General features: G+C 40.9%; 8 protein-coding genes across 12 annotated transcripts; 3 read left to right on the forward strand and 5 right to left on the reverse strand.

Moving 5' to 3' along the window:
* Positions 1–6,672: 6,672 nt before the first annotated feature.
* Positions 6,673–12,233, reverse strand: LOC120104474 (terminal nucleotidyltransferase 4B-like). Its single transcript, XM_039115669.1, has 6 exons — positions 12,141–12,233; positions 11,935–12,054; positions 8,897–8,937; positions 8,656–8,790; positions 8,481–8,565; positions 6,673–6,801 (listed from the first exon to the last, which is right to left on the reverse strand). Exons 1-6 carry the CDS (start codon positions 12,231–12,233, stop codon positions 6,673–6,675), a joined length of 603 nt encoding a protein of 200 aa, XP_038971597.1.
* A 1,331-nt stretch (positions 12,234–13,564) lies between these two features.
* Positions 13,565–38,710, reverse strand: LOC103710741. Of its 3 annotated transcripts, XR_005506848.1 has the most exons (7): positions 37,718–38,709; positions 32,374–34,614; positions 32,175–32,291; positions 31,657–31,839; positions 31,495–31,557; positions 13,940–14,011; positions 13,565–13,817 (listed from the first exon to the last, which is right to left on the reverse strand). XR_005506848.1 is itself a non-coding variant. In XM_039115554.1 (6 exons), the coding sequence occupies exons 1-5, from the start codon at positions 38,618–38,620 to the stop codon at positions 31,507–31,509; spliced, it is 3,495 nt and encodes a 1,164-aa protein (XP_038971482.1). In that variant the 5' UTR covers positions 38,621–38,709; the 3' UTR covers positions 13,684–13,817; positions 31,495–31,506. The 3 variants fall into 3 exon arrangements, 2 of the variants coding, with proteins under 2 accessions (XP_038971482.1, XP_038971483.1); XM_039115554.1 differs by lacking the exon at positions 13,940–14,011 and having other exon boundaries at positions 13,684–13,817; XM_039115555.1 differs by lacking the exons at positions 13,565–13,817; positions 13,940–14,011; positions 31,495–31,557 and having other exon boundaries at positions 31,691–31,874; positions 37,718–38,710.
* LOC120104475 lies at positions 18,451–27,112 on the reverse strand. Its single transcript, XM_039115670.1, has 2 exons — positions 23,938–27,112; positions 18,451–18,662 (listed from the first exon to the last, which is right to left on the reverse strand). The coding sequence occupies exons 1-2, from the start codon at positions 27,110–27,112 to the stop codon at positions 18,451–18,453; spliced, it is 3,387 nt and encodes a 1,128-aa protein (XP_038971598.1).
* Positions 38,711–39,686: 976 nt separating the features above from the next.
* LOC103710710 (protein arginine N-methyltransferase 7) lies at positions 39,687–51,815 on the reverse strand. Of its 2 annotated transcripts, none has more exons than XM_039115556.1 (14): positions 51,357–51,812; positions 50,440–50,662; positions 48,649–48,774; positions 47,905–48,069; positions 47,706–47,824; positions 47,531–47,631; positions 45,684–45,949; positions 44,992–45,228; positions 44,754–44,827; positions 42,192–42,285; positions 41,924–42,073; positions 41,705–41,779; positions 40,250–40,346; positions 39,687–40,082 (listed from the first exon to the last, which is right to left on the reverse strand). In XM_039115556.1, exons 1-14 carry the CDS (start codon positions 51,752–51,754, stop codon positions 39,940–39,942), a joined length of 2,268 nt encoding a protein of 755 aa, XP_038971484.1. In that variant the 5' UTR covers positions 51,755–51,812; the 3' UTR covers positions 39,687–39,939. The 2 variants fall into 2 exon arrangements, with proteins under 2 accessions (XP_038971484.1, XP_038971485.1); XM_039115557.1 differs by lacking the exon at positions 39,687–40,082 and adding an exon at positions 41,494–41,537 and having other exon boundaries at positions 51,357–51,815.
* Positions 51,816–65,539: 13,724 nt separating this feature from the next.
* Positions 65,540–75,661, forward strand: LOC103710709 (vesicle-associated protein 1-1-like). Of its 2 annotated transcripts, XR_003386386.2 has the most exons (9): positions 65,540–65,775; positions 65,916–65,986; positions 66,141–66,222; positions 66,353–66,468; positions 66,588–66,755; positions 66,864–66,905; positions 67,153–67,248; positions 74,329–74,406; positions 75,282–75,661. XR_003386386.2 is itself a non-coding variant. In XM_008796582.4 (8 exons), exons 1-8 carry the CDS (start codon positions 65,724–65,726, stop codon positions 75,384–75,386), a joined length of 714 nt encoding a protein of 237 aa, XP_008794804.1. In that variant the 5' UTR covers positions 65,540–65,723; the 3' UTR covers positions 75,387–75,661. The 2 variants fall into 2 exon arrangements, 1 of the variants encoding a protein (XP_008794804.1); XM_008796582.4 differs by lacking the exon at positions 67,153–67,248.
* Positions 75,662–77,952: 2,291 nt separating this feature from the next.
* On the forward strand, positions 77,953–91,296 carry LOC103710742 (phosphatidate cytidylyltransferase 5, chloroplastic-like). The gene is made up of 7 exons (XM_008796621.4): positions 77,953–78,330; positions 78,416–78,699; positions 80,091–80,281; positions 81,154–81,278; positions 82,155–82,288; positions 83,126–83,241; positions 90,698–91,296. The coding sequence occupies exons 1-7, from the start codon at positions 78,070–78,072 to the stop codon at positions 90,787–90,789; spliced, it is 1,203 nt and encodes a 400-aa protein (XP_008794843.3). The 5' UTR covers positions 77,953–78,069; the 3' UTR covers positions 90,790–91,296.
* An 11,471-nt stretch (positions 91,297–102,767) lies between these two features.
* LOC103710711 (scarecrow-like protein 27) lies at positions 102,768–105,886 on the reverse strand. Its single transcript, XM_026806097.2, has one exon. The coding sequence runs from the start codon at positions 105,442–105,444 to the stop codon at positions 103,144–103,146; it is 2,301 nt and encodes a 766-aa protein (XP_026661898.2). The 5' UTR covers positions 105,445–105,886; the 3' UTR covers positions 102,768–103,143.
* A 21,185-nt stretch (positions 105,887–127,071) lies between these two features.
* Positions 127,072–129,767, forward strand: LOC103710743 (L-lactate dehydrogenase A-like). The gene is made up of 2 exons (XM_039115559.1): positions 127,072–127,762; positions 129,121–129,767. The coding sequence occupies exons 1-2, from the start codon at positions 127,157–127,159 to the stop codon at positions 129,565–129,567; spliced, it is 1,053 nt and encodes a 350-aa protein (XP_038971487.1). The 5' UTR covers positions 127,072–127,156; the 3' UTR covers positions 129,568–129,767.
* The last annotated feature ends 4,721 nt before the right edge of the window (positions 129,768–134,488 follow it).

Genomic DNA, 134,488 nt, shown 5'->3' on the forward strand with positions numbered 1-134,488 from the left:
ATCTCATTATTTATATTTGATTATACACGCATGCACATACTCATGCATGTATCCATGGATTTGTAATACAATCATTGAATGACCTTACCACAAAGACAAGTTGGTGCCCTCAAATATATTAGATAATATTTCAAGGATATGCGCCTTTGTAACAAAAAGTTTTGCATTCAAAATTTGCATCCCAAAAATCTTAGGCCCAAATCCATCCTTCAGTGGGGTATGGAGGGCACAAGTATTTGAGCTAGAGCTCTCCTATTAGGGTTGTTGCCCATAAACTTCTTTCTACCCCAAACAAAAGAAAAGACAAAGGTTTAACCTTTTTAATTAGATTTAAAAGACTAACATATATTCCTTTTGGAATATCCCATAAACGTGTAAAACAAATTGTTTAATATACCCTCAATGCATAATGTAGGCTACTTTAGTAGTGTTTATAGGCTTAAATTAGTATATGATATTAGGGCTCGTTTGGTTCGCGAGAAGCATTTTCCCCCTAGAAATATGATTCATGGGAAGAAGATTCCTAGGAAGAGAATGCCTGGGAATGTACTTTTGGCATGTTTGGTTTAACATGGAAAAGTAACAAATTTTTAGAGTGCTTATGTTTGGTTGACCATCCACTTTCTTGGGAAAGTTATGTGTAATTCCCATAATACCCTTAATAAAAGTTAGGTCTTTAATGCCTATTTAATGCTGAAGGGCCGTTTTTGGAAAAAATAAAGATGGAGTGATTTCCGCCTCATGGGAAAGTAATTTTTCCATGTTTCTCATGGAAAAGACTTTCCCATGAAGGGCTCGTTTGGTTCGCGGGAAGCATTTTCCTTCCTAGGAATATGATTCCTGGGAAACAAATTCCTAGGAAGAGGATGCCTAGGAAAGTACTTTTGGCATGTTTGGTTGACCATGGGAAAGTGACAAATTTCCAAGATGCTTATGTTTGGTTGGCCATCCACTTTCCTAGGAAAGTTATATATAATTCCTATTATGCCCTTAATAAAAATTAGGTTTTTAATGCCTCTTTAATGCTTCTTTAATGCTGAAGGGACTTTTTGGGAAAAAGTAAAAATGGAGTGATTCCCGCCTCATGGGAAAGTAACTTTCCCATGTTTCTCATGGGAAAGACTTTCCCATGAAATGTGGGAATCACATTCCCATGGGAATACAACTTTCCCTTCTCTCTCCTTTGAAAACTCCAACCAAACAAGAGGCATCTCATTACTTTCCCGTTGACCACACTTTCCCCCCTTCTTTTCCCGCGAACCAAACGAGCCCGAAATGTGGGAATCATATTCCCATGGGAATACAATTTTTCTATCTCTCTCCTTTGAAAACTCCAACCAAACAAGAGGCATTTTATTTTTTTTCCGTTGACCACACTTTTCCTCCTTATTTTTCTGCGAACCAAACGAGCTCTTAATTTCTAACGTTGGACAGATTGGTTACAATGTGTTTGTCGTTTATATATCACAAGTTTTACTCAAGTAGAATAGTGGACATTAGGAAAATATTTCTTTTTTCATTGATATACTTGCACATATAATCAAGTGATAGTGATGTAACCGTTTTATAACTAAATATCAAGTGAAAGACAGAAAATTATTCAGGAAATAGGAATCATGCAACCTAGTAGACTACAGAATTAGTTACAGAATTAGTTACAGAATTAAGTGATTTCTAATAACCCAACTTGATTAACTTAAAAATGACTGGATTTAAAAGTTTTGATGGGATCTGGTGTTCTAGAGTTGGTATGATCACACATCTTGATTAACTTCAAAATGATTTGGATTTGGATTTGTTTCTTAATAAAAAAAAAGGATTGTATAATCTTGGCAAAATCAATCATAGATATTCTAGTGAAAAAATAAATAAATACAAGTTCCGACAAACTTAATTTAGAGATATAGTTTCACTCGATGTGCAACATTGATAAGTTTCGCTTGGCTTGCACAATGATTTAGTCCAGCCTAACTCACCCACCATACTTCAACATTAGCATTCGGCATGTATGGTGCATGAGAGAAGTATGGATAGTAATAATCTTTATATTTTTGATAAATATAATTTTAATTTTTGATCGGCACGCACCTTCATTGAGAATAGAGAAGAGTTAGAACTTATTTTGAGGGGAAGATTTTGATATTTTCTCTTATTTTGTCCTTGCTAGACTAAGAATTTATATCCATTTAAATCTAATCACAGAAGCCATGATAGGCCGGTGGCCAACCCTGATGGACCCATGCTACAGTATTCCCTATTCTATATAACCATAGGCCGGATCCGCTTTGATACTATTTTGTCGCAACTCAGAACCCCACTCAAAAAGACTAATTGGAAGGTATTATTTAGATTCCTTAATCCTGTATAAGTACTCAAGATCCACCAAGCGAATAACCGATGTAGGACTAAACGCATATCTGCACGAGTCCTCACATACTCCTTTTATTTAAACCCTGATGTCCTCGTTAGGCTAAGAATCCGAATCTATTCAAATTTAATCACAAGCACAACGATTGGCCCGTGGTCGCCTTAATGAGCCTGTGCTGCAGTGTCCTCTAGTCCATATAGGTTATAAGCCGGATCTGTTTTGATACTATTTTATTTGCTAAGATCTCACTCAAAAAAGATAGCCGAAAAGTATATGCCGCTACACTTTGAGATAAAAATGGTTAATCTTCTATCTCGCATGCATTATTAAGAAATATTCTTTATTCCATGCAAGAAAACACCATGTCCATCCTAAAAGGCCCAAAAGAGTTTTTTAGACATGCTAGCTTCAAATTAACCCTATAATCTTCGTGTGTTGCACCAAAATACAAGATTTATCTTCTTTCCAAGGATGTAATCAGTAGATGTTAGCTCACCTAGCTTTTACCTTCCTCTCCATATAAGAGATCTCAGTTTCAAATTATGGTGGCGACCTATTCTCAAAAAAATTCCTTCCAAAAATGTTTTGGAGTACAAGAACCTCTGTAAGATTAATGGTGGATTTTTTCAGATTATTTTCACCTAGGTATCACTATATATATTCATAAGATTCAGTTTAGATTCCTTAAAGATAACTGTTCCAATAATCTGTGGGAAGAAAGGGTCAAGGAATATCCTATCATCATGATGGAGACGTGTCCGCATGCCTGATGAATAGAAAAAAGGTCGCCATGCAACCATGGTTTTATTAACATGGCATCTTCCTAAATATCAATGAAGCTTCTCGGATATGACAATTACAAGACTAGATATAATATAGGCGTGCAAAAGATGGGGATGCAAGGATGGATGCATGCCAAGCTAAAATAGAGAGAATCATTCAAAAGAATGGCTAAGAAGGACAACAGAAGGGACAAAGTCAATGACAAATTATTTTAAAAAATGAAGGCCAAAAAACGCTTATCAATAGTCACCAATATCTACCATGAAAACCATTCCTATTTTTATTTACAACATAAAGAGCATGGTGTTTTTTTTATCTCTTTTTCTTTCGATTGGAAGAGAGACAAAACCACCTGATTTATTAAAGAAGAGAAGAAAAGTATGAGGCAAGCATCTAATAGGATATCTTAGATTATTTCGTATCTATGTGTCCATAAATTGTGACAAGATTAAATCCTAGAGTAATAGCAAGGATAGTGAGGGAATAAAGAACCAAAAGTTATCCGTGGTGCTACTCGGATTTGATGACTTTCGGCGCAAAAAGACAAGCATCCTGGTCGGGAAATAATAAAGAGTGGACATGCATGAAAGAGAAAAAGAGCGGCTGTTCCGGAGAAGAAGATGGAGGTCTATGTTCGCTTTCTATTTGCTTTGTGTCTGTGCTTGGTTATGGGAATAAGAAAAGTGGAATAAGAATAATTCTGCTTATTGAAATAGTTATATTCCATTTCTAATTATTGTTCGACTATGATCCTTGAATAATTTTTGATAGAAAATGCTTTTGTTACTTGAAAAGTGGGAAGAAAGAGCTTTAAATAAGAAATGATTTATGACAGCTTTTTCTTGGAATGATTATTTTGCCCCTATCCATTTATTTAAATATACCAAAGAGTGGAAGGGTAATTCGGTCCTTATAATCAAAATTAGTGAGGTAACCGATGCATTGATTTATTCTCTCTCTACTTTTTTTCTCCAACCAAAAGTCGAAAGAAAATCTATCCTGTGGAATAGCTTATCCCTTCTACACTACAAGGGGTATCCCTTCAAAACTTATTCCCTCTACCAAACGCAGCCTATCCTCAATGGGTACTCTTAATTGCAGGATAAGGGGGTATAAGGTGGGGTCATATTTTATTTTTGGATAAATAATTTTTATCCATGATTACATTATGCCATAGTGCAACTAACATTGCAATGACTATTTTTGGATTAGAAGACTAATACGGCCTTCACTTTTTGGTTGCCTTTTGCTAATAAAGGATCACTTTGATCCTTCCAAACATATGGATGGGATAGGCTACTTTAAGCATAGGAATGTTGTCCCCTCCTCCTTGACATGGACTACTTGAGCATCCTCCACCATTGTTATGATACCCATCAAATTTTATGTTTGTTGCAGGTTATATTCTATGTCACAAGCTCAAAACACATCAAAATGGGGAGGGATGCAAAGATTAAAAAAGAAGATAGCAACATAAAAAGCATGCAAAGCATGTGTGATTGCAAAATAATATACAGTAGAATTGTCTTCACCCAAGTAGAATAAACTACGTTCTACTGGATGTATTCGTATCCGCATTGTATGATACACCCGTTTCAGCAAAAAAAAAAAAAAAGTAGAATAAACTACCTGCCACTTTGGAGGAATAAGATCTAATGCCAATCGGACAGGATGCCCTAGTTCATCGCTACTGTTTTTTTATGGAAAAGCTCATCGATGCAGTAAACCAACATAATTATCATTGTGTTTTCTCCACCATATGCATATTATGCAAATATATTTCAGCAGGTAAGGCAAAAATCAATGAACTTCATAAGCCAGTTTCCAGGAATTTTTATTGTGAGGCTTCGTGCGGAGAAAGCAGCAGCTCCCAAAAGAAACTAGTTGGTTCAAAGTGGACAAATCAAAGTGCTCCAGCAGTTGCAGAGATCAGAGGGCAGCTTCAGTGTGTGCATGGTAGTATCTCGCATGTCCATTGCCATGGCTGATCAGTAGAATATTTCACTTCTGGGCCTGGAACATCCTTTGCATGGGAAGCCTTCAATAATTCATATGCATGAGAGAGAGAGAGAGACTTGAATCAATGTTCATGTTCTGTAATCACATTCTGTTGAGTCATCCTGGCCCAGTCACAAGGCCATCAATCAGGTTTTGCCTGCCATCATCAGCCATCCAGATCATCTTCGCGCGGTACCACCCATCATTCAGGTCTTGCATAAAGCTTCACCCAAACCATTCGTGTAAAACTTGCTTGCCAATCTAGAAGGTTTAACAATGAAGAAGATATTCTCAGTAGGTATGAATAAAATAATGAAAAGATGAAAATGTTTTCAAATAGAGATAAGCTAGAGTAAAAATGGCATCCCCTGATTCAACAATTCAGCATGCATGCATGCGTGGAAGCACGAAAGGAGGTTGTTGTCCCATAAGAATTAATATAGGAGTTAATGAAGCGAAATTAGCACTTCTAAAATCAGTATGATCACCATTCATTAAAGGGGAAAAATATCACTATGATCATTACAGGAGAACAATCACAAACATATCCTATTAGAAATCATAAAACAATTTTTTTTTAAAGTCCAGCATTGCATCTGCCCTTGACTAGATGGAGGTTGATTAAAATTCGGGTTCAGTATTTTTTTTAATTGTAGATAAACAAGAAAATTTGCTCTGCATTCCTCTACAAGAACCATCAGTTCAATTAAAAAAAAAAAATCAAAAGGCAAAGCACCTTAACTTTCTAGAAACTATAGTTCAAAGGCAAATTATTTAAAAAAACAGCATTCTTATACATATATTATCGCATGCAGCCCAAATGTGCACAACAGTTCAATAGGCCATCTCCTGGATGGACGATAAGCCTGAAAATCATATTGAATGGCTGATCCTATCCATTCGAAACTCGGTAATATCATTGATCGTTAAATGAAATTAAGGCAGGATGACTATCAAGTAGTTCGAACACCTAATAAAATCAATTCAGGCACCTGCTAAACCAAGACACATCTAGCTATTCTTGGCCAGTGAACCTCGAAAGTTACTTCATGTAGCATTGCAGAGCCCAAAATTTCTGTAATGAGGAATTGATGACAGGAAGAAGGGAAAAGATTCAAGTGCTCTGATCTCACCTGGTAGCATCGTTTAACAGAAAAGCGAAAAACTGGCCACAAGTATGTCCTCCTCTGGGTCATACCTGCAGACAATTTTTTCAGAATTTAGAACTGCTTCCTCCCATTTAACCACGTGAAATACCATACTAAAGGGTATCATTACAGGAAAGAAATATTTTCATTTTAACTGCAGATACCTGAGCACCGTGCAAAACAAATCGCACCTTCGAGTGAAGCAAGCCATCCAAACAGAGGTGATTCTAGCAACCAGCAAAGTATGGCAGTCAACCTAAAGAATAATAATTATGGCAATCAGGCAAAATTTGCAATACCTGTGCCTCCCACAATTAAAAGTGCAGCCAAGCCAGTACCACTCAGACAAGAATAATGGCTACTCATGATCCAATATCACTCCTCATCAACAATACTAGGGATATTTTTTGGAAGTAGCCTGAATGTTCCCATTGAAGTTGGAGCACAATTACCAGAAAACTGTGATATCTCATTCTCCAGCACAGAGTAAGCATCAGCAAAAGCCTGAGACCAATTACTTAGGTGATGAGATATAATTCAACAAATCATTCTTACAATAAAATTAACTTAGATATGGTAGACGAAGATCATCAGTGTTAATTCTCAAGTCAGATGGCCCTATACATATTTTATGCTAGTAGGTTCAACCCTACTAGCAGGAATACTCAGTACAGCCAACTGTATGTATACAAAGACATGGAGTCGTCATTATCATGATCATCCAAAGCTTTGCCCACTAAAAAATAGGGTCAGCTATGGAGCACAACTTTTGGCCAAAAAGATTTGATAGAAGAATTAAGCAGACCTTTCAGCCAGTTGTCAACTAGACATACAACCATCAAGAAAACGGTGTAAAATTCTTGACCAAATCAACTTTAGTCCAGAGAAGTTAGCTGGAAAAGTTTGAAGACCTGAACCTGGAAGGCTGGTCAGAAGAATATTGTGTAAATGTTACACAAAAATGTTTTGTTTTGTCAACAGAGCTAACCAAAGAGCAACCCTTGGAATATACGAGCTAGCTCTGGCCTTAAATAGTTTTTTCAGACCCTGTTTCAGTTCCACTAAGGTTGCTTGTGAACTGTTTTTATCACTTATTTCCATCATTTCAAGAACTATTTTAGTTGAAACTTTTAAACTTCTTCATTAAGGAACAATTTAGACAATTTAGAATTGCCTCAGTTGGCTGAAAATGAATCATACTTAGATATAAGGATTGGCAAAAATCAAAATTTCAGAGCTTATATATGTACAGCAGTGGCACGGAAAGACATGGGGAAGCTTGGAATAATATCAGATGTAGCCTTAAATAGGAATACTTGGCGAATGCGGAATCGTGAAGCCAAACCCAAAAAGTTGGAAAAAGGTTTGGTGCTTAACTGCTTATGGTTATGTATATTACAGCAGTGTATTGAAACATTAATAACTTCTTGCAACTTGCACAAGAGAAAGTTAACTTGATCACAATGGTTATAGCACACTTGCAACATATGGACTAGCTTTTCCAAAACAGATTGGACTAACAAAATCATCAATTCCATACACAGCATGAAAAAGAGATGAAACCATTTAGCAACAATTAATTGATTACTCATATGTAAATTAGTTACACCATAAGTAATAAAGTTATGATGGGTTGAAATGACCAAGCTATGTGACCCTGTAGTTATGATCTCAGAATTGGAGGATTGGCCACCCACTGTCATACACAAACAGAACTTTGCAATCTAAAACAGGAAAATAAAAATAGTTTGGTAACAATAAAATATCCTGTCGGATAATTAGGAAAGACTCAGCCCTTTGTGAAGAATCAAGACGAATGAACACTGTCTGAGCTGAATGACAGTTGGCAGATTTCAGAAACTTTCCTGAAAAAAAAAAATATGCAGAAAAATGTCCAAATTTCAACGACCATATTAGTTGATTAAGGTGCTAGCATGCATCATTTTTGACGACTATCCTAAGAGCCTCTTCTTTTTTGTCACATTAGGGCCACTAGGTATATACCAAAGATTGAGCAAATATTTGGAATGACATCACCTAAAGCAGAGCAACAATATTATTATCTTCTTCTCCTAATTCCCAGAAAAATTAAGCTGCCAAAATTGAGACCACAGTCATATTACGTGACTATGGCTTTAAGAAATCTAACAAATAATGGATGAAGTAGTGAATATTCAACTAACCTTAATGCACTGGTGTATACGAAAGCAATTCCTCCCTACATTGTTAGCTGGACAGAGAGGATCATCGATATGAATTGGATCAATGCTGCAAAACTCACATAACGAAATGATTCAGATATTAGCATCCAATAAAAATATAGGAGGTCATGTTCAATCCTATGAGTGATTCTCAAACCTGAGCCCTCTTTCTCGATTCATATAAACTCCACTTCCTTGAATTGAAATACGCATTTGACGTGGGTCAAAAACATTCCTAAAGTCATCAAAACAAAATATGATGTTCAGTGATACATTTGACTCTCCGACTAGCCTGAAACCAGCTAATTGAATCATACATCAATCTTGCAACACAGTAGAAACTAAGTTGCCTATCTCTGTATATAGCTAAAAAGAAATTGCAAGCAATTTTCCCTCACCCAAAGAAGTAGAGAAAATCCATCAAAAGGCTACCCAGGTTCTGCAAACAACAAGTGATTTAAATCATACAGCTGAAGTTGAATATGAAGATCATTAAATGCGAAGAATTAAAACCACAGTCAATCAGGTGCATAACATATACTTAAATTTGTAGCCAGTGGCAGACAAGCAGGAAAACAGAAACAAACAAGAAAAGTAAGCATGAGTATTATGTAGCAGTTAAGTTGTTGTCATCTCATCTTTGTGCCATCCATGGATACAAAAATTTACATATCATCAGACACCAAGGGTTAGGTTTTTTTTAAAAAAAAGAATCAAACGACTCAATATAACCTAGGAGAAATCTGCCTTTCTTTGCAAAAACCTTGCCTCTTTACCTTAGAAGCCTTGTCACCAAGGATCCAGCAACTTTTGTTCTGTCGTTTTGATATTCTAACTCATAGCACAGCATTTCTTCTACTCAGAACCACCAGCTCACATAAAATCATGTTATAGATGCACATTTTGCACCCCTTGCCACTGGCGAAAGGAGTTGTCTATGGATACTCTCTAAAACATGGAGCGGATGCAAAAGTGACTTAATAATAATCAGCCTCCCACGAAGAAACAGAAGCTTGGCTTTTTAGTTAGAAAAGCACCTCATGCCTATCATATCTCAAACAGTCATGTCCCAAATACCTCATCCAAGGCAAAGGCCCAAGTAGAACATGCAAAATTTTCTCCATAGAACTGAAAAACTGCTCCATGAGAATGAATTATCGCATAGAAAAAGAAACAAGCAGAAGTCCAGTATTTTAGTGCTTGAGAGCTTCTTATCATATACTTTCCACTGTGTATATATAAAAAAACTTTTCAGATCTAGCATGATGCTAACTACGATATACAAATGGAACTTATAAATTACCCAGTTCCAAAGGAAATCAATCATTGGTTCAATGTTGGAGATGGACATGTGGATAGTAACATAAATAAAGTAATTATACAGACTGGTGTTTGATGTCAAACCATGCTCAGCAAACCATTGGAATTACATGCATGGACAATTAGATATATAGAACACCATCAACAGCGGTGAATTATTTCCCTTACTATTGTAGCTAACAAAAAGGTACGAGCTTTACCTGGTTAATAGGCCGACCAATATGGTGTTCATGCTGAAGAAAGCATATAATTAGCAACACCTGCACAAAGTCCATCGACATATTAGGGCAATCACCACCTTAATACAATATATATTGAGTAGTTTTATGCCTCTTTTCTAATAAACAGCTAAACTCCGCATTGCATTAGCTCCGAAAAAAGAAAAAACATTTTCGTTTGGATCATTGAGGAGTTTAAAGTCTGTTCAGTTGCATGAAAATCCATGGAAAAGGAAATGTGAGGCTTTTCCACAGGATTTTTTTTTTCTGAGTTCTGGCGATAAACTTTCCAAACTAATCATTTTTTCCTGTTGAAACAAACAAAAAGAAAAACTTATCATTTTTTTCTAGAAAAATAAGTTTTCCAAGCACTTTTCCTTGCAACCAAACAAACCTTAAACAAAAAATTAAGGATAAAAATTGATTATTGTCCAGTCCAAGACTTACACTACCTCAGGAATTCATGAACCATGATTTATGTTATGGTGATGTCACAAAGCAAAATTAGGTTCCCATAACAACAAACTGTTCATGTGTCCAGAAAGAGTTAAAAATATTTCAAAATAATTACAAAGATATAAAATGTTCGAAGAGTTAATAGCAACATTTTAAAATGTAGAATATTACCATCAGTAACAGGACTTTTATTCAAATAAAGGACAGCATAGAGGCTTCACAGGCATTATTTTTAGATCACATGCTCTGAATCTTTTTTAGCGATGTTACTCTTAATGCTTGCCATTCAACTAATGTGGTTGGATCTCTTTATGCTAAACTATTGATGCAGTGACGCAGTCAGATACAAAAAGAGATAAAAAGGGGCTTGAAGCAGACCTATTTTGGGTCCTAAACAAGGTCAAATATCCAGAAAATAATTCTGCAGATCTTTGAAAGAAGAATAGCATGTAAAATATGGCAACCTGATATATTTTGTAGTTTTATATTTGACAGAGCACTTGACTATGATTATGCGAGGTTTGATGGACCACATCCTCATATCTTTATCTAGCCTTCAAGAGACCTGATTAAATATCATAAATCCTCATTGCTCTCTCATCCATCTAGAATACATTATTGTGTTTCTTTCATCAATTCCTTAGCACAGAGGCATAACAAATTGATTGTTCTGATCTTAAGTTTTCCTTCCTAGGCTACTAGTAAGACTCTAAACAGTGTTACTACCAGTAACTTCTAACTGAACGGAAAATTATTGATAGATTTTGTGGAGTCCAATTTTCCTACTCCACTTCCAGTCATGACACACTCTTTATTCTTATGATTTCCAACTTTCATCTACTACTCAAGGTCAGACTAAGGCCATTAAGTATACTACTGATCAAAGACCAACAGAGGTGGACAACTCCAGTCTTCAGCCTTTAGCTACCCATTCGAGTCAGAGGTCCAAGCAATGACAATTCATCAGTTTGGTAAGCAAGCAAGCATGTAAATAGTATCTTATTTCAAATTGTGCCCTCCAAGCAACAACTCTCCACATAAGATTCCTTTATAGTAAGCAGAGGTTAGAGTGTTTTTTTTGGGTATATGCAGTTAAGCATTCCCTTTATGGAACCATTGACAGGCTCAGAAACCAGAATTGGTGACCGAGGCAAAGACATATGGTGTGAGTGATATGTAAATGAAAAATGAAGTGATACAAGCTAAGAGGACTAGGGCCTTTTTTTTCTTTTTTTTTTTGGGTTGGGTGGGAGGCTTGACCTTTCTGCTAAGTCAAAAAGATAACTGATTCTCCACTTAAGAACAATAATATCAGAAAATATAAAAAATATTCAAGGAAAACTAACAGCACAAAATTATTGCAGTCCAATTGAACTTTTTTCATGTTCATTGGGAAATTATTTTTTTTAATAGAATGGCAAAGAAAATGCAGCATAACTTACCAAACAGTAAGAACTCAAAGCACCCGAATAAGACTGGTCCAAACTACGATCTGACAAAAACTTCTTCAGTATCAAAGCAAGGGGTCCAACAGCAGGAAACTGCTGAGTGAGCTCTCTAACCTGCAAATTAAAATTAATATTGAATTTATGCTAGACATAATAATCATTGTTATGCCATTACAAACTTTAATGGTCATCCTTCACACTTCATTTGTCTGAAGGGTCATATCTATACATGGCATGACCAGGTACAAATTGACTCCAGTTGCTTCAGGTTCTCTAAGTGCTTTAAAGCTCATGGCATTACTAGGTACCAATTGAGTCCCCTGTTTGGGTCAAATGTCAAATTGTCAAATAACAAAATAGATCAACAAGCTATTGCACCACACTGGAATCAATGCCTTATTGACGAAGGCTTCGGAGTACACCATAACCAACATATTCAAAACTCCATCAAACAACATAAATATTGTTATTATGTATACAACATTATCTCTGTCTCAAGCTGTCCACAGTCATCATCAACCCTGCCCCTCCAACCACACCACTCAGCCTTCCCTTCTCCTCTCTTTCTCCAAATGAGCAAGAAAATGATCCCATAGATACCCAACAACTACCTGGTTTCTGACCAGACACCTGATTTATCATAAGTCCCTCGTTACAGACGTGTAGTCCACTATCAAAGACGTGTAGTCCACTATCAAATACGTCTCTCTCTCTCTCTCTTTAAATGAGACCGAAACAACCCAACTGAATTCAATAGCCATCCAGTAGCCAAATCAAATCCACTATCAAATGTGATGTAGGATTGTAATTTAGGTTTGAGTTTGGGTTCCCAATTGAATTCAATAGCTATCCAGTACCCAAATCAAATCCACTATCAAATATAATGTAGGATTGTAATTTAGGTTAGAGTTTGGGTTCAATTATGGTTAGAGATGGAACAGGCCGTAAGCTGGCCTCTGCCCACCCCTAGATATGGTAATGGTGCCTAAGAGTGACTGACACTCAAGCTTAGGCTCCATAATTTTTATTATTCATTAAGTTCAAACAAATTGCGCATGTATTGTCACCCACTTAACCTATAGAGATATGGGTTCAGTAATATAACAATCTCTTCCTCCATATAATTTAATAAATAAATATTCATAAAAAATCCAATCACAAAACAATTAAAAGTCCATAAGTTGGTAATGAAGCAAAAATTGGATTTATTACATCAAAATAGTTTTTTCATTACTTAAAAAGTATATGCCAACTGAGAAAATCAACTTGCCTAGATCGAGTCCAACATTTTAGTTTGTACCATAAATTCTCGACTTCCAATAAAAAACAAAGAAAACTTATCCAGAAAATAAAAGAAAAACACTAAAAGTTCACCTCAAGCCAATTTGTCAGGCCATCTAAAGTGTAGCTCACCACATATAGTCACGACTCACAAATATGTTCCAAAAACACAGACAAAACTCTAGTATGACAAATAGAATTCCCTTAATTGCATACTCAAAAAGCGTAAGACCTCACGTCTAAAAGAAGGAAGAAAATCCAACATAAAAAAAGGAAACGAACTTATCTGCAATTAACAAATTAAAAAATGTTGAAAAGTTATGGATTACCAGTTCAGAAGTTTCAAGTCCTGTGTGTGATGGTGACTTGAAGCTGATATCAAGACGAATTGATTTCACATCAACAGCAACATCCTTTTTCATTTTTGAACACATTGGCCAAGAGGTATTTGCTGAACTAGACAGATCTGGACAAGGGATGCTTTCCTTTCCAGGCATCTTGGTTGAATGTGCTTCTGGTGTCTCCACAATGGAAGAATTGTCATTTGAAAGACTAATGTCATGAGGAACATCTGCCACAAGCATGATGACAGGTATCTGGACACCACAAATTTTGATAAAGTACATAAGTTGACAGTGAGATGAGAGAGTCCAAGTGTCAAGAAAAGAAAGAATTGGAATTATTTTAAGAAAAAACATGAGAAAGAACGAGGCATAACTGCAGTGTTTTCTATTGTTTTTAGGGAGTCATTTCTAACCCATTCTTGGTTTGCAAGGTACCTAGCTGCATGCTGGAACAAAACCAGAAGAGTAAGGCCCTGTTTGGGGGAGCTTTTGGAGGGCCAAAAAGCACTTTCTGGCCCTCCAAAAGTACTTTTAGCCAAAAAATGGTGTTTGATAAATTTTTCAAAAAGCTGTTTCAACTTTTGCGGGAAGCTGAAAACAACTTTTGGGGAGAAGCTCCAATTTGGAGCTTTCTGAAAATGCTGTTTTCAGCTTTTTCGGAAAGCTGTATTTTTGACCAAAATACCCCCATTTAAAAAAAAAATTCCTCCCAAAAACCTCTCTCTCACCGTCTCTTCCTCTCCCACCCAACCCCACTCCCTCTCCCCCGCCGCCGCACCCTCTCCCTCTGCCTCGTCGTCGCACCCCCTCCCTCTCCCCCGCCCCCATGGTGGGGAGGCGCCGAAAAAGAGGAAGACGGGTGGTCTTCCCCTTCCCGCGGCCACCGCTGGCCACGATGTCCCCGTCACGGAAAAGGGCAGTGCCGAAGAAGAAGGAGGTCCCACGGTGGGGAGGGGCCGAAGAACAGGAAGAAGAAGGGGGCACCCTCCCCCTTCCTGCGGCCGCCGGCGGTCACGACCCGCCCCCCTCCCGCGTCCGCCACGGCCCGGCCCCTTTCCGGCGCTGTCGGCCTCGCGGGAGGAGAGCACTTCCCAGGGGGCCAGCCGCGGCCGCCGAGACTGCCGCAGCGCCGCCGGCCACGACCCGGGCCCCTCCCGCGGCCGCCGCCGGCCACGGTGTTATGGACCCCATGAAAGCCACGCGCCAAAGAGCATCAACCAGCCGAGCATTGAAACAAATGGCTGAGTCAAACCAAGAAGCCAACCTCCACTGTTTGGAAGTTTGTCCAAACAGTGGACATCAGCCCCGGCCACAGCAGCCGCGCGCAGACCCCTGCGCACGCCAGCAGCAGCGCGCCAGCCACGGTGCGCCCAGACCAGCCACGTGCGGCCAACCGCGCGCACACCGGCCTCAGCAGGCGCGCGGCCCTCCGCGCGCAACCCTGCAGCGCGCGCACCCGCGCGCGACCGCCCAGCAGCGCGCGCATCCGCGCGCGACCGCCCCGCAGCGCGCGCATCCGCGCGCACCAGCCTTGCAGCGCGCGCACCCGCGCGCGACCACACTGCAGCGCGCGACCCCGCGCGCGCCCGAGCCCAGCCAGCAGCGCGCGCCCCTGCGCGCGCCCAACTTCCAACCGGGTCGACCCGCGCCCCAGCGCCAGGCCGACCCGACCTCCCGGACAGAATCCTGGCGAGGTTCTGGCAGCCGAACCTCGCCTCAGCCGAAGTGGCCCGGTGCACTGCCAGGACACCAGCCCACGCCGCGCCAGCATCCAGCACACGTGCAGCAGCTTGCTTCACGCATGCCACGGAAGGGCATGGTCATGGCCGATGTCCAGGGGCACCAGCCCGTGCGCGCGCACCCAGGCACGCGCGCACAAGAGGAGAAGGCCCGAGCGCAACAAGTCCACAGCCCGGTTAGCCAACCAAGCGGCCGAGCACAATCCAAGCCAAAGGGTCAAGAACGGCAACCCGGCACTAGCCCGCGCACATTGCGCCCAATTCAGCCAAGGGTAAGCCAAGTCAGCGCACAACCCATGGCATGTGTGCGCCCGACAGAATTAGCAAGAACCTGGCCAAAGTCCAAGTGGCGCCCAACCAAGCAATGCAGCCATCAAGACAAGTGCGCCCTGCCTAAAATAGCTGGCCAAGACACATGGCAGCACAGCCAAGCAAGGCGCCCAGCATCACGCCCAGCCAGGACCACAAGGCAGCGCGCCCCGCAGAAGCGCCCAACCAAGCGCGCGAGCAGGGCCACATGGCAGCGCGCCCAGCAGAAGCGCCCAACCAAGCGCGCGAGCAGGGCCACATGGCAGCGCGCCCAGCAAAGCCGCCCGACCAGGCGCGCGGCCATAACTGGCCGCGCCACATGGCAGCAGCCCCAGCAGCGGCGCCCCAGCCTCCGCCCAAGCAATTCCCATGTGCGCCAAGGCAAAACCGAAGGGGAAGCCTGCAGGCTTTCCCATAGCTATCAGGCGAGCAGAACCATGGGCGGCCAAGATGCAACAGGCTGCCAAACCGAAGGCCAGCAGCAAGCCATGTCAAGGATCCGCGTGAAGGGGCAACAAGCACAAAAGCACAATATCAGCCCGACAGCAAGAAGCATTCAAACCACAGCGGCACATGGCAACCGGCGCAAGCACCAACTTGAAGACCTTCCTTAGAAGGTTGGAATTCAAATTCAAACCGAAGCCGGCCAAGCAACTCATGAAGCACATGGCCGAATGCATTTGAATTCAAATTCAAATGAAGTCGGCCAATCCCATTTTGAATTCCGAAGGCATGTAGCCAATAAGGCATTAGGCCTATAAGTAGAGGCCCTTAAGGCCGAGGAAGCTATCTTTTCATCATATCCATTTTGACTTAGAGTCTTGTAAAGGGTTTCATCCCTTAGGTCCCTTAGGGGTCATTCGGCCGAAAGGCTTGGGCTAAGGAGGAGCATATCACTCCCCTTAGATAGTTCTTAGGATAGGGCAAGGACACTTCCCGTCCCTTGGCCAACCATTCCATGTAATCGTTGTCCTCTTGGAATTGAATCTCAGTTTCTTCCCCACATCATCGATTCATTTCCTTTGCCATTTCCCTTGTGTGGACTATGCATTGGTGAAGGCCAAAGACAACAAGAAGAGCCATGTTACCCACAAGTCGGACCCAAGGAACAAGGCAACCGAGCCACATCAATTGGAGGATTGGGCCGGGGATCGGGACCGCAAGTCCCCGGGTACCCAACACTGGTGCTTTCATTGAGAGAAGTCTTCAAGGAGATCGTCGGGAGCTCGACTAGTTTGAGACCCACGGAAGGTCGATCTCAAGTGGTAACGTAAGCTCTTTCGGATCTACATACTTATTGTAATTCATATGAGGTCTGAAAATTAGATCTTTGTCTTCACTTTTATCTTGTAAGATCTAATTGGGGGTGAGTGCATTTGCTTGTAACACTACTCTTTGGAGGGCTGGATCATCCTTTGGGTGACGGCCATAGGAGGTTCGGATTGGTCTTCAAGAGGGAGAAAAGTAGAAGGGTTGTCATGGAGTCGGGAGGAGACTCAAACAACCAAAAGTTGATAGAAGCCATTGAAGGGAGTAGTGCTAGGTTAGGCAATGTCTTAGACAATGTAATGGAGACATTGGCCGCCATGAGGAGGGAGAGCAATGCCAATGCCGAGAGGCTAGAAAAAAGATATGGAGAAAGGGAGAGCAATGGTAGTGATGGGCTCCGAAATGAAAGAAGGAGAGGAAGTAGGAGTGGAAGAGAAGAACCATTTGAAAGATGGGCCGATGGTATCCATGAGGAGGATCGGCCAAGAGAGTATGAGGGAGAAGAGAGTGAGCCCCAAAGGAGTCCTCTACATCGAAGGCCTCATGGCCGGAGAGAAAGAGAGGAAAGGAGGAGAAGAGAGGAAGAAGATGATGTTAGGATTTCGGATCGGCATGATAGGATCCGGAAACCGAAGATCGATTTTCCTACTTTTGGAGGAGGTGACCCTTATGAGTGGTTGGATAGAGTGGAGCAATACTTCCTAGTGTACGAAATCCCTAGGGAGGAGAAGGTGACTCTAGCTTCCTATCACTTGGAGGGGAGGGCCAACCGATGGTGGAGGTGGCTAAGGAACCTCTATGCTAGAGAGGGGAATCCATTGGGATGGACGGAGTTCATGGATGAGTTCTTGAAGCAATGGGGACCATCGCCGACCATCAATCATCATGGCCAATTGGCCAAATTGAAGCAAGAAGGCAAGATTCAAGACTACATCGACCAATTCCGCCAACTACAAACCATGGTGGAAGGGTGGTCCGAAGAAGCACTCCTTGGTACATTCGTGGATGGGCTCAAATCGTGGCTATCCAAGGAGATCAAGCTCAAGCAGCCTACTCGACTTCAAGATGCCATGAGGATGGCCGAAATCATGGATCAAAACAACTTCCATGACCGGCGGCCAACCAAGGAGTCATTCAACCGCAAGGACTCCAAACCCTTGCAATTGAAGCCTCAAAATTCTGCAGCAACCTCTTCCAAACCGCAGTCCAATGAGGTGAAACGACTTTCCCGGGAAGAGCTCCAAAAGTTCTTCGACAAGGGCCTATGCTACAAGTGCGGGAAGAAATAGGAAAAGGGCCATCGCTGCAACCGAGGCCAAGCATTTGTGATAGAGCTTGAGGAGGATCCTGAAAATTCTGAAGATGCAGAAAATTCAGATGAGGATCATCATGACAACGCATCATCCGAGGAAGACACCGGACGTGCCTTCATGATTCAACATGAGAACCAACCAAGTCTCATCACCAATGAAGAAGCTGCAGCAACTCCAACCGCAGCAGAAATTTCAGCAAGTAAGCAAGACCACATTCTTGACGAGGAGGCAAATCCGATTTCTCTTGCTGCCCAATTACCACCCGAAGAAGAAGAGCCCACTTGCATTGCCATTAGTGGAGCTGATTGGCGAATTTGGGACCGAATCCGTGAAGCCACCAAGCTTGACAGCCGATCCCAAGAGATCATAGAAAAGGTGGAAGCCGCAGCCGATGGGGTGGCCAACTTCAAAATCCGAGACGGTCTCATCTTCTACAAAGGGTATGTCTATGTCCCTAATGTCCCCAACTTAAGAAAAGACATCTTAGATCACTTCCATAGTAGCAAAGAAGGAGGTCACTCGGGGTGGGTTCGTACATATGTACGCATCAAACATTTCTTCTTTTGGGAGGGATTGAAATCGGAAGTCAAAAACTTGGTAACCCAATGTGATGTATGTCAAGCCATAAAGTATGACCCTAGGGCACCCCCGGGACTCCTACAACCCCTTCCTATACCCGGGATGATTTGGGAAGACCTATCCATGGATTTCATCGAAGGCCTTCCGCTTAGCCATGGGCATGAAGTTATCTTGGTAGTGGTGGATAGACTTAGCAAGTATGCACACTTTGTAAGCATCAAACACCCTTATACCGCCAAAACTATAGCCAAGACCTTTGTAGAAGTCATAGTCCGGTTACATGGGATACCAAGGACTATTATCTCCGACCGGGACAGAATTTTTCTAAGTGATTTTTGGAAGAAGATGTTCACTCTACAAGGAACCAAACTCAAAGCAAGTTCATCCTACCACCCGCAAACGGATGGCCAAACCGAAGTGGTCAACCGAACATTGGAGCAATACTTGAGATGCTTTTGCCACCATCAACAAAGCAAATGGGAGGAGTACCTTGCATGGGCCGAATTTTGGTACAACACATCACATCATTCGGCCATCAACACAAGTCCTTTTCAACTTGTCTACGAGCGGCCTCCACCAACATTGGCATCCTATGAAAGAGGCACCGCTCGAACCCACGAGGTAGATCAACAATTGATGGCAAGAGACGAAGCCTTAGCCAATGCAAAAAGGGAACTTGCCAAAGCTCAACAACGAATGAAGAGATACTATGACCAAAAGCATCGAGAGGTAACATTTGAACCCGGTCAATATGTTTATGTGAAGATTAATCCAAAGAAGCAAAAGGCCCTTAGAAAAAAGTTTAGCTTCAAATTATCAAAGAAATACTATGGGCCCTTCAAAATTCTTGAAAGAATCGGGAACGTGGCATATCGATTGGAGTTACCTTCAACCTCACTACTCCATCCGGTATTCCACGTCTCTTGGTTAAAAGAAAGGGTGGGGGATCCTACCCTCATCCAACCGGAGTTACCCACCTTTGATGAAGAAGGAAGACTACTCCTCCAACCCTATGAAGCACTAAATTATCGAATATGGAGGAGAGGTAAACATCGGAAACCGGTTTGGCAAGTGTTAATACATTGGCATGGTACTCCCCAAGAAGAAGCTACATGGGAAGATTATGAAGAAATCCAAAGAAGATATCCAGGCTTCATCCTTGAGGACAAGGATGCTCTTCAAGAAGGGGGAAATGTTATGGACCCCATGAAAGCCACGCGCCAAAGAGCATCAACCAGCCGAGCATTGAAGCAAATGGCCGAGTCAAACCAAGAAGAAGCCAACCTCCACTGTTTGGAAGTTTGTCCAAACAGTGGACATCAGCCCCGGCCACAGCAGCCGCGCGCAGACCCCTGCGCACGCCAGCAGCAGCGCGCCAGCCACGGCGCGCCCAGACCAGCCACGCGCGGCCAACCGCGCGCACACCGGCCTCAGCAGGCACGCGGCCCTCCGCGCGCGACCGCCCAGCAGCGCGCGCATCCGCGCGCACCAGCCTTGCAGCGCGCGCGGGCTGCAGAGCGCGACCCCGCGCGCGCCCGCGCTCCGCCAGCAACGCGCGCCCCTGCGCGCGCCCGAGCCCAGCCAGCCCCTGCGCGCGCCCAACTTCCAGCCGGGTCGACCCGCGCCCCAGCGCCAGGCCGACCCGACCGCCCGGACAGAATCCTGGCGAGGTTCTGGCAGCCGAACCTCGCCTTAGCCGAAGTGGCCCGGTGCACTGCCAGGACACCAGCCCACGCCGCGCCAGCATCCAGCACACGTGCAGCAGCATGCTTCACGCATGCCACGGAAGGGCATGGTCATGGCCGATGTCCAGGGGCACCAGCTCGTGCGCGCGCACCCAGGCACGCGCGCACAAGAGGAGAAGGCCCAAGCGCAACAAGTCCACAGCCCGGTCAGCCAACCAAGCGGCCGAGCACAATCCAAGCCAAAGGGTCAAGAACGGCAACCCGGCACTAGCCCGCGCACATTGCGCCCAATTCAGCCAAGGGTAAGCCAAGTCAGCGCACAACCCATGGCATGTGTGCGCACGACAGAATTAGCAAGAACCTGGCCAAAGTCCAAGTGGCGCCCAACCAAGCAATGCAGCCATCAAGACAAGTGCGCCCTGCCTAAAACAGCAGGCCAAGACACATGGCAGCACAGCCAAGCAAGGCGCCCAGCATCACGCCCAGCCAGGACCACAAGGCAGCGCGCCCCGCAGAAGCGCCCAACCAAGCGCGCGAGCAGGGCCACATGGCAGCGCGCCCAGCAGAAGCGCCCAACCAAGCGCGCGAGCAGGGCCACATGGCAGCGCGCCCAGCAGAGCCGCCCGACCAGGCGCGCGGCCATAACTGGCCGCGCCACATGGCAGCAGCCCCAGCAGCGGCGCCCCAGCCTCCGCCCAAGCAATTCCCATGTGCACCAAGGCAAAACCGAATGGGAAGCCTGCAGGCTTTCCCATAGCTATCAGGCGAGCAGAACCATGGGCGGCCAAGATGCAACAGGCTGCCAAACCGAAGGCCAGCAGCAAGCCATGTCAAGGATCCGCGTGAAGGGGCAACAAGCACAAAAGCACAATATCAGCCCGACAGCAAGAAGCGTTCAAACCACAGCGGCACATGGCAACCGGCGCAAGCACCAACTTGAAGACCTTCCTTAGAAGGTTGGAATTCAAATTCAAACCGAAGCCGACCAAGCAACTCATGAAGCACATGGCCGAATGCATTTGAATTCAAATTCAAATGAAGTCGGCCAATCCCATTTTGAATTCCGAAGGCATGTAGCCAATAAGGCATTAGGCCTATAAGTAGAGGCCCTTAAGGCCGAGGAAGCTATCTTTTCATCATATCCATTTTGACTTAGAGTCTTGTAAAAGGTTTCATCCCTTAGGTCCCTTAGGGGTCATTCGGCCGAAAGGCTTTTGCTAAGGAGGAGCATATCACTCCCCTTAGATAGTTCTTAGGATAGGGCAAGGACACTTCCCGTCCCTTGGCCAACCATTCCATGTAACCGTTGTCCTCTTGGAATTGAATCTCAGTTTCTTCCCCACATCATCGATTCATTTCCTTTGCCATTTCCCTTGTGTGGACTATGCATTGGTGAAGGCCAAAGACAACAAGAAGAGCCACGTTACCCACAAGTCGGTCCCAAGGAACAAGGCAACCGAGCCACATCAATTGGAGGATTGGGCCGGGGATCGGGACCGCAAGTCCCCGGGTACCCAACAGCCAGGCCACCGCGGCCGCAGGAGGGGGCCGGGCCGTGTGTTCCACTTTCCATCAAGAAGAGGATCAACAATGAAAGCAAACTTGGTTTATATTCCACTAACTTGAATAACGAAGAACAATAATAAAGAAAGCAAAAGAAATCTAGAAAGAGATTGAAGAGATCCCTTCCTAGCCCAATCTAGTGGAGATTGATGGATCTACCACTAGCCCAAGTCCTAGAACACAAGATCTAAGACCGAATTCGGCACAAACGCCGCCCAAGCCTTACGGCCGACATAACAACATGACTCTAGAAGAACTCTTCATGCCTCTCAATGGTCTTTTACATCTCTTTTTATAGCCTAAGCCCTAGACAAAACATGGCACTTTGTCTTCACATGGATCCAAGGCTTTTCCACCGTTGATTGGCATGAGATGGATGGCTAAAGATCACCCAAGAAGGGCCCTCCCACGGCTGAACTTTGGCTTGCTTTTTGGCCATTGGATGGAAAGGGATGGAGGGTGGGATCTGCATGGGTTCTGCGGACCGGACGCACTGGACGCGTGTCCCGGTTGACCGGGTCGCGCGTCCCGGCTGGGCGTGTCCCAGTCCGGGCGGGACTGGGACTGGGCGCGCGCCAGGCTGGCTAGCGCGCACGGGCGCGCGCGTGGGCGCTGGCGCACGGGCGGGCGCGGTCGGCTGGGCGCTGGCGCACGGGCGGGCGCAGGCGGGCGGGCGCGGGCGCGCGCGGGCGGTCGGCCTGCTGGGCGCGCTGGCAGGCAAGCGTGCGCGCGCGGCTGGGCGCGGGCCTGGGCGTGCAGGGGCCTGGGCGTGCGCGGGCCTGGGAGCGCGGGCACTGTGGGCGCGGGCACTGTAGCAGGCGAGGTTCGTCCTGCCGAACCTCGCCGCACTGTAGCTGGCTGCTGGCGGCCTGGCTGTGCGTGGGCACTGTAGCTGGCGAGGTTCTTGGCCAAGAACCTCGCCGCACTGTAGCAAGCGAGGTTGGCTGCGGCAGGATTTGGCTGCGGCTTGGCTTTGGCGGGGCGGTGCGCGCGGCGGGTTCGGCCAAGGTTGGGCATGCTTGGCCAAGGCTTGGGCATGCATGGGCACATGTTTGGCTTGGCCGAGGTTGGGCGTGCTCGGCCGCATGAAGGGGCTTGGCCAAGGCTTTCCAAGCAAAGTAGTTGGCCTTGGCTTGACCCCCCGTTTGGCCTCCTTGTGGTCCGATGGCCCTCTTTGGTTGGCATGGCTACTTTGGCCCTCAGTTGGTGTGCGACTGTTGCTCTTCTTGCGGCGTGGCTTGCGGGGGTCCTCAACATGGTGCCCCTGGACATCGGCCATGACCATGCCCTTCCGTGGCATGCGTGAAGCAAGCTGCTGCACGTGTGCTGGATGCTGGCGCGGCGTGGGCTGGTGTCCTGGCAGTGCACCGGGCCACTTCGGCTGAGGTGAGGTTCGGCTGCCAGAACCTCGCCAGGATTCTGTCCGGGCGGTCGGGTCGGCCTGGCGCTGGGGCGCGGGTCGACCCGGCTGGAAGTTGGGCGCGCGCAGGGGCGCGCGCTGCTGGCTGGGCTCGGGCGCGCACAGGGGCGCGCGCTGCTGGCTGAGCGCGGGCGCGCGCGTGGTCGCGCGCTGCAGTGTGGTCGCGCGCGGGTGCGCGCGCTGCAAGGCTGGTGCGCGCGGATGCGCGCGCTGCTGGGCGGTCGCGCGCGGGTGCGCGCGCTGCAGGGTTGCGCGCGGAGGGCCGCGCGCCTGCTGAGGCCGGTGTGCGCGCGGTTGGCCGCGCGTGGCTGGCGCGCTGCTGCTGGCGTGCGCAGGGGTCTGCACGCAGCTGCTGTGGCCGGGGCTGATGTCCACTGTTTGGACATGCTTCCAAACAGTGGAGGTTGGCTTCTTTGGGACTTGGCTCGGCCGTGGACTCCGGATTGGGGCTCGACGGGCTGAGGTCCCCATCATCCCCCCCTTCTTGGAGAATACCCTTGTCCTCAAGGGTGGTATCTAGGACGGGGCTTCCTTCTTTGCGTGACAATGCATCCGCCACCTTGTTTTCCTTCCCTGGTTGATAAATGATGTCATATTCAAAGCCAAGAAGTTTTACCAGGAATTTTTGCTGATCCGGAGTGACAATCTTTTGTGTGAGGAGATGCCGAAGAGCTTGTTGGTCGGTCACAATGGTGAAGCGTCTCCCAAGTAAGTAGGGTCTCCAAACTTTGACCGCATGGACCACGGCAAGCATCTCCCGAGCATAGGTACTCCATGCCTTCTTTTGAGGACCGAGAGCCTTAGAAATGTAGGCCAAGGGCCTCTTGTCTTGTGCTAGGACCGCACCAATTCCTTCATTGCTTGCATCCGTGTAGACTTGAAATGGTTGGCTGAAATTTGGAAGAGCAAGCACCGGGGTTTGAGTCATGGCTCTCTTAAGTTCTTCAAATGCTTGTTTGGCGGCTGAAGTCCATTCGAACCCGTCCTTCTTTAGCATGTTGGTAAAGGGTTTAGCAATGAGGCCGTAGTCCCTTACAAACCTTCTATAGTAGCCGGTGAGGCCTAAGAACCCTCTCAAGGCTGAAATGTCTTTGGGCAAAGGCCAATCGGTCATAGCTTCTATCTTGCGTGGATCCACTCTCACGCCTTGGCCGGAAACAATATGCCCAAGATACTCAAGTTCTTCTTGCATAAAGGCGCACTTGGAAGCTTTGATGTAGAAGTTATGTTCTTCCAAGATACTCATGACTTGATCCAAATGCTTCATATGTTCCTCCTTGGACTTTGAGTAGACTAATATGTCATCAAAGAAAACTATGACGAACTTTCGGAGGTGAAGCTTGAATACCTTGTTCATGGCCGCTTGAAAGGTTGATGGAGCGTTGCATAGACCAAATGGCATGACTAGGTATTCATAGTGGCCGGAATGGGTGCGGAAGGCCGTCTTGTGGATGTCTTCCTTCCTCATTCTAATTTGATGGTAGCCGGCTCTTAGATCCAATCTTGTGAAGTACTTTGCGCCATGGAGTTCATCTAGCATCTCATCCACCGTGGGTATAGGAAAGCGATCTTTGATTGTGGCTTCATTCAAAGCTCGGTAATCCGTGCAAAATCTCCATGATCCATCTTTCTTCCTTACCAAGAGGATCGGGGAAGAAAATGGACTTGTACTTGGGCGGATCAACCCTTGCTTCATCATCTCTTCAACTTGCCTTTCGATCTCACCTTTTTGGAAGTGAGCATACCGGTAAGGAGGTACATTGATGGGCTTGCTTTCATCCTTGAGCCGGATCGGATGATCAAAAGGTCTTTGTGGTGGAAGGTGGGTCGGTTGCTCCAAGACTTTTTGGTGAGCTTCAAGAAGTTGGCGTACTTGCAATGGAAGGGTGCTCATGTCTTCATTTGGCTGCGGTTGAGGTCCCCCCGCAGCCCCTCCTTGGTTGGCCATGACCACGGCGAGGCATAAAGCTCCCCCACGGCATAGCCTCTCAAGCATGTTGGCTTCACAAGGCCGAACTTCCTTTGGATGAAATGCTATCCATACCTTCTTCTTGGTGCCGACTTTGAACTCCATTGTCATCGTTTTGTAATCGGTGATGACCTTACCAATACTCCGAAGCCATGCGTTGCCTAGAACCACATCTAGGCCAACTAGTTGGAGGACATGTAGATCAGCCACTATGCGGACTCCTTGGACATTGAGCCGCACATCTTTGACAATGGATTGGCATTGTAGACGATCTCCACTTGCAACCTTCACATCAAAGGGTTCGGTGGCTGCCCCCTTGAGTCCGATCCTATGTAAAGCATCCGGGTTGATGAAGTTGTGGGAGGATCCATTGTCAACAAGGAGGGATACCTCATGTCTTCCGATCCATGCCATCATCCTCATCGTCGATGGTCGTTGTACTCCGGATAGTGCATGCAAGGACACTTCGGCATTCTCATGGGCTGATCTTGTGGCTTCATCTTCTTCATCAATGGTGCTATCTTCGGAGGATGAAGTAGCACTTTCATCGGCCTCATCTTCGCTGCTCACAAGGTGGATGGCAAAGGATTGGCCGGGCTTGCATTGGTGGCCTTTCTCCCATTTGTTACCGCACTTGAAGCATAGGCCTTTCTTGATGTATTCTTGCAACTCCTCCCGGTTGAGCTTTCGAACCTCATGTTGTGGTGGTTTGGAGGTCGTTGTTGCAGAATTTTGAGGCTTCAATTGCAAAGGTTTGGAGTCCTTGCGGTTGAAAGACTCCTTGGTTGGCCGCCGGTCATGGAAGTTGTTTTGATCCATGATTTCGGCCATCCTCATGGCATCTTGAAGTCGAGTAGGCTGCTTGAGCTTGATCTCCTTGGATAGCCACGATTTGAGCCCATCCACGAATGTACCAAGGAGTGCTTCTTCGGACCACCCTTCCACCATGGTTTGTAGTTGGCGGAATTGGTCGATGTAGTCTTGAATCTTGCCTTCTTGCTTCAATTTGGCCAATTGGCCATGATGATTGATGGTCGGCGATGGTCCCCATTGCTTCAAGAACTCATCCATGAACTCCGTCCATCCCAATGGATTCCCCTCTCTAGCATAGAGGTTCCTTAGCCACCTCCACCATCGGTTGGCCCTCCCCTCCAAGTGATAGGAAGCTAGAGTCACCTTCTCCTCCCTAGGGATTTCGTACACTAGGAAGTATTGCTCCACTCTATCCAACCACTCATAAGGGTCACCTCCTCCAAAAGTAGGGAAATCGATCTTCGGTTTCCGGATCCTATCATGCCGATCCGAAACCCTAACATCATCTTCTTCCTCTCTTCTCCTCCTTTCCTCTCTTTCTCTCCGGCCATGAGGCCTTCGATGTAGAGGACTCCTTTGGGGCTCACTCTCTTCTCCCTCATACTCTCTTGGCCGATCCTCCTCATGGATACCATCGGCCCATCTTTCAAATGGTTCTTCTCTTCCACTCCTACTTCCTCTCCTTCTTCTTTCATTTCGGAGCCCATCACTACCATTGCTCTCCCTTTCTCCATATCTTTTTTCTAGCCTCTCGGCATTGGCATTGCTCTCCCTCCTCATGGCGGCCAATGTCTCCATTACATTGTCTAAGACATTGCCTAACCTAGCACTACTCCCTTCAATGGCTTCTATCAACTTTTGGTTGTTTGAGTCTCCTCCCGACTCCATGACAACCCTTCTACTTTTCTCCCTCTTGAAGACCAATCCGAACCTCCTATGGCCGTCACCCAAAGGATGATCCAGCCCTCCAAAGAGTAGTGTTACAAGCAAATGCACTCACCCCCAATTAGATCTTACAAGATAAAAGTGAAAACAAAGATCTAATTTTCAGACCTCATATGAATTACAATAAGTATGTAGATCCGAAAGAGCTTACGTTACCACTTGAGATCGACCTTCCGTGGGTCTCAAACTAGTCGAGCTCCCGACGATCTCCTTGAAGACTTCTCTCAATGAAAGCACCAGTGTTGGGTACCCGGGGACTTGCGGTCCCGATCCCCGGCCCAATCCTCCAATTGATGTGGCTCGGTTGCCTTGTTCCTTGGGACCGACTTGTGGGTAACGTGGCTCTTCTTGTTGTCTTTGGCCTTCACCAATGCATAGTCCACACAAGGGAAATGGCAAAGGAAATGAATCGATGATGTGGGGAAGAAACTGAGATTCAATTCCAAGAGGACAACGATTACATGGAATGGTTGGCCAAGGGACGGGAAGTGTCCTTGCCCTATCCTAAGAACTATCTAAGGGGAGTGATATGCTCCTCCTTAGCCCAAGCCTTTCGGCCGAATGACCCCTAAGGGACCTAAGGGATGAAACCCTTTACAAGACTCTGAGTCAAAATGGATATGATGAAAAGATAGCTTCCTCGGCCTTAAGGGCCTCTACTTATAGGCCTAATGCCTTACTGGCTACATGCCTTCGGAATTCAAAATGGGATTGGCCGACTTCATTTGAATTTGAATTCAAATGCATTCGGCCATGTGCTTCATGAGTTGCTTGGCCGGCTTCGGTTTGAATTTGAATTCCAACCTTCTAAGGAAGGTCTTCAAGTTGGTGCTTGCGCCGGTTGCCATGTGCCGCTGTGGTTTGAATGCTTCTTGCTGTCGGGCTGATATTGTGCTTTTGTGCTTGTTGCCCCTTCACGCGGATCCTTGACATGGCTTGCTGCTGGCCTTCGGTTTGGCAGCCTGTTGCATCTTGGCCGCCCATGGTTCTGCTCGCCTAATAGCTATGGGAAAGCCTGCAGGCTTCCCCTTCGGTTTTGCCTTGGCGCACATGGGAATTGCTTGGGCGGAGGCTGGGGCGACGCTGCTGGGGCTGCTGCCATGTGGCGCGGCCAGTTATGGCCGCGCGCCTGGTCGGGCGGCTCTGCTGGGCGCGCTGCCATGTGGCCCTGCTCGCGCGCTTGGTTGGGCGCTTCTGCTGGGCGCGCTGCCATGTGGCCCTGCTCGCGCGCTTGGTTGGGCGCTTCTGCGGGGCGCGCTGCCTTGTGGTCCTGGCTGGGCATGATGCTGGGCGCCTTGCTTGGCTGTGCTGCCATGTGTCTTGGCCTGCTGTTTTAGGCAGGGCGCACTTGTCTTGATGGCTGCATTGCTTGGTTGGGCGCCACTTGGACTTTGGCCAGGTTCTTGCTAATTCTGTCGGGCGCACACATGCCATGGGTTGTGCGCTGACTTGGCTTACCCTTGGTTGAATTGGGCGCAATGTGCGCGGGCTAGTGCCGGGTTGCCGTTCTTGACCCTTTGGCTTGGATTGTGCTCGGCCGCTTGGTTGGCTGACCGGGCTGTGGACTTGTTGCGCTCGGGCCTTCTCCTCTTGTGCGCGCGTGCCTGGGTGCGCGCGCACGGGCTGGTGCCCCCGGACATCGGCCATGACCATGCCCTTCCGTGGCATGCGTGAAGCAAGCTGCTGCACGTGTGCTGGATGCTGGCGCGGCGTGGGCTGGTGTCCTGGCAGTGCACCGGGCCACTTCGGCTGAGGCGAGGTTCGGCTGCCAGAACCTCGCCAGGATTCTGTCCGAGCGGTCGGGTCGGCCTGGCGCTAGGGCGCGGGTCGGCCCGGCTGGAAGTTGGGCGCGCGCTGCTGGCTGAGCGCGGGCGCGCGCGGGGTCGCGCGCTGCAGTGTGGTCGCGCGCGGGTGCGCGCGTTGCAAGGTTGGTGCGCGCAGGTGCGTGCGTTGCTGGGCGGTCGCGCGCGGGTGCGCGCGCTGCAGGGTTGCGCGCGGAGGGCCGCGCGCCTGCTGAGGCCGGTGTGCGCGCGGTTGGCCGCGCGTGGCTGGTCTGGGAGCGACGTGGCTGGCGCGCTGCTGCTGGCGTGCGCAGGGGTCTGCGCGCGGCTGCTGTGGCCGGGGCTGATGTCCACTGTTTGGACATGCTTCCAAACAGTGGAGGTTGGCTTCTTTGGGACTTGGCTCGGCCGTGGACTCCGGATTGGGGCTCGGCGGGCTGAGGTCCCCATCACTGGCCCCCTTCCGGCGCCGCCGGCCACGCTGGAGGAGAAGAAAAGAGAATGGGGGAGAGGAAGGAGAAGAAGAGAAGAAAAAAGGAAAAGAAAAAAAAAGGAAAAAAAAGAAGAAAAGGAAAGGAAAAAAAGAGAAGAAAAGAAAATTTAAAAAATAAAAAAAGAATAAATAAATAAATAAATATTTATATAAATGAATGAATGAATAAGATAATAAATATATTTCAACATTATTAATTATTTACAATAATAATTATAATATTTTATACCTTTATTATTGTATTATACTGTAAATATAATATTATAATATATTATATCATAATACATTAATATGTTATGTTAAATAATTTAATATTATGTTATATTATGAGAAATTAATTTATACTAATAATTATATTATTTTATACCTTTATTATTGCATAATACTATAAATATTATATTATATTACATTATATCATAATACATTAATATATTATTTTTAATAATTTAATATTATGTTATATTAAGGAAAATTGATTTATACTAATAATTATAATATTTTTTATCTTTATTATTGTATTATACTATAAATATAATATATATTACATTATATCATAATACATTAATATATTATATTAAATAATTTAATATTATGTTATATTATGAAAAATTAATTTACTCTAATAATTATATTACTATTATGCTATGCTATGCAATGTCATATTACTATATTATAATAATATTATTTTATATTACAGTAATATTATACTATATCGTATATTATGTATTAATATATGTTATGTTTTATTATGCTTTGTTGTATAATGCTATGCAATGTCCTTTATAGTAATTTTGTCATACAAAAGTACTTTTTCAGTTTATTTACCAAACACATGTTAAAGTGCCACAGCACTTTAGAAATGTAGTTACCAAACAGCAAATAGCTTTGTATAAAAGCTCTACTTCAGACAGCTCTACTTCCAACAGCTCTACTGCCAACAGCTCCCCCAAACAGAGCCTAAGCAGTACGTGAGAAAAGCCACAGAACAGATTCTAATGAGAAGCATTACTTCAAGGAAGCAACAAACAGAATCTCAAAATTCTATTCACTTCAGCAACATAGTCAATGGCTGTATCTCAAAATTTTCAACTAAGCTACAGCTAGGGAAAGACACAGGTGTCCTGACAATTGTTATCCATAATTTATCATTTCTCAAAAATGTAGTATCATGGTTCTATGGAAATTAAACTCTCTTCTGTGAGTCCCAGTAAATGACAATATGCAATGGAAAACTGTGGCCATAGAGCATGAAGAGAACAAATGATTTTCTGTTAGCGGTTTCCAACAATCCAAAATTCTAACCAAATGTACTAAATATAAAAGGTCGGCTGACATTCTTTATCGATTATCTATGAATACTTGTATCTATGGAAAAAGTTGAACCTTGATTTATAATTGAGGCAGAAAATATATGAAAATTCAAAGAAGCAACAAATGTTCCAATGAAAAAACATCTGGATATTGATAAATTGAGGGGAAAAATAGTACCTCTCAGAAGAGATTTTTTTTTTTTTTTTTTGGTACAAACTTCTCAGAAGAGATCAAACAGATGAATTTTGAACAGCTTTATTCATCCAGAAAGACCAAATAATACGATGTCATTGGCCAGTATATCCTTAAGAATATTTAGCATAAAGTAAACCATTAAGGAAAAATGCAAAGGCTTAGGTCTGCAAGTAAAAAACCTAAAAAACTGAAGAAATGGATTGAATTGGACAGAAATCAACCGTTATGAAAACTTTCAATGAAGAACAATCTTTTTTTTTTCATACACAAGAACAATCTATTTCCGTATGCCTCTTTGAATTAAAGCAAAATAGTATGCACAAAATGGGCATTAAAAAGGCCATGATGTAGGATTTACGAGGTATAACCACAAAATCAGGATCACAAAAGGATAGTCTTAATTCCTGGTTTGATGTGCCTTCAGGTTTCATGTTAGAGGAATGGTTATGATAAGTAGATAATTATCAACTAGAACGACCACAGACATAAACAATGACACATATGCAACATAACTTGTCTGCACAGAAGCAAATCAAGCAAGATACCTGAAGGCATGTTTACTTGATACCATTGCGACCTTCCAAAATTCCAGCTTCTTTGATGGATTCCTGACAAACAATTGCACTTGTTAAATTTGAAATTTCAACAGAATCAACTGTACACAACAATGATGAGGATTTTTCTTCAACTTATGGTATGTTTCTCACCAAATTCCGTACTGGAGGGAGAGAAACCACGAGGTCCACATCACTAGTTGGAAGAGCTAAACCAGTTGCATTGGAACCAAATATATTTGTCCGAGAGCGAGGCCAGAGTACCTGAAGAGATCGTGTGACCCTCTTGACAGCCCAGTTAGTGTAGGGCTTCCAGATCAGATTCTCAGCACCAACCTACGATTTACCATTAATGATGAACCAGCAATTACCTTGGAGTCAAGATGATAAATACAAACAAAAAAAAAATTAAAAATGATAATGCATAGAGGAGTTAAAATCTTGGTAGGCCTATGAAGCTTATTTGTGCTAAGGATGTCTTTATATTTTACTATTCATGAACTAATTGTATATGTAAGGTTCACTGTTCAACACACATGCATCTTGAGTAACGATATTAAATGCCTACGCAAGAGCAACAGTACACAGTAGTGTGATGTCCAAAGTGGGTAAGGCAAAATTTAGAATTTTTGATAAATAAAATTTACAAAAATTTGTCAAAACTGCCATACCTGCTTGCAGAAAAGATCAATATCCTCGTGAAGAAGATTGTGCATCAGAGACAGAGATGACTCATTAGATGGACAATTCAATAAATCAGGAGGTTGCAATGGTAAGGCAACATCTGGCTGCAACATCAAATTTTCAATAAAAGATCATAACATAAACAAACAAGATATGTGAGGAAAACTATGATGATATAGCCCATACATGTTCCTGATCACGAGCTAGCTGGGAAATTGTAATAAGGTGATCTTGCAACAAAGACCCGTGAATAGATTGCACCATTGAAGAGGTAGCCAGCCCTTTGTTTCGCCATGAAGGCCAAACAACTTCAGCACCATCCCAACAAAGTCGAGTTTCCTCAGAATTACTTTCATCAGAATACCAACTTCTCATACCCCAATGGCTAGGACTTGAGCTACCAGATCTTACAACTGGAAAGCCCCTCTTTCTAGATTCTCCAACTAGAGAAGGTGGAGGAGGTCGAGGTACTCGAGGAACACAAAGTACCACTGGTGATGGAGGCCGCTTGATGCGATGGGTCTCCCTCTTAGTAGTAGGTATACATGGGCTTTTATGATCATGACCAACCTTAAATTCAGATCTTGAACCCCTCCTTGATATACTTGGAACAATGATCGGCCGCAGCATTGAATATGGAAGTGTATCCCCTTTCACTCCCTCAAAACCATTAGGTGGATTTTTCACAGATATTGAGGCTTTCTCTTCAGGACCATCGGATACTGAAGATGAGGAGTTCAGTACCTTTCCAGTACTGTCATTTCCTGGCATAGCATAACCAACAGACTGGTGTCCCGGTCCCAATGGATCAAATGGTGAACAAAATGGGGCAGCAGGTGGTGAGGGCAGACCATTCGAATTGTAGGAAGCAGATAATCCAGGCATGCCAACCATATCATCAACAGCTCTATTCATATCTGCTTCATGCCAAGCCCAAGCACTCTCTTCAGAACTGTGAGAAGGTGGGCGAGAGAAACCCGTTCCAACATGTTCAGCAGGATTCCAGTACATTATTCCACCACCAAAAAATTGATTATAATCCTTTCCAGAAAATGCATGAGTTTCATATTCTTCTACAGAAAACCAGCAGCTTTCAGTATCATCCACCAAATCAGAAGTGTTTTTCAAATCATACATATCTAAAATATCCCCAGGATGCTTTCTCTCATTCTCACCGGAAGTCCCATTAATTTGCAGTCCATAAGTAGCAAATCCTGGGCAGAGTGAAGACTGCATCCTTGGATCATATCCAGAATCATAGCTTACAGTCACAGTCTGACTCAATCTACTGCAAGTTTTGACCATAGGAGGCCAGTCCAAACTCATGGGCAAAGTTAGAGAAGGTAAAATTCGGCTGCGCCCACCTTCACTTGATGGCTTTCTTCCCTGATGCCTGGAAGGCAGAAAGGACTGATGAAAGTGACTGGGCCATTTATGACCAACATCCAGATGTAATCTGTCTGTGGCAGCTGGGAGATGCTGTGAATGAACAGATGTAAAATCAGGAGGCGATATGGTAGGCCACTCATATGAAGTGCCTCCCATGAAACTTGTGTGGTTTCGTACATAAGATTCACTACCATTATTCTCGATTATGGAACTATTCTCATCCATAATACCTTGAACCAAGTTTGGAGGAGCAACATACTGTGAATGGGTGTTATTTATATCCTGGGTACTATCATGCTCATGTTCCTTAAGCTCGAGTGTACACACAGCAGGGCTCATTACTTCACATGCAGTATTGCTACTGGAACAACTTATGGAAGAATTAATACAATTTACAAGTTTGTCACAACAAACATTAATGTTTCTCACAGAAGATCCTGAAGATATCTGGGAGATGCCTTCAGCCATTTTAATAGAATTATAGTCTTCTGAATTGTTTGAACTCATATTACATTCCACACCAGTAAAACAGAAATCTGCAATAGAATGAGGGTCAGGATCTAGCTGGATGCTCATCATTTCATTGTGATTGATGAAATCAGGCTTAACAGAAGCATCACATAAATTAGAAACAGGAGACAGACTATGCCTGGCAGCAGAATCATTGGGGTCAGGTAAAGATTCTGTCAGTTCACTTTCTGGAGCAACAGATGTTACAGCAGTTTTCTTGTTATCAAATTCAGAAAATCCAACTTTCACTAAGCCAGAATTTTTACTTTTAGCTCCTTTTCTTCCACCTTTTTTCTTACGTCTATGGCCCTTGCTGTCAGCTAAACCTGCAGCATGCTCCTTTTCTTCCACCTTTTTTCTTACTTCTATTCCCTTTTTTGTTAACGGAGTTTCCCTCCCAGGATCTTTCTTTGGAACACAAGGACTAGTTGTCCTTGCCTTCTGATTATCCACTACTGAAAGAGTGCTTTCTGGGGGGCAAAGCCCAGAGCTGCTATCATCTGCACAGTCTTCTCCACATCCTTGATCCTGAAAATGACGTCAGTAAATTAATTATCACTAAGTTGTGTCAGAAAGGGCAAAAAAAAAAAGAAAAAAAAAAAAGAAAAAGTTGCTGAAAGTATGTGGATACCATAGAAGTTTTGTGTAATGTTGAATCAACCTTGGATGGCTTAGAAGTAGAACTTAGCTTTCTTGAACTGCGACATTTGTTCTTCCCTCTCCGACAACCACCATTGCACTTCTCTTCACTTTTGTGTGGGAGGGCCTTTAACTTTACACCTCCCATAAGTTCAAGTTTTATATAACTAATGGAAACAACCATGAGGAGTCTTCACAGGTTTCTTATTATACAATCAGAAATGGTGTCAAGAGATTCTAATGTGCTGAAAAATAATGCCTTGTCTTCAGATTCACTAAGCCAACATGTTAAAAAAGTAGATATCTCCTGAACCACTAGCAATCTGTTCAAATAATTGGTCAGGATTCGTGGTCTTCTATGAGATGGCACAGTGATGATATCCAAGGACAAATCTAGATTCCTTCTGAACAATGACTTCTTCACCCTTTGCCAAGATGCCATAGGACTCTATCTTAGTTTCAGTTCATCTTCAAGTTTACAGAAACAAAATTCCTTCCTCAAAGCATTGTTTGACCCTTTAACAATCTCATTTGCCTGAAGAGTTACAATGTTCAAATATTAGCAATTATTGATGCATAAAAAGAAAGATGTTTACCAGCAAAGCGCCAACGATAATGAGCTGAAACTCATCTCATTGATAAAATACGAGAAATCAAGATAATCTCTGTAGTTTCACATAAAAATTGGCAGTTTTCTTCGTTGTGTCGATCAAGAGTTGAAGAACCAATGCCGATACCTTACAGGTAGGGTATAGATCAGTATAATTGGTTATTGTGTCAACAGATAGTATGCCTCTTGCTGCCAGCACAAGAAAAATAAGATTATGTAACATGTATTGGTACAGTATCAAGGGGCATATTGATACCAGTACAGTGAGGTATGGTTAGTACCACCAATACTTAAATCCTTGGCCGGTCATTGACATGAGGCAAAAGAGTGGATTTAGGCACAAAACAAGGAGAAAATGCTTCTCTCCACTTATTCTTTATCAAATTAATAATAAGCATCATGATTTTCACTTCTTCTTTTTGGACAACAATTTGAATCTTAATCTGATTTCTTTGGAAAAAGTATAATAAGTCTCTTCAGAATTAACTTTGAATGATAGATAATTGCAAGCTGACAACTTTTTACATGATAGATTTCTTTCACTCATAGACTAATCCTGTGACTTCATGTCTTACTTTATCAATAAATTTATATATGGGCAAAGAGGAAGCTTTAAACCAAGTATAAGGTAAGTCTGCTATATCAGAGAAAGGCTCTCAGATCTCATCCACAAAAGTTTAAAGAAGCATCAACATCCAATATATTTACCACTCATATTTCATGATAGATTGCCAGTTTACAAAAGAATGAAACCCATGATCCAACACCAGAAGATCCTTTTCTCGGCAAGAAATTCCCAAAAATGCATGCAGCTAACCAAAGAAGAGTGCTATAATATCATGGTGTTCTATTTTAGGCCCATGAATCCCAACTTTGCCAATTGGATCAGGTAATGAGTAATAACGAATTATGCTTTGGAAACAAAGACCCTTGTATATACAAGATATTAGATCTCAATTTACCCGTGTGAAATCAAAAGAATAATACCGCTTCTTATAATAAACTCATTAGTGCTAAATAAGTCCCCAGTTATTAGTCAAAGGACTCAACCAAATTCCCATTTCTCTCCAGAAGTGTCTTCAGTATGCTAAGCCATTTGCTCTCTCTCTCTCTCTCTCTCTGGGGTGTAGGAGGGGTGAAGGGAAGGGCTCATGCCCAATGATTATTCCATATACCATGAAATATAACAAACTCATTTAGTGGATTAGTACAATGTGCATGCAATTCATACATAATGCAGACACACATGGACTATAACAAGTTGGCCGTATGCTGTAGATGTAAGCTAGTTCTTATTTTGTATTCCATATATATCAGTGGAATTAATCATTCTCTCACCTTTTAGTTAGCATGCTTTAACTTGGTGGTCCATGAAGATTTCTCAAGAATGTGGGAACTTTCAGGGTAAACATTTTTTAAATAGAGTTGGGAGGGGGAGCATGGGATCTAAACTAAATATAAAAACAGGAAATCTAGACAAACCAAAAGAATGTTTTCAAAAAAATGAATTATATTAGTTCCTAGTAAAGACATAGCCTACAACTTCATCACCACCCATTTCATGTTCTTAAGCCATTTCTATAAAAAATATCTGATCTTTCTCTTCACAAAAGTAAATCATGAGTGAATCCTTAATTTCTATGGCATGACATCAAGTTGGACCCTCAACAGATTCTGTACCATGCTACTTCAAAAGGTCATTTTCCTTAGCAAGAGGCCACCTGAGTAACTAGTTGGTAGGATTAGCAGTAAGTGCACAAAATGGTGCAATGAAATGAGCAAGCTTGCAATGCAACACAAGCCACTGTCTAAACCAGCACCAAGGAAGACCACGTTGGATATCCAATTATTGATAAAACATACATCCAATAGTTGTGTCAACCAAACAGCAGGAAGACCTTCACGAGTTCAGCTCAACAAGTAATTCACAAGTAAAACCTGGTTCCAGGTTCCTGCAACCATTCTGACTCTCTCTCACACTGAGAATTGACAAGTAATAAAATCATATGGCAAGACTTTGAGGACAAAGGTGCTTTTGGTATTCAGGATAAGATTGTAGCACCCCTTCACATCCTCTGATATGCTTTAAGATGCAAGCGCTGTCAATTGACATGAAGAACCACTTTCATACACTGAATCTGAATCAAAAGTTAGCTAAAATAAACATTCCCTTTTACGAAAAATAAAAGATCTCAATCCTCACATGGTTCAGATTTTATCATTAGTTATTCAAATATTAAAGTTCTCTCTTTTTTTTTTTGGTAACAAAAGTTTTCCATTAATGATCTTATAACTCTTACGGTAAAAACAGAAACTTTGTAGGATGAATTGGGGAGTAAAAACCAAAGCTACATTGGAAATCCAAGACGGTAAAACAATTACCAGAAATTTCGCTGCTTTCCCTAAAAAAGCCTGAAAAATCTTCTTTCTCTGTCCGGGATCCAACCCCATCCACCAGTCCAGGCACCCCTTCTTCCTCCAAAAGGCATTGGCAGCTAGACCAGCGACCGCAGCCCTCTCCTTCGCTGCCTTCCTCCCCTTCGGATTCTTCCCTCCATGGGAGCTACGCCACGCCAGCCTCAACGCCACCTCCAGCCGATTCGCCACGAATGCCTCCAAGCTGTAGTACCCCTTATCCTTCAACCACGGCAGCTCCGCCCAGGGCGCCCCCAACCCACTCTCCTCTTCTCTCAGGAACCTCCCACCGGAGATCCCATCCATGACCTCCACGAACCGGTCCGCGTCGACGACCAAGTCCTCGGAGACCGTGAGGAAATCCAGGGGACAGTCGGCGGTCTGCTCGCCCTCCCGGGACCCGAAGAGGCGGAGGGAGCGAGCGAGGTCAAGCTCGGCGGTGGAGGAGGCGGCGGCGCGGGCGAGGAGGCCGTGGTAGCGGCGGAAGCAGAGGGAGGGGAGGGAGGGGGAGGAAGAGGCGGGGAGGTCAGGGAGGAGGAAGAAGAAGCCGTGGCCGTGACGGCGGAGGCGGGAGAGCATCTGGAGGAGGATGCGGACGAAGTCGGGGTCGATGACGGTAAGGGCGGACTGGCGGTGAGAAGCGGAGAGGGAGGAGAACCACCTGAGGACGGCGGCGCGAGGCTTGGGGTTCGGGTTTGGTTTTGAGGAGTGGTAGAGGGCGATATGGGCAGTGAGGGAATCGAAGAGCTGGTGGGCATCCATGGCGGGCGGCGGAGTCGGTCGGAAAGTGTTTGTTTGTGTGTCCGAGAGACGCAAATGGAGGTTGGTGGAACCTTGGGAGGCGGGGTAAGAGTGGGACACCTGGCACATTAGTTTGTGTTATGGAACCAGTTCCAACCTTCGTTTGCACCTCAACATCTTTTTTTTTTAACATAATAGAATAGATAATTAAAATAAAATAAATATAATTATTTAATTATTTTTCAAAATACTTTTTAATATTAATATTATGATATATTATTAATATACAAAATTTCGATAGCATATGCAAAATTATCATTATAATAAGATAATATATTATCATAAAATAATAAGATCATAATCCAATTTGTATATAAATAAGAAATAAAAAAGTATTGTATGTCTAGAATATATAAATAAAATATAGTAGAATTATTAATAGTTATGCTTTTATTTTTAAATAAAAATATGATCACAAAAATACAATAAATTTTAATTAAATATTAATGCAACATAATATAGGTACAAATTCAAAATATTTTTATTAATATCAACATATATTAGCAAGTATGGTTGCTAATAATATCATTAACTTTTATATTAATTTCGCGATGCTTTATTTAATATAATTTAATAAGTTAATAAGTTTCTTATTAATCTATTCATAAGCTTTTTATTTAATATGGTATTAAATAATTTTTTTATTAATAATGTTATTAAGATAGATACCAAGAGCTTTGCCGAAATAATGCCTTCATTTTAATACATATACGTACGTACGTACATACATACATATATATATATACACACACACGTGTGTGTACGTACATACACACATAAATATATATATTAAATATATTAGATGACCCCTAACATTTGGTATCATAACTATTTTGCTTCCAACCTATAAAATAATTGCCGCTAAATATATTTTTTCCCTGGATAGATATAGATACGTTAATATTAATTAAATATTAAATTTTTATCCATATGTATTTTAACCCGTTACAAATACAAATTTATATTTTTTTATCTTCTTCCTCTCTACACTAAAATCCTCTAGCCTACGTTATGGCCCACAAAAACTCTTGCCACGTTTTTCAAAAGTTATCCATAAGCCTCAACATTACATACATTATGCTTTCATATCTCATTGTTGATTGGACATAAGATCGGCAAATGAAAACTTTATTTATTTAGTTAAGTCTTAATAGTAGAGTTCCTTTCTTTATTATAATAGAGATTGATATCAGCTATTACTTCACATTAATAAGTATCCCAATTTACAGAACATGTATATTTAACGGCTGAACACGCATCAGCATTACCAAGCCGTGCCCGTCTCACAAACAGAACAGAGATCATTCAGGAGAAAAACAAACTATAGAGTAAGCAATTAATAAATAAACGTACAGATGGTTTAAAGACATCGTCTTCTGTGGATCCAATCAAGATGATGAGAATGAGGATTTAATGGTGACTTCGCCAGTTGAAGGGTCAAAAAATGCCTCAATCTCAGCAAAGCACTCAACGGCATCGACTGCCACAGGCTTGCTCAAAAGCTTCACTCCTTGTTTCCAATATCTGCTATCTGAAATCAACAGTCCCACAAGAATGAAAATATAAATAAAAGAAAGGCGATACGGCTTGGAATATCTTGGATTGTACACAAGTTGTTTCTTCATTAAAAGTTCAAGGACAATGAAGTATTGCATCAGGAATACTGGAATGGAACAAGTGATTCGCAATGATGCAAACCTGGCCCAGTTGTCAAAACAATGGAATTTTTTTCATCCATCACCCAATCAATCCAAAGTGCAAAACCATGGCATAATCCTGGCTCCGAAAACTCAATCTGCATAAAGAATGAAGAGGTTGGAATACTATTGCTGAAGAAGTAGAAAACAACATGATCAGAATGCCCTTTAGTAAAGTACATGGAGAGTTGGCTAAAAGCGTATCCTTTGGAACGAAAGTTCCTGGTATCATGCCATTGTTCATTTTATGTAATTTTTCTTCATTGTTTAACCAGTTGACTTCATTTTTTTCAATTTTTTTGCCATTTTGTATCTTGCACATGTGTGAGCCACACCTCTCCAGTTTTCATTACCTCAGTACCCTATTCTTCTTTTCAATTGTTTTCATCAATTTGAAATTTTAACCTAATCCTCAGCAGCATCAGGATCTTAATTTCCAAGACCTGTCAGTAACTTCAAGGCCAGGACAATTAACCACCTCTCATATTTCATTGTTATCATATCTTTGTTCTGCACCCATCAGACCTCCTTTATTAGTCCATACAAATGTAGGTTTCCTGTTCTACAATAAGCCTTTTCTTTTGAAATTTGTAGATTATATTATATTGTATGTGAGTGGCTTTTTGTAGGCTTTGATAAAAATAACTTTTCTATTATCTTTGGTTGTGATCTTTGGGAAGTAAGAAACTTTTTTGTTGTTTGGAAAGACATAACTCAGTTGCCACTTTCTGCTTATGGGTTGAGCAGCTTGTTGATATCAAATTTGATGAGTGCAAACGATGTGAGAAGCATGCATGGAAGCAATGGAATTGAAAGATCTGAAAAGATGCAAGTGGTGAAAATTATGGCTTTATTTGGGAAGGTACATACTCCAATCTCGGCTAATTGAAAACATCAATAATGAAGATCAAATTTAAGCTATAACTGTCTGAGAATCGAAAGGAATCCTCGGGAACAATGATATATGCCTAATTAAATGGATTGCAGGCCAAGCTGTCTGATATATGCCTAATTAAATGGATTGCAGGCCAAAATTTGTAAAGGCCTGTCACAACATTTGAGAGAAAGACTGCTTCTGCCTGTTTCATTATCAAAAGATCACCTCGAATCAAGTACTGGACTAGATATTAGTTGCACCCACCAACTCAAAGCATGTAGACTCTTTTATTAATTATAACTCTGAATCCAGGAGTTGACAAAGAAATTTACCAAAGATGTACTCAGAATTTAATGAGAAATCCTCACCATTTTCATGTATAAAAGTAAAATTCCATATGATGAATGTAAATCTGAAAAATGGGCAAATGAATATTTTAGCCAGTTGAGGACAATTGGATAGCATGCAATATAAAATAAAAATGGCCAACAAAAACATGCATTGGAGATCAAGTATATAGCATCTATTCAGGAAAATGTACATAAGGGCTACACAAAGAAGCCACTGAACAAAAAATACCTTTGTTTTTCCAAAACATGCATGAATTGGCTCTGAGAAATTAAACTCCATGATTGAAATTGCCTCACTAAGTTTCTGTTGGATATTAAGCGAGCAATCACATCAGTTTACAAGAATAAAACCAATCATTTATATAAGTCAAACCAAAAAAGTTTAATGGGTACATGTCTAGAGTATTTTCACAGGTCAAACTTATCTTCTACAATTTGATATACTTACCTTAACCTCACCACATTGCCATATATAATAAGGCAGACAAGGACCTTCCTGCATTGGGGGTAAGTCACCACAGGCCCCTAAAGTCTCATTCACAACCGAATGGTCAAAGCCCTCAACATCTTGGAGGCAGCACTGACTTCTCCATAAGTTCTGCATAAGAAAATAAATTTTCTAACACTACAATGACGAGAAAAGAAATCACTGGCTTCAAGCAATCAATTTATAGAATTGAAAAAAAAAAGGAGGTACAAATAGAAAAGAAACTCACCGGAAGTGACATGGCACAAACCTTCAAGGTTCCTTTACAAGGCATGATAAATACATCTTCAGCTAGAATTGAGTCAAGCAGAGTCCTCTCCTTCCTTCAATCAATTTAAAATGAACCAGAATGCTTAGGACTATGATATAATGTCATAAATAAGATAACAGATAAAGAAATCAAAAGGTAGCCCGCCTTGTATTGTTGGCTTTATCGTGCAAAAAGGTATAATCCCCTGAATACTGTGACAGACTCTAATTGCGTTAAGGTTTACATGAGCAATTCTACTATTTTCTATGTCGTGTCCTCGCAGGCACGATACAAAACACCTGTTTATCTGAAGGGACAGGTTTTGACCTTATTGGCATCATCTATTTGCTAATGTTGCACCATTATTATAGCATACTGATCGACCGTGTTGTCAAGATTGACACTGAGTCATAAATCATAGAGGAAGCTAGATCAGACTGGGTCATGTATCAAATTGCAGATGGTAAATTATTCCTTTTCCAGTTTCTTCAAAAATTTAAAAATATAAAAGAAATGTGACAGGGAAAAAAATGAGTCAAACACAAAGCAGATGAAGGATGAAGAGCCATATATAAGAAGCTTAATTTCTATATGCCCATATATAGTATGTCGACGAAACATGTATCATGTCTAATTATTAAAAGTATTCACATTCAACATATCAATTCAATTATCTTTAAGGTAGATTATTTTTAAAAAAAATCAGTTTTTAGTAAATGGTTGCAAAATACAAAGTCCTGCACTTGATCTAAATTCTGTAAACTCAAAATCTTCTGCTTCTTTATTTTCTAGGGGTCAAAAAAACCTAACAGGCTTGCTAACTTTATGTGCTCAGGCTAAGTAGAGATAAATATGCAATTCTAAAAGCCATATAGTCCAATAAATTATACAAAATGGACGTCCACATGATCTAATATGCATCTAATATGATCAAGTGAAGTTGGGTCTTATGATCCAAGGGATTGAATGATGCATACACAGATCTAGATCTTATACTGATCTTGATCCAAGGATGTGATCTAGAACATAATATTCAAATCTTGGATCGTCAATTGATTGGCACATGACAATAAAACATCTACAACCCTACAAAAAACTAGGAAAAGAATGTTTCATTCCTGATGCTTCCAACTTGGCGCCTCCCCCCCCCCCCCCCCCCCAAACAAAAAAAAGCCCACTCATTGGAACATGATGTGTGCAGGTGGAGAACTGTGAGAAATTTAGTATTATGACTTGAAGTACTTATTTTATTGTTTTTCATGCAAGATTTTAGTGATGCCATTATTTCCAATGTAAGACACCCCCCTCCAAACCATTATCTTCCATTATAATGGAAAATAATAACAATCATTTCCTCCCTGTGCGGGATTTTCTAGGACAAAAATAATGGCTGCTATTACATTCATTAGCCTCAAAAGACCACCTTTCCTAACTGATGCAGGAACTGAATTGTATCACATTCATTAGCCTTAATTATGCTGATTTAAAGTTCTTTAATTGTGGGCTTTAGATTAAACCATTAGAATGTTTTTTAATCCAATAATAGCCAATGAAGGTTGAACATAAAATCTTTAACTCCATAATTCTGGGAGGTACAAAGGGAGTCAATTTAGGTAAGTTTAGAGGTGGGTTACTGTTTATATCACTATAGCATGATAGTGACGCTATCTTTGTGAAGAGTCCCCAAAATGACTAAAATCCATCAACTTGTAGGTCAAGTTTCAAAGTCTTTATAAAGTGGGTCGACCAAAAGACTTATATGCTGGTTTTTTCATTGTGAAGGGTATTGAAGATTTGAGACCAGGTTCAGCTCTCTTGTTTCCTTCATCTCTCTTCCCCTCTTCTCATCATCTCTTTATTTTCTGCTACTTATTCCTCTCCTCTCTCGATTTTCTACTTTATTTCATAAATCTGCTGTTTCTCCCTGCTTCTTTTGAGCTTTAAATAGATCATATTGCTGTCTACAGATTTCTGTGTGTGTTATTTGACGTAGTTTGATTATAGATTTATATCTGATTGTCTAAGAGAGGTCCAGATTGTGATTTGGTTTATCTTTCTACATATAAGACACCCTAAATAAACATTCTTTTAAATAGCCATAGCCCTAAATCCAAGTTTTCTTATTGACAATCCTAATCTCAGAACCAGGACACCAGGCAATAAAGTCCTTCATAACCTTAATCCTTCACCTCAAGGTCCACCATTGCATGTAGGCAGCCTTAACCCCTCAGAGTCCTACATCACAAAACCTAGAAAAGAAATAAAACTAAGACAAGACAGTCAACCAAAAAATCACAAATTAAAGGCTCAAATAGCTAAATAAAAACTGCTCAAGTTACTGTAGCATAAACAGTACCCGTGAGCAAAATACCACAGTTTCTTTTGACCCAAAAAAATAACCAAATAAAACAGAAAACAATAACTAATAAATTGAGATAAAAATAAATTTTGATGCATCAAATTCCCATTATATAATGGCTATTAGAAAGGCCACAAAAGTTAAAAATGTAAAACAACAGGACATGGAAATCTCTTACTAACCAAAATCGAAGATTCTGCCATGGAAGCATTCCTTCATTTCCGTAATAATATGGTTCTCCTACGAACAAGTCAACCTACTTGAACAGACATATAACAACACCGATCTGTTAAAATTGAATACCAAACAATATCATCAAACTAAAACATTATTATATGCAGCTTAACTTTAGTGGGAATGCAGAAATCACTGTACAAACTCTCTCAATGAAATTTATGGTCATGGAAAACATGACATTACCTTTCTCTGTCTAAAACCATCTGAAATTAAGCATGCTGTTCTTCTACCAATAACTTCTATATGATCTATAGAGAAACCATTTGCATCAGCAACTGCTTGCAGATATCGAGCACCTTTCGCTCGCAGCCCGGGAAAGGTTGAGATAACATTTGAAGTTTTTGAGAGAGATGCAGTAAGAATTGTTAAGAACACACTGTCATCAGCAACAACACACAATGGAGATGATCTAACACACAACTGGACATAAAAAAGATTTCATATGAGTAAACATACAAGAGATTGAATATGAGCAAGGCACGCATGGTAGAAGAGAGAAAATGCAAAATCCTTATATAACAAAGTCAAGTAAATGGAAGAGAATGAAGAGTGCAACCATGGTCACTAGAATTCCTGAATCCCACGAAAATGCAAATTATTAAGAATCTTTTGGAATATATTTCGGAATAACAATTTTTCGTACATATGCTAGTCCAAGTTACAAATCAGTTTTATATTCGTCATCAAGAACTAAAACTACCTCAATAGTATATTCATGTTCAATATTAATGCTGATTTTTTTGTTACATGTCAGAAAGCTGTTTAAAGAATCGATATCAAGTAATCACATAAAACATGCACCATGAACCCAGATGAATGCTGGAAAAAGATCTGCCTGAATATAATAATCTCCAAAGATGAAAGCAAATTCTTACAGCATTTTTTACGGCTCTTATTAGGGCCAATCTCCAATCTTTGTCGCCATAAAGAGCAATCCTTTCTGGCAAAAGCGTAATAAGACAGTTTGCAGAATTGAAGTCATTATAAGCTCTCTGCTCATCAAACTTGAGACAATATGAAACGCTAGTATCATCGTGAACAGCTTTGAAGAGAACATGTTTATCCTTTGAGACAGGCATTCCTGTGCCATGAGTGAGCCAAACACATTGCTTCCAATGATTGCACCAATTTTCACCACCCACTAAAGAGAAAATATCAACATTAAAGTACATAATGTTAAAGTTAAACATCAAAAGATGAGAGTCATTTATGAATTTGTAAAATTAAACATCAAACTTTCATCATTTCTCACAGAGAATTGGTGAAAAGAAAATGTAATAACTACGTTTATGGCATGGAGCAATCTGACTCGTAACTTTGACACTTTGAAATGAAAAGGGGAAAAAGAATAAAAACTTAAAAAGGAACACGTAAAAAGAGGGTGTCATTCATCAACAACTATTGCACGCGGCATACAATGAAGGAAACTTCAAACTGGTCAAATACTTGCACTAAAGTCAGCAGATAGCAACATCAAAGCACAGCATGTAAGAAAATGAGCAAACTAGTCTAACAAAGATGATGAGAGAAAGCATGAATTGTATTACCACACAAAAACCACACTATGGCACCTCTGCTCAACCAAAACTCATTAACTAGAAAGTGATCAATAGCTTCAGTTTTGCTCATTTTTAATTGTCCAGGGAATGAATTTTGCATTCTACAACATATATAATATTTAATGTGGTATGCTCAACTGGCTCGTACTGGCCGGTTCAACACGTACCGGACCGGTCCGGTCCCTAACCGGTCCGGTTCAAGCATGGAAAATGGTTTCGGCCCCTATGGGTCCGGAAAAGAGCGGTACGGAGGCGTACCGGTGCAAATCGGACTGGTTCGCACCGGTACAAGCCCAGTACCGTCTTTTATTAGATGCGAACTAGACCGGTTCGCGCTGGTACCGAGCAGCACGCCCACGCACGCTATTTTATAAAGGACGGTTCAATACTGGTATGAACCGGTCCGAACCGGTCTCGAATAGGTCTGGTAGGCGATCGGTACGCTTACCGGTACCGGTTCAGCATACTTTGCTTCTGTGTGTATTGGGAATTTTAATTCATGACTAGCATCATCAAGCACATGACATGCATGTTTCACTTCTAGGTAGACTGCAGTCCCCCTTTCTCCTAAAAAAGAATGCATGATCAAGTTATAAAATCTCTAGAAAGTCATTGTAAATATTTTCCCAGACTAGAGCATCTCTGTGCATAAATCCATAATGACACTGTTAGGCTTGATTTATAGTTCAAAATTCTTGATGATAAATATATGCGAGTTGGAAGATATGATGTTCGCAATTTTTTTCTTTTGGGGATAATCCAACATCTGCTGTACATATTCACAGATCAAAGGCTATTTTCAAAAACTTCTATGATTTTCCATATTAACTCGGTCTGATATTTTTCTTTACCTATGATTTAATTTTGTTGATAGACTTATGAACTTCTAACCAAATTGATATGTACATTCATGTAATCAACAAAGAGAAAATTGATTATAGTTTAGCTTATATATGTCTTAATTTTTATCATAACTAATATACTAAAACATTAGATATAGATACACTTCTATCAAGGCGAGTTTTAAAATCTCAACTTCTTTGGTTTCTAACAATCTAAAGTCTAAACTATTGGCAAATAAGAAGAAATGCAGAGATTTAGAATAAAAATATAAAGCAATTTTAACTTAAGGGCATAGCATTTATTTAGATGATTCGATTCACCAGAGGCATGTGTTGGTACAATCTCAGTATCGGAAGATCTCATCCATCTGGGAGCTGTTGAATAGAAGATTGATCCCTCATAGTCAAGCTGAAGCACCCACCTATAAATAGAACCAAATAAGGACTGTCATCTACGGAAGCTGCTGCAGTAATTAATTTGCATTATGACCGTTACCATGAAATTACGGCATGAACTTTTCCATCATCAATTGCTTTTACCCAAATCTCAGTTTCTCCATGACTGTCTGGTCGTTTCCAAAAGTCAAATTCAAAAATTTTGAACGGTTCTGACAGCTGGATGGATCCTACATTAGGAATAAAGCATTTGTATTTCCTATGGAAGCAATAGCATGTGAAGACAGTTAAGCTCATACCAATCGTATCTCTTGTGATATTGCATCACAATGCATGGCATATTGCTGTTGTTTTACATGGATAATCCTCTCTAATCCAGCTGGTGCAAGATGTATCCCATCCGATGCATTTAATTCACTGCTATACAAATCATGCAGCTTCCATAAGAATGTGCTTTCAACTAGCTGGGACATCAAAATATAATAGTTAAGCCTTGCTTCTTCAAGCATCTTGGATATATGATGCTAATTTATTGTGGGTATGAGCACAAAATCATAAAACAGAAAGATATTTTACAAAGAGGATATAAATAAACTTCACCATGAAAATTAAATGCATGACCAGAGAAATTCGAAATCTAGAATGCACTAATGCCAAATAATTCCTGAGGTTTGATGGTAATTTCCAAAGCCAAGAACTTAGATTCTAATTTACAGGAAAAAAAATCTTATGAATTTTCTAAAGGAAAACACAGGAAATAATTGCATATATTACTGGGGTCATACACTGAGGTTCCAAATGAAAAATAAAAAGGCAGACTAGAGCACTATAGAATTGTTTCTTTTATAGAAAAAGGCTTGTATTGGCAATCCTGTAGAAAAAATAAAGAAATGTGATTAACATGTCAACCATGAATTTTTCAAATGCTGGTTTGGGAAGAAAAAAGCATAGCATTTTTATAAAGATTTGTAGAAAGGGATTCTTTTTAAAAATATGTTGAGGCAGATCTTGCATGACAAATATAAAAATCAAAGGACATGTACCTGCCCATAGGTAGTGGCTCGATATGGGATTGTTTGGGGATTTTTCACCAATAGCATCTCATGTGCCTGCTGTAGAGTTGGTATTAGTCCTTCTCCCAACAACTCCGAGTCTAGTATCTCACTGACCTGCATATTAGTTGAATTTCCTTTTTCATATATGTAATAAGTGTTTCATGTGCATGCAAGATTGTCTTAAGGCCCAGATCAAACAATTGCATCCTCTTTTTGACCAAAAAAAGAGAACAATTGCATCATCTAGGATTGATCCAATGTGCTTTGGACAAGGCATGATTGCATAAATATATGGAGAATATAAGCATAAGAAGTAATCTTTTCTGCATATAAGATGGTCCATTTTATGGGGAACAAATTTGTAGTCAAAAACAGTTATTTGTAGTTTTATACATTACACAATTAGCCATTAAACTTGCTAAAATGTTGTCCTTTCTAATCTTTATATACCAGTCCTAAGAAATCCAATCAACCTCTAAATGGAAAATATCTTGCTGAATGTTAGTTTCTACATGAATGGTGCATCACCATATGAGTAGAAAGGCAGTGTAGGGACATAATTTAAATTTGCCAAATTTTATTTCTGGAAATTGGTCAACATAAATATGGATATGAACTTCTGTTATTAGACAGTTGAATTGGATATGCATCAGGAAGTTGTGATATCTCATAAATCAAAAGCTAAGTTGAATTGGAAAAATGAATGGTTGTTTATAATCCCGAAGCATCCAAATCACTAAATGGAAGAAGTTCAAGGTCCTCTATAAAAATTTCATATTTTTCCTTCTCGTGCTCTCTTCCAAATATTTAGATTGCTAAAAATAACCCTTTTGTGCATTTTATCCATATCCTACTGCTACATTTTTCCTTTAAATGCTCTCAATTTTTTATAGGAAATTCTTAAATTTTGAGATCCAGCAAGATGTATAGCCCTTGGGGAACTCATAGGCCAATAGCTACAGATTGGCTGGCAAACATGGCCAGACAATGGGAGGTCATACTGTTCGAGAAGATCATATTCCTTCTGAATTTTATTTGACAGTATATCAGGATCTTGCCCTGAGATGGTACCTACAAAAGTTATTTAGCTTAACAGGTTATCTACAGGGAAAAGGTAAGTAGCATTCAAATTCATGTTTCCTCAGAAAACTTCACAAAGATGATATAGTTTAGTCCACTTCAAACATGTGCATAAACATTAATAAAAGAGAAAAAAAGGGAGACCCTTGGGAGCATGCTCACTTTAACATTGTTGCAGATACATATTAGCATCATTCAACCTTTAGACACAAGTAAGAAGAAATTTCTTTCTCGAAGATTGACTCAGTACATATAGTTGCAGGAAAAGCGAAAGGTTCTTGCGAAAAAATGAATAAATGAAATGCAGTTTTCCCTCCAAGTTCCAACTACCATTCTAATATTATAATTCCCAATATCAAAATTCAGTACAGGAGAAAAACCCAAGACATCCAAAAGTTTCACTACCACTCTTGAAACTTTAGTAACTACTAGATAGAAAAACTCATTGCCTATCACTTTGTATGTCTGGGAAATGGAATTTCCAAAGAGAACTAGAAACATGCTATTTTTTGGGGGAGAAAAAAAATGTTGGCTTACAACTTCAAGTTTCTTTGTCAAGGTGGTGTTTTCTTTTTTTTGTTAAACACTTTTTGCTATTTCTTTGTTCTCCTTTGAAAAACTCAAAAAAATCTGATCAAAGCTAGTATCCATGCACAGAATAACCAAACTCAAATTTTCTAAAGTGCAAGGGCAACCTACCAGTACATCTGCAGGTGAGTCAAGGTCCACTCCAACCCTGAGCTCATCAGAACGCTTGTGGAAGACCTTCACCTTCTCCTCCATTCCATTTGCTCGTAATACCCTCCGCAACAACTTCCCCATAGGAAGGTAGGATTCACAAGCCGACACCCTCTCCTCCTCTGTCCCTCCCAACTTTGCCATTGCCCGTCCAGCCATCATTGACAGCAGTCCGGTCCCCGCTCTAGGATCAGAAAAGTATTTAAAATATTTTCATAGAGTAAGCTTCTTATGATTAGTAACCCACAGCTAAGGCCAAACTTCCACCCTTTCACCCAAATTGCAAATAAAAAATTAGAAAATCTGTAGAGATGTTCTTGTAACATGATATCATTCTTCATTTATTTATTATATTAAGATACATTATTCAAACATATATCTAGCAACATGGCACAGGCACATGGATTTTAAAGTTAAAAGGGCATAATCACATCAATTTTGAGGTTTTCTTCTTCTAACAGTCTCATGAATGGAGTTATGACTGAGTCCAAAACATACCATAACATATCATAGTTCACAAGTAAAAAGCACTATATCTATAAAATTTGCACCTTTGCTTTTCTTGAACAAAAAGGAGAGGTGACTGGTATCTCCCACCATTATTTGATTTGTCTTAGTCACCTATTACCATATAATTACAACCATGGGAGCTTGTTGATAAAATCTTAATAAAAAGAACCAAATTTAACCAAAAAATATTTAGAATCAATAAAAGTGAAAATGAAAAATTGTTCCGTATCTGACTTCAGCTTCATAAATGCCCATCCACTAATTCCTCCTACTAAGAACAACCTATATTGCTCCCTTAAAACTGCTCTAAATAACAAATAAAATCAACAAAAATCAAAGAATAAAATTTAAAAATCTAGAACAATTACCCGATATCGAGGACGTGGCAGGGCTTGGTGATGGTTTTCTCGATCGCTTCGCGGAAAGCGCGATTCCGGGGGGAATCATTTAGCATATCGAGGTAGGAGGTGGTAGCAAGAAGGGACTTTGGGGTCTTCTTCTCTTCTTCTTCTCCTTCCTCCTCTCCTTCTTCGACGACGATCCACTCCGATTCGCCGGTCAGGGGGTTGACCCGGAGCTGGAACGACCGTGTCGGACCCGGCGGCGATGCGGACGCCGACGAGCTCGCGCTCCGCAGTCTCATCTCTCGGGCGGAAATGCCCCTGGCGAAGCGGCGAGGAGAGGAAATGAGGAGAAGATGAGGAAGGACGGAGCGCAGGTAATTTGTGGAAATTGATGCTTTCAAGCAGAGGAGAGGGCTGGGCATCGAAGACGACGAGGAGAGAGAGAGAGGAGAGGGTTTCTTTTCCGGCGCGGAAAGGGTTTGGGTTTAGGGGATAGAGAGGGTGCAGCATATGACGAAGGCGCAGATTAACTAACCTAAACCATCACGAGTACGAAAATACCATAACACATCCCATGCTCTATTTACTTTATTTATTTTTAGAATTTGCTAGTTTCTTATAATTTTTAATATATAATAATTATATTTTTTTTAACAGAAGATGTTACAATTCAAGCATTGCATAATGCACCCTCAAATATTGATTCAATACTTGATAGTTCAAATTAGGCAGAAGTACAAAATTTTATATTGGTTATAAATGTTTAACTTTTTTGGATTAATACAGCAGTTAAATTATGATTTTTTTGCCTATCAAAAGATACTATGATTGTTTTTGTTTGGCTGCTATCATCCATTACAACATTATCAATGAGCATTGCCGGTGTCGAAAATTCAATCCCATAATTGTCATAATAACCCTTGCAACGGCGTTAATGTGACCTTGGGTCTAGAGCGGAGAACCGATTACCTCCCGTAGGATCACGATAACTAACCAGCTCCCGCAAGCCTTTATTTCTTCCGGCATTCGCTACCGTCCCCAACCAAAACCCAGATTGCTTGGCATCTCATGATGAATTTTGATGGCAGTCTACCAGCCGGTAGAGATAGAGCTGGAGCTACATTTGTGATCAAGGACCATAACTCCAAATTAATTGCTACGAAGAGACGACGTACCTTCAAGGCATCAGCTTTTGAGGCAGAGCTCAAAGCAGCATAAAAGAAAATCTCCTAAGCGCGACGTGTGTTAAAGATTGAGAGTATCATCTCTGATTGAGTGGATATTAAAAGAGGACAGAGGGGGACAGAACACTCGCTACTAGGTGACATCCATCGGATACTAAGAAAGTGTGATGTTCTTCAAGTTGTGCATGTGTTTCAAGAGATGAGCAAAGCAGTTGATTGGCGAGGAAGACGAGCGATTCCTCCCCTTCTTCCCGACTTTAAGATAAAAATCGCTGAAAATGGTGCCTTTTGACCCTAGCTCGTAGCCCCAAGGAGATACTAACCCTTATTGTGTTGGAATCCCTCGCACGCCGCAGAAAATTTCAGAAAAATTCTGCGCGCAGCGGAAGACATGCGCGAGATTCCGTTCATCGCATGAACATATTTTAAAACCGTCGTTCGTAGATAGATTAGGATTAAATACTTTTTATATGATTAAGAAGATCAGATCTTCACCTTGTGCGGGTAGATGATCACCGCAATCTGATGATCGTGGTATTTGTTGAAGGTTCGCTTAAAGCCGCACACGCGTCCGGCCTCTACAGGTATCCACACGAGGAGAGGACCGATTGAAGCCTTTGAATCTCCCCGGGGTGCTAGCTCCCTTGTAGAGAAGACTTTGGATGGATGAATCTCTTTCTTCTTGCAGCAAACAACTCCTTGATTGCTCTCCCTTGAACAAGAAGGATTGGAGAAAGAAGAATGAAAAGGGAGCAACAAGTTACAGCCTTTTTATTTTGGTGGAAGAAGGAAGGGAGAAAGGAGAGCCAACGCCTCCTCCCTTTTTTTTTTTTTTTGTTGGCGGCTGAAACCCTCAGAAAGGAGGGTGCTGTTCACGGCTCAAAGGAAGAGGAGAGAATCCCACGTTTTTCCAAAGGAGGGGTTGTGCAAGGGGCCCGCATGCCCTCCTTTTGAAATATCTAAGCGTGAGCTCCTAACTTTTAGGAGCTCATGTTTATCCTTTTTTTCTTTTTCTTTCTTTGCATTGCGGCTGAAAAAACCCAAAAGAGGGAGAGGGGTTCACGGCACCAAAAGAAAAAAAAAAAAAAAAAAAAAAAAAAAACTCTTAAGGTGGCAGCCCCTATCCTTCTTTAATTTGGGTGTGGAGCTCCTAAAATTTAGGAGCTCCAACCTTATCCTATAAGGCAAGAGGAAGGGTGTAGCCCCTCCCTCTTTTTCTTCACATAATCAGCCTAGGGAGGGGTACGCCCCTCCCTCTTCTCCCTATCACACACACGCCTCACTTAATCCAATTAAGTGGGGCATGGGGGCCATTTACAAGGTGGGTCTAATTCTCTTCCAAAGAGGATTGAGTGAACCCAATCTTTCTTTCCCTTTAAATCCTAATCTAATTAGGATTTCAATTAAACCATGACTCAATTGAACTCTTGAATCCTAATCCAATTAGAAGTCATCTTAATCTATTAGATTAAAATTAATTAGAACTTAAGAACTCCTAATCCAATTAGGACTTATTCAATTTCAGTCATAATCTAATTAGGACTTTAGAAATCCTACTCCAAGTAGGACTTTAATTTAATTTGAAATCCTAATCCAATTAGGACTCTAAGAATCCTACTCCAAGTAGAACTCGTAATTAAGTCCAATTAATTAAATCCAATTAATTAAATTAAATTTCAATCCAATTGCAATTATTTCTTCTTCAACTCACTAACTCTTAGCGGGTTAACCAATTATCAATCAAATTGATTATTTGTTATTCCTAATCACAATTCAACCATCGGATCGGTCAATACCTCTAATGTGTGTGACCCCATAGGTTCTATTCTGTCTGGTAGTGAGATATATTGCGATCTCTATCACAATATCATTGAAAACTCCTTTCAATGGGTTGGAACAATTCCAACTCAACTCACTAGGGACCATCGATCATCAAGATAGTCCCTGTGAGTCTCACCATCCACCAGTGACACCTAGCAGCATGTAGTGGCAACCCAGCAGAATGGAATGATGAACCTCTAGGTGCAGTTATCATATGATACGGTCCTTCTATCGTGGATCCCTACAGAACGGAGGTCATGGATAACTCGTCAAACCCCATCGTCTGTCATATGTCAAGATTTATTCGACTTAAGTTCGAGAATGGAAAACTCCTTTTCCACTGTACATACTACCCCGGCCGAGGATTTACGAACTCAGTCTCATAAATCACATAGGATCTTTCTTAACCTATCAAGATCGATAGATTCCATCTAGATGCACCCCTACTCCTACAATGAACCTATTGCAGCCAATCTGCACCACAAGAACCCAATTGGCTAGGGCTCATGTTTATGTGCTCGTCAAACTACAGCAACCTCACTGTGAATAGCCGAGGCATCGCAGGTCAAAGGACCAGTCATACAACTGCAGCATCAAGTAAGTCACTGACGAGTGGATAGACATCCAAGTGACTACTTGCTATGGTCACGCTCAGTACCCTTGTTCTCTAACAAGCACTTGCACAATTGCTCCAATGTCGCCACACTGTGGACTCAAGACTCGTCCATCAAAGAAAGCGATCTGTGCACTAATCTCAGCAGATCGATCACCGTTCTCGTGATGATCCATCGATCAGGAGCAATTCAGAAATTAATCACCAATGACACATGCCTCAAATTCTCAACTCTTGAGAATATGCGTCATCATCTTATTAATTTCTTGGACGATTCATGGATACATAAGAACATGAATGAAAAGAATGCCCATTCTAATAAATTCATTATTAGGTCAAGTACAAATTTATGTCCCATAATAAAATAATGCGTCGGCCAAATTGGCTTCTAGGGCATACTTCTAACAATCTCCCACTTGCACTAAAGCCAATCAGCTATAAACCTAAGCCCCATCTTCTCAAGATGCGCTTCAGTTTTCTGCTGACTTATCTGCTTAGTGAATGGGTCCACTACATTTCCTGTGGAGTCTACTCTCTGATCCTTTACTTATTTCTTTTCAAGGTAGTCGCTTATTAGGTTAAACCACCGCTCTATGTGCTTCGGCTTCTGGTGAGACCTTGGCTCTTTAGCTAGTGCTATGGTGCCTTTGTTATCGCAGTAGCATGTTATGGCATCTGACGACATTACACCTAACTCCGCAATGAACTTCTTAAACTAGAAGGTTTCCACTGCACCCTTAGATACGGCTTAAAATTCAGCTTCTAAGGTAGAATCTATAATGATCGGTTGTTTGGAACTCTTCCTATTTACTAAACCACTATTGCACATATTCTGATGTAGACTTTCTAACATCAATATGTGTGCATCCTTCTACCTTCAACTCTGATCTTCTCCTAAAGACCAAGAACATGTCCTTAGTTCTTCTCAAGTACTTAAGATTGTTCTTCACAGCTATCCAACGCTTCTTGCCTGAATTTGACCGATATATGCTTGTGACACTCACAGCATGTACTATATCAAGTCACGTACATAGCATGGTATACATGAGGCTCCCTATAGCCGAAGCATAAAGGATCTTGCTCATCTGCTGAATCTCTTCAGATGTGTTGGGGCACATCTTCTTGGAGAGATTTATCCCATGCCTAAGGGGTAATAATCCCCTTTTAGAGATTTTTCATGCCGAACTTCTTCAGCACTCCCTCTACGTACATATTTTGTGATAGGATAAGCATCCTCTTAGATCTATCTCTATAGACCATAATTCTCAAAATATAGGATGCTTTCCCAAAGTCTATCATGGAGAATTCCTTAGACAACCAAACCTTGACTTAGGATATCATCCACGTACAATACGAGGAATGCAATAGCCCTCCCACTAACCTTCTTATAAACACATGGTTCCTTCTCGTTCTTGAAGAAATCAAACGATTTGATTATATCGTTGAAACGAGTGTTCCAACTCCGAGATACTTGTTTTTGTCCATAGATGGACCTTTGCAGCTTACAGACCTTGTGATCACCATCACAATATCATGATATGTTACAACAACAAGCAATATTCGAATGGACTTCAACATGGCTACAGGTGAAAAAGTATCCTGATAATCAGTGCCTTCGCACTGACTATAACCTTTCGCCATTAGCCTTGCCTTATAGGTCTCTACCTAGCCATCCGAACTTAATTTTCTCTTGTAGATCCATTTACACCCAATAGGTACTATACCTTCCGGTGAATCTACTAAGGTCCAGACTTGGTTGGAATGCATGGAGTCTATCTCTAACTTCATGGCTTCCAGCCATCTCTCAGAATCGATGTCTAACATCGCCTCGTTGTAGGTATTGGGATCCTTACCTTGATCCCTATCTCCCATGAGGAACACTTCCTCTACATCCTTTGTAAGTATACCTAAGTACCTTTCAGGAGGATGGAAGATCCTACTAAATCTACGAGGTGGAGGAGGTACAACATGTACTGGCTCGATATGAATAGGTTCTATAGGCACAATGGCTCGTTGCTCTTTAGAGACTTTCTCTTCGAGCTCAATTTTTCTCCTACTGCCTCTATCAAGGATAAACTATTTTCCATGAAGATAGCATGTCGGCTCACAAACACTTTGTGATTCTCTAGGACGTAAAATTGTATCCAAATAACTCTTTAGGATATTCTATAAAACGAGCACTAATTGTCCTATCCTCTAACTTGTCCGCCTGTTGTCATTTGACTTGGGCCGGACATCCCCAAATCTTGAAATAACCAAGACTCAGCTTCTTACCATGTCATATCTCATATAGTATGGTAGGAACAGACTTAGAGGAAACACTATTCAATATGTAAATAGCTGAAAATAGGGCATCTCCCTAAAGAAACAAGGGTTGATCAGTGAAGCTCATCATGGACCTGACAATATCCAATAGGATCTGATTCCTCCTCTCCGACACTCCGTTAAGCTGAGGTGTACCAGGAGGGATCCATTATGAAACTATACCATTCTCCTTGAGATAATCACGGAACTCTCCACTAAGGTATTCACCTCCTCGATCTGATCGAAGAACCTTAATGAGTTTTTCTGTTTGTTTTTCTACTTCATATCTGAACTCTTTGAACCTTTCAAAAATTTCAGATCTGTGTCTCATACACATATCCATACCGTGAGTAATCATCGGTAAATGAAGTAAAAATTACAACCCCTAGCCTGCACATCGAATGGGCCACACACATAAGTGTGTACTAGGGTAAGTATCGCAGTGGACCTCTCCCATGTCCTAAAAAGGATAATTTGGTCATCTTTCCTTGAAGGCAGAATTCACAAATCGGATATGACTCGAAAGTCAATGAGCTCAGAAGCCCATATTTCTTCAATTTGTTTATTCTGTCTTCTCCTATATGACCAATCCTGAGGTGCCACAAATACTTTAGATTTATCTCATCTCTAGATCCTTTTGGATCCTATGGTACTCACTGTTTGCTCAGATACATTCACAGGTACATCCAAATGTAAGTGATAGAGACGGTCAATTATAAAACCATATGCATCCAATTTATTTCTCAAACAAATTGAACAATAGTCTTATAAAAATCTTTCTGTGCTAAACAAGATACAGAAATCAAATTTCTGTTTGCAACAGGTAACAGTCCCTAAGTATCCTTTTAATAATGAGCATATCTGGCATACCTTCTGAAGGTCTGTCACCCTTCTTACTCTTTATGCTTTCCATGTATGTAGGACAGTTCCTCTTCCAATGGCCGTCTTATGATGCAATGGAAACACTTTTCCTTGCAATCGGCCTTTTTCTTGAAACTTCCTTACTTGGCCTTTTCTCGGTCTTCTGCCTTTTCACAGGTTTCTTCTTCTTCCAAGTAGACTCTCTCTTGGAAGTAGAAACCAACTCGACAGCGAGAACGATGCCCCTTGAACTCTTCAAGGTCCCTAAGGTAGTTACCAATTTATTTAACAATTCTATTTTGGTGCATACAATCTTGTTCATATGGTAATTTACTATAAACTGTTCATATGAAGCTAGAAGGGATTGCGGGATCAAATCCGTTTGCAATTCCTTGTGCATGGTCATGCCGAGCTTCTCAAGCTCCTCTAAGTCCTTTATCATGGTCAAACCATGATCATGGACAGACTGCCCATCACGCATCTTGGCCTTGAAGAGCCTCTTGGACACTTCAAAACATGCTGCGTGACTTTGTTCACCATACAACTCTTGTAGGTGATATAATATATCCCTGGCAATCTTCATGTTCTCATGCTGGCATTAAAATTCATTGGACATGGATGCCTTTGTGCAGCACCTAACTTTATTGTCATTGTTCGTCCACTTAGCATGCGTCTTACGCTGATCAGTGATCGGACAGATTGGTAACACGGGGATTCCATGGTCTAGCACATACCCGAATTTCTCACAATTCAAAACTATTTTAAAAATTTGCTGAGCCAGTCTTTATAATTGGGTTTGGTCAAACGGTTGTTCTATAGGATATGAGTTAAGAGTCTAGAAGCTGAATTTCTAATCCTCGGAGAGTAAAGATTCTAATTAGAATTTTGTACTTGATCTTTATTTATTTTAGGGCCTTTTAAAACAAATATACCTCCCACTATTTCCTCGAATCTCTCACACTCCTCTAGTAGAGAAACGGAAACCTTGCGACTCTAGGTTTCAAGTGGGGTGCTACGGTCCCACCAATTTACATACCACCTCACCTAACAGTTATTGGTGACAAATAAACGATGAGTGTACAACTCTTGTACAATGCTTCTCAAGCAAGTTGCAGCGCTATCCGGTCTCTAAGTAATGAAGACCTCACCTAACAGTTATTGGCCCCATTCCTTAGTTAAGTCGGACCCACCGTATAACCGCAGAAGCAAAGCTGTCATTGGGTCCCTCACCTAACAGTTATTGGGCCCAACCCCATCTTTACCCCTACAACATCTCATGCCTAATAGAGAGGTCCAGTCCCCCGATGCAACTTGCCCACTGTATCCAGCCGAGACAAATCAACGCCGGAAAGACCTTAGCAGCTCTACTACGGTGGAAGACCTATGGACTTAATATTTTTCGAGGAGATTTAATTTAGGTCTCTTTTATTTAATTATCTACATCTCATGCAAATAATTATCTAACCGCTATGCATAAACATAAACATAAATATAAACATCCAGGCATAATAACAAAAATTAAACTGGTGATGATCATGGATCCAGGATGGGGTCATAGTACAAGCACATGCACGTCAATTGGTTAGATCGTCTTCAACTCTTGACTCGATCTTGAGCACCCTTGGTCCAATTGCGATCAACTCCTTGATCCATCTCCAATCAACCCTTGATCTCGATCCGCGCAAATCGTGCTTGTAGAGGCATGCACCGATCAACCATTGACATGCAAACACATCACAGATTACATCCCAGATAACTTTAAAAATAAATAAAATTAAATAATAGTTACAACCCTTTTTCATGAGACACGCAGGTCTCTAATACATCAATATAAGATGCATGCAGACATCTGAAAATCTGATTTACATGCATCACATAACATCACAGAACATCTCAGACATTGCAGAACATTTCAGCACAATTAAAGGGTCCATCCATGATCATCACCATACGCATCTCATGCATTAAATAAAATTTACAGATCTGAATATTTAACAGATTATGTCATCTTATGAGTTGCTGATCATGCAAGATATGATTCTAAATATTTTTAATCTCATTAATAAATCAATAGAATCATTAATCTAATCGCATAGAAAATCAGCATGCAGAAAAATCAGCAAGCTGAAAATTCTGCATGCAGAAAAAATTCAGCAAGCATAATCTTTAAATTTTCAGATCTATTATGCCTTAATCATTTAATCCTAATCTTAATCTACGCAACCTGGCTCTGATACCACTGTTGGAATCCCTCGCACGCCGCAGAAAATTTCAGAAAAATTCTGCGCGCAGCGGAAGACATGCGCGATGAACGGAATCTCGCGCATGTCTTCCGCTGCGCGCAGAATTTTTCTGAAATTTTCTGCGGCGTGCGAGGGATTCCAACAGTGGTATCAGAGCCAACGCCTCCTCCCCTTTTTTTTTTTTTTGTTGGCGGCTGAAACCCTCAGAAAGGAGGGTGCTGTTCACGGCTCAAAGGAAGAGGAGAGAATCCCACGTTTTTCCAAAGGAGGGGTTGTGCAAGGGGCCCGCATGCCCTCCTTTTGAAATATCTAAGCGTGAGCTCCTAACTTTTAGGAGCTCATGTTTATCCTTTTTTTCTTTTTCTTTCTTTGCATTGCGGCTGAAAAAACCCAAAAGAGAGAGAGGGGTTCACGGCACCAAAAGAAAAAAAAAAAAAAAACTCTTAAGGTGGCAGCCCCTATCCTTCTTTAATTTGGGTGTGGAGCTCCTAAAATTTAGGAGCTCCAACCTTATCCTATAAGGCAAGAGGAAGGGTGTAGCCCCTCCCTCTTTTTCTTCACGTAATCAGCCTAGGGAGGGGTACGCCCCTCCCTCTTCTCCCTATCACACACACGCCTCACTTAATCCAATTAAGTGGGGCATGGGGGCCATTTACAAGGTGGGTCTAATTCTCTTCCAAAGAGGATTGAGTGAACCCAATCTTTCTTTCCCTTTAAATCCTAATCTAATTAGGATTTCAATTAAACCATGACTCAATTGAACTCTTGAATCCTAATCCAATTAGAAGTCATCTTAATCTATTAGATTAAAATTAATTAGAACTTAAGAACTCCTAATCCAATTAGGACTTATTCAATTTCAGTCATAATCTAATTAGGACTTTAGAAATCCTACTCCAAGTAGGACTTTAATTTAATTTGAAATCCTAATCCAATTAGGACTCTAAGAATCCTACTCCAAGTAGAACTCGTAATTAAGTCCAATTAATTAAATCCAATTAATTAAATTAAATTTCAATCCAATTGCAATTATTTCTTCTTCAACTCACTAACTCTTAGCGGGTTAACCAATTATCAATTAAATTGATTATTTGTTATTCCTAATCACAATTCAACCATCGGATCGGTCAATACCTCTAATGTGTGTGACCCCATAGGTTCTATTCTGTCTGGTAGTGAGATATATTGCGATCTCTATCACAATATCATTGAAAACTCCTTTCAATGGGTTGGAACAATTCCAACTCAACTCACCAGGGACCATCGATCATCAAGATAGTCCCTGTGAGTCTCACCATCCACCAGTGACACCTAGCAGCATGTAGTGGCAACCCAGCAGAATGGAATGATGAACCTCTAGGTGCAGTTATCATATGATACGGTCCTTCTATCGTGGATCCCTACAGAACGGAGGTCATGGATAACTCGTCAAACCCCATCGTCTGTCATATGTCAAGATTTATTCGACTTAAGTTCGAGAATGGAAAACTTCTTTTCCACTGTACATACTACCCCGGCCGAGGATTTACGAACTCAGTCTCATAAATCACATAGGATCTCTCTTAACCTATCAAGATCGATAGATTCCATCTAGATGCACCCCTACTCCTACAATGAACCTATTGCAGCCAATCTGCACCACAAGAACCCAATTGGCTAGGGCTCATGTTTATGTGCTCGTCAAACTACAGCAACCTCACTGTGAATAGCCGAGGCATCGCAGGTCAAAGGACCAGTCATACAACTGCAGCATCAAGTAAGTCACTGACGAGTGGATAGACATCCAAGTGACTACTTGCTATGGTCACGCTCAGTACCCTTGTTCTCTAACAAGCACTTGCACAATTGCTCCAGTGTCGCCACACTGTGGACTCAAGACTCGTCCATCAAAGAAAGCGATATGTGCACTAATCTCAGCGGATCGATCACCGTCCTCGTCATGATCCATCGATCAGGAGCAATTCAGAAATTAATCACCAATGACACATGCCTCAAATTCTCAACTCTTGAGAATATGCGTCATCATCTTATTAATTTCTTGGACGATTCATGGACACATAAGAACATGAATGAAAAGAATGCCCATTCTAATAAATTCATTATTAGGTCAAGTACAAATTTATGTCCCAGAATAAAATAATGCGTCAGCCAAATTGGCTTCTAGGGCATACTTCTAACATATTGGCGGTCTCCGTTCCCGCCCGCTCGCCGCCCTACATCGCCCTAGCCAGAAATCTGTTAATCCCTTCTTTCTCTACGTCGCCATGGCCCTCTTCCTCAGCCCACCGGAATGCCCCAAACCCACAGCGACCCCGACTGGATCCTATTCCAGTCCGCTTGGCCCAAAGCTGGTGGGGCAATCCCCAGCTCGTCGCCCTCTTCACCTCCGCCTTGACCCCCGTTAAGGTCTCCAGTGTCGACTGAGAGATGAGACAAGATCCTCACTCAGCCTTCTAATTCTTCATCTGGGCCGACAAGAAGATCAGCCTCTACCACACTGTTGAGTCATGCTGCTTTGCCACCCATGTCTTTTTTTTTTGGTACAATGGCGGCTCATACCCGATGGGCGTGGATGCGGCCAACAAAATTAGAAAACAAGATACTACATAAGGACTCCGGCACTGAGCCGCAATCTGACCGAATGAAACCTCTAGCATAGTGAGCTGCATAGGAAGCAACTCAATCGGCAGCATTGTTTGCCTCCCTGTAGACATGCATGGCCTGATGGGAGCCGCACTCATCTAGGAATCTATATATGGCATGGAGCAGCGGTCGCTTCTCTCCTATGCATCCTCAACTGTGGATCAACTCGATGACCGTGGCCAAATCTTCCTCCAAAAGAATGTAATCCGCACTCAAAATCCGCCTAGCATAGGATATACCCTCCCATGCTACTCTAAGCTCGGCGCATACCATCGACGAATCAAAAATCCGTCGACCCCCTGCTGCTACTAGGCTGGCGCCATGATCCCTGATGACGAAGCCTATATCTCCGCATCTTCTATCCTTAGTCATACTGTCGTCGAAATTCACCTTAAAGAAGCCACGGGTAGGGACAACCTATGTCCGCCAAATGCAAACGGTGAGTTCGATGCTCTTTTTGGAGTTTTGATGGATTTGGGCTTGCTCCACGAAGCCAGCGATTGCTTTCATAGGATGAGAACTTTCCGGATGCTTCCCAAGATGCGATCTTTCACCAATTTGCTGCAAAAGCTGGCAAAATCAGGGAAGCGGGAGCTCTCAAGAAGGGTTTTTGATGATATATTCAGCTCAAATATGTCTCCTACCACCTACCGTGTTTATATTCAGTACTGTGATTGATTTGTTTTGCAAGGAGGGGGGCTTGAAAGCAGCTAAGGCGGTTGTTTTTGAGGATGAACGAGTTGGGCTATTCACCAGATGTGGTCACGTATAACCCTCTCATTCATGGGCACGGGAATCCATGGAGAGTTGGAAGAAGCGGAACGCTTTTTGGGAAGATGGAAGTGACCGGTTGTAAGCCGGATGTGGTGACGTATAAACTGCCCTTGGAAGCTGGGAAAGCTACCAAGGGCATTTGGATGCCTTGGTGAGATGAGGCAGAATGATGTGAAGCTCAGTGTGGTCAGATCAGCACATTAATTGATGCTTTCTGCAAACAAGGCAGGGTGCAGGTGGCTGCTAAGTTTTTATTTTATTATTTAACCGATGATCCGTATAATTTTAATATGAATAGATAAAAAAGATAAAAAAAACAATAAGTGCAGTGGACAATCCTCCCATTTCGAACTCAAAAAATATTTTTATAATAATTGACTACATATGAAGCGACTCAGTTAGTAACTATATTAGTCTCTTTGTAGATGTGCTTAGCTTGAAAAGCCACATCACCACAAATTATAGTCCTGATGGCTCGAATCAAGAGATGGTACTCATCCATGCCGTCAAGACTTCATTAGACCAAGTCAATAATCCTAGTCGAATCACAAGGCTGTCAAAGTTCTTCATGAACATGAGGGTGAGAGGGCTTATACATGGGAATTGTAAGGCCGGAATCTTAAACCTCGGTGCTGGCTGATCAAATGGTGGAGGAAGGGATGGAGTCCAACGTTGTGACTTGCACCGCTTTGGTGGATTGCCTTTGTCGAACCAGAAGAGGTTTTCGGAGCTATGGAAAGAAACTAGGGTTGCGACCAACCGTTGGTGCACACTGCCCTGATTCATCGGCATTTCTTGAATAGGATCATGGAGAAGGCAATCAATTTACTAATTGAAATGGAGGGAAAGAGGATTCGGTACCGACCATGTTCAGATTCTCAAAATAAACAATAATTTTTTTATCTCCAAAATAGATGACATAATAGCTCTCCAACATTGTACCATTTTAGAAGATGCAAAATATATACCCTTGAGGATCCAAACTAATACGACTCCAATAAACCTCAAAAAAAACTCTAAGTGAGAAACTATTGGTTCAGTAGTACAAGCTGATGCCATACTTGCTTGGCTTTTTCATTAATAGTCTCCACCCAAAGTTCATCCTGGTCATCCTCTCAAATGGTGCATCAGACTGAGCTATGTCATTGGTCTAAGCTATTTTTCTATGCAAACCACCATCAAAGCCTCATTGTTTCCCCACTACATAACCGGCACTTCTCATCTATTTTGTTGATGCAAAGCATCATCAGGTCTCATGACATCCGGCTCTAGTAAAACCTTGAGAGAAGTGTACCTGCTAAGGGTGCACATATTTGTAAAGATTCAAAAAAGTCGGAGCCTTGGTACAGATTGACTCTGTAAGGATTTATGCGGATGTGTGTTTAGTCCCACATCAATTATTTGTTAAGCATATCCATATAGAGCTATCCGAGCGTGGGGCATACGGTCTTCTGATTTAATCGACACCCGCGCATTTCGAACTCGGGATAACTCAGATAGAGTTCAAGCTTTTTTAGCACTAGACTACCATCTTGGTGGCAGCTGGAAACTTTTAGAACTGCCCTATCATGAGCTGAAACTTCCCAAAAATTTTCATTTTGGGATGGCAACAAATCTATGGCAGCTTTGCTGTAACTTGCATCATCGTCACCTGAAACATGACACAAATTCCAAGATACTTTTTCGCGCGCGCGCGATACACGTGACCTTTGCCATCTGGAGACCCGATCTAAAGATAGCAAATAAAAATGGGAGGGGAAAACTCTTGGCGTCGGATTCCATATTTCACCCCCACGGTCCCAGAAAATCCCCACTTCTGCTGTAAACGCGGATTCCCACGTCCCTCCGCTCCTCTTTTCCTCCTGATTCCTTCGCCTTCCTCTCTCTCTCTCTCTCTCTGCCCCTCTGCGGCGCCGAAAACCCAAAGCCAGCGATCGATCTCGAGATCATGAGCGCGGGCGAGCTGCTTGGCGTCGAGCCACTCGAGCTAAAATTCCCATGTAATATCTCTTCTCCTCTTCCCTTACTTATCGATTCATTCTCCAGAATTCTCGTCGATCCAAATATTTTCTAGGGTTTCGGTTATTTCTATGCTTTTTCTTGATTCTTTCGTGTGGTTGGTTTCGTTTGGTTCGGGCAGTCGAATTAAAGAAGCAGATCTCGTGCTCTCTTCAGCTATCCAACAAGACCGATGACTACGTCGCCTTTAAAGTATTCATCTCCAATCTCTGTCCTTGCAATCTATGAGAAATTTTGTAATCTTGAAGGCGGATTTTCCTGAAGCCCTAAAAAAAGGGAAAAAAGTTTCCTTTTGCCTTTTTTCTTTTCTTTTTGTACTTTTTGGGAAATGCTGTTCTTGTTTTAGGTCAAGACTACGAGCCCGAAGAAGTATTGTGTGCGACCGAACACTGGAATAGTCTTTCCTCGACAAACATGCGATGTCATCGGTATAGATTTCATTCAAAATTTGCTAAATTATCTTTTTTCTTGGAGAATTTTCAGTTTTATATATTTAATTGATTGTTGTCATCGTCATCCTTATCATTACTATTATTATTACTTTTTTTTTTGCTTCAGTTACTATGCAAGCACAGAGGGAGGCTCCTCCTGACATGCAATGTAAGGACAAGTTTCTTGTTCAGAGCGTTGTTGCAAGCCCTGGTGCTGCTGTGAAGGACATTACACCAGAAATGGTGCCCTCTCTCTCTCCTTGTTGTGCACTCTCTGAGACTAATTAATTAGAGACTAGAAATTGTGTGGTTTTTCTGGAATCCAATCTGGTTGTTGATGCATGGAATTTGGTGTTGTTTAGTTCTCTAAAGAGTCTGGTAATATGGTGGACGAGGTCAAATTGCGAGTCGTATACGTGTCACCACCTCAGCCGCCTTCACCAGTCCCTGAGGAATCCGAGGAGGGTTCATCACCTAGGCCTTCCGTATCAGACAATGCTAATATGACAACCAGAGAATATGTTTTTGCCGTGAGTTTTTGGAATCTTTGGGTTATAATTACATTTTGCTTGTTAAAAATTTTGTGCTTGTCTTCATAAAGAAGGGCAGTAATTCACTTGATTGTGTAATGGTTACAGGAATCAAGGGAGCAGATTGAGCCTCAAGAAAAATCTTCAGAGGTAAGATTTTGTAGAGCTTATTCTTAAAATACATATAAATCCATGGGTTTTTTGTTGGATTTTGAATCCTATAGGCCTGTTGGAACTTAGAAATTACTGCTTGTATTGAAACTTTGGACACAAACAAAGCAGGGATAGTTTTGGTCTTATTTGTTGGATTCCATCTGTTAATGTATGTTCTTGTTTTTGTTCTCTTTGGTTCTACTTGCATCCAGTTTAATCTGCATCTTCTTATTGCAACATACAGCTGCAAGGTTTAGAGCTTACGCTTTATCTCACAAACTATTATATGGCTATATGAAAAGATGAATGGAGTTCAATCAATTCATATGAGATAGTAAAGGTACTGTATTTAAAGTTATCTATGGTCATACATGCATATTTACATACACCAAGAATAATTTGGAATAGCGTACTGTTGGTGATGTCGTGTTGCGAACTGCGAAGATATGGATGGGTAGTGTCCTTCAAATGGAAGCCTTTTAGTTTTTTACTTTTATGCAGGTATCCATTTGTTTTGTTATCAGAATTTGAAGTCACTGCCCAATGCAGCAAATGCAGTTTATTTCAATTTATTGCTTAGAGTAGGTTAATAAATTCAAAAGCTGAATCTGTTACCGAGTGATGAAATCAACAGATTAATTAAACTTTCTACTAATCTAAGATCATTGGCTAACAAGTATTATCAACTAGATATATGATTTTTTTTTTTACCTTGAATCTGCAGCTTCAAGTCAACAACTTTTCACAAATAGTTTGTTGACTATTGGTACAAAGAGAAAACATAGCTATATGGCATTACATTCTTGTTCTAGCATGTAGTTATGTTATGTGAAGTGCTGTGTATCTGTTTTTCTGAAGTTGGAAAGTTGGTTTTTTAGTATGTTCGTGGTCTGGTTCTAAGAAAATGGTTGATGAGGATGGAACCAAGATTAAGTTCAATCACTGCATGGATTGAGTTTGATGTTCTCAAGGCCTATGTGGTCTATGTAGTTGATAATTCTTCTAGTTGTTTGGAGATCCATTATGTAGGGAGCTGATCTATTATGTCTAGGATTATTATTCATCGATGAAAATTGATGAGAATAATCTCAAATAAGTGTCGAACTTTGAACTAATGTCAGCGATTGGAAATAAAATCATATAGGCTAGTAAAGCTATAAGCTATATGACAAAAGATCAGAAACAGTAATTATAATAACTCAAGCAGTATCCTTTATGAAGTGGACAAACATGATAAGATTTTGATAAGGAACTAGTTTCATGAAACAGATTGGGAAATAAATGATCTTCTGGTTACCTGACTTTCTTTTGGAGGTTAGTTGATTGATAAGAAATATGAATGATCATCATGAGGATGTTTTGAAGAAACTGTATGACTAAATGTGAGAAAGCCTGTAATAGTGGTTTCAACTGGGAAAAATGAGTAGAAATGAAAACAATTTCTTTCTTTATAAAGGCTGAGAATGGGGGCAAAGGGGAAAAAACAAACCAAAACTTAAAGGTCCCATGTGGCATTGTTAGTATGAATGCAGAAAGGGGAAAGGACTCTATCACTAATTCCATTTTGTGAAGGTAGTGGTTTGAAATATTTGGAGGAAGGACTACATTATTTATCTATACCTTATGATTTGTAAGATATCAGGTTGTATCATAGTATGTCAATGCATTATGCTGTGAACTGGTGTAGGTACATGATGGCATGGGTTCATTTGGTTCTTAACTTGCTTTTTGTTACTTGTTTATTGATTGTACAGCTTGATTTTGCAGGTTGTTCATATTATCTCTTAGTATCTTTTGTGATTATGTGGGTTTCTTTTTTTTGTCTTAAATTTTGAGCCTCTAATTGTTTGTTTTATCAACTATTTTAATGCCAGAAGGATTGCGTGGCCAGAATATTGAGTTTGTCACCAGTTTCCCTGCAGCCGACTTCAATATATATATATATATATATATATATATATATATATATATATATATATATATATATATATATAAATTGTTCATAATTGACACACCTTGGGTCACATATTCTTTTTTTTAAAAAAAAATTATCTCTTAGAGGAAGCATGTTTCAATAAAAAGATTAAACAAAACTAAAGAATGAAAAAACTGTATTTCTAAATTAAATCATAGCCATCCATTTATAATAGACCGAGATCAAATTGCTCCATTTAGAGTGTCCAGCAATGTGCTGGCAGTGTTTTGTGCTTCGAAGGAGTCGAAAGCTGAGACAATGGACTCCTTAAATATAAAAAAAGGTGCACAGCCTCCCACCAACTACAGTTTCTCCCGTCCATTTTTTTCCTCATGCGCAGAACATATACTCTGATCTCGTCAAAGACAATGCTACTTCACTAGTAAAAGTAGCATGGATGCAAAGAGTAAAAGGAGTATTCTGTGCTGTTATTTTATTATGCTGGTATGTAGCTGGTGTTCTGCACGATACTATATGCCTTCTTGGCGTAAGTATGATAAATGATACTAAGATTCTTGACCAAATGCATGAACATGAAATGTAGTTATAAGGAGGGAACTCTCACTCTCTCATTAAATACTAGAGGAATCTTGCATGTTAAGATGTTGAAAATGAAGTTAGGCAATTTAAGTCTGTTTGAACTATGTACGCAAATTTCAGAGAATAACGACTATGAGACTAACATGATATCATGAGGCAAGGGATAGTCCTTGCTATCATAGTTATGTAAACTTTGAATATCTACTGTTGCTTGATGTTTCACATTTAGACTGTTCAGGTTGATATACTGGTGATGCTTAAGTCATATCATGCAATATTAGGCTATTAATCATTATTTAGATTTTAAAAGATAGAATCAAGGACTCCTATGACCTTTGTTTCTTTAGCCTGCCTTGCCAATTTGATTACTTGAAATCTTACATAAATTTATATATACAGTTCTGAGCCACATGTACATAAATATTTCTTATAAGAGGATACTTGCACCCATTTTTGTGCCTGATGATTTGGTTTGACTGGGTCATGATTCTGAATGTTGTAACAGAGTGGCATCTATGATGATACCTACGTGTCATTGGGAGGTATCAATTGCATGAAAGTCAAAATTATAGAATAGTTTAATTATATGATGAACACCTTGCTGCTATTAAAGGAAATTGAATAAGAGCTATATTCTCATAATATATGCTTCTATTAGTGATTTCATAACACCTTCAATGTGTGGCACCTCCTATTTCTCCAGCCATTTGTCACTTCCAATATTTCTTATGTCCCTCCTTTTTAATTATCCGTGACCAACTCCTCTGCTTTCTGCCCTCAAATGAATCTTTAATTTTTTTTTTGAAAAAACCTATGGCTGGTTTTTAATATATCAAGTATGGAATCTACCAAAAAATATATCAGTTATTGGAATTATGCTATTCAAATTCTTTATCGTTGCTCCTTTTATGGAGAATGCAGTTTATTTACTGCTGCACTTGAAATTGTTCTTGTTCTTTGGATCCTTGTCACTGGCTCTCCACTGGTTAGTGAATGCTGTTGCCTCTCATGTATATGGGGCTACAAAAAGCAACGGCAAGGACCTGTTGATCCAAATGTGATGGTAGTGCTAATGCAATGAGTTAAAGATTAGGGCTATTTGATGCATGTGTTGAACCAGCCTTTTAAGAATATATATCCAGGACACATTTCATAATGTAGAAATATAGTGTCTTTCTTACTCGTGCATTGAGGTTGTGAGGTTTCAAATTTATCTCACGGATTATGTATATTTTATAGATTAGTTCTTGATCCCAATTGATATTTTAGCTCTCTTTTATAAGATATATCTTGCTTATAGCCCTTCTTCAACTTCTACCTTTACATTCAAGAGATTCAGTATTTGAAGTCTTTAGCACACACATGTTGATGAATAATTAATATGCTACCTACTATGTAAAACTATATCTATAATTTAATATGCCAGAGCTAAGTGTTAGTGGAAGATTCCATCATACAGGTCATCCAAAGCCATAGATTGTCCATTGGATCAAGGACTCAAGAACTGGCGGGATGGCTCACGGGACACCATGATGGGGTACCTTCCCGAGTGTCGGGATAGGACTATCCATGCCATTGTCCCAGCATCCCGATCGGCACGTCTTGGGACATCCTCTATCCCAAAGGTCAGAACGGGGTGGGACATTCGTGTCCTGTTCCATAGAAAAATTAGGATAGCTCCATCCCACGGTATTTAAAATCTTGCATTGGTTTACTGGGTTTGTTTAATTTATATTGCTTATCAAGTACCTAGACTCTCCATGGATGGCTTAAAATCTCACAATCGAACCTGATGTTTGGAAATAATTAGACTTAGATTCCTAAAACCAATTCGATAAGCTCATAGAGTTGGGATTGGATATGGCCAATTCCGAACTACTAAACCCAACAAAAGTTTCTGTAACAAGTTACATGTGTCCTGTTTTTTATTAAAAAAAAGTTATGCACTAAGAGTCTAAGACATTTCATATTGGCTTACCATCTATCAAACAAAGAGAGAGAAAGAGGTAAAACTGAAGGTGAGGTTAGAGAGGTGAAAGAGATGGGGAGTTACTATGATTTGTCAAATGGTAACAGAGCTAGCGGGGGGAGGACGATGGGGAGAGAGAGGAAGGGAGGGAGAAGGAAGGAGCGAAGGAAGGGAGGGAGAAGGAAGGAACAAAGGAAGGGGGAGCCCTTCTTGGAAGGGGGTTGTGGTGGTCATCATTGCCAAATAGTTGAGGGACAAGTTAGGGGGTCAGCTTGGAGATAAGGGAGAATGAAGAAAAGGGGATTTTAGATTTGGGTTTTCCTATCATTTTCTATATCTTTATTTTGTATACAATTTGTTGCTTATAAATCAAAAACATCAAAATTTAAGATCATCAAAAGTCCATGTTGTTGAATGCTGTAGCTTCTGAGAATCATAAAAAAAAGAGCAGAATTTATTATAAATGCGGGCCTTCTATTTATAAATCTGGTAGTTTATGTCCATATGATTGTTTTATATTAAGATAATGCTCGAAAAAAAATATAAGAAATAAATTTCAAAGAAAATAAAAATTTTAGAAGATGTAACTGAGAATTCCTTAAAATCAAATCAAGAATTTTTGATGTGCCGGTACCGGGCCCCATACTGGTTGCTCGATGGCATTGGTCGGTACGGCCCCGCGCCGTGTTGTGCCGTGCCGGTCCTATGCCAACATAGTAGAGGTGGGAGGGAGGGAGAACGGGAGAGGGGAGGAGAGAGAGCGGGGGAGGGAGGAAGAGGGAGAGAAAGGAAGAGAGAGGCCAGCTGGGGCTGGCTGGCGGAAGCTGGAGAGCCTCCGCATGGAGGAGGCCAGGGAGCCGCAGAGGTGGGGCTCCGCCTCCAGTCCTCTGTTTCATTCAAAACAGGGGCTCGGAGGGAGGCCCTTTTATTTTTGCATTTTTTAATAAAAAAATAAGTGAAGTCGGCAATGGGTTTGTCCACTTTAACTTAAAATTCACAAAAATAAAAAGGGTCCCTCTAGGCTTCTGTTTCAAGCAAAACAGGGGATCGGAGGCAGAGTCCCACCTCCGTGCCACCCCGGCCTCCGCCGGCCGTCCCGGCCGGCCTCTCTCCTCCTTCCTCTCCCTCTTCCTCCCTTCCCCCCTCTCTCTCTCTCTCTTTCTCCTTTTTCTTCTCCCCCTCTGGTGATAGGATTTCGGTTTTGCCGGAACTGTTCCGGTCTGCCGCCAGTATGGCTTGGGACACTCCAAACCGGGCAGTTTGGGATGGTTGGCGGGTTCCGCCAACCATGATCTTAACATAACCTGCCAAACAAACGAGGACTGAAGTCAACCCTGTTGGCTTATCAAGTTGGGTTTGGATCACATATGATCCAACCTCAATATTATACCCGTTTGCAATGCTTATCCTATGTATATCAGTTACTAATATTTTCCATATGATCATTTTCCTACTGATGTTTTCAAAAAACTTTGAGTTATGTATATAATGTGAATATTTTGTGCCTATTGGTGTAAAATATGTGGAAAAATGAAAACTTATAAGAACTTTTTTCTACATGTTGGTGTAAGTTGAACGTCTTAGACAAGCAACATGTAAGTGGCTTTGCCTTTAAGATAAGATGTTGGATGGACATGTGCAAAAAGACTTGATCTGGTTCCATATAACCACTGGTTGCGGCAGTTCTACTCTTACCTGTTCATTTGTAATTCTATAGTATTCTACTGGTACATATATGGAGGTTTCAAGATATCTATGCTCTGTCAAACAAATGCAAGATCAATTTGCGAATAGAATAGGGTAACAAGTAAATGTTCAAATGAGGAAAGGAGAGATAATGGAACATATGGGACATCAAAGACTAGAGGAAAACCTTATGTAAATTGGTAGCAGTGATTTGCTGATGTTGTCTTTTATCTAAGCACGTTCTTCAGTGTTTTTGTAAGTAATTTAATGGTACTGGTGATTTGCTGATGTTTCTGTTTTATCCAAGCATATGTTCTTCAGTGTTTTGGTAAGTAATTTCTTGATATCCAGTCCATGTTTGTCTTGCATGTGCCTCTATCCTGATAGGACAAAACCAGATATTCCCTAAAGGAGTTGCAGGGGAATACCTGAGGGTGAGCCCTAACGCAACGGTAACGTTACTCCATTGTGACCTAGGTGTTACGGCTTTGAAACAGCCTTTTCACGTATGCATGCATGACCGGGGCTGCTGGTGGTAAGGCTGTGTACATTTGAGACACTCCCCAGACTCCGCAATGGTGGAGCCTCATGCATTGCGCTGCTTTTTTTTTTTTTTAGTTGTAGGGGAATACCTGGTTGCCCAATCTATGAACAAAAACAACTTTAAGGGTCAAACTTGATTTTTTTTTCAAAAGAGATATATTGAAGAATATTATATTTTTCTTAATGTAAATGACTCATCAAAATATAATGAAAGAAAAATAACAATAAAATAAAGGAGGTGTCAAACAATAGGCTCAGTTATATTTGTCTTTTGTTAAGAAACATGTGCTGAAGAATAATTGCAAAGGAGACAGTAGAGAGATAGACCACCTCAAGATTACTTATTTATATTAAAACACTTATTTCGCAATGGAACAACTTAGTTTCACGTATGTCTCGTAAAGTCATATAACAAAATGAGCTGCATATTTGCATGATTGCTTCTTGTCTCTTCATTTATTTTTTGCTTTTAGTATCTTTACTCTGTGACATGACATCCAGTTAGAACACATTCTCCCAACCAATTATGATTTGTGTATGACTTGATGACCTTGATCTTCAACGCAATTTAGTTTTCATGCAGTATATACGCAAGACTCGCAATATAATAACATTCTGGCTACTATCTAGTTTAGAGCACGCTCAGTCTTCTGCCCTGTTGTATAAAATTGTAAAATCATTTTTATTTTCTTGTATTTTATTTCCAGGCACCAGCTTTGATTTCAAGGTTGACTGAGGAGAAGAATGCTGCTATTCAACAGAACAATAAACTTCGAAAGGAGTTGGTAAGGAGCTATGTCATGAATTTTACTCTGGAAAACTGTTCTTGTCCTGTTTGATGACTAGACCATTTTTGGCCATATAGTGTGAGGCATGCTAATGAACTGAACTCATAAAGCATAAAATTGAAATCAATTTGACATGCTTATATATATATATATACGACAAAATAAATTAATGCAATTTTTCCTCTGATATTTTAGACAATATGTTTTATTTTGCTGAATACTTATACTGATGCTTCCATTCTGGCGATGGTTTCGAGTTTTCTAGGCTGCTTTCTTATTTGAGTTAACTAATAGCATCAGACATTATATTCTTTTTTATAGGGTCATTATCCACTCTAGTCACCTTCAGCTTTTTAAATCTTGCATCAAGTTAAAATCCATGCCACTAGGTTAGCAAGTTCCTTAAGAGAAACTGATGAAATGGTTATCAACATTACAATCTGCTTGGGAGCTTATAAGTATCAAATTTTAATAGGTAGGTCTCGATATCATTGCTGGACTGGTCTCGATGACCTGCCAAATGTGTCAATTCTTGGATGTCATAATTGAAATCGCAGATTGAAAACATTTTTTTCCTTCTTTGGAATAACCTAAGAATGAATGTCTTCCATGACTCTTCCATATTTGTTGTAAAAGATATTATGGAGATAAGTTAATGACATAAAGGACATAAAGGCAAGAAACAACATACATATTCTATTTTGCATATAGATAAATCTAAGATGGAAGTTGTTCTTGCAAAAGAACTGCAGTTGTATCTGCGCACTACTTTGCATGCCTCTTTTTTTTTTTTTAAAAAAAAATCTTTCTCTTGCCCTAGCTTTACCTGGTTATTTTAAAGTTGTTTTGTGGCTGTTTGTCAACATGTGTAGGAGCTTATGAGGCGCGAAGTCAGCAAACAGCGTGGTGGTTTCTCCTTCATGTTCGTGGTTATTATTGCCGTGCTTGGAATTCTTCTCGGCTATCTTGTGAAATAATTTCTCTAGGGCTTTTATCCTGTTGGCCATTCCTAACTTGGAAGGGAAATGAAATGAGAAGATCTGATTGTGTTCGGTGTTTGTAGAATTTAGAACGCACTGCCGAAAAGTTCATGGTTCAGCAATTCTCTGCTTGTAACTCAGTACATGTAATTCGTGATCTGCCGAGCCATTTCGAGTTACAATCTTTTGTAAGTTATGCTCTTTTTGCCATCTTGATTGGAGTAGCAAGGAATTCAGTGCTTCAAATTTCCAGAACATTATGCATCATCAAATTTCTTTCTTCATGGCGAAGCTGCAATTCCTTCTAGAGTCTACGTTGGATATTGCTATCTGCTTACCATCAAAACCATTCATGCACTCAAGCTGGAGATTCCTGTATTTTGACCTGAGCAACTTACAGACCGCAACTTGACAGTCTTAGTAATGAATAAATTTGATCAGTCTTAGCCCACATTCCAGGTTTTGTCGAAGAGAAATGCCATCATAAAGACATCTTTCACCGAAGGCCTGCCAAACCTCCGGGGAATCTAAGCGAACGGTCAAATTTTGACTCCAAGCGAACGGCAACAAGTAGCAATTCAGAATTTAAAAGGCACATAATATGGGGAATCTAAGCCTCCTATTCCTCTTCACTTGCTTGGCTTTTCCAATTTCTATTTTTTCCAAGAATTTGTTTTTCAAGTTTCTTTAATTCCTTTACTATTTATTCTTCTGATGTTTTGTTTTCCGTGGTTCCTGAGGCTAGGATAATAGAAGCTAGTCAAATTGTCAAATTTTCTATTTTGGTTGCTGAAATGAGGGATTAGCAGCTTGGGATTAGGATTCTTAACATTCAGAGGTTTTTATCTACTCCCTTCCATGGAACAAATGCCACTTACTTTCTTCACCAGCAATAAGGATTAAATGGATGCCTTTCCCTTCATCATTCTTAATTTTCACTCTTTCCTCTTAAGCAATAATGACAAATGTTCAGAAGAACACTACCAAAGAGCAAATAAACCAAGCAACAGTGATTCCAAATTCCCTACAAGTTGTCATCAATTGGAAAACTTTATTTAGAACAATCCCCTCCACCAATATAAACTGACTTCAGACCCCATTTGTTGTTGCAAACTCCACTGACGCTAACACAAAACTCTTAACAACAAGAGAGGAAATACAATGATAAAAAAAAGAGAGCGTATGCAGCACAAGGGGACATGCAATACTTCTACTGTGCTGGATTCTGCTCTTCTTTTAGCTTGCGGGAAACTTCGTCATGGTTCTTTGCCATCAGCATCATCCTTTTGGCAAACCTCTCTTTGGGGCATTCAAAGTTCCGGGCGACGAGTGCTCCGAAAGTGGCTCCTGCCAGGAAGGACAAGCAGTACTTCACAAGAGCCATCCGAGCTGCTACTCCTTGGCCTTCTTGTTCCTTTTGGTTGATGTGGAGCCTGAAGAACCCAAGAGGAGGTTTTTAAAGAGGAGGCAGGAGAGCCGGGATCAAGTAGCCTTTTCTTGATCCCTCCTCCAAGAAACTCAAAGTCAAACTAACTTCAGCTCCAAGTCACTGACTGAAAGATTATGTGGAGGACTTGGTCAACCGAGTTTACATGACAACACATATCTGTCAATCTATTTTTTTTTTTTAATTTTAAATCTGTTGAAAAAAAATGCTGCTTGAAAATATGCATAGTACAAAACTTTTTAGGGTTTTTAGAGATTAAACCACGTGCTCTTCTACTTTTAAAATTCACCATAAACTAAGTGTGAGATCACAAATAAAAACCATACAGAATCCACAATGCAAATGCTCTTTGCGCGGTAACAAGATGAAGGAGGGATTTTTATTTTGGTGTTTCTCTCTTTTGAAGCACTTAAAAATGGTGAAATTTTTTATAGTTAGAATTATTTAGAAAGTGAGAAGAAGGAATTATTCGATAGTTTTTTACGTCCTCATAACCACTCTTTCTCATGTTTGAATTTTAGATCGGACTAGCCCATCATGGGCAACCCAACCGGATTCAAAACCTAACAAAATTATTTCCTATTAAAATATTTAAATTGATAGTTTTAAGATGAAAGATAATATTATACTACGGTAGTAATTTTGATATCAATGCTTCAATTCTTTTCATTTTTTTTTATAAAAAATCTCACTTCTTCTAATATTGGTGAAGATCTTAATACTATTTGTTCTTAATTTTTTTAATTTCGAGCAAAGAGAAATTAAATCCAAGCTCATCAAGAAACCAGATATGCTCTTTCAAAATATTGATTAGTGGTGACTCCAAATATAGCTCTATTTGGTCATCAAAGTATTTATTTTCAAAATTTTATTTGAAATAATTATAATACAAGGAGACTCCCTTGGCTAATTATATTCGGATGAGACTCCAGTCCAGAATCCCTTCCCATTATTTTTTTAAAAATAAAAATAATATATTTAAAACGAGAAACTAATTAGCAGCAGCAGCAGCAGAAAAATATGCGGCCGCCCGTTCCCTTCCGGCGAATAGCTTTGGAAAAAAAAAAAAAGAAAAAAAAGGGAAAAAAAGACAAAGGTAAAAAGAAAAAGAAGAGCGGAACGCCAGAGATAACCGGAGGAGATATCCGCTACCTCGGGCTCTTCTCGAGTACCGTCACCGCCTTCCCGGAATATGCCGCCGGTCTGATTGCCCCCCCACGGGCCACCGCAGCGATGGCTGCCCGCATCGGCCTCGACCGGCGCCCCCTCTTCCCTCTCTCCCACCACTTCCCCTCCCCCTCCCCCTCCCCCTCCCCCAAATCCCTCGCCCTCGCCCTCGCCCTCCCCCGCCCCGTTCCCCCCCTCCCCCTCCGCCTCCGCCTCCGCCTCCACCTCGTCCTCCGCCGCTCCCGCTGCCCACCATTCCACTTAACCGCCGCCTTCGCCCCCTCAGCCGCCGCCGATGGCCCCGCCGACCAAGAAGTCCACCTAAAGGTGCCTCCTCCCCCTCCTCCGAAAACCAGCATCTTTTTTTTTTTTTTAATCCTTTTGGTCTTGATTCGATCGGAGAATGATGTAGGATGTGGAGTCGGCGGTGGTCATCGATCAGCAGCGGCAGAATCAGGTGAGCCAGCTGAGGAAGAGGGTGACTTTTGGGCTGGGGATCGGATTGGGCGCCGGAGGCATCGTCGTGGCTGGGGGATGGCTGTTCACTGTGGCGGTGGCGGCCGCGGTGTTTGCCGGCGCCCGGGAGTACTTTGGGTTGGTCAGGAGTCGGGGGATTGCCGCCGGGATGACGCCGCCTCCCCGATACCTGTCGAGGGTTTGCTTAGTTATCTGTGCTCTCATGCCCATACTGACGCTGTAAGTTTCTTTGTTTAAAATTTTGTAAAGCTTTTGTTTGCAAGGTATGACAGCAGCAGTCGGAGGAATTCGACTGAGTAAACAGATCTATATTACAACTACCTAATATACAACAATTAGGAACATTAAGTTTTTTATAAGGTAGAAGTTAGATATATAAAATGCATGCATGCCATTGAATGGGAAGACATAAAGTTTCCAAATAATCTAACAATTTAATTTAAGACATGCTAATTGATAAAACACTCAAGCAACCATTTTGACCTTGCCATTCATTTGGTGAAACTAAATGTTCATTCCATATAGAATGAAGCATTTGGCGACAACACTTTTTATAGACCATGCTCGTATAACAATTGCAGTTAGAACACCTAATAACAGTTGCAAACATGCCCCATTTCAAATTATTCTAATATTCATTATTCTTTAAAGTTAATATAATTTCCAATATTGTTTTCTTGTCCCATATTTGTCTTGTTTTTGCTTTTTTTCTTATAATTAATTCCTTTTTTCTCCATATTTATTGCCTAGACATTAATTTTCTGATTTTTTTTTTGATTTTTCTTGAAAGTCATTTGGAGTGAAACAAAACAAAATGCTAGAATGGTTTAACCTAATATGTGCACAGCATGTTAGAAAACAGTTATTATAAACCATGCAAAAGAGACTTCAGATGCATGCGCACCAATGATTTGTGTTAGAATATCCATGAGATAAGGATGGGCGTCAAAGATAGAGTGTTGGTTGCACAATGTGTCCATAGAATGGTCGAATCCTAAATTTGCACTCTGTGAAAAGATTAATGTTGTATGCTAGACTAATTCATTGGAGGAAATGACCTATGTCCTAGAAATTATGCATAAAATGACCTGCTGCTTGTTCAAGAATTTGCGGTCTAGCTGGGTTTCAAAGATGATATGCTTTAGCATGCTTCTGCCTACTCTATTTTATATTACAATATGTTCCCCCTCACATGCTGAAAACATCAAGTGGAAAAATATTTCTCAACCACAACTAAGTGAGAATAACTATTGGTTGACAATGCTTTAACTAGAAACTGGTACATGATGGATTGTGGTCCCCTTGGCCATGGAAATGTTTTGGGTTGCATGAATTGATAATTACCCTTCTGCTTTTGTTTATGTACTTGCCCCCTTATTCATCTAAAACAGTATATGAAGGGAGAGAATCAAGAGAGACATTTATTAAAGAAGAGCATGTAGAGGCAGGCGTCATGACCTCATGTGCAATTGCCAGCCGCACTGAGTTGTTTGCTTTATTTAGCATATTTTACCTAGTGATCTTCATGACTTTGGCTGATTTTATTCTGTCTCATAGCTTATTGCATCTCTCCAGGATTGTCTGTCTGATGCTTTCTTATGAATGGCCAGGTATTTTGGTCACATGGATGTGTCTGTAACTTCATCAGCTTTTGTTGTTGCAATGGCGTTGATTTTACAGAGAGGAAATCCCCGTTTCGCCCAACTAAGTAGTGCAGTGTTTGGGCTGTTCTACTGTGGCTATCTTCCCTGTTTCTGGGTTAAACTTCGTTGTGGTTTGTCTGCTCCTGCGCTAAACACCAGTATGTTATCACATTTTTCCTCTAATCAAGTATTCTATCAGGTGACTGCATGCAATAAATTAGAATAACTTGTCTAATACCCTGTTCGTTGGACATGGCATATCTGAATAACCACTGGATCCTTACCTACAAAATAGGAAAAAAATACATGCAATGAATTAGATGGAGAAGATCTTACATTTGCTTGTTAATAGCTATTGGTCAAGTATTTATCCGACAATTCACTATTGTCCATGTGAGCTGCTCTAGTTAAACATGTGCATGTCTCGGGCATTGTTGTTTAATGTGCCTGTATCAGGTTGCACTGTGTCAGGTGAGAATCGGGGAGTAATTGTTGGACTAGATGCAATGTCCCACTAGGACATGAAGTGATCCATAGATAAAACCAGTTTATGGATATGAGTCTACCTCCCAATTGGTTGCAAGTATGCAATGCATTTAGAAGTTAAAAGGAATATTATGGGCATCATATTGGACATGTTTGCGCTATCATTTGTATGCAAAATATCAGAACTTCACACCAACTCTAGTAGCCCCTTAAAACTTAAGGTGGACCCCGAACCAAAAGTCTATCATGAGAAAGACTAGCTGGCAATGGGGTACATTGCTCTCCTATCCATGAGTGTGTGTTTTCGTGTCAAACTTTGACTAATTGGACTTTGGTCCATTCTCAGCTTATTGACAAGGTTACTTGTGAACATATGGTTGTGGGGTTAAACATTGTTGTGACTTATGCAAAGGTGTTTTTATACATTTTTGAACTGCCAGATGCTACCTTTTTCATTCTAATTCTCATTATGTAATGTTATTAAGTTATAGTGATACCATCTTTGTCACACTCTATTAAAGCATTGAAAGATCTACTCTTTCAGAATTTGGAAATTTCTGGCCAGTTCTTCTTGGTGGGCAAGCTCATTGGACAGTTGGACTTGTTGCAACCTTGATTTCTATTAGCAGCATTATTGCGGCAGACACATTTGCTTTTCTAGGTGGAAGGGTAAACTTTTGAATTTTGTGATGTTATAGTCTCCCTATATATGTATGTATGTATGTATGTAAGTTTGTACTGTCAAGCATTTGATATCTCGATTACAGTGCAGTATATCTTGCCATTAGTTTGTCCCCCTGCACTTTCCATTTTTAGTCCTAGTAACTATGATTGCTGTGGTACGTGATGTAAGCAGGTAATGCACTAAAAAAATAGTATTCTAGAAATTGTATTCAAACTAGTTTTCAATTTATATTAAGATTTTGATTGGTGAAAGAATGTGGAGATCAAATGTTGTAGTGACTAGCAATCTGCTGTCTCAAAACACCTTGAGCTGATGGATAGCAGATTATCCTCTTGACAGATATGAAGTAATGTCATTTCTATAGTTTGCTAAAGTCATCCTAATGCTTTTGTTTTGCTTTTTCAATAAATTGACATCACTATCCATAGATGTTTCAAATAAATTGTAAATATGACTCTTATTTGTTAAAAATAGTTGCATGAGAATTATTTCATAAGTATGATCGCTCAAACCTTGTGAATTTATTTCAGAATCTGATATCTCAGACTACCTTATGGTAATTATATTTATGAAGAATTGTAATCTGAAGAAAAATTACAAAAGTAACTGGGACATATTTAAGGACATTCTGATTTGACAAGCCCTTGTTTCTTGAACCTTGAGCATTAAAGTCAATCCAAGCATGCCTTGCATCACAGTCATAACCAAAACCAAGAAACCAATGATCATATCTTAGCCTTTGCCACTTGTTTAGCAGCTTGTGCATTATGTTATCATGTTTGCATGTCACATGCCTGTATGTCAATTCTGGTGCCAAATTTGCAAGAATAATCTTGGAAGCTGTCCTGTTTATCTTGTAGGCATTTGGTCGTACACCACTTACTAATATAAGTCCAAAGAAGACTTTGGAAGGAGCATTAGCTGGACTAAGTGGCTGTGTAATCATTGCAGTACTGCTATCGAAGATTTTATGCTGGCCTACTTCCTTAATAAGGTGCTCATGAAGACATAATTTTTCATTTTTTAATATATATTGGGGTATGATTTTGTTCTATTCTTTTAGTTGTTCACCAAGGATCTTTGCTTATTTGTTGTGGAAAAACCCTTCATTTCCATCAGAAATTTACTGCTGGTCTGATTTGGGCAGATTGTGTGATGTCGTATTCATATTTCAAGTGATCCGCCATTTCAAATCATTTTAATTTTAAAATTGTGATTTTCTCATTATTGCTGGCTACCGGTGTTGCATGGGCATGGATATGAGAATTGGATTTCGACACATATCCAAGTGTCCAACTCAGCAAAAGGGAAAAAAGAGATAAGGGGATGCATAGAATAACATATACATTTAATTAAATTATATATTTGTGCCTTTAAACTTTATCTTTTTAAACATGAAAAAGAAAATATTAAGATCTTCCAATACACATGTTTCTCACTCAAACTTCCCAAGTAACTTAAGGATATTAACAAAATAATATTTTGCAAAGTTGTTTCAATACCTACCTTGTAGAGGAACAACTATTCACTCCTATGATCAAAATAGAGGATCAAACTCATTATTGGAAGAGTTTAACTCACTTATATTTGGAAGAGTTCAACTCTCTTCCAATCTTTAAAAGTAGCTGCCAAAGAAGTTCATAAGTATTATAGTATCCATTATGCATCCGATAGGACCGATACAGATTTTCTAAGCTAGATGCAAGTGTCTGAATAACACCACCGGCTACTTCAATTATGCATTCTTTTGTTTTGTTATGATACAGTTGGAATTTCATATATTGTCGACATATTATTTATCAACATTGCTTGATTGTTGCCTTGGCATCAGTGCTTCTGCTTTTGGAATTCTGAACTTCATGGGATCTCTGTTTGGGGACCTTGTTGAGTCTATGATTAAACGTGATGCTGGTGTTAAAGATTCTGGATCACTCATACCTGGACATGGTAATTTTTTTTGTTAATATGCTTTTTATATATGCAGAACAGTTTTGTAACTTGAGCAACTCAAGCATCCAGTAGTACTAGTGACACATCATTTGATAGCATTTTTCATAGCCATAATGACAAGCCCTGGGCATATGTGGATTTCTTTTCATCTTTATGATTTTTGTTGGTCTAGGTTATATAAAAAAGTGAGTTCGAAAAAATCAGACAGATAGATTATTATGGATGGAAAGTTTTAACTATTTCTTCAAAGCAATAGATATTTTCACTTACATTCATATCGTATGCATGCATGTGTAGGAGACTACGAGACAAATTATGATCAGTTCTAATTTAATCATATCATCTTTGAGTTTATATGAACATTTTACTTAGGGTAATTCAGGATACATTAACTTTGGTTATCATTTGTTGATTGGGTGAAACATATGTGATGAACTGTGAGTGATAGAGATGAGCTGTAACTTCCATTGATTCTCGAACAGGATGTGTATACTTGTCTAGGATTCTATCCTAGAAGCTTCTCAATGGTACCTAAATTCTGGATATCTTTTTTTTATTATTTTTTAATCATAAATGTCCCAGAGGCCTTTAAAGAATTACCAGTGATCATGGAGTCTGTAAATAGTCAGTTAAAAACACACATATTTAAAGGCTTTATTTCCTTTTATGCTTCTTAAAGCAAGAGGTTAGAGAAAAAGTAATTTCAAAATTAAAATAAAAAAATCTAAAAATGAGATTTTAAAGTTCTCAAATGGAAGACAAATGATTGTTGAAGATGAGCTGCTTAGGCCAAAGGTGGATGCTATGCCTGTAAGGCTCAGATGTAGGGGCATTCAGATCGCTGTTGGAACCAAACGACGCACTCGGATATTGAAACTGCAAGCCGTAAACATATCCTGGGACATCAGCTAGCTGCTAGAAGTGCGATCGGATCATATCAAGCTTTGTATGCAATTAATGGTCAAGATTCACTCCACCAAAATCATAAAATCATTTCTTTCATTTTATCTAGCTGTTATTTAGAAAGTTCTAGATGCAGCAGAATTTTAGGTTAATTAGGAGTTCTTTTTGGAGTCAAAACTTTGTTGCAAGTCCCTAGGTTCATAATTGATAGGTTTAGAGTCCTTTTCAAATCTAGAAATTGTAAATCATGTACTTCTCAACTGTTTGGTTGTCAATCCAATTTGGAAGAAGTTCAGGGACATTCTTAAGATTAGAGGAAGGGCTAGCACTCCATCACCCCCTTAGGACCAAGTGGAGATCAAAGAGAATTAACGAGGATTACTGTTCAGTTACTTCAGTATAGGATATTCTTGTGATGGTTATTTGTTGGAGCATGTGGAAAGAGTGGAACTCTAGGGTTTTCTCAAGCAAGCATGTGGATGAGGAGTAGCTATCACATAACATCAAGGATTTATTTGTCTTGGTTAATATGTTGTAAACCCAGTATAGTCTCTCAGGTCAAAGTTGCACTTGATCAGATTTGCAAGGTAAGATTTTTATGGCCTTTCTTTGTAAGTATTTCTTTTAATAAATTACGTCGGGACATGCCTCCCCTTTCAATTAAAAAGAAAGAATTATCAAAACACCCCTTTAATTTAAGCAGTTTCTCTTATTAACCCTCATGTTCTAAAAATTTCAATTTGATCCCTTAAGTTCATTAAGTGATGCAGTGTGGTCCCATAGTCCATCTCCGTTTACCTAATCATACGGGATTGCATCATGTGATGGTCCATGAGACATTTAGAACTGAAATACCGTTGACTTAGCAGCGAAGTTTATTCTCGACTGGTTGAGTTTGGGGGGGGGGAAGATGGTGGTGCAGGTGAGGATATCGCTCCATGGCTTTGGCCTTCATTGTGGGGAGGCAGCCTTGATGAGGTGGAAGGGCCCATGAGGTTGACGTTCATCATGAAGTGGACCTCCTCCAGCTCCTCAGGAACACCCATGCCCTGGCTGCAGACGAGCACGTTGATGGGTTCGGCCTTCTTGAGCATGCAAGCTACGACGATGGGGTCACGGATGTTGGTGTCGATGTAGTGGCGAGACAGATGGAGGCATGAGATCCTAGAGGTGAAGGGGGTTACGAGCAAGGATGGAGACTTGGGTGCTTTCGATGACAATGTCGTGGCGGGTAAGGGCAGGGCTAATGCCACTGGACCCACTAGTGATTGCCAGGAAGAGGATGTGTGGGCCCTTGATGGGGATCTAGATGGGTTAAGGCCAAACGATGATGGCCACGAAGAGGACGGAGAATTAGACAATGAGAAGGAAGAAGGGGGAAGCCACGGATCGCTCAATCGATCAAAGAAGAGGTGACCTCTTCTACCCCATCAGCCCAAGTCTTCTGCCCCTCACCATCAGCCCTAGGTCTATCATCGCCATCGACAGTAACCTCTTCTACTCGGACATCAAGTAGTGAAGCCTGAGCAGCAATAAAAATGTGGAGCTCTTCCCCTAAGAGGTTAGCTAGGGGTTCAATAGGCGCCATTGCAGGAGTTGCTTCGTTTAACCGACCTTAGCCTTGATGCCGACCTTGCTCGGGCCTAATTCAGATAGATGCTTTGCCTCTACTTCTCCAGGGGCCACTACAACAATGATAGTGCTTCTTGGTTCCTCCATGGGCTTCCTGACACCACTATTGCTATAACGGTGGTTGTCGGAAGTAAAACTGTGGTGGAGCAACAATGCCAAGAGTTGCTGCCGAGGTCTAAAATCTAGAGGCTAGGCAACATTTTTTAACTCATGGCCTCCACCTTCCTCCATGCCCCCACTAGCTTTGTGTCATTATGCTCATGGCCTCTTCATCCTTGCTCACAACCCCTTCGACCTCTAGGATGGAGAGAGGTAGATGGCAATGGTAGGGAGAGGAGACAGAGAGCATGAAGGAAGATGGAGATAGGGTGTCTTATCCTGATTAGAAATTCTGAAATAATGGTGAGGGCAATTATGTCCTTTTAGCGCCTTAATGATAGTGGGTGTTAGGTGGGGCTCAGGACCATATTGCCTCACTTAATGAATTGAAGGGATCTAATTAAAATTTTTTAAATGTAAGAGGTGGTAAGTGAAACTGGTCTTAAGTTGAGCGGTTGTTTGATTATTTTTTCAAAAAAATCATCCTAAATCCCTCTACTAAGGACCCATATCTCCAACGTTACCTACATAGTTGGCATTGCTTAAGAAAATGATAAGTTTCAAACCTTGATAATGGAAAGTTAACTTCCTAACTAGCTTAAAGATTTTAAGAAAATGACTATTTATAAAATTATTTTAAGATGTACATTCTTAATTAATCTCCAAAAAGAATAAAGCCTTGCTCTAGGCATTATTATAGCGATCAAACTTATTGTTGGAGTTAACTATCTGTACAATTTCAGAATACTAAAATTAATATTTTTTTGATATGTATCCAAGTGTCTGGCGTAGGGCTTAAATCGGATTAGATACTAGCATATCTATATCCATATTTGTTTTATTTGACGAATACAGATGTGGATACGGATGTTAGTCGAATGCAAAAATTCATATCCATATTTGTTTTAAATGGATACAGATACAAATTGGATATCAAATATATGGATATAAATACGGATATAATTCGGATAATTAAACTTTATGACTATAGAATCAAAGATATTACTAAGTGCATGATAAATCAAGTAAATAACATGTTAATGTGGTCATTTATTTTTCTTAAAAGTTCATAAGTGTCATATAAAATCAAATAGAGTGAAATAGAATCGGATATTTGGATACGGATCAGATAGTTGTCTATCCATATCTATATTCATATTCATTTTTCTTTGATGGATATGAATATTAGTCGGATGCTCAAATTTCTATCCATATTTGGATAGATTTGGATACAAAACGGATCCGGACGGATATTATCCAATCTACTTTCACCCCTAGTCTGGCGCATATTCGACATGGATCGAGCAGCTTGATGTGAATATCCAGGTAATACATGCACAAATGGATGTATTGTTGTAACATGAAGCCAATCCAATTTTTTGTGAATGAGGATTTTGATAATTATTTTGTACATATTCCCACTTATGGTGGTTGGTGTGCAACAGGAGTTGGAGATTAAGGATTTGATCTTGGCACACAGACAAAACAAGAATTTGATGGTGGTAGATGCATATTTGTGAGGTGATATTGAGGATTTGGTGGTGGATTTTGGTAGAGTTTTTTTAGAAAATCCAAAATTTTTCATTCTTTTTCCATTATTAGTTTCTTTTCAACTTTTTGGCTAATTTGCTCGGGAACATCTTCGTGCTAGGCATGTTTTCTGCACTTTATTTCTAGGTTGGCAGCATCGGTACTGTGACCTGTGTCAGCTAGGTACTGGAATAGTATAGTACTGTATCAACATATGGTATGATGGACTATGCTAGTTAGGTACTGGCACCGCTTGGAGCTCCTTGCTCAACCCCTCTCCTTTCTTTGGCAACCTTGCCCAATTGAAGGTTCTCGTATGTCCTTTTTAGCGCCTTGCTAGTAGTTGGTAGAGAGAGGGGCCGCACTGGGGGGGGGGGGGGTGGTGGGGGTGCGGGTGGGGCACTATCAAGAAGGCAGTGGAGGGCTTGGAAGTCGTCTAAGGCGAGGGTAACAATGTTGGGGCGGATGTAGGCGATGGTGGTGGATGGGAGCTTTGTGGGTTGGTGCCGATGCTAAGATGGTTGAGGGCCTGGTAGGTCCTTTCGATGGTGATATTTCCATCACCTATTATGGCTGTAGAGGTTAAAGAAGTTGCAAAGGATAACTAGGGTTGGGTGTTGTTCAAGGCGACTGGTGGGGGCAGCATGGTTGCCATCGAGACTCCATCAATGGAAACGTAGAGAGCGAATTGTTAGGGTTTGGATGGGGGAATAGAATACACAGGACAGGAAAAGTTCAACTTGATTTGGCCTTGGGACTGAATCGGGAGGCTATGTTGTCATGGTTCTTAGCCAAGTTGGTAATGTTGTACCACCCTATTTGGGATGGTGTGCTTTATTATGATGTTTTCAGGTCTGATCAGAAAATTCAGACCTTACAAGTAATGCAGTTTGGCCATTGAAGGACTGGTATACACTAACAGTTCTTGGTAATTATTGCAGGATGGTTGGAAATGTTGTTTGATTGGATTAAGGGGTTAAATGGGGGATAAGTTATTAAACGAGGAAAGGGTAAGGACAAATCACCTCCTTTTCCTTAGGATAGAGATATTTCACCCTTTCCTGCCAAATAAAATCATTCAGGTTACATGAGTTAATTATCCATTGAACACAACAAACTTACCCTAGCTAAAGCTAAATTTTTCAGTAGGATAAGTAGATTACCCCCACCCCCACCCCCAACCCCCACCACAACACACGCATATTAACTAGTTACATGACCTAACATGTTGTAATATTTGATCAAGAACTCAGTCCTACTTTTACTTGAGGTTCTATTTGGTGTTAATAGCATACTAACTAATATCATGAATATTCTCCCAAAAGTTATACAAGAAAATTATGTGATCCTTCTAAACAACCAAAGTTTATCTATATGATGAGCTAGGTCATGTTCCGTTTATGGTAAGACTATGCAGTAGGACTTACTCCGTGCTTTACATAATTCTGTCAGTTCTATTTGAAGTTATTCTATCTTGGCTGTGAGCCTGGGAAATTCCATGCAAGAAAAGTCATATTTGCCATTATAAAAGTGCTTTTGCACATTGTATATCAATCCTGGGTTGCTTCATTGTCATGTGAATGTTTCCACACAAGACTGAGAGTTGAATTCATACTCCTCAGCCTATGTTTAAGTGAGCTGTGACTTTCTATATAAGGTGCTGCATTAGCGACAATGGTGTGACTGGTTATTGACAAATTTTTGTGCTTTTTATTGTCTTCTATGGTGGATGCTTATTTGATGCCAAATCAAGGGCAGTGTTTAACCAGATGGATTAGATTCTTTATGTAGAAATTGAATTGAGAACTGGAGTCTATTGTGTAAGGGAGGGGCCATGATGATTCAGTTGCTGGGATCAATGTAAACTACCGACAGTTTTGATGAGAAAGAATGCTATTCATTAACCATCATTTCAATGGAAAAGCTACGGGATCACATCTCTATTCTAAATCCTTTTCATCGTCGTTCGTTTTTTCTGTCCTAAGTTGTCCTGCATTTCTGACCATTTACCTACTTCTAGGTAGAGGAGAACTGTAAAGGCAGCAACTGTTTTCATGTCATTTCACAGCTATATGATCAACATTCTAGGAAGAAGGTGATAGTATTCTAACCTTTGGAGTAAGGCATGCAACTATAAAGTGGCTTTGACTTTGTAAGGGGTGCAACATATTTGGGCATAGGAGTGGGAAAGCAAGGCTAATAAAAATTTTGAAAGTTGAAGCTCATAGGAAGCATATTAGCATAAACAAATAAAATTTCACATATTTAGTTTTTTCTTCCTTTGGAAAACTAGAATGTGGCACATGTCATACACGTGCTGTTTAATTTTTTTAATAAAAAATATGAAAATAAATAATAAATGCTAGAAGGATTTGAATCTTTGATCTTGTGGTTAAACATGGGATAGGGAGAGGCTGCTGAGGAAATGCATGGGATGGGAAAAGTGGGATCTAGAAATGTGGCCGATCAGACACACGTCACACACCTCATGCACTGACACTTTAGAAGAGTTGGTGTTAAATAATGGAATATATATGTGATGATCACCGCCCCCTCCCACCGGGAAAAAAAAGAAAAAACAAAGTAAAAGATGTAGCCTCAAAAGGTTGGTGTTGTATATTGAAGTAGAAAGTAGAGGAGCTTGGTTGCAGAGTTGGAAGCATCAGGAACGGGTGCAGATGTGATGACAAAAATTCAAAGGAGGCATGGCCTGAAGCGGAAGTGCTCAGCTAGTATGTTCAAGAGCTAGCTAGTGTTGGTTGGATTAGCTATAAAGTTTTTTCAAAAGCAAAGGACATGAGGAGATAGTCTATCCAAGCTGTGTCACTTCATTTGTTCAAATACTTATATTTGACCATATTACATTTGTTGAGCTACCGTCTTTCCTCAAAATGATTCATTGTGAGGTTGTTTCAGCTCCTTTTTTACTTCTTTATTGTGATAGAATAACCTCATTCAGGACGTACATGCTTGATGGTTTTTCTGCAAGGAGTATATTGAGATAGCCATATAGGATCTCCATTTAAGTGGTAGATTCTACTTACATAAGAGGCTGCAAATCAAGGTTTCCTTTTTCAGCTCTGAGGGTGAGTTGGGAAGCTTGTCAATCTCATTCTGCCCATGTTAACCTCTTGGCATTTGAAACAGTTTGGTGAAAGTTGGGTGCTACTAACTGGATAATTATTATGCGTCTGCATTTTCTCTAAATGGAACAACATATGCACTATGTTTTCACAGTTCTTCAAAATATGTCAAATATTCTTTATGTCAATTGGTTCCAAATGTGCAGGAGGCATACTGGATAGAGTGGACAGCTATGTGTTCACAGGTGCACTATGTTACTCCTTTGTGAAGATTGCCCTACCACTCTTTGGTGTTTGATTTTCATCAAAATCAATTTGTGGGGAGAGTTCAAACGTTCTGCTTGCCCTCTACTTGGAACCGGAACCTGAATCTAACAAATTGACAAAATAGAATAGAGGAAAAGAAGTCTGGGATATGTTGGTGGTGATTGTGAAGAAATCCTTCAATTGGTGGTGTACTGTTTCTGATTCTTTTGAAGGTGAAGGACATGTCAATACCTCAGGAAATCTAGATGAGGTAGTCGCGTCATAGAAATTCTTGGTATCGATCGGAATCTGATATTTGTGCAACAATGCTTTCCAACTTCACTGATTAAAGTGTGAGGCCAGAGACAATGTACATAATTTGGTATTTGAAATTTTTTCCCCTGAAATTGTTATACTTGAAGACTTTTTAATGTAGTGAAGGCCATCTGATAAGAACAGCGAGTGTAGCATCACGAGAGTTACTTTGTTCTATCTGTATACCTATTCTTTTGACTTTGCAATGATATATTTTCATCAAAAAAAGGACTTTGCAATGATATGCTGCAGGGGCCCAAAATGTTTCCTTGATATCCTTCGTTCTTCTTGTGTGTGCATGGGGGCGTGTAACCATTCAGCTCCAAGTCCTATTTACTTGTTTCCTATGATGATCAGTAGATGCACCCAGGGTCATGAACTCTGGGTAAGGTATTATGCTTTTTCAGTCTAGTGCTGCTTTTTCTAATTTTCGCTGGTGAAGCTTCTGCAACCATAGTCACAAACCCTAAAGTCCTACATCACCAAGTTTTGAGAGTATTCTGTGAGCTTTCCTAAGAACATACCACTCCGGTCAAAAATTACTGATTTTTTACTTTCTGCCTACGTTCTTTCCCATTCTTTTTACAATTGAGGATAATTTTGTCAGGTTCTTATTCTCTTCGATGGAAAGTGATACGAGGAGAAGCATTTCTAAATTCTTGGATATGCTCCACTGTAAGGTGACAAATCAGTTGGTTTACGGTCAAAGGGTTCCATGCCAGTGATGCTGTGAATTATTGGATAAGAGTCTTCTGAGGAAAGGATAATGAAAAGCGTCATTATTCTTTCTTTTTCTGATGCTTCACGACACTTCTTTTCCATGTTCAAGTGGGTTAGAAAGATTATTTAGTTTGGATAAACAAATAGCGAAGAAGGTAGTGAAAGATTAAGGAGACATGACAGAACAGAATATGATGACAGGATGTCCTGTTTGTAAGCTGTCTGGTCTTGGTTGAAGACCTCACAAGTTTGTGCATGGTTGACTTCTCTTTTATTTCAGCCTGTGCCTTGGATGACACTAGAAGACTTTAATTATACAGAGGGCAGTTGACTTGCACAGGGACATGAAATTGAAGTAGTTGGCATAGTTGTAAAGAATTGATTGTACTGCAAATCTCAGAGGACATTTTTTTTTGAATTCTTCAGTATGTCTTGCCATGGCTAATGTATTATTGCCTTAAATTTTTTTTCTAAATGATCATAATACCTTCCAGATGGTCTTAGAGCAGACTTTTAAGGACTATGGAAGGTAAACTCAGGTGTGGAAGAAGTATGGCTTATGTGAAGGACATCCAGTAGAAAAGCTCATTTGGGTGTGAAGTTCTCTCATGCAAGGGCACATTTTGAACCACACCCAACTTTTTCTTCTGCAGGTACTGTTGGCATCTCATTATGCCCAACACAACGATGGATGGCAAGTGTGGCTCATGAGGTCCTACTACACTGTTTCATTATAATGGTGAGGGTATTAGCCTTTCACATTGGGCATCTCACTGAATAACTAAAAAACATGAATACAACCTTTGCATGGAGCTTGAATCACAATTACCTGACCATGATTCATCTACATTCAGGTTTATTGAATGCCCGCAGTTGATCGCAGCTAGTATATCTGGACCTACCTAGATCTACTGCCAATCTTAGTAGATCGATTTAAGGGTGAAGTGACTTTAATAAGGTCAGATTTCGAGCTTATTGATGGGGGCTCAACTGGCTCAGACAGGCTTTTGCATCTGCCGGAATCCAATTGAAACCACCCAAGCGACACAGTTAGATCATACATGAATTACCTTTCAAGGAGAATCATCAAGCATAGCGACCACATCATTAATAACAATTGGCTCCTTAATTCTACTTTCCATAAACAAGGAACCTGTTTTTTTATCAACTCTAATATTTCTATTTAAGCTACTTTCTATATTTTAAAATCCTTTTTAACTCATCCTGCATGGTTGGGGTATTTTGCTTGTTACCAATTAAATAGTTACAAGAAGTCTGCAAATCTGTTAATAGATATGTCCCTTGGTTGATTTCAAAAGGAGAAAGCAACTTCGAGAAATTCTATGATGAAAATATGGTTGTAGCAATTTCAAAAACGGAAGCATCTTCGAGAAATTCTATGATGACAATATGGTAGTAGTTATCTAGAGCACGGACCCCATATGTGATGCGGTTTGCATCGTAGGGTACTGTGCAGCACTCGATGACCGCCATATAATAAGATAGCCATATATCATCATCACTCTGCGGTGCAAAGAGCGCACTATAGGGACCTGGGTCTAGTTATATCTCTTTTTCTAGATTTTATACATTCTGAAAGAGATATAGCAACTCTTTCGGTATCATTTCTCGGCTCTATCTTACAAAGAGAGGCCCCTTTGCTCTAAATCCAGCCTCCCATAAAAAAGAAAAGAAAAAAGAAAAAGCATGAAGAGGACTTGGGACTAAAATGGGAGCACACAAGGGCCACCCAACATGACAACCGAAAGTGCTGTGAAAGCTCCACGTGGGATTCTCTCCATGGATGGCTCCTAATCCCATTGTCGGCACTGAATGATGGGAGTTTGAAGCATTTGACTTCGAAGCGACAATGAACATGGCCACATAGAGGAGACAAAGGACCAAACACCCAATCCAACTAATGTAAGAAACTATAGAGAAGATAAAAGAAAAGACCTAGGAAAGTGGCGATAGTGCATGTTAGGGTTAGCCCAACCTTTTCTTTAATCAATTAAAAAGAAATGGAGACATGTTATAGAGGGCAAGAAAAGAAGAAAACCCCTAACATTTGGGCCACTCCATTAATATACCACAATTTGTAGCCGTGGTTGCCCCTTGGAAGGCAATTTTGGCAAGAAATTTTGACATTTATTTTGCAAAAAAAAAAAACTTGGAAAAATATAAAAATTTATAACATATGATTTTTTCCATGAATTTCAAGATCGATTTAATCAATACTATTATCGCATAATATTAACATTTTGACTTCCACATAATAGCCCTGACGGGACAAATAAATATTATAAATTTCAATTAGAAACGTTGAAATAGGCTTGCATGCTTCCCATAAATATAAGTTCGCATTGGTAAAATATAAGTTCCATGAAAATATCACAGGTATAACTAAAAATTAGTTTATACACTTAGAATTACGCTCGAGAAAAACCAAACAACAGTAGGTTTCCTCAGCTGATATAAATAGAATTTTCTCATATAAGAAGAATGGATCTCATCAAATGTAACACAAGTCTTACAAACTTACTTTTTGACAATTTTTCTTTCTTCAATTGCATTTGGTTGAAGATATTGAAGGACCATTAAGGTGAGAGTGGAGAACAGTCTTGAAGGTGAAGGACAGGGGAACAAAATATAAGGAGAGGTCCCCATGCCTTGTTTCTTTTTGACACACACGAGTGCAGCCTTGTGATTACGGGTTAAGAGAGGAGAATGTGTGGAGAGGAGAGAAAGCGTTGGTTCTACGCGGAGAAATAAAAGCTTATATCGCATGCTACGTATTCAGTCATAGACTCATAGTTTGAATCAATGGTGAAAGAGAAGCAAAGAAGATTGTGGTGGCAAAGTATCTAAAAAGGAGTCGGCAAAAGGGCTCTCTGCAATGACAGCCCCAACCCAACCCAACCTTCTCTTTTCCCTCCTTAGCTTATCTCATCTCATCTGATCTCTTCTAGGCAATTGGGTTGTGTTCCACTGGATTGGATCTGATTCACTGTCAAGAAGATCAAGATCATGAGTGACCTTGACCAACAAAAAGTTGGTGGACAATTCCCATCATCGCCGTCCATTCAGGTGATTGTCTCAGTCACCTTATGGCCAATTTGGTGGGCCTTGGATCACCAATCATTTGTTCGAGGGGGCCACAAGAGTTACTTGATCAATTTGGTGTTCTATCATTGGATTAATTATGTCGTTGATTTTGTAGTGCGTCGGTCAGGGACTGATGTGGCAAATCTTGCATCGTAGAGAAATTTCAAACATGAATTCGAGTTCTTTGAGATGAATTGGAGCAATGAGAAGTAGAATAGATTCGCAAGTTTAACATCAAACGAATAATTGATAGTGATGAAGGATATAAACAACAGTTTTTTTTTTTCTCTTCTCCTTCTGCGCGCCAACGAGCTAAGCTAAACATTGTTGGCTAAGTATAAGCCATTGATGGTATTTTGATGAACAAAATGTTGAAAGTAATTTATGAAGGCTGTGTTGTTTGAGACAAGCCTCTAACAATTATTTCAATAGTGCTGATTTGTGGAAGATGCAAGAAAAACAGACAAAAGGCAAGACCCTATCAAAATTATTCACAATTGTTCTAAAGGAGTGCATGGATTAGTAGAATGGCTTGCAGGATGTGATCAGAATACTCACAATGTAATGGCACTTGCAGATCATATGAATATACTTGTAGCTATCTAAAATTAGTGAGAGAGGGGTAAATTTTTCCTTCTGATGCAATGCAAATCGAAAAATTATGTTCAATTGATGAGCATTAAAGGAATTGAAGTAGAATAAAATTTGATCCCTAAAACATACATACCTGCAGAGCTTCAGATTCAATGCATGGCAATTGTGTCATTCCGAACTAGCAGCCTACTGTCACATCTATTCCTGACATCCAATAGAAACCTATTGTATATTGAGATCACCATGTTCAAGGGTGTCATAATTTCAGCTAAATCTGATACCTCAGTTGCACCAACTAGTTGCCATGGTAAAATTAGTCCTCAGATCTACCAATATATTTGAATGTGTTAGCTGCTTAGCTCTCCATTAGAAAAAAAAAAAACTCAAGTCATTATGGCTCATCTATATTATCTTAGTTTAAACCTTTTGCTCATAGATCTTTATCATGTAAAATTTCTTCCTCTTTAATTTTTTTTGGGTAGCATTTCTTTTAACAGTTGTCACACATTTACAAAGACAAAGTTACTTTTGCATGAGGTCTCCTTCACTTTTACCTAAAAGAGTCAGCATCTTAACTACCCAAAAAGATAAAAGGAGTCAGCTCCTTGGCCTTGTAGCCATTTCATGTAGCTAGGAAAGAAGCCAAAAAGGCCAGCTGACTCCATTGCACTTGTGGGAGATTGGAACCAAATCTTAGACCCTCAGGAGGCTTCTCAATGACTAAAGCCTTCCCTTAAATGCTCATCTCCCACTATACTTCCTTTATGGGACCAAAAGTTTCTTATGATTAATACTTTTACAAGGGAGGCCCACCTTTAGAGCTTCACTTTATCATCAAAAATTGTCAGATCTCCATGCTAACTATTGGCATCATGAAGACCATCCAACGCCGGTCCAATGGTGGCCAAACCTTAGCCCTATAAGTCTCTCTGTCCCCTCTTTGTTTCTCTTTCTAAGAATCTCTATCCTTTTTTTTTTTAAACTTATGCTGAGGTGACTAAAGGCAAGCATGGTAAGATAGTGAAAGGGACAGCCTTCTATTTCGTGATTCCCATTCAAAAGTTTTCCCAAAAGTTTCTTGTTTGATCGGTATTGGATTCTACTTAAAACTTTGATATGTAAACCTTAGGGTTGAGCCAAGTACAAGTACTTCAATCCCGGACCTCTGTCATTTCTCAGCTTTTATGCTTGAGAGCAATCATGACCACCCTTTCTTTGATCCTTCCAAAGAGAATGTGGGCAAGGAAAAACTCCATTTGTTATTGTGATAGTTGCTTAGTTTGAGTTCATGGAATTTTTGAAGGTGACGGCAGTAGGTGAAATGGGACAAAGATTTTTTTTCTTCAATAAAAAGAAAAAGAACAAAGTTTAATGAATAACGACAGGTTTTGGCACCAAGAGCATTGGTTTTAATAAATTGGTCATTCATATAGCATGTCATTGCTTGCCATCTTTCGAATCAAAAAATTAATAAGATATCATCATGGCCATCGGTGTAAGAAGATTAAAGGTTGACTTTGTTTTGTATGATATGAGGATCATATCAAGCCCTAAATGACAGAAAAATATTTTAGAAATTTTGACTCCATCATGCTAGTAGAGCAGGTCTTGCTTACACCTTGGGGCATTGTGTTGCATGCGTAGCTCGGCTTAATATACTCATAAGCTCATCAGAGAGATAAAATATGGTCTTTTGGAAAGAAGAGAGAGGGAAGGGAACATGACTCTTGTTGTTTTGAGAAATTATCCACAACGCTCAGATTTGAAAACTTCAAGTTGATAGGAAGATACTAGGTTGCCATGCCATCAAAATTTAGACATATATGTTAAATTATGTTAACTTCTTGATGCCTATTCTTTTCTTTATCAAGTGCTTTAGCCAACTCGTGAATTACGAGGGGCCACCTGCAATCTCTAGACCTTGAAATACAATCTACGTGGCCGTGAATGGTGGCTAAATGAAGTGGTAACAAGATAAATTTATTTCGACACAATCAGAAGGCTATTAACGATGCTACTTAACGTAGTGGAGGTAGGAAATGACATGGTTAAGGATATTCGCATAGATATCATCATGGACATACACATGGCATGATGGATGTGGGCATAGAGGTGGGTAATCTTTTAGGGCATGGCAATGGTTGCGATAACTTGTTCGTATAATAGATCATGTATTTATATGTTTTGAGGTAGAGTTGTTTGCCTACTTAGTTCTACTTACCCCATGATCACGTAAATAATATAATGCAGCTTGCTGAGGAAAGGAAGAATATGTTTCTAAGCATATCGATATTTAAAATCATTGATTTTCTAAAAATATTGATATTTTAATGAAAAAAATTCATGTTTGGCATATTCTTCTATTTTGTCTCGTATTTTTATTAGGCAGTTCAAATCTTGCTAGTAAAATTCTTAGTAGTTTTATTAAAGATCTATATTTAAATACCATCTTCACCATAGTTTAGAGGTTAAGGATATTTAAAGGCATTACATTAAAAAAAAAAGAAAATACAATTGTCTGCAAATTTTCTATACACACAAATGCATCCACCGATATGCCCCCCCATGCATTTGAGTTATACTTTTTATCAGCCAATATGTAGAGCAACTTACTTCACATGGGGGACAAAAAGAAGTCTTATACACTCATGATATCATTAGTTGATATTCTCATCATTTATCGACAAATTCATTGGACAACCATCGCAACCAAAAATTAATATGCTTACCAATAGTGCATGTGATAATATGCTGCCTTCTCATTGACACGGCACTAGTTATTTGCTCATCGGAATGCTTGCCAACAAACTTGGCAAAGCTTAGGCAAAGAAAAACTTTTTAGGGTTGTTTTAATCTGGCAAGAAAATGAAGTTTGTTTCGAAGACCTTCTTTGCCTCACATCTCATTGAAAAGCATAATTTGTTTTGTAAACTTGACTCTTCTATAAAAGTCACTTGATATTTGTAAAATTAGCTCCATTAAATTGAAAGAGAGCCCTTTACTCACTATTTTTTCCTAACTCCTAAGAACATTCTGAGCCTTTTGTATAAAAGGATGGTTTCTTCTTCCATCACCAAATAAGTCTCTCCTCTTCACTTTGAGAGCCACTCCATATTTCTTTTCCCTATGTGTATATACCCACAAACTCCTTGGTATGGGCCCCATGCATCTCTGCCCCTTTCATCTCCACCTCCATGTACTATATAGTTTCTGAAAAAATACTAACCAACTCAAAGGATATGTGCCCCTCTTCCTTCTTATATTTATGCATTCTTTTAACTTACAAATAAATATCTTCATCCGAACTCTAAATCAAAGAAAGGAAGAATCACATTATATTAAATCTGAAGTATATTCATCAAAATAACTCCAAACAAATTGATCGTCGATATCACACAAAGAGAAGAGCACTTATTTAAAACCTTAAGTCTTCCATAACAAGTCAAAGATCATGACACCTTCAGGGATTGTATTGGTGGAAACCTTCATAAAAAAAGACCTCCTCCATCAAGAGTTAATTTCCTTTATAAAAGCCCTTTTCCTATGTATAATCTTTGTGAGCCCATAGCAAAGTCGTTGTAATCCTTGAAGGAATCACTAAGAAAAGCTTCACCAGTAGCAAAATCTAGCACAGCTACATCTAGATGAGCCAACTTCAGCAAGAACGCCCTAAAATTAGCTTTAGGCCCCACATATGGTCCACTTTATCAAAGAGTGGATCCAATTGGCTCTCTTTTGGCACTCAATTGTCCCCCCTTGGACCCACATAATCTTTTGCGTTGAAGAGTGTGAGCCATCCAAGTTCCTTGCTGCATTCAAAATGCCCCTCATGTTAACTATTAATATTCCCCAAAGCACTGTCTAATGGTCCTAATGGGAACCATCATAACAAGAGTATACCCCTCAAGCCACCTGAACGAGTCAATTGTCTCTGTAATTATCTTTGCAAGCGAATCAAACTCACCTCACTACTTGGCCAATCCCTAAAACATGGCATGAGCTTAGCTCAAGCTATCCACTCAGCAAATTAGCCCAAGTTGGTCACAAATAGCTCAGTTTATTTACAGCCAAACTTAATACAGATTCTTATAGTATCTGTTATCCTCTAAATGGCATCAAGGCATCCTTCCAAATGTTCGCCGTCTCCTGAATGATATCGAAGGAGAGAAGCAAATGTCGGAAGGCACACAGAAGAAAGAGCAAACATTAGAATGCAAGTGTATATGCTGCCATGGAGTCTGATAAGGTGTATCTTTTTATTATTCTCATATTCAATACAATTGCTAAACCATCTAAGATCTCTTCTTAATTTGCCATTATATCTCGAACTTTTACGCTTTTAGGGTAAGGAATCTTTAATTCCAGGGTGCCTTCTCTAAATAGCAAGGAACAAATTCCAAGGGATGTTGTGACCCTAGGTTTCTCTTTCTATTTGCCTACAGACCATGCAAGGTATCAGTACTGTTTTATAGGTGATGTTTCATGGAAGCTTGAGGAGGTCCTTGGTTCATCCCTGCTTTCCCAAGAATATGGTCCCTCCCAGACATTTCATTTAGTATACACCATTTGTATTGAGAGACTCCACCATCATCACTCTCTCCCATCCAATGCTGGCTGTGGTCCCATAATTTCATAAGAGGTGGTCTCAATCCTCCCACCAGAAATGGGGGCTGGTGAATACTCATGCAGTAAATATGAATGCTCCTTCCATTGGATTTTGATAAAAATTATAAAACAACAGCTCATCACAATTGTGTGTATTGGTCCTCTTCTTAAAGCCTAAATAATCCAAGAAGCTCTCAAAAAAATGTGAAGGTGAAGGGAGGAGCTATTATGGTGACCATATGGAGTTGATTAAAGAATGGTTTGAAGTGAAGGCAGGGCCACATTTGTTAATAATAAGGAGGGAGGGTAGGAAAGATTGTAATGGGTGGGATTGGCAATTAAAAGTAAACTTAGTGTTGATTTGTCACATTAAGGGGCATGCTGGCACGGAATTTATCTAGGTACCTATGTATCTTATGATAATAGAAAATTTTAAGACTTCCATTCCACCTGCAACATGGGGTTTCTAGTTTTTTTATAATCTTCTATGCTTTCTTTTTCATTAAAAGACAAACAAGCTTCTGAACCACTGAGAGAAGAAATGCATAAACTACTGGTAGGAGGGGCCATCCAGAGGACACTATATGATGAAAGAAAGAATGAAATATTAAGTCTAACATGTGAGGAGAGACACGGACCATGTGATAGATCAATAGACTGAACTTCAAAATAAGCCCACCAATCATAAATAATTTAGTGGTCTAGGTGTGGGTCTTTTATAACAAGAGCAAATTTGAATGCCGGATCACAATGCTTTTATTGGGATAGGACCATCAGCTGAGGTGCCATGCATCACACGCAACCTTGCTTACTGGAACTCATGGTCGTTCCATCGAAATCTGTTGCATTAATCATTTGGATGATGTGCTCCGGAAAACCTCATTCCTCCACCATATTCAATGTACACCAACACTACAAATATTATAAACTTAAAAAAATAAAACATAAAAGAAAATTACAACAAACACATACATGATACCAATAATGACAGAGAAACCTACCTAAATCACAAGAAGATTTGGTGAATGAAGCATGTATAATAAAGAAAGATTGCTTCGCCTCGGCAGGAAACAATTTGATTTTGATGTAAATTACTATCATACTGAGACATGAAAGAAAGGGACAAATGCTTCACATGAAAGTTCAAAATCTCTGAAAGATTGTAGGACCAACTTTAGCCTGCTGAGTATTATACTTCGAACTTAAACAGACCTAAAATCTTTACTGAAGTGCGAGTAGTTTTTTCCAACAATCCTAATTTATCAAGTTTGTTATCTCCAGAGCCATGATAACCATGATCCACCTTACAACTTTCATGTTAAACTGTACTAAGAATGAGACACCATCTTTATAAATGACCCGCAGCATTTGAAGCAATTTCTGACAACATATTACCAAAGTGGTTCAGATTTTGATGGACCAAACAAGAAAGAGTAATGCATAGTGTAAAATGCAGGACATCGATTTGTTGACCAAAACAAGACGAAGATTTCAATGGTCAAAAGATTTTATCTCCAGTATCACAAAGAAAAATTTTGCTTGATATGAAAACCACATACAGATGCTTCGGTGCACCTAATATATTGTAAGAGAAATTGCAAGGTAGAAGGAAATAAACATCAGGAGAAGAACATGCCTTAAAAATATCCAAGGAGCTTGTGAATTGGAGGACAGGAAATCACACTAAAGATAGATCGGTATAATAAATGTTTCATCTTGGTCCTTTGCCTGATCACCACCCACTTAATAGTCAAGCATAGCCTTACCCCCGTCATCTAAAGGTTGGTATTAAAAGGTCAGTATTGTCATGTAGCAGATTAGAACCAGCAGAAAATGAAACACAGTCACCAACATCAACAGGCATAAACATGATGAAGCAATCATAACACCAAACGAGAATAGCTTTCTCACACAAACAGCATTTTCAGGCAACTTCTAACTCTTTCAGGACCACAACAGCAGCATTCACTTTGAGAATAATTCTAGACACTTGACACAACAACCAAGTGATAAATTCCGTATGCAGCGACAGCACCATTCCATTCTATGTTGGAATTTTTCAGAAAGATTACTTTTCCTTGAGTTCTTTCCAAAGGTTTCTGCTCCGAATAATGGAAGAACATAGACCAAAGGAAATACCATTTTATGCTAACAACATTTCAAATTGTCAGGGCAAGGAATGCTATGATAGTCAACCATAAATTTCATCTGCACCGACTCAGCCTAGTTCATGTGCAAGACATAAGAATCCAAAGTTGCTGATTTCACAGAAGCAGTCTCTGCTAGCAAACTGATAGTACTCAGAACGCAAGGGAGAAAAAAAAGGAAAGAATTATGCATATGTTTTGTTTGCATGGTTGTACAGGCATTCGGATAAACAAGGGAAGAATTATGCAAATCCCAATAACATATATATCTAAACACAAAACCACGTATTATAGAATTAATTTTTTCTTAGTGAAAATAATGGTAAATTTGAGAAATATAGGTGGTCCTTTTCTACCATCAGTATGATTTATATCATGAGCCATCATGATCGTGGAGTAGATACAGATAATGACACAATGATGTAGTTCTCTGTTTACCTACCAATATAATGCAACAACTATGATTCTAGATGAAACTGAAATGAGCAGTAGAATCACAAAAGAATGCACAGTGAGCGCAGATTATAGAAAGTTATCCCATGCTGCATCCACAATTTGCAAGTTAATTCAAGTTTTTCTACGATGTTAAACTCCTTGGCCAATTGTTATCCTTCAGGTCAAGTGTACATCCACATTAAGCAGAAGCAAGAACTGCTTCTCAGATACATAACACACCATAAACATTACTACGCAAATAACAAGAAGGCGAAACTAAAACTGTACCAGACCACCCAGTCTGTTGAATTGCATCTAAAGCCACATGGCAATCGAGTAAAGAGCAATTACAGGAAAGGCAGCACCGAATCCGACAACAAAACAGGTTGCCACCATAGAAGATCCACAAGTTGCAATTGGTCTAGGAGTGAGATATAATGAGACTAATTGGAGTTTGATGACATGCCTGTGAGAAGGGAGCTCCTTCAGCACCTCCAAGCTGACACCGAGACAAGCTCCCCTCGCTGCCAGCAGAGGGAGAGCGACGCCTGGCGCTTCTCCACATGGAATCCCCTCACCTGCACCCTCTTCAGGAGGCACTCGGCCTGCGTCTCGGTAAAGTTGCTGAACTGCACCGGCACGAAGCTGGCCGAGGCGAAGAGTGCCCGCCAGGGGAGCATCTTGTCGGCAGTCCGGTGGCGGCCCAGCACGGCATTCTCAATCCTCGGCTGCACCAGGAAGCGCTCGATCTTGTTGGCCAGCTCCAGGTCGGTGCCCGCCGCATCGATGGAGTCCAGGAGGATGGTGCAGGACTGGAAAGCATGCGCGAAGTGGCGGGCGAAGGGCAGGTCGCTGCGGTCGCCGCCGTGGTCGACGGAGATGACAATCTTCGGAGAGAGCTGCCTGACGAGGCGGAGGAGGGTCGGGGCGGGCGGGTGGACAGCGGAGCCGATGGGGAGGTTGACGGCAATGGCTTCGTCGACGCTGCTGGAGGATAGGCTGAGGAGCAGCGAGGGGTCGAAGGGGTCCAGGCTGAGGACATTGAATTCGAAGGGGATGTTGAGGTTGGCGGCGAAGTGGGAGAGGTTCTCGCAGGTGAGGTGGAGCTCGAGGGGGTGGTGGGAGCGGCAGGAGGCGAAAGCTGTGATTTTTAAGAAAGGGGAGGAGGCGCCGGCGGCGGTGCAGCGGCGCTGGGAGAGCTCCTGCATGAAGGCGGACCACTGGCCGCCGACGCCGATGTCGAAGTCAACAACGTGGATTCGGGGGGCGGTGCCGAGCTCCTCGAGGAGGGCCTGGACGGAGGTGAAGTTGGTGAACTGGAGGACAGGGGAGACGTCGGAGAAGGCCTTGACGGTGCCGAGCTTGAGGACGACGTCGAGAGGGGTGGCGAGAGGGGAGGGAGGGGGAAGGGGGTGCGGAGCGTCGGTGGAGGTGAGGAGTTGGAGGGCCTCCTTGAAGTAGAAGACGGAGCGGAGGAGGGGCTTCCCCATGGGGGAGGATAGCTGGTGATTGAGCCGCGCCAATATCCCACGGGCGCTAACGGTGTTCCCGGCCTCGACAAGCTCCGCTGCCCTGAAGAGCTGCTCCGCCGCCGCCTCGCCACCGGAGGCCACCTTAGGGTACTGCTGGAGGTACAAAGGAGCGACATTAAGCGGTGGGAAGGCCTGCGGCTGGGGCTGCACGCGTCGGAGGAAGAAGTCGGGGCCGGCTGAGTCGGAGAAGGGGGGCTTCGGGGCCATCTGATCGACGGAGAGGGGGTGGTGGCGCTTTGGCTGGGGCGGGAGAAGGTGGGCCGGCGGCTGGGCGTCGAATTGGGGGAGGGGGAGGAAGAACGCCGGGTTCTGAGGTGCCTGGGATTGCTGGTACTGGCTTACGAGGAGGCTCGGGCCGAAGAGGGGCGGCTTCTCCTCCACGGGCTCCTGGTAGAAGACGCCCGGCGGCAGCGAGAGCGGCAGAGAAAGGCTATTCGCCGGCGCCGGAGGGAAGACAGTAGAGTTCGGCGGGTTCGCGACCCCAAAGGTCGGAGCTTTGACGACGCTGCTGCTCCTGCTGCTACTGGGGCCGAACACACCGGCGGAGGTAACAGAAGATGCCAATGGAGAAGGACTGGAGGCGGAGATCGAGGCCGCCGCTCCCCCGCCGCCGAGACTGCCGATGGGGTCAAGGCGGAAGCCTGGATCGACGGGGCCGAAGGCGCCACCAGCAGTGCCGCCTCCGTCGAGCTCCGGTGGGGGAATCTGGTGGTGCTTGAGCCCGGTGGGGTCGTCAATGTCGCCCATGAGCCACCGGAGGAACGTCTGCTCCTGCCCGGGGGAGGCGGCGGATTCGGAGAACATCACCTCCCAATCCTCCACAGCGCCGAGGCCAACGCCGCCGCACTTATCGCCGCCGCCCTCAAGGGAAGCGGCTGGGAAGGCCTGGAGTTCCGCCGCCCACTCCTCCTTCCGGGCCTCCTCCGCCGAAGGGTTGGCGGCGGAGACGGACGCGGCGGCGGCAGGCCATTTGCGGGGACCGGGGTTTTCAGAGACCGCCGCCACGCCGGCGGTGTCGGAGGAAGCGCCGCCGCCTCCCAGAGAGGAAGACAGGGTGGAGGTGGACGTTGGAGGGCTCGGGCTCCTTCTATTATCCAGAACCGACCGAGGCTCCAACCGCTCCGGCAGTCCCTTCCGCCGCTTATTGTTCCCACAACCGCCGCCGCTGCCCCAAAAGAGGCTCTTTTCCTCTTCCCCTTCTATTAAGACTTCCAAGCCCCCCTCCTCTTGGAGACTAAAGGGCATCCCCCTCATCTAATACCTCTCCCACCACATACAAAGCCCCTCTAGCCCCCAACTCACAACTCCTACCACCTTCTTCTCTCCTCTCTCTCTCTCTCTCTCTCCCTCCCCCTCCCCTTTGAGTTGGTTTTTGAGAATAGTACTTTGGCTTTATATTTTGGGGATTTGTTTTGTTTGTATGTGTCCAACTACAGGAAGGTAATAGTTATTTGTAGTGGGATTAATGCATTCCTACAATCTCACAGGGCACTTCTCCATCTCCTTCTTCTTCTCTCTCCTATATTTTCCTCATCTTCTCTTCCCCTCCTCTCTTCTTCTCTGGTTTCCTTTTGTCCTCTCCTTTCCCCTGGATGGGTTGATGGAGTTGAAGCAACAGAAGAGGTGCAGGCGTGGAAGCAGTACCCTCGTCTCTCTCTCTCTCTCTCTCTCTCTCTCTGGAGCTATGGATGTATGGATGCGTGCAACATAAAAAAGTAGTAAAGTGCTTCCCTCCCCTCCTCTCCTTCCCTCCCCTCTTCCACTCTCTCTCTACAACGTTGTCACATTTTTTTATCTATTTTAAATAATTATGTAGTTTTTAGAATCAATAGTTAATCTTCTTTTCTTCCGCGAGTGTATCCATCTTTCTCCAAAGCCTTCTTTTTATAATTATCCATCTTTCCCCTCTTCCACTCTCTCTCTACAACGTTGTCACATTTTTTTTTTATCTATTTTAAATAATTATTTAGTTTTTAGAATCAATAGTTAATCTTCTTTTCTTCCGCGAGTGTATCCATCTTTCTCCAAAGCCTCCCCCCCGCCCGAGTTTTTAACTAATATATATTAAATTAAATTATTTAATTTTTATTGCACTTCCTTTCTTTTGCTTTCAAATTTTTAATCTATTTTTATATTTTCCCTTACCTTTATCTCACGTTTTAGTTAACGTCCAAAAACAAAAGAGAAAGATCCAGCCGAAAAATCCTCATCATATTTAGTTTCTTCCCATCCTGACTAAAATACCCCCATCTGTCTCCCATCCCTCACGTGACGACATCCTACTACGGGGTCATTTTCGACATTTAACACATAAACCGCTTTTACCCAGCTTTTGGAATTAAATGCGCCCGATATTTGGCCGATACGATAATTCCTCCTCATTTTCTACTATTTTTTATATCCGAATGACCAATTTACCCTGTACGACTTGCCCCTCCGTATCAGAGGTATCTTGGTCTTTCTCCAATGAAGGGGAGGTACGGGTCTAGCGATTTGACGGCCCTGATCTAAGGATACAGCGGGGACCGAGCTCTTGGGCCTCTAGCTGTTGACCGCCTTTCCAGGTCGTCGTGTAGCGCGCCGATCGAGGCCGTCCGTTCCCTGCGGGCCCAACCAATCTCAGGCTGCTAACGGCCAATGGGGTTCGAGATTGAGAGGGACAGTTCATCGGTCGGACGGAAGGCGCCCCGTCCTCGGGCTTATCTCCCTAACGAACGGCCCTGATCTCCCCGCAGGTACGCCGGGGAGCATGGTGTCCAGCCCCCTATGGGCCCCACGAGCGACAGCGGACAGTCGTCGCTCCGCGGCCTGCTTTTTTTTTTTCTCCGACCCATTTGACCGAACTGCCCCTACTCGAATATCCTATTTCCATCTTTACTCTAAACGTGGTTAACCTTGTAATTAGACCCTACCACGATTTCCTGGCGCGAACTTTGATGCCGCGAAATCTTGCCATTAATACTACATAATTACCCTGTACTAATGTGAAATTAATTCGAAACTAGTTTCGTTAATTATGAATTAAGTATTAAGTAGTTCGAAATGTTTAAATATAAGCCGCCAGAGTTGGCAGTTAACAACAGTTTATTAACTGTAGAGAGAGAAAGTAATAGTAATTGTTTAAATGTCGAGGTGGAGAAGAAACAAATCTAGCATACACTGAGTTTGATTGGACAAATGCATGCTACCATAAGTAAAAAGAGCCCATAGGTTTAGACATATTCACGAAAATGCCATCGGCAATCTAAAGGAGATTAGCTCCTAATTAAATCCACTGTTTGATCCAGGACCGTTGGATTGGTGGGGCCATGGAGACCACAGCATCTGATGCAAATTGATTAGTGGTAATCTTGGTGTTAGATTAGATACAGTGTCCTTAGGTTAAGGTTTGATGGGGCCCGCAGGGGCAATTATGAGAGGGGACACCGGGGACTTTTGAGTGATGGGTCTTGTCAATGGTGTGGGGTTTGTCTCTGGGGGCTCAACCCTGTGGGCTTTTTGAACCGGATGGGTCTCATGTCTCTAATCCCAAGCCTTCAGCTTTTGAAATTGATTGCTCCTTTCGACTGTTAGCCTGGTTTCTCTGCCGCATTGTCTTGCATCTAGAAGATAAGAAATCAAACCGAAATTACTAATAATAACGCTGGGTAAGGTTAGAGTAAAACACTATATAATTAGAAAAGATTTAAATGTACTTACAAAACGCTTAAGAATATGTAACCTTGAAAGAAAGTTTATTGTCTATGTAATTGATGTTAAGGTAGCACGTAAATTTTGAGGGCATTGATATTAATTGTAAGGATCTGTGTGGACGAATGTTTATTCTCACATCGGTTATTCACTAGGTAGATTTTGAATACTTATACTGGATTAAGAAACTTAAATAATATTTTTCGACTAAATTTTTTGGATAAGATGCTGAGTTGTTATAGTTATATTAACTCAGTGAAATTGAATTATGATTTCAACTAAAATCGAAGATGAATTTTTTGAGCTGAATCAATGAGTTTTGATTTAAGTGATATGGCTCGCATATAATGAAGAATTTATTTAGTACCTAAGTCTTGGTGGCAGATTCTTTTTATTTTTTCTTCTTTTTCTTTGGCTACGTAGATTTCATCACTCTCTACACCTTGTTATTCTTTTGCTTGTTTTTGGAGCCTTGGATATAATTCTGTCCAAGTGATGAACTTCAGCACTTCTTTGTCATTATTTTTCTGCAATCATCTCTGTTTGGCTTCTCTTTTGCACACCAAATCATGGATAAACTTGATGGAATTTAGTCTTTTGTTGCATCTCGTTGGCCCCCGTACATCTCGTGAATGGTTGTTGGAGGCCTACAACAATTTTATTAGCTTCCTAATCCATTAATTTTGTTTTGAAAGTTTGGAGTGGTTCTCTTTCTCTCTGCACACCACATACAGTGGCAGGGAGGAAGACAAAGGAGGTGGCACAAAACAAAGGAAAGAGAAGGGGCACGTTGGGCATGAACCAGCCAAACATGGGGGTGTTCCCTTGCCCATGCCAAAAGAGAGGATTGGGGGTTTTGTGTGTGGAAGGGAAAGGGGGACAAGCTCAGGGCCGGTGGAATTGTTTAGGGAAACCATGATTTGGATTTATCAGAAAGTTTGGCTTTGTTTATCCCAACCACCATGTGATGGCTAACCAGCCCTCCCTCTCCCATCTCATGAACTGGAAAGTGACCCACATCCCCCCCATCTCTCCAATGTAATCTTTCTGAATACATGAAATCCCTCCCATCTCTGTAACAGTAATCTTCTCGAATAGATGAAATTTTTAGTTGGATCAGATCCACCACGGACCAACAAGCACAAACACTTACGTATTGCTCTCTTTTTCTATCGGTTCTTTTTTTTTGTTGGTCTTTGTGCATGTTGGTTCGTTGTTAGATTGGTCCACCATTGAGCTGGTGGACCTAGTCCAACCAATAATTTTTCCTCGGAAAGAGACCTATTTTGTTTTTCTTTCTCAACTTTCTTTCGTATTGTCTAAACTTTGTTGGCTCGAAAGGGAGGATTGTTTCCTCTCGTCCAAGGACTTCCCTACAACCCCAAGCAACATAGATTCAAAAAAGATGGCAATCTCCTCTTGCCTATCTTTGTTTGTATCCAGTTAATGGTTCCCCACACCAGAGATGGGGGGAGGGGGAAAAGAAACATAATAGGACTTGAGTCCTTCTCATGCAGGAAATATCTTCCTAGTTTGCTTATTTGTGGAAGCAATTAATGATTCCTAGTGCATAATCAAATTAAGGCATGGTATGACCATACATACATACATATGTATATGTATATAGATAAGGTATATATACATATGCGAGGGAAGCAAATATATGTATAGTTCATCAGAAATTAAAACTGGGGGTGCATTCTGATACCGGTTTTCAGCTCAAGATGCAAACAAGGTGCATGAACTGTAGTCTAATATATGTGCATTTTTTGTTACTATCTAATTACAAATGGATGCAAGTGGATCAGCTACATGTACATCCAAGAAGGCTAGGTTGTAATGCTAGGAAGAATGACGACCGATCAAGACAACATCTACCGAATAAAAGTTTAAAGACTAATCGATCATATCAATCGCCCTCCCAATACAACATAGGTTAGACCTAGTCGAGCCTAACTAAAGACACATATCGAGCCTTTAATTACCGGCCTGCCAAGTATATAATTTTTACAGACCTTATGCATTGTTTGAAAAATTATATACTTAAACAAGAAGTGAAGGTAAGAGTGATGCATGATTAAAGATGATATCCCAAATCCGATCGAAAAGGGAGATATTAGCCATGATAGTTTCTAAATAATTGTGAAGGATGTTTCATGAAGCCTACTCAAGTAGATGAGATAAAGCATGTCGGTTATGATCTTAATCCATTATGCAGTGGTGCTTGTGGGAGAACTTTGCTGCCCTCCTATCATGATCATACTTCTCAATGTCGACCCACCTATCAATTACGATAGGGACACCGGCATTGAACCCCTCCACCCCCAAGCTTTCACTCGAGTTCATAATTAACAATGACCTGCAATAGATCACTGAGTCATAAAATATTGCCAGAACTATTAGCCAAATCGACGCATAATTAAACTGACATGAAAATATAATATGTTAATGACCGCCGACATCTTAATAGGAAGATGTATAGATAGCAAACTTTCAACGAATTCATCATTTACAACTACTCCAAACAGAATAATCAAACTTAAAATAGTTTTACAGCAAATGTGAAGTAGATATCAGAATGCTTGCCTGGGGACAGTTTTTCTTGAAAAAACAACAACATACTTTAATTGTCACCTTCTATATTCAACAGAGGAAACATGACACCTATGTGTATAGGAAATGCACATGTGATTTCTAAGCTAAACTTCTATTGTATACATGAAGCATTTTTAGTTAGAATATAATATCATTTGGCAAGCAACTTGGAGCTATAAGCTCACCATTTTTTTTCTCTTCTTTTCTTTGTTAGAGGGGCATTGAGATGTTGTCGGTGCTTTTAATTTTAGATCTCATATAAGTGGTTAAAGGGGTAGTAGTAGGTATAATTCTCGAATATCTAAGCTTAAACTTGTTGATGCTTCCCTCACATTTTTTTTCTTCAGATATTCTTCCTTTTCGGCAGAAGCTAAGGCCAACCACTCTTAATATTTGATTACCAAATATATAGTATTATGTTTTTGCCTGCTCAATATATTAAGTTTGTATGGAGTGACAAAGGAATGCGTTTTAATCTCCATGAGCTCATTACTAATTCCTTGTCATCAGATCTAATTATACTTGAAAACTATTTAAATAAAATTACTTTGCAATGTATTCATGGCACAGGTACATCTCATTTTGTATTTGTTTGTAGAGGTCTCTGTATGTCACCATATCAATCCTATGATACAAGCATTGGCACAGGCTAGGAAGCCTAGTATTAAGCAAGAAATTAAATTAATCATGGAAGTAAGAAAGCAGATATAATTTTGTAAATCTAAAGATAAAAACCATCTAGGGATAAACAGTAGCTTATCTTGCTGCTAAAGGCCCTCGCTGTCGCCGGAAATCCACCAAAGCTCCATTGAAATGACCACAAGCCATCGAAATCCACTAGGAAACCGCCATTGTTCCTCGGAATCCACCAGAGTTTGTGTAAATCCACCATAAAAAGAAAATTTCGAGAGCAACCATGTGTTCATATGTAGTCTAGAGACAATAACTTTCATCAATGGATGAAAACTAAGAACATGTAGGGTATTTATAGGCTCTAGAACCTCTTACATTATTAAGGACGATTGGGTGCCATAGAGTTCAATTAGGACTTGAATAACTTGCAAACTAAGTATCTGGTACAAATTCTCTACCTTAGAAGCCTTCTAGATGCCAAATATAATCTAACATCTGATTTTGGTCTGACGGCATATTAACTATCGTTGAAAACCTTCTAGTTTAATTAGGACTTGAATTGTGATGGTTTTGGGGCTTTGGATTCCTATATATGACGACGACGACGATACCTTGCCATCAAAAAATGTGGCCCTGGATTGTGCTGATATTGCTTCAGTGTTTTATTAATATTTTTCTCATCCAAGCTCCAGCTAAAGTGATATAAGTGGTGCTGAAAAACTTATTCAATAATATCAGACATAATGAAAGTTTTGATCAAGGTGAAATTATCATTTGGAATAACTAATACATACTTTAATGAAGGAAACTACCATGTCACCATATGTAGTATGAGCACTCACTCTTCCCCTAATAAAGTAACTCCTAAAGGATTGGTGAGATACTATGCGTAAGCTAAACATGCATTGGAGAAAAGTGTAGTGAAACATAGAGATAGAAGAATCATTGTTTTCTATCACAGTTGCAGTGTTAGTTCCCCTGTTACAATGCTTATTCATTACTCCATGCTTACTATATGACAAGGCAGACCTCAACATTTGAAATTGAAGAATTTCTTAGAGTTCTTTTAACCATTGGAGAGTACTTTCAAATTTTAATATCATATTGTATACAATCATTTAAGGTGACTTCTCTGCTAGACTGCTCTGATGAAGGTCTTAGCGAATTATGCATGAACTTCCTCTTGACCTTCCATGGATTCTAAACTCTTCTGATGCAACATCAAAAACTCTAATCTTGCTCTACTCTTCTTTGTCGATCTTGAGTTCGAGCATTCTGCTAGAAGAGCTTGCTTAGGTATAATTATTACCCATTTACAAATTACTGCCTGTTAAGTGTTGTTAAAAATTTGCTGACTTGCTCCAGGTTTCGAGCACTGTAGTTAAACAAATCTGGTTCTAAGCGTAATGAGATATATCTACATTTGGTGCTGCATTATGATAAGATATTCTTGTCCTCCCTAGTATTTTTTTTTTCTAGAGAGTTATGGAAAAGTGCTTCATTATGAGCAAGTCCAATTTGCTGAGAACAAAATATTTGTGTTTGGAAAAAACTACCATTGGTAGTCCATATGCATTTCCAATATTCATGGAGCCCTCAAATGGAACAGCAGTTTAATTCAAGACAGTAACATATTAGAAAGAGATTCATGTCTGTGGATTTGACGGAACCTATTTAGTCTATCTATATGATAACAATGACCATAATGCTGCGGTGGTTTCGATTCACTACCAGAAATTTAAATTAGTAGACCTTTCAATTATCAATAAAGACACGAATAAACAACTCCATTCCAAAGGAAAACATGAAAAACTGATGGCCTATGATGCATGTTAAATTACGAACTTCCCGACACCTGTTTCGCAAGAAAACTACATTATTCCATATACCTTACAAATCAACAATATTCATATCTAAAAACACATACAATCATAGACACTATACTTGCATGCGTTTATATGGTTATCACTAATCTCATATGAAGAGCTAAAAGTGAGAATTGTGCAGAATATCTCGGGATGTTTGATGTCGCAGTCCCCCGGAAAACACCCTTTACAAATGCCTTGAGCCCTAATACAAGTCTTAGCAAACATAAATAAAGAACTAATGAGAATTCTATATTTTGAATAAGTTGCCACAAAAATCCTAAATAGCTAGGAAGAAATTATCTTCATTTGAAGTAACTCAAATTGTTTGCCAAAATCTGAGACATACTGAAACATAAATCTTGGCGCTGGCAACCTAAGTGTCGCAGATCAGATCATGATTGGAGAAAACTTCATCATGAGCAAATTGGACACAATCAACCAGAATTGCTGATCTTGTTCTGAGTTTAACCAAAACAAACTCAGTTCACTCAGAATGGGCAAATTACAGCTTGAAAACCTAATCAAAAGCAAGTAAACATGCAAACCAGATAAATATGCTCCGATCATTTTTATTACATGTGCTACCTGCTTGCCAGATCAGTTTCTGCATCTCAACAAACTACTAGGGATATTCTGCTCATAATAGTTGTTGTATTCTTGTAAGAGATATCTCAATATGCTCTCTTTATACCGAATCATATTTTATGATTCTAAGGTGATTCAACAAGCGAAGAATTTTTAAGTTAATTATGGTTAGGGTTCTGTTTCCTTTATGTCTTCATAGTCTGAACTTGGCTTCCTTCTTTTTTATCTAGAAATTGAAAAACTTATTTATTTCATTCATTTGAAGTGTTTCCCTTTACTTAATCATTTTATTTTCTAGATCTCTTCATCATCTGACAAGAAAAACGACATGCTTTAGTTAATAGCAGTTGACTCTCCTATTCCATGCATGTGGGTTCACTGTCTTAGTCAATTTATATAGAAATCTTGAAAGATAAACAGTGTACACTTTACTCAACTGAACTCCCCCCTATCTATCTTGAAAGAAAAGTTCTTCAGTCATCGGTATTCGAGAACAGATCATTTAACTCCTACAAACATGATCATTTACTTAAGGAACTTTCTACAAAAAATAATAAAAAAAAAAACCTTAAGGAACCTATCCCTCTGTTGATAATCTTATTAATCATGGATGTGACTGTTTACATGCCTGACAATTGCAATACATGTACTTGGTTCCACCTGACTTGACTGTTGGGCAATTTGTCTATGTTGTTTGCAAGAGAACCAAGTTAAGTGCAGAGAAGGCTACCTTCATATTCTTAGACAATGTGTTTCCATCTCCAGGTGATTCTGCATACATAGTAGCAACATGAAAATTATATCAGTTCAATGTTCACACTAAGCAGCAAACCTGGTGTTTGTTTTGAATGTTCTAGGATCCATAATGTCGACGATTTATGAAGAGAACTTGAGAAGAAAGATGAAGATGGGTTTCTCTATGTCACATACAGTGGAGAGAACACATTTGGGCTTGAGATAGCGCCCTTGACAAGAATTATTAAAAGGAAAAAAGGAATGGTGCTCTAAACTTCATTCTAGCTGAATGAGCCTTTGATTTGTTCCCATGATCTCAGTTGTTTTTTCTTTATCCACTCACAGTATTTAATGCATGCCCACAAAAGACTGACTAACCAGTTATAAATTGCATGGTGCATAGTATAGATTGGCTTTCACAGGATTGAAACTGTACAAGTCATCCGATTGATGATTTATATAATCTACTCCAATTTAAATTTTTATTTGTGTTTTCTTTTCTTTTCTTTTCTTTTGCCTTAAAAAAATTATCCTGTGCTCCTTGAAAGTTCTATGGGGAGGGCATAATTGATGCAACCTTGAATTACATCATATTTTTTTCCTCTCTTTCCCATGGACAAATGCTGATTGAAATTGATGGTTTAAATTTTACTAAAAACAAAGCATGCATAAACTCCAATTATAAAACTCTTGAGAAGAGGATTTAGCCTCTCTCATCAGCAGCTGAGGCATTATTCTCATCCTTGGAACCCACTGAGAACCTGGCAAGTTTGCCAAAACACAAATGTTCCAGGTCTGGTTCTAAGTTTGTGCCAAGTCAGCTGTGTATAACACATGCTTTGAACTGTTGCTATCACTCACAAGGGCCATGGCCACTTAAAAGAATGACATTGTCGAAGCTAAGCTGCAAACATCCAGATATAAAGCAAAGTCTAGAAGAACTTTCATAGCTCTTCAATTTATTCAGAAATCAGAATGAAGACACCTAATCAGTTTTATAGTTTCGAGTTCTCCCGAAGCTGCCATATTATTCTCATTTATTCCTAAATGTCACAACCTTAGAATCTGCAGTCTAGAGACCATCTTGGTGATCTCCTGAGTCAAAAGGTAAAACCATATATCTATACACTCGAGCGGGATATCTTCCTTTTTCTAGTTTTCCACTTCCTTTGGTCTCGGCCATCTTGGCTTAAGGTCAAGCCTGATATCCGTAAATTCTCTATGCACATACCTTTTTCTAATAAAACCATAAGAACCATGCCGGCGTGTGTTTAGTTTCAAATCAGTTATTCATCGAATAGATTTTGGATACTTATATAAAACCAAAAAATACAAAAGATACCTTCGACTAGTCATTTTGGATGAGGTCTTGAGTTGTGACAAATTGTATCAAAGTAAATTCGATCCATAACTTATGTGGACTAGGAGACATTGTAGTACGAATTTATTAAGGCTGACCACGGGCCAATTGTGGTGCTTGTAATTAGATTTGAATGAATTTGAACCGTTAGCTTAACGAGGACGTCAGGGCTCAAACGAAGAGAGTATGTGAGAACCCATGTGAGCGTATGTTTAGTTCCACATCGATTATTCGCTGGATAGATTTCACGGATAGGTAACCTTCCCTTTCATTAAAAAAAAAAGTCAGCGGTACTATTGTAAGGTTATCCAATCTCAGCTATTTTTGTTCTTCTTAACCCTCTTGTAAATGTTCTATAGTTCTGCAAACTCTTGGGTCCAACCTAAAGTTCATTTTTTTATTTCACTTTCCCCAATCAAGCATGAGAGCAACCTGCAAATAAACTATTGTTTTGGTTGATCACATTATATAACGAGAAGCGAAAATTTTAGGTACGAACGCGGCAAGGAATGTCTATTTAGGTTGGTATTTTAACGCAAAACAATACCCCAGCATATTGCTCGCCACCTGCCACAGTGTCCAAGACAAGGCTAAGCTTCAGACAGCCCATGAACAACGCCAAATTGGGTACCAGATTTGTCCTAAAAAAATGTCACCAAATCACGATCATAGCAGCCTCTTACTTGCGTTTCCCAATTCTTTTAAGATTCTATAATCTCAAAATTTTCAGTCTCTTAAACTAGTTTCAAGTTTATTAGCTCTTAACTCTTCTCTTCTTTTCCAGTGCAATCATAAGTGCCCAAAATATCATGGAATCTTGCATGTCCTTTGAAACTCCTACCTAGTTTGATATGATATACATATATAGATTTTCTAATGGATAGGTCTCACAGATTTCAACATAGATTGTTTGAAAATTAGTGAAGCACATGAGTTTTTTGTAACTGATATATGATTTGCTATTGTTGTAAGGATCGGACTGGAGCGTTTGTTTAGTCCCATATCAATTATTTGCTGAGTAGGTCTTAAATATTTATATAGAATTAAAAAATTTAAATAATATTTTTATACATCACAGAGCTACATGTATCACAGCAGTCACGCTCCCAGGGTCAATTGATGAAGTCCTCTCAGGTTTACTTCTACATGGGGTCCCATTTCTGAGTCTACAGTGTCTGGACTCTACAGCGAAGCTAAAGCTCCCGAGGGGCAACGCCGGCCCGGCAACGGACCGCGCGACGCGGACCGGTCAACGCGCTTGGGGAGCAGCGGTCTTACCAAGACCGCGGACCGAGTCAAATCCCGAGAAGGCCTCGAAAGACCCGCTCGGTGTACGGTACCTGCCGATAAAATCCAGGCGCTTCGGCGTCGTGGTGGGACCACGAGACACCTGCACCGGTCTTTGCTGGACCAACCTCTCAGAGATTCCCACGTGGCAAAGCGGTCCCGTTGATGGTGCGCTCCCATCTCGCGGCACGGCTCGTGTGTCCCGGCCTCAAGACGGCGGAGACGGGGAGCCGGTCACCGTCCACGGGGCCATGGATGCTGATGTCCCCCTCCTGGATGGGCCCCACGTGGCATTCCTGTCGTCTCCGCGTTCTCTCGTGGGTCCACGAACTACGTGCGGTGTTTATTAAGACGTACATTCAATGTTGGCAGGCTTGAATATTGCACCCTTGACTCGAAAATTAATCACAAAATATGAAATATAAATAAGTCAAAAATCAGTCAATAAGGCATATAGAGGTTCCAGATCATGATTTTTTGTTGCCTTTTACTTATAAATTTGTGGTTTTTAAGACCTAGTTGTTTTTGTTGAAATGAGATTTTCAAAATTAAAAAAGGTAAGGCAATGAGAAAAGAATAATGATTTAAAAATTAACTTTAAAAAAATCTCAAATTCATAGTTTTAAAAACTTTTAATAAATTACCTACAACTTCATATTCTATAGTTTACACAAAATTAGTTCAAGAGAAAGTTTACCAAAAAAAATCATCTATGTAACTTAAGTACAAAGAAATTATAATAATAGTTACATGATGTGCTATCATATGGTATTGGAATACAACATTTTTAGTTCAATTAATGTTCTTCAATCCACAGCCTTTCTCGTTACATATTTGATTTCAACTTTAAATTTGTTGCATTTATATATTGTGCAAAACAAAGTCAGGATGATTTATCATATTTAAATATTTGCTATGATTAGATTATGAAATTATAAAAATAGTAATTATTTATATAATGAGAAATGATAATCATAGTCTTAGCTTTCATTAATTTTATATTTGGTCAAAAGTAGCCATGGTCATCAACTAGGTCGAATAACCCTCTTCCTAAAAGAGGTCTTGGGTTCAAGTTTTTGATAGTACATCTTTAGATGTTTGAATACAGGTAACATCTTTTTTGGTGAGTGTTCTCTCCTACTCCTCTCTCTCTCTCTCTCTCTCTCTCTCTCTCTCTCTCAAAAAGTAAAGAGAAGAAAAGGAAATGCATGATCTCTCTAGTTTTTGACTTAATTTCTCAGTTCTCTTCCAGAATACAACATATTGTAGAATGGTTACCACATAATTGATTGTAATCACAAACTTCAATCTTTTTTAACTCTTTTCTTTTGTAAAAAAATGAGAAATTGACCATTATGTTTCATTTCACTAGGGAATGAAATCAACAAACAGTCAAAAAATAACCATAGAGAGATCCACTGGACTTCAAAAAACTAACGATTTTTACAGCATATATACCATAATAAATTCTCATGCCCAGTATAATTTGTACTTTGCTTTACATGGAATCGCCTAATATATATGGATTTTTTTACAATTAGAATATGAGACTTGATCCCTTTTTATAGGCTTAGGTTACTTGATATCCATAAGAGATCAGGAAGAGGATTTCCCTTTTGTTATAACTATGATGTCTGGTTTAAAAGTTAGTATTTGAGATTTAATTTCATACCACAAAGCACTTCCTCGAATGATATTACACCTTACTGAAGTGGCAAGAGGACTGGGGTTCATTTCTAGTCGAAGTCAGATACCAAGAGTACGATGAGTATAGGATGGAAAAGGTAGGGATGCGGCTCATCACTTCGAGGGTTTTATCTCGGAGAACGATGCTTCTGTTTTAGTTCCATTGCATTGTCTTTTATTGTTTGACTCTTTGGATTGTACTCACACTTATTGTGTGTGAGCCGCCGATATACTTAAAAAAAAAAAAAAGGTAGGGATGAGCCCCTTCAATCTTGAAAAAAGAGAAAAAAATTATAACACAATGGTGATTAGTTGAGTAATATAATTGAATCATGTTATTTTACCTATGTGCATAAATTTCCAAGGTAATGCAAGCAAGTTTAATTTCCAATCCAAGCAAGAATATTATAAAGATACCTGCTTGCATTCTAATTTACATAGAATAACCAAGTCAGGTTAATTTATGCAAGTAATTTTACTTTGATCTCTAGGTGGGTTTTAGCATATATGCCAAGTAGCCTTACAACCTTAGCCACCTGATGTTGTTTTGTTGCTTAATCCAAATATCCAATTAAGTTCGTCATCTCATACCTGAATGTCCACGGGTTGGGCAGGGTTAGCTTGTTACAAAAAAATTATGAGCTTTTTGATCTTTTCTTTGGTATTGAGCTTGGATTTAGGTTTAAATTAAGCCCTAAAACCTTCTATATGCCATAATGTTCGATATTTTCAAAATTTTAAAAAATAGAATTTTATTTTAAATCAAAATAGCCAACCATTGTGGTGGTTAGTTGGCTAGCATATTTTCAAAATGGCGAGATGTGCTACTCTATAAATAGCTAATTGACCCTACGAACCAGAATAACACAACTATAATTACATCAGTCTCATTCTGTACGTAGATACTAGTAAATGCTCATTGATTTGACTCATTACCATAAAATATAATCAAACATTGGACTTCATTATATCCTAAAGATTTATCGAACATTCTCTTTGCATACTCTATTGGTGAGAGCGAATAAAAGCCTTTATACCTTAAGCCATTCTTATTTGAAGATTTCCATCGTTCTCATTTGAAGATTTTCATTTTCTCCTCCCCTTTTGCTCAACATAAACTCTGAGATTTTTCCGGCTTCTCTCTCTCCTTTGCTCCCCAGAAGTACTGGTACCCGCCCCATTGTGAACTTTTGGAAAGGGCAGACAAAAGGAGCCAACCTCTTCTTTCCTCTCCCACACATCCTCATGTTCTCCCGTTGAGAGTACAACACCTCTTCGATCACCTCGTGAATCCCTGCATTTAATGCCTTTCTTTCTCTACAAAAACTTTTGCCCTACTATGAACTCAACCAAAACTCAGCCAAAAAGTGTCCTACAAAGAAAGCCACCATGTCCTTCCCCCATCTCCTCATCCTCCTACTCTATCTTTCTGTTCAACCATGCAATGGCCGCCATCTCCTCTTCATGGATTCAAGCAACTTACCTCATCACCTTCGCAAGGTTGGTGCAAGGACCCAAACGTAGTGTCAACTTACAGGTCCTCACTGCATGCTGTTATTTTATGCTCTTCTAGTCTAATGTTTCTGCTTTAATTATTGTTATGATGAAGTTTGATCATGTGGAGCCAAGTAAGCACTCATTGGAGAGACCCCAATCTTTCAGCCTGGTTCCGGTGAACCAAGGTGTCATCCATGAGATTCAGGGTGATGTTGCTCCTGAAAGGCTGAAGGGTCCGAAAACTCCTTCAACAGACTTCAACAGCAGAAGAGAAATGGAACCCGGTGTCACTCAAATCCAATCTCATGACACGGATTCATTATTGCATGTGCCACACGAGAAGCATGAAGAACATCTCGAGTTTAACATCGACTATGACCAACCAAAAGCACATCCCCCATCTCACAACTGAAGCCAACCACAATTCCGCCCTCACCAGTAGCCTTCGTCGTCTTCTTTTCTCTGGTTCCTCTATAACCATGTAAAAAAAGGAGTGAAGTAGTGGTTTACTCCTACATCTACATGCACAAACATTTATATATATATGGTTAGCATGTATAAATATATTATAGGGTTGTATCTTGTATGCAATATATGTGTTGTTTGGTGTTTGTTCTCATACAGTAGTTGTGCATGAAATTGTCCTTTGAATTCATTTGTGTCAATACTCCATTCTAGTCTTCTCCCCACCACTTTTTGACACACGAAACCTCAGCAAAGAAGGCAACAAAAAGCAAAAACGTTGATGCATAATTCTTTTTTTTTGTTAGTTGTCATCGGATGAGTTGGAGTTGAGGTTCTAAAGCCAATCTTGGATAAAAGATGGATTGGGTAATTTCTTTTCCTTCCGAGAAGGGTATTTGTCGAGGTACGCGGGGACGCGCAGGGTTCATCATCAGGAACTCGAACGCCAAGGTGGTGGCAGCTGGTGGCTGTCAACTATTCGATATCTCAGTTCCTGGTGCAGAGTTGAAGACTGCTTGGGCTGGCCTTCGTCATGTCCGACTAGGGCTGCGAGCTCGCTCAATCATCTTGGAGGGTGATTCGGCTACGGTTATCAGCTGGATTCAAGGGGATCCAAGGAGTGTTGGCGATGACCACCCTCTGCTACGAGACATCTTGGCTATGATGAGGAACGGTGGGCCTTTCAGGCCAAGCATATATTTTATAAAGTTAATGGGGCTGCGGACTGGGTGGCTACCTATGTGGCCAACCATACGGACATTACCTTGTGGGCTGGGGATAGGGAGCTATCTTAGGTGCTCCGAGATATTTTTTTTATAATTGTATTGGGTCTATATATTCACGTCCGTTGCGTACGGAATTGAGAGAGAGAGAGAGGGTGTTTGTCCAAATATATATATATATATATATATATATATATATATAGAGAGAGAGAGAGAGAGAGAGAGAGAGAGAGAGAGAGAGAGAGAGAGAGTGTGTTTGTCCAGATATAGAGAATTGATGCCTAGAAAATTGTAGTGAGACCATAACTCATGGCCTATATTTTGCAGCATGTCCTCGCTGAGGGTGGCAAAAGCAAATGCTTGTTGCAAGCTCTCACGTATTCATACCTTTGAGTCCCCATGTATAACATGCATGCAGCGTACACAAAGTAGAGTAGCTAGTGTTGAATGGCAGACTGCTAGACCTACGTGTTAATGCAAGAGAACAAATACACTTATCTTTTAACACTGTATCTGCATTTATTTCACTCAATACTTGTATCTTTAATTTAGAAGGTTTTGGATTACATCATATATATATATTATATTAGGTACTTAGGTTTAACATTTTGCTATTGAATTACTAGTAAATATAATGGTGAGCATAGATTCAGAAGAAATGGAAGTCTAAACTGCCAACTGCAGTCAGTCCACCAAATTACTGATTGCAGAAGGTATATAGTCTTGAATGGGTGAGATTCCTTTGTTTTATCTTATTGTTGAATCCCTTTACTAGAAGGAAAGGAAGAGTGCAATAAGTATGACGTGGATATGGTATAGTTGTAGAGGAATGGTAGTTGCTTCCTCATTTATGTAGTCCTATGTAAGATTTCATTGTTTTCTACGAACTTATGTCTAATTCTCTAGGATTTTTCAGAAATGAGGCTAAATTAATGTCGCAGATGCTAGAATTCTTTGTAGTATCTATGAGATGGGTTTAGGGTTCCAAGTTGTAGGAATTTTCCATTTTCGATAATGTACAGATCCCCATCATAAGCTTCAGTGGGTACAGTAGTAGACATTTCAATATGGTGCTGCTGCGACCAGGAACAAGAAATTTCTAATTATGTGAAGTCTTAGAGTCCAAAAAATGATACTGAGCTCTTCTGATAACAAATCTAGACCCATCATCACTTGTCATTGCATTCTTTTTAGGCTTGAAAGGCTGGCCCAAGTAGTAGTGTGGTCTAGCTGTGGACAGGATCAATAATCCACGACCATCCTATTGCTAATATATATATTCCTTGTACAACATATATTAAGCAAACTAAGTTATCAAATACTACTTTTACGCACATTTAATAATTCAAATACTACTAAAATACTCTATTTTTTGGTTTACAAGATTTTTTTTTTTTTTTTGGCTAAGATGCTACAATAATAGGTGTTTTTTTTTGTGTGTGTCCTCAAAATATTTCTAGATTCCATTGAGTTATTAAACGAGCCATAGTGGATTAGGCATCGGTATATTCGGCTAACGAAGAATTAACCTGTTCAACTGGTAATAAAATTTAAAAGGATATATTTTAGATTATAAATTGAGTAATGCTACTAGAGCAGGACTCATAATAATACACTTCTTGTAGGCAGTTAATACTTAATACATATAGGCATTGATAATGAGCACCCTATTTATTGGCGGACCTAACAACAACTTAGACATAGCAGAATTATATCTTTGGTGCGAATAAGAAAACGAAAAAACTTTCGAAAGATAGCTACCATATAGACAGGGGCCTAAGGCGAATCCAATAAACGAGGCCTCTTTTTTTTAATAATAATTTTTTAATAAATATAAAATATTTTAAAAAATATATAAAAATAGATAGCTATCAAGTACACCATTTCAACAAAGATACATGAATCTAACAAAGATAGACAAGAAGCCTTTTCAATTTAATATTATTCTTGAATGAAAGCATATAAAAATAATTGCTCTAAATGAAGGGCCATGAAACTGATTAAATAACCGAGATAATGCTTGGCAATACTGTTTACCATGTGGCAAGAGCCGAATAGGAAAAGGTCATCCCATGACACTTCATGGTCAAGGTAAATAAAAGAATTTGCCCGTAAAGGAACCTCTCGATAAGAGAAAGTAGGGTCATTATGGGAAATTCACTCCATCTAATTAATAAAAGTCCCATCCCACCATCTCCCCTTCGAGTGAGTACCCAAGCGGCGACTGCAACATCACAGCACAGCAGCCATTCAACCCCCTCCCTCCTTTTCTCTCTCTACCACCCAAGAGGGGAGAAGAAACCGAGAGGAGAAAACTAAAAGAATCTCCACCCTCCAATAAGTCCATCTCCAATCCCCCTATCTTTCTTCCCGATGGCCCAGCTAGATCAGAAGTAATGTGAGGGAAGGAAAACCAAGACCAAAACCAAAAAAGAGAAGGAATGAAAGATAAGAGTTGCTTCAGGCGTCTATCAAGCCAACCAAATCCCTCCTCTCTCTCTCTCTCTCTCTCTCTCTCTCTCTCTCTCTCTCCCCCCACCCAAAACAAAACTACTGTCCCCAACTTTCCAAATTGCCCCTCTGTAGGCCAGGAAACTTCCACCTCCCTTCCATCAAGGGCCAAGGGGGAAGACTCGTAGCCAGCTCCAGATCCCGTTTTATATGGGGCCTTTGCTTCCTTTTGGTCAGCCTCACGGGGGCCTTCCATTGGCCCGGGGCCTTAGGCGACCGCCTCGGTCGCCTAGGGCTCGGGCCGGCCTTGCATATAGATATCAAAATGCTGCACAGATCTCAAAACGACCGATGGATGATCTAATGGTGGATTCGTATGAAGAAAGATGAATCCTTCTTTTACATGAGAGATGCAATCCATATCCAACTCGAATACTGCTTTTGATGCTAAGTTGCGGCCTTGTCCAAGTTGGCAAATTAATACATCGCTAGGCTACCCAATGTTACCACATGTTTATCCAACAATAGTTTTGCACAGTCTCCATCCATGTTGCCCCGAGTCATAACTATCTCAACTATTTTCAAATGCACTCTCATAGAGAGAGAATGAGAAGTATTTCCAATTGTGCGAGTTACATTGTATGGATGAGCTGATCCAAATTAAGTTTTATTGTCCTTGCCGTTGTCCACAATCATTCTTTAGAGTCTTATGTCTTGACTGGATCCAACAAAGTTTTCCTAAATGGTTTCAGATGGTTCTTCTGATGCTGTTGGCTGCCATCAGGTGGAGGTGGTGGCGCAAAAAAAAAGCGAAATGCTAGACTCTTCCTTCATAAAACCACATCTCTGCCCATCTTTCTAATAGCTATTCAGTCTACAATTCCCGTCCTGTGGGTTGCCCTACGTGTGAGTACGTCACTTCAGCGCCATCTCAGTACAGACGGATCAGATGGCGATCCCACGTAGTTAATCTTTCCTTCAAACTGCAGTCTGCTTCGCCGAGCTGAGCATTTACTCCTTCCTTCCTTATCATAAAAAATAAAAAAAACTATTGTTTACAGGTATTGATGGTGACCCACCATGACATTCCATTAAGCCAATGACGAAAAAGAGGGTGTAATGAGAGTGTTTTTTATCAATTAATGACTGGTACAAATTAAAAAAAAAAGTGTGATAGTTAAAAGACGTGATCTAGCTAATTGGCATCATACTTTCAAATGAATCAGGTGTATCTCATATATTAAGTGATTAATTTATGTTAAAGTTTTCGGGTATCACTTTTCAAGATTATATTAGCTGCTCTTAGCACAGATATGACATAGGTTAAACCTTCTTATACTACTCTCAGTTTAGCCATGGATACTACAAGGCTTGTATGATTCGCGGAAAAAAAAAAGTAATTAAAATTAATGAAAGTTGGTTGAAGTTTTTAAAGAAAAGAGATTAAAAATAGCTTTCTAATAAAAATACGATTTTCATATTTTATAGAAATAAAAATTTTATATGTAATATGAAAAAGTCTAATTTTTATCAGCTAGAAATAGATTAATTTCTTTTCAAAAATGCCCTTAAATTTTTAGATAGAATAAGGTATGGTTTTTTCATTTATTAAAGAAATAACAAGTATTATACACAATTTTTTCAAAATATTAGATGCTCAACCAAAAATAAATTATTATAAAATATGCTATTTTTTTTCCGATCAACCAAATATATAAAAATTATTTTTTATTATATATATCGTATCAGTTTTTTAGAAAAAATATTATAGACGATATCTATCTGCAATTACAAAGGATGAGCAGAATTTTAGATTTAAAACCTAAACCATTCTCTTTAACATTACTATTAAAATTAATTTTTTAAAAACTAGGAAGGGGACCTCTCAAAATTAATCATGCTCTTTAAATACCATATAGAGTCTCGGACTCCTTTTTCCTTAAAAGCCTGCCCGTCAAGAAAGTGGTGCTCTTCTTCCTCCTCAAGAAACGTGGACTTTCCTTCCGCGGGCCATGGATTTGGCACCGGCCGGTAAACTTGGACCGCCAAACTTGACGTGCCCTTCGTCCCTTCGGCCTCAGCAAACCGAACGGAGTTCGGTGCGCAGGATAAAGCCAATCCTGAGGCGCCACGTAAAGAGACGCTATTGGCGCGGCGGATTTTACCTGGTTTGGCCGTTTCTCCTTCAGTGTGGATGGGAGACTCCCACAACTTCTGGAACGTTAGACCAGCGGGAGAAGAAGTGTTGACTTGACTTCTAACATTTTAATAAATTAATTATATAAAAACAAAATATACTACTAGAATAGAACAGGATACTAATATATTCATACATATATTTATATTATTTAATAAATATAAATATAAATATTAGTCACATATACAGAATTAATATCTATATTTATTTTAAATGGATATAAATACAAATTAGATATTAAAATTATGAATATAAATACGAATATAAATTAAATAATTAAAATTTATGACTATAAAATTAAAAATATTACTATGTGGATGATGAATTAAGCTAATAGTACATTAATGTGATCATTTATTTTTATTAAAAATTAATAAGTGCTATATAAAATTAAATAGAAATACAAATGAAATCAGATATTTAAGTACGGATTGGATGGTTGTTAATATTTATTAGACATACAAATATTAGTCTGATGCTTAAATAGAAAATTGGATCCAAACAAGAAAAACCTAGGGATTTTGGCATGCTGCAACTATTTTTATTTTTAAATTTTTAAGTAATTTTGATTTTTTTTTGCTTTAATGTATATGCATATTGAAATTTTTATTGGCTGAATATTTTTATAAAATTGAACCAAAAATCTTGCAGGAATTGAATCTGTTAGCCTACTTAAATCTCAGCCAAAATTTGAAACTTTAGCATCTAGAAAGAAAAAAAATAATAATATTATTTGGTTGAATAGATGGTCTAACAGCTAAATCTAGCAAGGAGTTTAGTGTAATTCTGCTGGATTATCTAAATAAATTATTAATAATTTCAGAAAACTATCGTTATCACACCAAAGATCTAGAATATTATATCACGAATATTAACTTCATTGTCACGTGCGTGGGTCCCGCAACTGTGCGTTTCTCCGAGCATTTCCATTGGTGCGGCCAAACTTCCCGAACACCAAAGTATTCTCCAGTCTCCACTCGACCGTCATCTCCACCCTATGGCTTGGTCCCACAAGTGTTTTAGAGGGTGTAAGTTATGGTGTGTGGAGATGGGTGCGTCACGTATTGGTTAAAAAGATCCCCAACTTCCCCTTTATTTAGGAGGGCAGAGGAGACAAGGAGAGGCAGTGACCACCCACTTCTTCTTCATCTTCTTCTTCCGGATTCCGTCATTCGTTTTTGATCGTCCGATCGAGATGAAGAAGGTGTCGTCCTTGTCGGAGCTGGGGCTCGGGGAGGACGTCTCGCGGGCCTTCTTCCGGCCGCTCCAGCAGGCGGCGCCGCCGTCGCCGACGAAGCGGAACACCAAGATCTCCGTCATCGGCGTTGGAAACGTCGGGATGGCCATCGCCCAGACGATCCTCACCCAGGACCTCGCCGACGAGCTCGCCCTCGTCGACGCCAAGCCCGACAAGCTCCGCGGCGAGATGCTCGACCTCCAGCACGCAGCCGCCTTCCTCCCCCGCACTAAGATCCGCGCTTCCACGGACTACGCCGTCACCTCCGCCTCCGACCTCTGCATCATCACCGCCGGCGCCCGCCAGATCGCCGGCGAGTCCCGCCTCGATCTCCTGCAAAGAAACCTCTCCCTTTTCCGGGAGATCGTGCCTCCGCTCGCCCGCTACTCGCCGGACGCGCTCCTCCTCGTCGTATCCAACCCGGTCGACGTCTTGACCTACATCGCCTGGAAGCTCTCCGGCTTCCCTCCCAACCGCATCATCGGATCGGGGACCAATCTGGACTCGTCCCGGTTCCGCTTTCTTCTCGCCGATCACCTCGAGGTCAACGCCCAGGATGTCCAGGTAAAATTAATTAATTAAAGAACCTAAAAACCACCTTTTTTTCCAAATTAGATATCTAATCTTAGCGGTTTAATTTATGGTTTATTTTTTTTTTGTTATTTTATAGATCTATCATCATCTAGCTGATGATGTAGCTTATCGATGTCCTAATTTTTTTGTTATTTTTTTTTTCTAATTTTGATGCTAGGTTGTTGGTTTATCATAATTGCATCTTGGCTGTGCTCAATCCAGTAGATTAACCACTGATATGTGTAATTATATGTATAGTATGTGCTTAACCACATCATGAGCTTGTGAATTATTGTAATTAGCCTCTGTTTTTCCACTTATTTATGCATGTGGAGTAGATGGATGAATACAAAAGCACCATCCAACTTTGGCTAATTTTTGGGTTGGTCAGTTATAATTATAGGATATATCCAATGACATGCCTAAAAATTAAGCAATTTTCTATTTGACCCAATGATTCTCCAAGTCATTTCAATAATCATATTAATTAATGGGCACTGAAGCAAGATTTTTTTTAATGAATTTTATGGTTTAATCATGAAGCATAAAGAACTTTAGTCTCACGATTATAAAATGAATGATGCTAGATCTTGGAATTTAGGGAATATTACATGAAAAATCCACTTTATTCCATTTTCTATTAGTGGATCAATTTATTTAGTTTTGTTTATTTTGCAAAAAAATCTATTTGATACTTTATTAGGTCATTATACATTCCCATTCTCATGATTACTATAGAAATAATTTAATATTTGCATCGCCAAGTATTATGTGCTTATTTTTCTACCAATATATATATATACCAATTTTAAGATTAGTTTTGTATTAAATGCATGTGACCATTTGAGTCTAGGGATATAACAATGAGAAATTATACCCAATACCATATGCGCACCACATACTGAGACGAGCTCAAAATGAATGGAGCCCACAGAAAGGAGACGAAATAATTGATGTAGTATATCGCCATGGTGCATGTGGTGCATGATATAATTTCTCTATAAAGAATATAAAAGGAGACAAATCAATGATTTATATAGATGAGACAATTAATATGCCATGGGGTGTCTCCTATCTTGTAAACATGTGTTGACCAAGCATTTTCCACAATGGATATGGATATGATAATAATTCAGTAATTTGTTTAAGGAGATGATGAAGCTCAAAGTTGGCTTGTCGATGAATTTATAACTAGTCAAGGTCGAAATGAATTAGAAAAACACATGATCTATCCTATATATATATATATATATATATATATATATATATATATATATATATGTATGGAAATTGCTTGTGGCAAATAAGATTGTTAATTCTCTCCATTATTGATTTATTTTTTCACGTAGGCTTACATGGTGGGAGAGCATGGGGACAGCTCGGTAGCACTGTGGTCGAGCATAAGCGTGGGTGGCGTCCCAGTGCTGAGCTCCCTGGAGAAGCACCAGATTGGCTACGAGGAAGAAGTCCTGGAAAGCATCCGGAAGGCGGTGGTGGAGAGCGCTTATGAGGTGATCCGGCTGAAGGGGTACACCTCCTGGGCTATTGGCTACTCTGTGGCCAACCTTGCTCGGTCCTTGCTCCGCGACCAGCACCGCATCCACCCCGTCTCCCTCCTTGCCAAGGGCTTCTACGGCATCCCCGACGACCGCGAGGTCTTCCTCAGCCTCCCTGCCCGCCTCGGCCGTGGCGGCGTGCTCAGCGTCGCCAATGTCCACCTCACAGATGAGGAGTCTGCCCATCTCAGAAGGTCTGCCGATACCTTATGGAAGATACAGCAGCAGCTTGGCATTTGAGATGGAGCATTACCTCTTTTCTGGGGCCTTAGCTTCTCTTCTTTCTAGTACTAATTATTTTCTACTCTATTTTTGGGTCTTTGTGATCACCTGAATCCTATAATCGATTAAAACAGCTCATGTTTACTTATGTAACATTTATGCACCTTCAATTTTGATTATTATGCTTGATATGTTCTATTTTCAATTCGATTCATCAATTCTCTATTTTGGTCTGACCTCTTTGTTTATCACTTGCATATATGCTTGGTAGTTTTATCTTTCTGGTGTCAGGTTATGATAGCGAGATACGGTCGGCCAGGCTCAGCTGGGCAGGTGGTGGGCGGTCGGAGGGTATCTTTCATGTGGCGTGAGGTTGAGAGGTATATACCTACAGCACTGGCACATACTAGGTGGTTGATTGGCGATGGACGGAGCATTGATGTGATGGAGGACCCTTGGGTGGATTCAATTTCGCTGAGGCTGTGGCCGACGATGATTAGTGACGAGGGGCCTGTGGGGCTCCAAGTGCACGACCTCCTTATGCCTGGGGAGGCAAAGTGGGATGTTGACAGGTTGGGCCAGTTTTTCGGAGAGTACTTAGCAGAGCGGATTCGAGCCCTCCCCATCCCGAGATCGGCAGGTCCAGATGTTAGGGTTTGGAGCACCACTTGTAGGGCCAGAGTCAGGGTTGGTGATGTCGCTCGGGTTCTTCAGCAGGAGTCAGACCTGGGTAGGGACTGTGGCTGGATATGGAGGTTTGGGCTACACCAGAGGGTTGCATTATCCCTCTGGAAGGTAGCATGGGATCGTCTGCCGACGAGCTTGGAGCTGAGCCGTCGTGGAGTTAGCATTCCTCCTTTGTGCCAGTATTGTGAGGCAGATGAGTCAGTGGATCATGCACTATTCCAGTGTGTCTGGGCGAGGGGGACTTGGAGGTTATCCGGGATTCAGGAGGCGGTCTGAAGCCGGAGGGATAGTTTTCTGGAGGAGGTCTGGCGTTGTTCCATCTCCACCCAGATGAGGTCTGTGGCTATTAGGGCGTCTTGCACAGCTTACCAGGTATGGATGGCCAGGAACGCCCGTGTTTTTGGCGAGCCTAGCCTGTCCCCACGATTTGTGATGGAGCGGGCTCGGGCTCAGGCAGTAGAGTTTCTTTCTGTAGATCTGGATCATAGACCTTTGACAGCTCGGGACATCTGGGGCCCCCATTCTGCTTCGGCAGCTACTCACACGGTGTTTTTCACCTGGGAGCCCCCACCCCCAAGCTTCCTCAAGGTCAATTTTGATGGCTCAATCTTGGAAGGAGGCAGGAGAGGAGGAGCAGGTTTTGTTATTAGGGGCCCGAGCTCCAGCAGTGGGTTGTCAGATCTTCGATACCTCGGTCCCAGGGGCAGAGCTGCGGGCGGCTTGGATGGGATTACGGTATGCACGACAGGTACTTCAGGCGAGCTCCATCCTCCTGGAGGGTGACTCAGCCACAGTGATTAGTTGGGTTCGGAAGGGCCCTCACAGTGATGGAGGAGTTCACTCGTTACTCCGTAATATATGGTTGATGAGGGAGGGGCTTACTTTTCAGGTTATGCATGTATATCGTGAGTCGAATGGGGCGGCAGACTGGGTGGCGGCGTATGTTGCGAGCCACTCAGGAGGCACTTTTTGGGTTGGTGGGGATGACGTGCCCGGAGCATTCCGGGACTTTTTGTTCGCAGATTCTGTTGGGTGTATTCGTACCCGAGTAGTATGAATTGCCCGTTTAAAAAAAAAAAAAAAAAGGGCTAGGAGTTTAGTGAGAGAACTTGATATTTTAGAATATTTTAAGAGGATTTTTGTTGTCCTGGTGACAGGTTTAGCCATATGTTGGGCTGGTTAGCAGCTAAATAAACAGTGAAATATTATGTTGGCCCTGCCCAAACAAATGCAACTAAAAAAAAAAAAATCCTATATCATGGTGTCCTTCCTATATATCATATTTCTTAAATCATTTTTGTAGTCCTTAGCACAGGCGCAGTCTCAAGAATATTAAAATCTCACCATGAACTGATGCTAGTTTACATAGTGTCCATCCATTAAACTATTGCCATGTTTCTAGTTCATTAATAATTAAGCAAGTTAATCATGTGGAGAGCAGCAACTTACTGTTAATCTTTTGTAATGTTTAGCGTTTAATTATTTGGTAGGATTCTGCCATAAAAAAATATATAAAAAGCCCACAACCAAGGATACGCCATAATAGTTCATGGGAACAGAATTCGGGTCAATTCACACCACTGCAACTTAGATAAAATGATGCATATGCCATGCGTGAATTAATTTTCTAATTTTGTTTTATATTTTGAATATGGTATCCATTAGTAGGTTGTAAGGTATTCTTTGAAACTTAGAAGCATTTGTCTTGGCAAATCAAGGATGGTCTTGTCACTACATAAAGGTCACAGATTCACCAAAATTATGGGGGTTCATTTTATTCTTCTTTGGAGCATAAGAGAGGAGAAAATGGGATGGTAACATTTGGACCTCAAAAGTTCACTGTATATAATATTTAGATCCCGAAACGCAACCTGAGACATTCTCACGATGCTAAAATGTAGCCTTTTGGTATATCAACATGAGACATGGCTAGCACCAGATAACAAATATTTTTATTCACTGCATTCTTAAAAGTTTACAAATAGACCTGTTGGGGGAAAATGTCGCCACCCCAGGGGCCGACCAAGCAGACCCCTCCGAGCAGGGGCCGACCGAGCAGACTCCTCCGAGCAGGGGCCGACCGAGCAGACCCCTCCGACCCGCGGGCGGTCGAGCCGACCCCCCCTTCGGCCTGGCACATCCAGATAGCCCTACCAACCCTAGGACGTCTAACCTGCGCGTTGAGATCACATCCTCCCGTAGTACGATCAAAAGACCACGTTTTGTCTTCGCCAACAATTAATGTGTATGGGTCTTGCGGACATCCGGTTCACTCAACAATCAAAGCGTATGGCACCTGCAGGCCCTCAGTCTACTCAATAATTAAAGAGTATGGCTTCCATCGACTACGGACATCAAGCCTCTCACGGCAAACCCGCATGGCTACGAATGATGGCATGACTCCACGACGACTTGAGCTTCGGCCTAATCTCCTACAGTAACAACATTGATTTACACGATCGGGCATTAATGCACAATTGTACGACAAGCCATTTGCTCTGTCACATCACAGGTAACCCGCCCCCTATAAAAGGGGAACTCCTTCATTTTAGAGGGGGATCTGACTTTCCGGCCCTCTCTCTCTCCCTCGATCTCTCTCTTCCCCCACATTGATCCCTCACTGACTTAAGCATCGAAGGGCCGGCCCCGGACAGCCCGGCCACCGGCTTCTTGCAGGTCTCCAGGAGGACGCCGCCCGCCGACAAGTCGCCATCCGCCACTCAGGCAGCGGAGCTCCTCCCTTTCGGCCGACAGTCGCCCCCGGGTCCAATTTTCAGCAACAGTTGGCGCTAGAGGAAGGGCCCGAGTCGCGACAATGAAGCTGAGAAGCAAGAGAGCTTCTAATGTCTCTCGACGTCCTTCACCTAGCCCCGGACACTCTGTCCAGAACTCGCCACCTCCGACCGAGTCGGCTCCCCAAGTTCGGCCGGAGCAGTTTGATGCCCTGGTGCAGCAGGTTCAGGCCTTGGCTGCTGCTGTCCAAGGCCTGCAACCCAGGGGCATCCCAACGGCACCACTCCCTCCAGCCCCAGTTCAGCCGGTGCCTCCTGCAAGCGGATTGCCCCTCCAAGATTCCCAAGCTCAGGCCTCCCCTTGGAGGGAACACCCGGTGAGGGATCCTGGTGATCCCAGGGCAACCTGCGCCGGAGCGGACCGCCGCGGCGATCCCCCTGAGTGATGAGCTCGACAAGAAGGTCGAGAAGCTGGAGCGCCAGATTGAGGCACTCCACGGCAGGAGGTCGGGACGCGATGGTGACTTCGAGTTCACCACGAGGTCCCCCTTCTCCCAGCAAATTGAAGATGAGCCGGTCCCGCTAAGATTCAAGATGCCCCAGGTGGAGCCTTACAACGGTAGGACCGACCCCCTTGACCACCTGGAAAACTATCGGGCCTTAATGGCCCTGCAGGGAGCCTCGGAGGCCATGCTTTGCAAAGCCTTCCCAGCAACACTCCGAGGGGCAGCCCGGCTTTGGTTTACCGGGCTGAAGCCTAGCACCGTCTCCTCCTTCGAACAGCTCGGCAGGCAATTTGCCAGCAACTTTGCTGCCAGCCGACCCCAGCGGCGGACCTCGGACTCCCTCCTCGATATAAAACAAAAGGAGGGAGAGTCCCTCAGGGAATATTTGGACCGATTTACCGCCGCAACATGGGAAGTCCGGGAGCTTGACCAGTCAATCGCCATGTCAGCACTGAAGACTGGGGCCCGGTTTTATAGATTCCTCTTCTCCATCGAGAAGAACTTCCCTGCCGACCTCACTGAGATGCTGGTTCGGGCACGGAAGTATGCGAAAGCCGAGGAAGCTATTGCCGTTAGACGGAGCGGGGCCGAGCAGACCCCCAAGAAGCAGAAAAGACGCCGCGAAGAGCGTGGCCACCCTAGAAGCCCGTCCTCGCGCCGAGCCAAGAATTTGCCTTGTTTGAAGAGTCCACCCCGATTGCGGGGACCACCTCGGCAAAGGTCCCCGCCCCGCCCGAGGTCTCCACCACGGGCCCGCATACCCAATGGGAGGTACGAAAATTACACTCCCCTTACTGCTCCTCGGGCTGAGATTCTCATGGAGATCGAAGGCCGGGACTATTTCCGGCCCCCGCCCCCGAGACGAGATCCCGGGGCTTGGCGTAACCCCCGGAAGTACTGCCATTTCCACCGGGATCACGGCCATGATACGGAGGACTGCTTTCAGCTCCGGGACGAGATCGAGGCACTCATCCGTCGAGGAGTGCTCGACCGGTTCGTACGGAACCGGCGCGA

The sequence above is a fragment of the Phoenix dactylifera genome, chromosome 18, assembly GCF_009389715.1.
Source record: "Phoenix dactylifera cultivar Barhee BC4 chromosome 18, palm_55x_up_171113_PBpolish2nd_filt_p, whole genome shotgun sequence".
Classification (NCBI taxonomy): domain Eukaryota; kingdom Viridiplantae; phylum Streptophyta; class Magnoliopsida; order Arecales; family Arecaceae; genus Phoenix; species Phoenix dactylifera.

Bases quoted from the DNA above. Each gene is read 5' to 3' on its own strand.
- LOC120104474 (XM_039115669.1), bottom strand. From the start codon at position 12,233: ATGAGCTTTAAAGCACTTAGAGAACCTGAAGCAACTGGAGTCAATTTG. The intron at 8,938-11,934 runs GTAAGTTATGCT...TGTTGTTTGCAG, and splicing joins CTTTGAGTTCTTACTGTTTG to AACCTGGGTAGCCTTTTGAT. The intron at 8,566-8,655 runs GTTTGAGAATCA...TGAGTTTTGCAG, and splicing joins AATCGAGAAAGAGGGCTCAG to CATTGATCCAATTCATATCG.
- LOC120104475 (XM_039115670.1), bottom strand. From the start codon at position 27,112: ATGGAGTCGGGAGGAGACTCAAACAACCAAAAGTTGATAGAAGCCATT. The intron at 18,663-23,937 runs GTATTCTCCAAG...TCTTTTCTTAAG, and splicing joins TACCACCCTTGAGGACAAGG to TTGGGGACATTAGGGACATA.
- LOC103710741 (XM_039115554.1), bottom strand. From the start codon at position 38,620: ATGTGCCAGGTGTCCCACTCTTACCCCGCCTCCCAAGGTTCCACCAAC. The intron at 32,292-32,373 runs GTATGGGCTATA...TTGATGTTGCAG, and splicing joins TAGCTCGTGATCAGGAACAT to CCAGATGTTGCCTTACCATT. The intron at 31,840-32,174 runs GTATGGCAGTTT...GGTAAATCGTAG, and splicing joins TTGATCTTTTCTGCAAGCAG to GTTGGTGCTGAGAATCTGAT.
- LOC103710710 (XM_039115556.1), bottom strand. From the start codon at position 51,754: ATGCCCAGCCCTCTCCTCTGCTTGAAAGCATCAATTTCCACAAATTAC. The intron at 48,775-50,439 runs GTAGGTTGCCCT...ACTAATATGCAG, and splicing joins ACTCACCTGCAGATGTACTG to GTCAGTGAGATACTAGACTC. The intron at 40,083-40,249 runs GTTTGCATCATT...TGTTGATTTCAG, and splicing joins TGTTTTGACAACTGGGCCAG to ATAGCAGATATTGGAAACAA.
- LOC103710709 (XM_008796582.4), top strand. From the start codon at position 65,724: ATGAGCGCGGGCGAGCTGCTTGGCGTCGAGCCACTCGAGCTAAAATTC. The intron at 66,906-74,328 runs GTAAGATTTTGT...TTTTATTTCCAG, and splicing joins CTCAAGAAAAATCTTCAGAG to GCACCAGCTTTGATTTCAAG. The intron at 74,407-75,281 runs GTAAGGAGCTAT...CAACATGTGTAG, and splicing joins ATAAACTTCGAAAGGAGTTG to GAGCTTATGAGGCGCGAAGT.
- LOC103710742 (XM_008796621.4), top strand. From the start codon at position 78,070: ATGGCTGCCCGCATCGGCCTCGACCGGCGCCCCCTCTTCCCTCTCTCC. The intron at 78,331-78,415 runs GTGCCTCCTCCC...AGAATGATGTAG, and splicing joins ACCAAGAAGTCCACCTAAAG to GATGTGGAGTCGGCGGTGGT. The intron at 83,242-90,697 runs GTAATTTTTTTT...CCAAATGTGCAG, and splicing joins ATCACTCATACCTGGACATG to GAGGCATACTGGATAGAGTG.
- LOC103710711 (XM_026806097.2), bottom strand. From the start codon at position 105,444: ATGAGGGGGATGCCCTTTAGTCTCCAAGAGGAGGGGGGCTTGGAAGTC.
- LOC103710743 (XM_039115559.1), top strand. From the start codon at position 127,157: ATGAAGAAGGTGTCGTCCTTGTCGGAGCTGGGGCTCGGGGAGGACGTC. The intron at 127,763-129,120 runs GTAAAATTAATT...TTTTTCACGTAG, and splicing joins TCAACGCCCAGGATGTCCAG to GCTTACATGGTGGGAGAGCA.